Consider the following 144179-nt stretch of genomic DNA (forward strand, 5'->3'; position numbering starts at 1 on the left):
AAAAATGGCATTTCTTGACTGTTTTACTTCTTATCCGTATCGTTCCACCGATATGATATCAGTCAGATATCGATATCGATCTCCTACAAAACCGTGCAGTATCAATCGTATCGAGCAATCTGATACCGATACCTCAAACCACGCCTACAAGACATGGTCCAGCAAAATGTTTAATCCTTCTACCAAATGAAAAAAGCAAAAGGTTCATTTATTGGTTAAGAATCCATGGGAGATGGTGATATGCTTTATTTAATTAATTGGTTGACTGAACATTTCAAATCCACATCAAACTCATATGTTAATATCTTAAATTATGACCCACTAATGTATAAACTTTTCAGTATAATAAACTATAAAGCTGCCTCTTAAGACCTTTAAATCATTAATAAAGATAACTACAAAAAATTTCAATCCAACAAAGGCTTTTAAACCTTTAAATCATTAATCCAACAAAGGCTTTTAAATCTTTATTTATGAACTTGCTAATACAGGCAAAAGAATATTTGGCATCTACCCTTTTAAGCTAATTGGCTTTATAACCAGGATCACAAGGGGAAAATTATCACGCCAATTTGCCTGCCTGTCAATTTCCTCAAATCTTTCTAACAGAGGGAGGTAGACCCTATTCGGACAGTGTTTGGATAAGGGGTAGGGTGGTCATTTCCGCCCCTCTATTAAATGGAATTAAAGAAATTGAGGAACAGACAAATTGAGAGGATAAAGATCCATCACAAGGAATGGCAAGTTGTTAGCATTAGCATATCTGGACATTGATTTGAGGCCATTAACCCAAGGGACCACCTCTTCATTATGTCCAATGCTATTGGCATTATTTATTTATTTTTGGATAATTTACACATACGATCTCTGAAGTTTAACGAAAGTATAATTTTACTTCTCAGTTTTGGATAATTCTGCGGGGTTACAAATATTAACAAATACACCCATTCCGTCAATTCATTACTAACAGTGTTAAAATCAAGGGATAAAGTTACAAAATTGCCCCTTAAAAAAAAAAAAAAACAAAAAACCTGCAATTCATCTTCCATAAATCGTTTAGGGTTTGAAAAAGAGCAAGATCAGTTGCTGGTACGAGAGGTGGGGCTTGAAGCATGTTCAGTTGCTGCAACTCATCTTCTCCTTATGGCCCATACTGGAGCCGTTGCAAGCTGACAGCGAGATTAGAAACCAGAAGAGAAGAGTCTCTTTCCTAACTCTGAGACAGAGCGATTCAGGACCAGATCCCACCTGTGTGTTGTGTTGTGTACTCCTCTCGAGACGCCATCTCTCACACTACTACTACAATTACTTTACTTTCCTTAAATCTACCAATCATTCATTCATTTCAGCTTTTCAAGGAGAAAGACGAAACAGAGCGAAGAAAGGAAGGAGAACTCCCCAAGTACCAAAACAGAGAAAGAAGAAAAGAGCTTAGTCTGGATCTGAGACTCTAATTCTGTTGTTTGATCTTTGGATTTTTCTTTCTACAATGGCGAAAGAGAAAGAAAAGGAGAAGAGCATGTTTGTCGGTGTTGTATCGAACCGCGCCGCAGAGCTCAAACTCATGCTCACTGCTCTCCTCTTCCTATCTTCTCTAGCCGTTCTTCTTCAGTTTATCCCTGCTCGTTTCTCCTCCCTCTCTGCTTCTGATCTACGCTTCTGTCTCTCCAGACTTTCCACTCTCGCCCCTCCACCTTCTTCTTCTTCTTCTACTACTACTAACTCTGTGTCGGTTCCTCTTCTGCCGCCTCCTATTCCACTACCACCACCGCCCCCTTCAGTAAAGAACGATAAGTCATCGATGGAGGAATCATCAAGAGAGCTTTCAACCCATACGGAGCTGCTGCTTACTCCATCCAGATGGGTACTTAAAGGGGTGGCCTCAACACCTTTGCCGTCATTGGCCTCGCATCCAGGCCCCTCCATGTCTACGGTAAGCCTCAGTACGATTGCCGATGGGTACCTGAGGAATCCGATAACAAAACCATTTCAACAGTCGGCTACAAGATCCTCCCCGATTGGGGCTACGGTCGCCTATATACCGTCGTAGTCGTCAACTGTACCTTCTCTGAGCCTGTAGGCGCCGACGGCTCCGGCGGACGTTTGATTCTGCTTGCTTCCACCAACGGTGGCGGCGATAGAGACATCAATGCGACTGAAGAAAACGAAGCACTGAGAGAAACTCCTGGTAGTTTGAACACCTCCATCTTCACATCTCCACCTCCTTACGATTATCTCTATTGCGGATCGTCTTTGTAGGGTACTCTGAGTCCACAAAGGATGAGGGAGTGAACATGCTTCAAGCCCCACCTCTCATACCAGCAATTAATTATCCTTTTTATCGAACCCTAAATAATTTGAGAAAGATGAGTTGCAAGGTTTTTTTTATTTTTTTTTCTTAAAGAGGCCTTTTTGTATCTTTATCCCTTGATTTTAACACTGATAGTCATGAATTGATGGGATGGTGATGTATAAGTGTATTTGTTAACGTTTATAAACCTTAGGAGGGGGGGGTACGTAGAATTATCCAAAATTGGAGATAAAATTATACTCTCATTAAACCTCAGGGGTGATATATGTAAATTATCCTCTCTTTTTTTACATCTACTTGTTACAATCTAATTACTCTTTTCTTGACTTTTTCACCATTTGTTTAGGCTTTGTTTTGTCACACACCTGTTGTTGGAAAATGTGTCCATCAAATACATTTTATGTTAGGGACTGGACTACGGATCACATTCATATGATCGTCACACTGTGTATTTTTATAAATGAAGATTTCAGGAGACAAGTGCGAGTATACATACTATGTACACATTGAACCAAATCATACAAGAATTCCGCATTTGTTGTTGTTGGTCGAATATTTGGAATTCTTTTTAGTACTGTACGTTTAGTCCCTTGACCTAAGGGGTCCTTATTAGGATGATTATGCATTGTGGATTTGGAGAATAATAAGTAGATGTATTGTAATCAATTTGCAGTGTTTAACCGTAATAAAAAGATATGCCCAAAATGGAATCCATTGTCCTATGAGGAAATATCAAAGAGATAATATTTATAGTTGATTAGACACAAATCCGGATCCGATGGTATTTTCATAAATTATTTACAAATTATTTTAAAATTGTTGAGGTTATGAAAATAATTTTCATAATCTATGGCTATGAAAAGTGATAATTGATCAGATAATTGTAAAATTGAAATTGGGCTTGAATCCAGGATAAGTGAATGTTGGAATATTCTCAAGTAGTTGAGAAGTCCTAGTTTACTCATAGACTGATGAAGATGACAATAAATCCACATTAATTATTGTTGTTCATTTAAGGTGATGATGATAATGTTTGGAAACATTCAAAATAGAGAGTGATTTTTTATTCCCTCATATAAGTGGAACGTATGGCTACTAATAAGTAGTTGCATGAAATGTTTAGTTAGGAAATGTTCTTGATTAAACATGAAATAGTGTGTATGCTAGTATAACAAACCTATTATCTAATTATGTGATGATAAAGGAATTTTATACATACATAGAAATTATAATATTCATCTTTTTATATGATTGATCAAGTGAGTTGATAAGATCAACCCAAGGAATATTCACTCAGATCACTTGACAAAGAAATTTGTATTAGATAAAAACATGTTGAGAATATGTGGTATATTTTATAATGACTTTGATATTAAAGAGGGAGTTGTTGGAAATGTGTCCCTCAAATGCATTTTATGTGTATTAATTCATATGAATTTGCATGATATTATGGGTGTGTGGTTGTTATCTTTCGATTCAACCTAAAAAGCATTCACGGCTTGGCAACCTATTCATATGGTCACCACACTATGTATTCCTAGAAATGGAGATTCCATGGCATAAGTGCGAGTGTACATAATATGTGTACATTGAACCGGATCATACGAGAATTTTTTATGCGTTACTATCGGTCTTTGGGACGAAATTATTGTTGATAGTGTACGTTCAATCTTTGACATGGGAGGTCCTTATGATGTGGTCACACATTGTGAATTTTGACGCACCAACGATTGACGTCACCCTAACTACATATCGAAATATCTAATTGGATTCATAGTATTTGACCGTAGTTGAAAGAGATACCCAATGGAATCTACTGCCCTATGGGAGAATATCAAAAAAAGAGAATGTTTGTAAGTTGATTGGACACAAATTCAGATCTGGTGGAATTTTTTAAATTGTTTGTAAAATATTTTAAAATTAATATTTATTTTGTCAAGCATTTTTTGAAAATGTTTTATTGGGGCAATCATAATTACATAATCTATAGACAAGTAATTTTAATATTGAGGTCTAATTGTAACTAAATACATACCATGTAGTTTATTATGTGATATTGAAAAGTGGACTAGTTCGGGTATGATTTCAATGTGATTGAAAACACATCTAATAAAATAAAACCCGATTAGAGGTTTTTCAAAAACAAGGAGATCTCAAAATCGAAGAACAAGCTAGGGTGACAAAAAGATAGAAGCAATATGACTCGATGACTAAGTGTGATAATTAGAGACTCCATGGATTATAAAAAATTGTTGCCATACTTTTTAAGAATTAAAAAAAGGGTTGGGCTTGCACTTAGACAATGTGAACTCGGCCAAGAGCTGTTGAATACTGTATTATTCAATCATTTGAGAATAGAAAGTTCCATATCGCACCAATCACGATATGGAAAATGATTTCATCAATAGCAAGTACACATGTCAAAAAGTGTCAGTCCAAAGCCTACATGGTCAAGATATGAGAGGGGGTAATGGTATAACATCCCCACACTATGGGCTTGGGGATCTTTTTCCCTTATTAGTTTCTAGGGAGAATGTTATCTGTGCTGGGGGAGCAAGCTGCACCCAGACACATGGGAGTGGGCGCAATGACCACCCTACCCCCCTGAGTGACAGGCCATGTGTCTGGGCGCAGCCTATGCTGCGGCACAGAGAACATGAGCCCTAGTTTCTATTTAATTTTGGAGATAGGAACCCTGCTGTCATGCAAGAGGAAGAGCTACATGGGTGCAAATTAAGATAATTTTTTTTTGGTCTTTAAATTATGATAATTTAATCTCACATGACTTTCTTCCTAAACAACAAATAACTATAGGACATATGAACAATTCAAATATGTTTATAGTAAGGGGACAAAATTTTCCCAAAACCGCAGGCGTCGAAATGGAATCCTGCTCCGATTAAAAGGTTATTCTAAGAGATACTAAAATTTAAGGGGGTATTTGCAAATTCATTTTAAAAATGAGTTTGTTGGATCCATGTAGTCAACCCCATTAAATTGGGATAAGGCTGAGTTTATTGTTGTTGTTGTTGTTGCAAACTCATAGTAAAAACGAATTATTCCATTTCGACGCATGTGATTATAGACAGTAAAAAAAAATTCCATAGTAAGAAGGCCTATTTATTTGTTATTATTAATTTTTTTTTTTAAAAAGATCCTAAAATTGGCATATAACAATTAGAACTCTTAACCAATTGGCATGTAGGGCTTTTCATTCTTTTGCCTACTTCACCTAATCATCTCTGAGAATCTGGCCTTAAGTCAGAAGTTTTTTTCCTTACGGTGCGATGTACCGCGCTCTATTCTGGCCTTCTGAAGTGCCAGCCCCTCCATATGCCCTACCACGTGTTCGACCTTTTATTTGTGTGCAGTAACCCTCTCTTTTAACTATCTCACCACCTATTTTGCCCACTCCTCTCAACCTTTAACCTGCTTGTGCCTTGTCGGCCTTCTCAATCTAGAACCCCCCTCCCCACCACCTCCTCCTTTCTTCTCTCTCCTATACTCCCTTTATTATTATTTTTTCCCCCTTCTTCACCCTTTAGTGGCCATTCATATATGGCCTCTTCTCAGCCATGGTCAGAGGTCATGGAAGAAGACGCTCTGGGAGATCTAAACTCGGGAAATCCTGATGAACCAGTGGAGGTGGATGAAGATATCATAGCAAATCTTAAGGAAGAATGGAAACATACCCTTGTTGGAGTGGTGATAACTAGCAGGAAACCCCACCCTGATGCAGTCCAAGGTTCTCTTCTGCGAGCTTGGAACCCTATAGGTGGCATGGAGGTGGAGCCGCAAGCCCATGGAGTTTTTCTCATCAAATTGTTTCACCGTTTTGATGTGCAAAAAGCACTCAACAATGATCCATGGGTGGTGCAGGGGCACTGGCTTTCCATTAAATCATGGTCCCCAAATATAAACTGTCGGATTGACATATTCTCCTACATGAAGGTATGGATTCAAGTGCACGGATTACCACCAGCTTTCAGAATAGTTCAAATCACCACAAAGCTCGATGCAAAAGCTAGAAAACCAATTGAAGGAAATGTTTGCTCGGGTCCTTACCCTAACCAAAACTTTATTCGAATATTATTATGGATTGATTCGAGAAACCCTCTCTATCAAGGAGCAAAGCTTCAAAGATCTCGGGACCTTGTTATAAATGTGGATTTCAAGTATGAGAAATTGGAGATATTTTGCTATTTTTGCGGTCGTTTGGGTTACTCGGATTCCCACTGCTTGGAGTGTTTCAACTGGACTAAACGGCATAACCTCTCCCATGGTTGTGGTGCCCAGAGATCCTGTTTTGACCGAGAGTTTTGTCCTTTCTCTCCTTCTCTTCGAGCTTCCAAAGGTTGACAGCGCCAGCGCCAGCGACCTCAACCCTTCCCTGGTCGGTAGAATATGAATAAGAGTGAGCAGGGAAGGCACTCGCATTCCTTTCCTAGCACTTCAGATGAGCTGGTCAGTTTGGATGGCTCCGCAGTGTCTCCTTCGCGATTGGCATTTGAGACGGACTTCCAACCTCCGATGCTCCCTACGTCGCCGCCGTTTCTACTAGGGCTGCCTCCCCCCTGCTCGAGTGATGAAGATGATAAACTGACATAATTTCCCTTTGGTCCAATGAAGGGGTTGGTGAACGATCAGATTGACCCAAGTCCTTGGTCTTCCCTCCCGATTTGGGCCCTGTCAGATCTTTTAAGCTCCTACCTCTCCTCAAATGATGGGCCCACAAAAAATCAAGCCCAATCAAGGAAGATGGAATTCATTGACGCTTTGGGTCGACTAGCGCTAGACTTCTCCCTTGGGCCCTCTAGCCGTAGACCTATGCCTCCCCAAGGTGGGCCTCATATCTCCATTATCAAATCTGATCACAATCACCCCAAGCCCATTAAGTTAACACCTATTGAATCTCAACCCCCCTTAGTTGCTTGCTCTCTGGAAGTGAACCCTGTTATTAGTTTCACTTCCAGAGAGCAACATCTCTCCTCTCCTATTTCTACCCCTCCTATTTTAACTCCCTTCGTCGTCACCCCCACTTCCATCCCTCCTCTCTACCTGGACTTTTTGTCTGGCATGCTACCCGACCCTACCCCTCCCCTGGAACCCCCATCCCCATCCCCCACCATAACCACCACCCCTATATCTCACCTTTCCCATTTTACCACCATCCCTGCTGTGGGAGTGCTCAGTTCTGAGTCTATGCAAAAATCTTTACACCCCTGCAGTGATAAGGATCATAAGGACGATGCTAGTGCAACAGACATTCTCCCAGGGAATCAACCAATGGAGATATATTCTGGTGGCGGCCCATATGTCGGTAATTTCTCTGTTCCCATGGTTCCTTCTCTTACGGGAAATACAAATGATCCTATTGAGGAGTTGTTGCGTGTGAGCAGCGGCTCTTCTGGTGGCCCCTTGCTTCCCTCTTGGCGGTGGAAGCAATCAGCCCGCTTTACCCCTTATACCTCCCCCCATCCAAATGTTTCAAATGATGAATCCGCGGGACCCAAAAATATTCGGCCCCTTGTTGATAAATGAAGCTCTTAAGATGAAATTGTCAAGGGCTAGGGCGCCCCTTGACGATTCAGATCCTTAGGACACTTGTGTCAAAATATCGCCCCTCAGTTGTGTTTCTTATGGAAACAAAATGTAATCAAGAAAAACTAAAGATGTTATTTATTTCCCTTTCAATGCCTTATTTTTTTGTTGTTGACCCCACTGGGTACAGTGGTGGGTTATGTGTTATGTGGAATTCCAATGTATCTCTGTAGATTGTCTCCAGTTCAATTCGCATGATTGATTGTAATGTTTGTGTTAGTGGTGCTGTCGATAGTTGGAAATTGAGTTTGATATATGGTCCTCCAAAAACCTCAGATAAACCAGAATTTTGGCATCATCTTTGCTTGTTGGGGGCCTCGGTTTCTGTTCCATGGATGTTGTGTGGTGACTTTAATGAAGTTCTCAAAACAATTGAGAAGTAAGGGGGGAAGGTTAAATAATCTACTCAGCTTTCAAGGTTCCAGAATTTTGTCGACTCAAGTGCACTTATGGATATGTGTTCAAATGGCCCTTTCTTTACATGGTCAAACAGAAGATGGAAGAGTGGCCTTATTCGAGAAAATTTGGATAGAGCGTTTTGCTCCACCTCTTGGAGAAACAAATACCCTGATGCGGGTGTTCTCTTTGAGCCAGCCTGTGGCTCCGACCAGTCTCCCCTTATTGTGGATTTGCATCCTCCCCTTCCAGCTGGGAAGCGTCTGTTTAGATTTGAAGATAGATGGAGATCGCTGTCGGGTTGCGAAGACATTGTTATTAGAAGTTAGAAAAAGGATTGGCAAGGATCAACTATGTTTAAAGTTTAAAAAAAAAAAAAATAAGCATGTTAGATCTGGGTTAGCAAGATGGAAGAGGCTCAATGTGAAAAATGTTGATGAAGAGGTGGTCAAGAAAATGAAAGAGCTGAAAAATAATCAAAGCATGGCCTGGCAGAGGGATTTAGCTGAGATGGAAGCTGCTGGCCAAAAAGATTTAAAGTTTTTGCTTGATCAGCAAGAGTCCCTCTGGAGGCAGAAATCAAGAATTCTTTGGTTGAATCAAGGAGACAGAAATACAAAGTTCTTTCACTCTTCTACCTTACAGAGAAGAAGTAGGAACAAAATTGTGAGATTGAAATCCCTTAGAGGGGGGTGGCTTGAGAAAGAAGAGGATATTGATAGAGAAATATTTAATTTCTTTCATAACCTCTACACTTCTTATGAAGCTTCAAATCTGGACCTTGCCCTCCAATATATCTCTCCCAAGTTCACTGAGGACATGAATAAGGAGTTATGTTTGCCTATCTTAGATGATGAAGTTCGTAAGGCAGTCTTCAGTATGAAGCCCTATTGGACTATTGTTGGCCTTGAAATCTGTAGGGCCATGAAGTCATTCTTTGAATCAGATGTCAAGCTTGATATGAGGAAAGCCTACGACAGAATTGAGTGGAGTTTTCTTTCAGGTATCCTTGCAAAGATGGGGTTGTGTGAGAAGTGGGTTCACCTCCTCCACCAGTGTGTCAGCACAATGACGTACTCTTTCCTCTTAAATGGTGTACAGAAAGGGTCAGTTGCTCCATCTAGAGAGCTTCGCCAGGGAGATCCCTTATCTCTAAGTTTATTCATTTTGTGTACTGAGTGTCTCACCTCTCTAATTTTTTGGGCAGTTGCTTCTGGTAATATGCAAGGGATAAGGATTAAACACTCTAGTCCAATGATTACTCATTCTTTCTTTGCGGACGACTGCCTCATTTTCCTCCAAACCAACCATGGATCTCTCAGAAGCCTTAGAGATGCTTTATCTCTCTACTGTGGGGCCTCGGGTCAAACAGTAAATGGGCAAAAATCATCCGCATCTTTTAGCCCCAATACCCTTGTCAAGCTCTGCCGTATTTATGCAAAAATTGTTAAGGTGGATGGTCTCATGCATCCTGGAAAGTACTTGGGGTTGCCTACAGAGATTGGAAAGAGTAAGAAAGCCACCTTCCAGAATATAAAAGATAGAACCATCAGTAAGATTGCAGGGTGGAAAGAGAGTCTGTTATCTCCGACAAGGAGAGAGGCCCTTCTGAAATCAGTGGTTGCAAGTACCCCCTCCTACCATATGTCTCACTTCAAATTACCTCTTGGGCTTCCGGAGGATATAAACAAGGCTGGTTGCAACTTCTTTTGGGGGCAGAAAAAGCAAGAGAGGAAAATTCATTGGGTTAGTAAGGATTGTTTGTGCCTCCCCAAGCTTGAAGGATGCTTGGGTCTAAAAGACCTAACCATTCAAAACCAAGCCCTGCTCGCAAAGCTGGGATGGCATTTGATGATTAACAGTAACTCTTTGTGGGCACGTTTGATTGGAAGTATATACTTCCCAAATGGCTTTTTTTCCCAAGCTTAAGTTGGGAATAAGCCTTCATGGGCTTGGAGAAGTATTTTGCATGGAAGATCCCTTCTGCAAAGAGGGCTCTTGTGGATTGTAGGAGATGGTCGCTCTATTATGATTTGGGAGGAGCCATGGATTCCTATGCTAGAGGGGTATAGACTTCACCTTCCTAGGCCTCTAGATTGCTCCTTTCTTTGGGTCTCGGATTTGATTGATTCACATATGTAGTGGGACCTTCCGAAATTGAGAAAATACTTCTTATCTGTTGAGATTGAGAGCATCCTTAAAATCCTTATTAGTTCTAAGGGCTCTCCTGATCGTCTATGTTGGGGACCCCACTCTAAGGGGGTCTTCTCTGTTAGTTCTGCATACAGACTTGGTGCACAACTTTCTTCATGTTGCTCTAAATCTGCAAATAGAGCATTGTCTACTCCTAAGGTGGTGTGGAAAATTATTTGGAGCTCTAAGATCCCAGCAAAGGTGAAATCTTTTCTATGGAAGGCTTGCCTTGGGGCTATTGGGGTTTTGTCGAACTTGAAGCAGAAGCATATTGTTCGGTCTGATATCTGCCAGGGGTGTGGCCTAGAGTCTGAGTCAGTTGAGCATGCTCTCCTTTATTGTTCGTTGGCCCAACAAGCATGGTTTGCTTCCACTGCCTCTATAAGGTCTATTGTTGACCCATCGTTGCTTCTTCAGGATTGGATTATTAAGTGGGGGAGTCCACATGGCTCTTCAAAAAAGGAGCAACAGAGCTTCTTTCTTGCCCATGCTATCATAGTTTGGGAGATTTGGAAACTCAGGAACTCACGAATCTTCAAAGATTCCCTCCCCCCCTTCCGTACCTAGGTGGATTTGGTGAAACGAAATATTGACGAGGCTCTCTTGGTCATCCCAGGATCTTCATCTTGTTCACTGTCTTCACGTTCGGGGTTGTTTCTTCCTCCACCTCTGCCACCTCCGCTTGAGGGGTTTTCTATCTTCACGGATGCAGCGACAGCCTCTAGGCCTAGGGCTACAGGGGTATGTTGTATTATTCTTGACCACGGGAAGTAGATTAAACTGATTGCTTTAGATCACTTGGTGCTCATGCCGGCCGTGGTTGGTGAAGCCATTGCTATTCGACTGGCTCTATCATTGGCTCGTCAATTAGGCCTTTCGATGGTGTCAATCTACTCTGATTGCTTGGTCCTTGTCCAATGCCTATCAGACCTCCCTTCCCCCCCCCCCTCCCTCTAGTATCTCCTCCATTGTGTTGGATATCTTAGCTTTGAAATCAGCCTTTACTTTTTGCTATTTTACGCATATTGGTCGGGAGGAGAATGGGTTGGCTCACGTTATTGCTAAGTGGGCCCTATCCTTCCCTCGCCGTGGTTTTTGGGAGACCTCCTTTTTGGGAGACCTTTTGGATATTGTAAAGCCTCTTTTACCAGTTGAAATGGAATCTTCTTCCCCCTCTTGAGGGGTTTCTGCACCCCAAAAAAAAAAAAAAAAAAACCAATTGGCATGCAACCATATACCCACCTAAACTTCATTAGATCTGATAACTCTTATTCAGATCTAATCCGAAACTTCAAAATGGAATTCCCACTTACCAAACATAATTAAAGTAGGTAATGATCTGATTGTTCCATCTCCACCAACTTGAGAGGATAAAAAAATTTGAACTTTTTTTCTACTTTTGGAAGTGTGGTCAAAAATTCCAATCTCCAACATCGAATCTTTCAAAAAAAATCTCAAATCAAGCCCAAACGCTCCTTTTCCTTCCCTTTTGCCAACAATGGAGATAGTGGAAAAAGTAACAAAGCCATATTCTGTGGTTATCAAACTTCTTACCAACCAACCAAATATATAAACAAAGATTAAAAAATTGTCTTAAGACATAAGCTTTAATCCAATCCTAGACAAAATATCAAATCCAAATAGGCCTTTTATGATTATTCAAGAACACAATTCTTACTTATATTGACTTTTATAGAGTTTTTAAATGTAACCTCACTTTCAAGACAGAAAAAAGAAGCCATCGATCTTGTATGTGACTATCTAAAGGTATAACTTTACATGCTCTCACATACCAGTCCAGATTTTCTGCATAAGGGACTAGTGGGCAATGGAAAAAAGATACCCATATAAAGGTCGGTAAGGGTATCTTTAGGGGTAATTATTGGATACAATGCACCCATAAATCTCAATATTTTCAAAATGGGTAAATTACACATCACCCCCTGGTTTTCAAACGAAACTCAAATCACCTCCTGGTTTTTTAAAATACTCATCCGTCCCCTTTTATAGTAACGGTGTTAGTCTGCTAGCTGTTAGTTATTGGTGTGAAAAGATTACTTTACCCTCAACCAGAGGCATCCAAGATAAGATTCCTTGGTGCATGTTTTTTGTTACTGACATTGTTTTAGTGGATGAGACAAAAGATGGAATTAATGCCAAACTAGAATTATGAAGATCAACCTTGGAATCAAAATGTTTTAAGACAAGTAGAAAAAAGGCAGATTAGATGGTATATAACTTTCACAACTCTGGGACAAATAATGAGAGGTGAAAATTGACGAGATGGAGATTCCGCAAAGTAACCTTTTTAGGCATCTAGAATCAATCATCAGTAAGGAAGGTGATATAGAAGATGATGTCTCATTGAGAATTAAAGTAGGATGGCTGACGTGGAGAGGTACATCCAGAGTATTATGTGATCAACGATTCCTTTAAAGCTTAAAGGTAAACTTTACAGGATAGTCATAAGACCAACTATGATGTATAAAGCGGAGTGTGGGGAGGTTAAGAAGCGTCATATAGATAAGCTAAGTGTAGCGTGGATGAGAATGTTGAAATGGATGAGTGGCAAAATCAGGAAGGATAAGATAAGGAATGAGCATATTAGAACTGGTTTGGGAGTAGCCTCAATTCAAGATAAACTATGAGAAAGTTGCCTGAGGTAGTTCAACAGAGGCCGCCGGATGCTCCAGTTCGGAGGAGTAATTTGATTCGGATTAAAGGCTCTAAAAGTGCTAGGAGCAGACTTAAAATGACCCTAGGTGAAGTGGTGAGGAAAGACATTCATAGTTTGGGTCTTGTTCAAAGTATGACGTTAAATAGAGTTGATTGTAAAACAATGATCCATGTAGTTGATCCTATTTAATTTGTTTTAGACTGATTTGTAGTTGTGGTTGTTGAGTTCTTTTTCTTTTACTCTTATTATTAATCTTTGTTCTTGTAAAAATCCATGTAGCTGACCCCATTTAGTTAGGATAAGGCTAAGTTGTTGCTGTTGTAGTTGGAGACAGCCCATGAAGATGTTGACGTTTGAAAGTTAGAGAAGGAGACAAGTTCAGGGAGACGAGAGGCACTGGGGGCAAGGGCAAGGGCAAGGGCAAGGGCAAGGGTGACTTCAGAGAGATGAGAGGCAAAGAGACGGTGTTGGGATTAGTAGAGGCAAAGGGTGGGGTGCAGAGGGATGATGGCAGGGATGACATGGGCAAGGGATGGGTTGTAGACGAACAACGGTGGTGGGGGTCGCCTTGAACAATAGGGGCATGGGGAGTGGGGAGGGGTGTTATTGGTAAAGCCTCATTTCGGTTCAGAAAAGTGGTTTGGAGGATCTTTGGAGGGCCATTTCGGCCTTGAATCGATCTTGGATGGCCTAAAATAAAGCGACCTGACTGGTTGGTCATTTTTGGGCTCTAGGGGTAATTCTGTACTTTCTAGGTTAGGGCTTCTCTATATAATGTTCTTTTCTCTGGGAGGGCTGAAAGAGAGGATTTTGTAACATTTCAAAGATAGTGAAATATCTTCTGTTGCTCAGCCGTGGATGTAGCTTCCCATCTTGGGGGTGAACCAAGTAAATCCTTAGTGTTGTGCATTGTGTGCCTTCTCTATTTTTCGTTTTCTTCTATAAATCGCCACTTTTGGGCATTGTTTTCTTAACAAGAGAGGAGGGAGAGGAAGGAGAGAGATGTCGGGGCGAGGAGAGGAGAGGGAGAGAGAAGGATGGGAGCCGAAGACGGAAAGGAAAGGGAGAGATAGAGTTGAGGGGAGAGAGGAGGGGAGAGCTAGAGACGGAGAGGAAGGGAAGAGGGAGAGGAGAAATTACATTAATTCCCTTACAACATAAACTTTTAATTTCTATTCTACATCTAAGTGAAATGGCAATTTAATCCCCATCATAATAAGAACAATGATAATGTTACAACTAATGCTATAACCACCTTGGTTACAAACAGATTTTCCCCCATTTTAAATATTGTTATAAGTTTACCAAAAATATATATATATATATATTGTTATAAAATACTTTGTAACCAAATATCTCTGATTTAAAATATACATAAAAAGTACAATTATGAAATATGATAAGAATTTTAAGTAAAGTACATGATCATTTAGATAGAGAAAAAAAACCAATTTCACTTTTCTTTCTTTTCCTTAGTAAACTAGGCGAAACCATATTGTGCCTTTTCTTGCACCCACTAGACATAGTTGCAAGAAATCCTAAGTACCCTATGGCATATTCAAGAATATACTTTTGACCTTTGAGTTACTTTCTAATATCAAGGGTTACGATTTTCACATGTGATGTGTTAAGCTGACTTTGTGATGTATCTTCCTTGCCTAATTTTTTAATAAGATCAAACAAAGGTGAAATATCACATTCATGAATCATGATGCGTATGGCTCCAAACATGTTAACATCTCATACCATATAAACAAGAAACATGTTTACATCATAAAAGAATGAAACTACAAGTAAACCCATTTTATTATGTCATTTAAATTGTGTGACCTACCATCCATTGCGGCCGAGAAGGGATCAGGCTCTTCTCCTGCGAGCCCAACACCCATGGAGTGCCCAGTGAGGCATCCAACGATGTTGGGCTTTTGGGCATGTCGGGATTTGCGTTGGGCCCCACACAAACACACATCCCCACGTGCTGAGCAGCCCAATGCCATTGGATGCCTCACTGGACACTCCTTGGGCATTGGGCTCGTAGGAGAGGAGCCAAGCATGCCGAGAAGTCGATAAGTCATACTAGCTATATGACTAGCTGAGGAAATGTCTAAATGAAACTTCTATAGGTATATAGAGAACTTGACATCTTTACCAAAAAATATTAAATTTGCTATCGTCTCTTCTCTTATCATAAAAAATTCTTTAATTTAGAGGAATAAAAAGATATTCAAAAATAATTTAAAAATGTCATATCAATATGTCATTATCAAAATGTATCATTGTCATATGCATATTCATATTCGGAATACACATGTGAAATGAAGATATTTATTCTCATTAAAAGGGTAAAAAATTAAAATAAAAGAAAGGATCTTTAGTGTCAATAAGAAAAAACCCTATTCATTATGAGAAATGAAAATGAAAAAAAAAAAAAAAAAAAAAAAAACACTTTATGAGAAAGGGATATTACACACTAGCAGAGTTGAAATTTTGAGAGAGAGAAATGAATGTATTACGGTCCGCAACTCTTACTTTTTTGTAGTGCTAGCATTTCTTGTCAAGGGTGAATATCACTATCCTTTTAGAACATATTCTTCGGCACTGCATAAGAAAGATCACTAGTCGTAATAAGGGAAAGAAGATAAGGAGAATGTTTCAATAAAAATGCTTTCAGGCAAGTACATGTTCTGATCCATGTATCCCTCTCTTTTAGGGAATATGTTTCCAATGCATTTTTCTCACATGTGGTCTCTTTCTTAGATGAGAGTCACATAAATTATTATTTTTAAATTAACTTGTACAAATTATTGGACTAGTTTGTTAAGAAACAATTATTGGCTTGCATGTCAAAATCTACCACGTGACAGATTAGATGAGGTTAAAATTTTGTGAACAGATAGACCACTAAAATACTCTACTCATATACTCGACTCAAAAGATTTCATTGTAAAATCTTTTGATTATGTGACACATTTTATTTAGAAATTTACTTTAATACCTCTATTAAAATAATAATTGTCCGATCTCCCTAACCATGAACTCGAAGAGATGGAATGCAAAACAATCACCTAAATCTACAATTGTAGTTTTATCCTAAGAAAGTAGCATACAATCTCGGATACTAATGTATCTGCTTTGAATTCGCACCATTTAGATCTCTATCATCAATTTATTGATGAGACCTCATCATGCACGGTAGATCAAATTTGGGAATCCAATTCTTTTGAGATTAGAAATAAACTTCTTCCAATTCGTTCTGTAAACTCATATATAGGATTTAAAAAAAAACAAAGACATTTGGACAAATGTTTGGATTTCCCTCTTATTTCTCCCCCCTAGCCCGGTGTCTTGATGTATCATTATTTTATGATTATTTTTTCTTCCTGTTTTTGATATATCATCATATTATTGCTTGTTTTGATTTTTTTTTGTTAAGGATTACTTATTTTAATTTTTTTTTGTTAGGGTCCCCTTAGGCTTGTCCTTATTGGTTATGATATTGTTCTTTACTCTTTTGCATTAATATATTTTTCATTCATCTAGAAATAAATAAAAAAATTAATTAGAAACAATTCTCAAAACGAATTATGATACATCATCAGGTTTTCTCTACTCAAAAAAGTTTGTAATCTCGGATCCCCGATAACGATTCGATCTGATCCATGTGTACGTACGATGGTAAAAAGGTTAAAAATTAAATTAAAAAAATAAAAACAAGAGCACAAGTTTCATATTTGCCCAAGTTTGGGCAATCCCAATCCGATCCGATCCGATACCGAGATTACGAACCATGGTTCAAAGTACCCTCTATTCAAAAAATCAGAACAAAAATAGAATGGATCAATGCTGATGCATGTGTCGAGTGAGTTAGTGCTCAAATGACGCAAAATCACTTTCTCTGCTCAAAATCAACGGTTGAATACTTGTTTGGCATATTTGAAACTCCCCAGAACCGTTGGTTTAGATATGATGATGACGCTTGGTGGGTCCACTTGGTCTCTCTCCATAATTATATAATGTTGCTGCATAGCAGCATTCATATGGGTTGTATAGCTCAGAAGGTTCAACTCTTAACACTAAAGCGGGATCATATAGCTGTTGCCGCTTCGCTCTTGGGCTCTCGCAATCTGTCTCTGTTATAGTGCCACCACTCTGCTAATGGCGGTTTTTCTATAGAATTTGGAGGGAGAAGAGAGAGGAGAGAAAAGAGAGAGCGAGAATGGTGAATTTCAAGAAGTTGTTGACGAAGAAGACGCTGTTGGGTCTTGTATTGGGGCAGTTTCTATCGCTTTTGATCACTTCGACGGGTTTTTCGTCTTCAGAACTTGCCAGAAGAGGTCTGGGTTTGAATCCATTTGATTTCATTTCTAAAGTTTCCGATATACATCTCTGGTTGTGATTGTTATTGGAGGTCAATGAATTGTTGGGTAGTTCTTTAATCAGTGACTTTTTTTCTTTCTTCCAAATGTCAATCTTGTCTTTATTTTGCGTGTTACTACTCGTTTGTTCAGTTTTTTATTTTGGGTATTGAAGAAGTTGATTTTATTCGTTTTTTTCCCCGGTTCTTTTGCTGTTTGGGTTCTTCTTCTACAATTTCATGTGTTGATGTTTTGGTATTGAACTCTGAATTTCAATTCATTAGCTATGAAAATAGAGAGATATGTAATTCAGTTCTTCGTGTTCGTTTGGGTTTTGTATTTGTTTAGGAATCAACGCACCAACATCACAATCCTTTCTCAATTATGTGCTTTTGGCTATTATCTATGGAGCCATCGTAATCTACCGAAAGAAAGGACTCAAGGTTTTTACTCTCTCTCTCTCTCTCTCTCAAGATGCACACACACAAATACAACAGATTTTTTAATGATTGAATTTGATCGTAAAAGTTAATGTGTCTTCTATTTGAAGAATTGGAGTTGCTAAATGTTGTAGACTAAATGTTGGCACTCAAAGTTTGTATCTTTTCCTGAAAAAAATTTTCAATCTGTTATTTTCTGCAGTTCGGTATTGTTTACTGTGGAAAAAGAAGATTTTTTTCCACAATAGTACTCCAGCAATGACTGTAGTTAATCCTCAAGTTTCTTGAATCATCTTTTGCCTCATTATATATCTAAGTGTGTGTATGAACACGTTAACTTTTCTGCAGTGGAAAAAGGAAAAGGTAGAAATAAGACTCAGTTATTGTTGGCAAACCATGTATTTGGATAGAAGAATAAAAAGTGTTTATCAAAGGATTATCTGTTAAGTAAATATCAGGGTCTGTGAAACAGGAAGGCTGGAGAGTATGCTACTTTAATTTTTTGTGAGAAGGATGGGTTTCCTCCCTGAATCTTTCCCACGGTAATGTTTTTAATGATATTTGAGAGTGATGAGCCTCCTCTTTGTGAAAAACTTGAGTACTTCTGAAAAAGAGGGGGGGGGGGGGAGAAATTACAATGATCATGCTCATGTCAACCACTACATTTACTATTAGATGATGCCTTCAGTTGTTCGTTTCACTTTTCCTTTTTATTCTTTAATTCAGAAAGGTGTAATTAGATTGTGATAACTTTGCTTCAGAATGTATTATATAACCCCCTAAGGCTACAAGACTTTCTTCCTTCTTATTCTTTCCACTGAATTTCCTTTTTTTTTTTTTTTATTTATGCAGGCAAAATGGTATTATTATATACTCCTTGGTATAGTTGATGTGGAGGCCAACTTTCTAGGTTAGTCATCTTTCAAGTGATTGTTGTTATTGTTTATTGTTTATTAATGTTGTTGTTGTGTTTTTTCTTCACAAATTCGCAATTAGCATGTACAGTGGTATCATTTTAGGATAATTCATAGAGTCAGTTATTATTTAACTAAGGAGTGGATCCTATAAGTGATAAGTTGATGGGAAGTGCTTGAGGTGGCTTGCGCATGTTCAACATTGGCCAGTAAATGCACCTGTAAGGATAGGCAATATGGTACAGATAGAGGGCCTGAAGTACAAAGGCTAGACTGTTGATCACCTAGGGAGAAGTGCTGAAAAAAAGACATGGATGGTCTTGGTTTGACAATAAATATGACTTTAAATAGATTTGAATTTTGAAAATTGGATTCTTGTACTCAACCCCATTTAGTTGGGGATAAGGCTTGGTTGAATTGAATTTAGGTTTTTTCCCCCCATTGAAGCCCCAACTCTTTTATATGAGAGCCTCTTCCTGGCATTGAACCACTATCTTTGTAGTCTGATAATGCCCAAATTAATTGATGTTTCATTATAAGCATGAGAACTCATTGTATAAATTATTATGAAAAACTGGTTGGCATAACATAATGCTTTATTTTGTATGACTATGTGGAAAAGTCAGGAAATCAGGTTTTACGAAAAATTCTTTGAAATAGTTGATCTATTTCACTTTCTTCATGTGCATAACCATAAATATTTGAGCTATATTTTGGTTTCAGTTATGATCAAAATTTAAATTTAAATTCCTTGACTTTCTTATTGCATATTTATCTAGAAAATGCAATGTTGTGGCTGTATGCAATCACTTTGTGTTTTGATTCCAACACTATGCCTATTATATAGTAACATAAGTGCAATCTGGAGGAGCAGATTGTAATGATACTTCTAAGGGAAGATTCAGAATGGGAAATGAATGGTGGAACTTAAGAAATTATAATGAATTTCAATTTCCCCCCCCCCCACCCCAAAAAAAAAAAAACAACTTAATTTCACTGCCTTTTGGTATTTTCCTTTCCTGTAAATTTTTTTTACTGTAGACCTCTTCCTTTTTCAGTATTTAGATAGATTGTCTCTGAATTTTACCAAATCCATCATTCTGGAAACTGAACACACCTTCCTCTTACATGCAGTGGTGAAGGCCTATCAATATACGTCCCTGACTAGTGTGATGCTGCTCGATTGTTGGACAATCCCATGTGTCATATTCCTTACATGGTTTTTCTTGAAGACAAAATACAGGCTCAAAAAGTTTGTTGGTGTGGCAATATGTGTTACTGGTCTCGTTATGGTTATTTTTTCAGATGTCCATGCACAAGACAGAACTGGTAAACTACATTCTAATTTATTCATTGCAACTTCAAAAATCACATTAGTCCTTTACCTATCTTTGGTTTTGCTAATTTTATGCCTAGATGATCTATCTTGTTACTTTGTGATTAATAGTGCAAAGTTGTGATATTTCTCATTTGGATTTGATTGGACCTAAAGGACACTCTTAACACTTTTTTGTTACTATAAAGCTAATTGACAATCAAATAGTTTAATTATCTTTTGGGATATATTTAGGTGTTTCCTGTGGATGGGTGGATGTATAATTGTTATTGCAGTAGTATTTTTGTTACATTCTGAGCCTTGGATCTAAGTTAGAGTTTCTTGGTGGTATGTGAATTTTCTTTAGGCTCCATATGTTTCCAGGTAAAATCCATGTAAAATGAAATTTCAAGTAAAAACCCACTTTTTTGTACTAGTTTTACCTGAAGATTTTCCTTTTTATGTGGATTTTATCTAGAAGCAAATGGAGTTTAGAAGTAATACTAGGCTTCAACACAGGGTATGAGAGGCCTAAAAACGGTGATATGCTATTTTGTTTTAGCACTTGTATCTTTTTGGCTATTTAGGTCTGTTGCATTTGAATCTTCCCGCTTCTGATTCTTTATGAATAATTTTTTACTTACAATTGCACTTATAGATGTTAATCTTTCTAACATGAAGTAAAAGTAATCTCTATCTCACAATTCTGTACAGTTTTAGTTATTTAATGTTTCATTTGAAAATATATAACTTTATGTAATTGCTTGTAGCTGGAAGCAGCCCTGTCAAAGGAGATTTTCTTGTGATTGCTGGGTCCATTCTTTATGCAGTCAGTAATGTTAGTGAGGTAATCTACTTTATTTTCTCACCTACTGTTGGAAGTGTATGTGCTTTTTATGAAGTTTTTACATTGTTTATGGCTTCCTCCCCCCCCACCCAAAAAAAAAAGAGGTTAAAATTGATGCTTTCTACTAGGAAACTAGAAAAAGTTGTGTGCCATGTAGAAATTGAGAAGACATTACAGTATACATAAATAAAAAGGTCTTATGACCTTGTTAATGTCTATTTCTTGTTTAAGCATGTTGTTCGAAATAACCATGATTGAAACCCTTAAACTTTCAGTAGATTCAGGGGCACATTGGTTTTTGTGCTTGTCATAGCAAAGTTTGAACCTAACTTTTTCTGCTGGGAGATGATACTGTGGTTCTGAACTTCCAATATTCTAGTCCAGTAGTTTCTTCAAAAAACTTACCTTATCCATGTTTTTAAGTTACCTCATAATTTCTGAGGAGGTCAAATGAACATTTGTTCAGTGTCCCTACTGAGGAAAGAATCTATATCCAGCTGTTATGGTGCTAAGAGCCATTGACAACATAAATCACTCCTGAAGAATTTTTATTGTCAGGGAAACAGCAATACGACAGGAAATATCAATCAAATCCATGTTTTTGGTCTTACAATTTACTTCCTAACCTTCTCATGTCCTTGCTTGATTGGTGAAAGGTAGGGCAAAGATCAAAAGAGATTGTGATGCAGTTTAATCACCTAAATGGGCTTATTTTATTAGAAATAAGCTTTGGGTTGGGTTATGTATGTGTTGGGCCTTTGATCCCATGGGTTTTCATTGTAATGGGCCTATAATATGGGTATAGGCTAGGCATATGGGATTATTTAATTTAGTGTCTTATTTCTTTGTTATTTCAGTTTCCTTGTTAGTTTAGGTTACCTTATTAGTTAAGGATTGTGTTAGGCCTTTCCTTTTTAGTGAAGGAGTCTATTTTTGAGTCTTCTATATAAGTTTGTAAGGGAGGCCAGAATTGTACATGAATTTAGTAAAGAAGTTGCAGCTTTTGCTCCCCCCCTCTTCATGTTTGAAGGTCTCCTGTGTTTGATCGAAGAACCCCTTGTGTGTGATCAAGGTAGGTTGGTGTTTGATTCAATCGAACCACCTTGCAGTGTGAAGCCTGGGTGTTATTTTCTTGTTCTTATTATTTCATCAACTTCTTCATCCATTAACACGTAAGCCTATCTCTGAGAATTTTCTGCAACTAGAACTTTTTCTTCTAGAAGATCGTATGTGTTAAGTGGATCTGAATTAGAACTCTATGCTTGGATGATTAATCCATCTCAAGCACCTTCTTATTTATAAGAATAATTGAATAGTAAAATATGTACATGAGCAATGTGGGACTAAACCACATAATACAAAAACTAACAAAATAACAAAGAAAAGGTCCAGAATACCCCCACGGTATTCTGGCCATATATCTAACACTCCCCCTCAAGTTGGAGCATATATATCATGCATGCCCAACTTGACTAAGATAGGATGAAACAGCTTGCTACTCAGTCCCTTGGTGAACACATCAGCCAGTTGATCAGTAGACTTCACAAAAGGAACACAAATGAGGCCGGCCTCAAGCTTCTCCTTGATGAAATGTCGGTCAACCTCCACGTGTTTAGTACGATCATGCTGGACAGGGTTATGAGCAATGCTAATGGCTGCTTTATTGTCACAATAAAGCATCATGGGAAGATGAATAGCAACACCGATATCCTGTAATAATCCTCTAAGCCACAGAAGTTCACAAATTCCTTGGGCCATCGCACGAAACTCGGCTTCAGCACTGGACCTGGCCACAACATTCTGCTTCTTGCTACGCCATGTGACAAGGTTCCCACCAACAAAGGAACAGTAACCAGAGATAGATTTCCTGTCAGGAGAACCAGCCCAATTGGCATCAGTATAGGCTTCAATATTAAGGTGACCCGTGGGAGATAGAAGGATTCCCTTTCCTGGAGCAGACTTCAAATATCTCAAAATACGACGGACTGCATCCATATGAGAGGAATAGGGATCATGCATGAACTGGCTCACCAAACTCACAGCAACTGCAATGTCAGGTCGTGTGTGAGAAAGGTAGATTAACTTGCCCACTAACCGTGATAAATACCCTTGTCAACAGGCTCACCCTCTTTCTCCCTAAGTTTTGTAGTAGCTTCCATAGGAGTATCGAAGGATGATGACCTAGCAGCCGTGTCGTCGATAGATCAAGGACATATTTTCGTTGAGAAAGAAAGATGCCCTTTCAAGAGCGAGCAACTTCTATCCCTAGAAAATATTTCAGAGGACCAAGATCTTTGACCTCAAATTCACGGCCAAGGAGGAGCTTCAAATCCCTGATAGCATCACCATCATTACCAGTGACCACAATATCATCCACATAGACTATGAGAAGAGTTACCTTGTCACCAACTCGTCTGATAAACAAAGTGTGATCAGCATTACTCTGCCTATAACCTGCTGAAATCATAGTCTTGTGAAATCTGCCAAACCATGCCCTAGGTGACTGTTTCAGCCCATAAAGTGCACGCTTCAGTCTACAGACCTTGCCCTTGGTCCTGTCATCAGAGAAGCCTGGTGGAATGTCCATATATACCTCCTCCTCAAGCTCCCCATGGAGGAAGGCATTCTTGACATCTAACTGTTGAAGATCCCACCCAAGATTTATAGCACCGGACAGTGTTGAAGCCGCGCATCGTGCAAAGGTCTCCGATAGTCAACTCCATAAGTTTGAGTGAACCCCTTTGCAACCAGACGTGCCTTATATCGATCCACAGAACCATCAGCCTTCTGTTTGACCACGAAGACCCATCTACATCCAACTGGTTTCTTTCCCGGAGGAAGAGTCACAAGCTCCCATGTATTATTTTTATGTAGTGCTCTCATTTCTTCCAACATTGCTGCCTTCCACTTTCCATCTGTAGATGCTTCCTGCCAAGTTTTAGGAATCAAAACAGAAGAAAGAGAGGATACAAAAGCACGAAAAGATGGAGAAAGAGAGCTATAAGAAACAACACGAGATATGGGATGTAAAGTACAAGTCCTAGTACCTTTGCGGTGAGCAATAGGTAGGTCGGATGAAGAGGATTACCAGGAGATGGAGGATCGGATCCGGAGCCGCAATTGGATGGGTATTGGTGCTAAAGGGGATTGCAGTGCCCTCTGCTGGTTCTGCCCCTCGTGTAGGTGAGTATGTTGGAATTGTCAATTCTCTTCTGAAATGCACCAATAGTTCTCTGGACTGGAGTCAGCTCCCCCTGAAGAGGAACATTAACAACACTATTTTCTATGGTCTCCCCCTGTAAAGGATTCCCATTAGGTGAGGGAGGAACAGCCGGAGGAGTTTGGACATCATCCAAAGGAGGTTGGGCATCAGTCAAAGGAGGCTGGGCAGCAGCCAGAGGAACCTCTAGTGGAGGAATCTCAAAGGGCACATCTTCACTAGAACTCTCCCCTTGAAGAGGTGGTGAAGAATAATAAGAAAGGGTCTCATGGAAAACAACATCCATACTCACCAAGGTACGACGGGAAGGGGGATGGTAACACTTATAACCTTTCTGGGTTGGAGAATAACCCAAGAAAATACAACGGAGCCCACGAGGCTCAAGCTTGCCTGGAGATCCGGTATCCCTAGCATAACACACACACCCAAATACTTTGGGAGGGACAATAAAGGAGGAATGACCCAGTAAAATATCCGAGGGGGTACGGGAATTAAGAACCCGAGAAGGGAGCCTATTGATGAGATAGGCGGCAGTGAGAACCGCATCCCCCCAATATTGAGAAGGAACATTCCTCCCAAACATCAAAGCCCGGGCCATTTCCAACAAATGACGGTTTTTCCTTTCGCCACACCATTTCAGGCGGGGTATCAACACAACTAGTTTGGTGAATGATGCCATGATCAGCCAAATATTTTTGAAATTGTGATTCAAGAAACTCGGTTCCATTATCACTTCTCAATATTTGGAGAGTAGCACGGAACAGTTTGAATCAGCTTATGAAAATGCTGAAAACATGAGAAAACCTGATTTTTAGTGTGCAAAAGATATACCCAAGTGTTCCGAGAATGACAATCAATAAAAGAGACAAACCAGCGATGACCAGAAATAGAGGGCTTGCGACTAGGGCCCCAAACATCAGAATGTACCAAATTAAAGCAGAAGAACTCCTTTTATTTGAAATAGGATAATTTGAACGTGTCTGTTTGGCGAACACAAGCCTCACAAAAAAGTCATCCTTAGTATGTAGGGTGACCAAACGAGGAAATAAATGAGCTAAAATTCCTAAAGGGGGTGACCTAACCGAGAGTGCCACTGGTAAAGTTCGAAGAGACCAAGGAGTTCGATGCGCGAGAAGGCAAAGGTGGTGAGAGAAGCGACCGTCATCAAGCGGTACAAGCCACCATGCACTTTACCCAATCCAATCGTCTTCCCGAGGCGATCCTGAAACACACAATGAGAGGAAAAAAAGTGACTTTTCGATTAAGATCACGAGTAATACTACTAATGGAAAGAAGGTTAGTAGTAAAATTAGGAATATGTAAAACAGAAGACAAAGGAAGAGAGGAAGTGCAGTTGATGAGTCCTTTTCCAGATATTGAAGAAAGGGACCCATCAGCCACTTTGACCTTATCTTTCCCAGAAGTGGGAGAATATCTGTGAAACAGACTAGAGGAACCGGTCATATGATCTGTAGCTCCAGAATCTATGATCCAAGGATGGGAAGCCACAGAAGCACAATGACCTACAAATGGAATACCTGACCGGGCAAAGTGTGAACCTGAAGGAGCCGAGGAATTGGCGCGTGGCGATGTAGTAGAGGCAGCAGATGAAGTCTGAGCATACGAAGGAGGGCTGTAGATCATCCGGGATAGACCGGGTCGAGAGGAGTTGCGAATGATCTCGATCCGATGGGCCTTGGTCTTTGTCTTTATCTTTGTCTTGGCAGCCCTTTTAGCTTCAAAATCAGCGGGTTTCCCATGAAGTTTCCAACACTTCTCCTTGGTGTGGTAAGGTTTGTGACAAGACTCACAAACAATGCACTCGTAGTAGAATCACCAAGAGAAGCAATGCCACTAGGTGTAGGAGGGCAGGGGCAGCAGCCTGGAGAGCCGATCTCGTCAGAATAGGAGGGTGCAACATGGCAGCCCTACGGTTTTCTTCAGAGGAGACGAGGGCATAGGACTGTTCAAGTGTGGGAAAAGGCTTGTGACCCAACACTTGAACCCGAATCTGATCATACTCCACATTTAATCCTGCCAAGAAATCATAAACCCCGATCTTGTCCATGTGTTGCTTATAAGAAGTAATATCCACTGCATTTTGGGTGAAAATCAGAAAAATGGTCCAATTGTTGCCAAAGGCTGCGCAAGGTAGCATAGTATTTGGAGACTGTCAATTCTCCCTGAGTAGTGTGAAGGACCTTCTTCCTGATTTCATATACCTGGGCATCATTGCCAAGCTGTCCATAAGTCTCCTTGCAAGCAGCCCAAATTTCTGAGGGCTGTATCAAGGAGAAGAAAATTGTGTTGTAGATCTGTAACCATAGAACCAATCAAGTAGGACATAAGAACTCCATTGTTGGCAAGCCACTTGTCTTGAGCAGCCCCAACCTCAGTAGGCATAGGAGTGGATCCCCTAATATGACCAGTAAGGCCACGGCCAGCAATGGCAAAGGAGGCAGACCTAGACCAAAGTAGGTAATTGGTGCCATCCAACTTGATTGGATTTGGAGAGAAAGTATGATACTCTGGTTTGCTGTTTCCATCACCAACATAAGTAGCAGTCGAATCCATAGAGTCACCCATGGAGACAGTGAAGAATCCCAAATCGAAGAAGAGGGCTGTTGTGAAGAGAAAGCCAAGAATACCTCCAAGTTAAGGGCTGAAACAAGGATGAAAGCCCTCTAATAATAAAGGAATAAGTGTCTCCAAGAATCAGCAACAGCAGGCAGAGAAAACCTTGAGATCGATATTTTCAGGGTTTTGAAAAAAACCCTGAAATTGCTGAAATCGATAAGATGATATGAGGCCTGAAAAATGACTGTATGAGGCTGAAATTGCAGTCGAAGTACACTTGAACAGATGTGAAGCACTCCTCAAAAAATCAGAATTAACTGATAAGTGGAACCCCAAGATCGACAATTGTCAGGGTTTTGAAAAAACCCTGAAAGTGTGAAGAGATATCGATCTTGAGGGCTGGAACTTGATGTAGCTTGATGTAGGTGCTGGAATACTGATCTGCCGCAGGTCTGAAGCTCCAATATAGGGAACAAAATCCTTGTAATATAGTGTGAATCTGACCAATGAAGGCTGAAGTCTTCAATATTCGCAGCAAAGGAGTGCAGCACCTTATCGATCAATTCTTCATATCATGAAGTGAGGTAACAAGGGAGGGCAGCAGCTGGATCAATAGATCACCTCATCAGTGCTGCCCTATGGGACAAAGAAGAACAATGCAAAACAGAGGAAAGAAGAGGAGAGAAGAGAACAAGAGAGAGATCGAGAATTAGAGAAGGGGAGGGAATCGTGAATGGTTCTAATTCATAACCAGCTCTGATACCATGTTAAGTGGATCTGAATTAGAACTCTATGCTTGGATGATTAATCCATCCCAAGCACCTTCTTATTTATAAGAATAATTGAATAGTAAAATATGTACATTAGCAATGTGGGACTAAACCACATAATACAAAAACTAACAAAATAACAAAGAAAAGGTCCAGAATACCCCCACGGTATTCTGGCCATATATCTAACAGTATGCAAGTCCTTTTATGCACAAATTGTGCATAGGAAGATCCATGTAGCTTTGATTCTCCTGATTTCCTGGGCTATCCTCTTTCCTCTTACTTTCATGTTTCATCTTTCATTTTTCATTTTCCATTTCTCACTTTTCTTATCTCATTTCTTCATTTTTATTCGTCATTCCTTTAATTTTCCTTTCCCTTTGTGTGGATCTCTGTTTTCTTACTTTGTTCTGAATGGATCCATGTAGCCGACCCCATTTAGTTGGGATAAGGCTGAGTTTGTTGTTGTTGTTGTGCATAGGAAGATCCAACCATCAGAATATGTTCATCGTCTGATTGAGTTTCAAGATTCATGATTGAAGAACTCAATTCAAACTCGAGCTGATCTGACCAGTTGATGGTCAGATATTTGTGATTTCATATATTACCCTTTTCTCTACTAACTCACTGTTTTCTCACCTGAATCGATTCTGGTTTTTTGTGTTCTGTTTTGATCTTAAACATCAGAGATTTATTGCAGATTTGAATGGCTGGCTTTAACCTAATTACTGTGTAGTCAAATTACCTGTTTATTGACTATTTTACCCTATCGATTACTGTTTGTGTTATTCGTGAAATAACTGATTTCAACTCTGTTTTACTTCATTATTACACATCAGATTTTCATTGTGATTCGATTCCTCTAGTTTCCTGTTCTTGATTGTTGATTAATTATCTAAACACCCTTCTCCTAGATCTGCAAGGATTGCCCCTTTAATCCGAATTATTCTTTGATTAAAAGATCTTGTTTGGCTACTGTTTTGAGTCTCTTTCAAATTCAGTAGTACATTAGATTACTTTCAGAAAGGTAGAGCAAAGAAGATGGGAAACATTAGTTTCATGACTTCCCTTTTAAATTGGTGTAATGATTTGGCTGGTGGTCTGGAACTTTGTGGAGATACCACTTGATTATAGGTGTGAGGGTCTTCATTTTATAGTCTGTTATCACATATCTTAGCTAGAACAATATGTTGGTTAAGGATTCGTATGAGAGGTTCAGTGGAAAAGTGTCACTGTATCCAAACTATTTAGATTCTATGGAGAATCTCTAAGATGGGGAATAGCCTATAAGCCTATTTAGAAAGTTTTTCTAATCTTCCCATCAGTTCCATGTAAAACTTTATTGGAAGTAGAGTTGCAACCTAGCCGGGATGGGATATCTCAGTCAAGGCCTGGTCCTACCGGTCTTGGCCTTGTTTTTGTCATTTTCAGGTTAATTTTTACACAAAAAATAGATAAATACTTTTTATCCTAAATATGTATATATTTAAAATATTAAATCAGTGGTGTATATAAAATGTAAATTATGATATACTTATTCCATGACCCATATCTTGCATACATATAGCCATATGTAATACATAATTTTACATATTATATATTATATATATAAGGCAGTGCCAGGCAAGGGCTAAGCTCAACTTCAGACTGCAGCCCGGGCTTAACCATGGGCCTGGAAATCCCAAACCTAGCCCGGCCCAGACCCTCAAAATTTCAGGCAAGCTTATGGTGGGCTTGGGCTCGAAACTTGCACCCCTAATTGGAAGTCTATTTAAGGACACTGACATTTTAATAAATTGTCAGTGTCCTTTTCAGAGAATAGTTTCAGCATAGTTCTCAAGGTGCCCGCCTAGATGTCCAGGCTCTTTCTTGGGCCCAACACGACAACACTTCTTGTTACACTTCTCAAGTTTACATACTTATGTTTATTGTTTTGTTTTTTTGATAAGTTTGCTTATATTATATCCTATGTTTTTTTTTATTATATGTTGGTTTTCTCATATTAGGGCATTACTAGCATCATTATATCATATTGAATTGATATAGCTTTTATGTTGCATATAAGCATAATTATATAAAATTATTACTGCCATATAACTATTGAGGAGAGAACACAGTGCATGCTGTCTTTCCAGCGTATTTTTCTTTCAAATGATGAGTAATTATTCTTAGTTTTTACCACTGCACTCTGCACTTCTGTCTGATATAAGCTAATTCTTTATGGATATCAGAAACATTCCTTCATTTTCCTGTTTGAGTTTTTAACACTGCATATGGTTCTAGTTTGGAGTCGATCATGCCCTTCCATTCAATGATGCTCAAACTGAAGTTAACTTTTTTTTTTATGGGCGGAGGTTGGACACGCTGCTAGCTTTCCTGGAGCTAGCGGCTCAACCAATGGGGGGGCTGGGATGGGAGGGGCGGGGGGACTTTTCCAGGGGGGAGAAGAGAGGCAGACCCAGTTCTGGGCACAGTGCTAGCCTGCCCAGCCACCTTTTTTTTATTTTAAAAAAAACTAAATTTTACTTTCTTAAAACAACACCATATAACACTTACTCCTAACCTGATCTCTTTGTTTCATGCAGGAGTTTCTAGTGACAAATGCTGACAGAATTGAGCTGATGGCAATGTTGGGCTTATTTGGGGCTATTATTAGTGCTTGCCAAATGTATCCTGGACTTCATAGTTTATCTTTAAAACTGATTATGACTAGATTTCATGGCATATTAATTCTTTGGATTTTTTGGCTTTTTATGTCATGGCCCACAATAATATGCAATAGAAAGTATTTTCTTTTTGAATTTCCCTAATGAACTTTAACAGAAGCATACTTGAGCGTCAAGAGCTACACTCAATCCAGTGGTCTGCTGGGGCAGTAAGTCCTCTCTCTCTCTCTCTAATTTAAAAATGAAACTTTTCAGTAGATCCCATTTCTTTGAGTGACACAAGGAAGTCTAGTAGATATCTAATGCTTTTTTTTTGGAAGTCAATAGATCAGAAAATTTAAAAAAAATTATTTTAGTTTATTAACAAGAAAGGTGGAAATGAAATTAAAGGAGGAGGTTAAATATTCCATAGGGACAGTCTACGGCTTACAGGGTCCTTGGGATTCAGCAAGTGATTGTGAATTTGGACCTATGCTGAGAATGCTATGTTCCTTCTAAGATCAATGATAGGGATATAAAAGGATATAAAATTGAAAGGAAGTTTCCGTGATGTTTCTATCATGGTCACCCTTTCTTATGAGTAGAAAAAACAGGACTCAATTGGAATCTTGACAGAAACTTTTGAAACTTTCATGAACCATTAAAATTAGGGTTTTTTACAATTACCACCCCAAAAACTTTGATATCTACTATTACCCCCCTAAAAACTTTCAAACAACTATTACCCTCCCCTGTTGCATACTAATAACTAACTGGCCCCCACCGTTACATACCCGTAACGGAGAGGGTTAATCGTGAGAGTGTGCCGTTGTCACAAATTTTCTAGGACCAAAATGCCCTTTTGGGGTGGTAATTGTAAAAAAAGACCCCACCCCATCACCGTCCCTTCTCCTCCTCCTCCTCCTTCTCCTTCTTCTTCTCCTTCTTCTTCTTCCTCCCCTGCAACCCCAACCGCCCCGATCGATGACGCCATTAGATCAAACCCTACCGTCAAATGGCCTGTGTGTGTTCATTGATCAACAGCTAAAGCAGGGGCCCTGTTCCCCTGTTTCCTCTCTCTCTCTGTGAATCAGCCAGATTACAAATCAGAACTACCCATATGGTAACTTTGCTTCCAGTTTCGAAAAAAAAAGAAGAGCAGATCAAGCAGACATGATGGCTCATGCTACCTCCAAAATTATAGTTGCAGCTGTTCAATTCTTAGGATTAAAGAAGTTTGACCTACTGGTCAGAAGGGATTTCAGCCATGGCCTTTGTTTCAGAGATTTTTGTAAGTATTATCTCCATTTACTTTCTTTTTAATCTTTCACTAATTATTTATCCAACCTAAGCTTGCAACCTAGTCCTAATAGGATGTTGAAGCAGATGACCTGGACGAAGGAGTTAAGTTTGAGTTGGGGTTTGAATTTTAGGATTTCCCCCTTACAGAAATTGCTCATTAGACCTTGGGAATGGAGAGGATGGAGCTGCTATGTTGGTGGCTGTGGTTCACCTCACAGAACTAGGGTCTCAGTCGCTTGCGATAAGACTAGCTCCAACCACAAATGTATCTCCCCTTCTTCATTTGCATCTCCCAATCTGAAATATCATATCATTTCATCTTAGATCTGCAGGCTACAAGAGATGATCAGCAGAGCTCTCTCAGACAAAGACACTTTGAGATTTTTCTCATTTAGAATCTGCTCTCCCTCCAGAGGGAGGTTTTGCAAATGTGGAAGACACAGAGAAGAGAAACAAAAAGATGTGCATTTCCCTTGTTTTGACTGAAACATTAAGACAGGGTTCTCTCAACACAAAGAATCTCTTAATCCTTGAAACTTAACAATCTTCTTGCATAATACTCTTCACTTTGGTACAGCCACATACTAGTACATGGTTAGCATGCAGGCTATTACAGCCAAAACAAATGATCTCGACAGGAGAGAGGAAGGCATGCGGCCTTTGTCCTTGCGAAGAAGAGGCCTTGATAAAGTGGAAGATTAATGGCTACCACAAATGCAGAGGAGGAAGAAGAAGAAGAAGGAGAAGAAGAAGGAGAAGAAGAGGAGAAGGGACGGTGATGGGGTGGGGTTTTTTTTTACAATTACCACCCCAAAAGGGCATTTTGGTCCCAGAAAATTTGTGACAATGGCACACTCTCACGACTAACCCTCTTCGTTATGGGTATGCAATGGTGGGGGCCAATTAGTTATTAGTATGCAACAGGGGAGGGTAATAGTTGTTTGAAAGTTTTTAGGGGGATAATAGTAGATATCAAAGTTTTTGGGGTGGTAATTGTAAAAAACCCTTAAAATTATTCTTTTTGTGAATGCGCCGAGGATTTGTGCTTGTTGGCTGGGGTGAATATAGAAGACCAGCGTATCTGGTGGTCGACAATCGTTTGAACTTGGTAAAAGTTGCCGCAACACCTGTAGTAGGACAGAGGACTTGTCGCAATGCCTGTGGACCAATTAACTATGTCTCCATCACTGACGTTCCTTGAGAGTTGCACTTACGGTAACGAGGGGGGTTCGCGCCTGTATGTGTAGTGTGGTGGTTGGGCCTACCCACTTCGATCAATTAGCCAAGATTTTGACCAGATACGAAATCACCTGTGTTGGCGTGGCTATGTATGAGGCTCGTACTGTAGAGCAAGCGAAGAATCAAACAACTCTAGAGTGTGCTAGCTGATCGTAGACCACTCTTACCTAGTGGTCGAGCTAATCGTAGACCACCATTGTACGTTAGGATGCTTTGACGAGGGAGCATGCTTATAGGTTGCGTACACCTTACTCAAATAGGGGGACTTTCTTCTTGGTTTAGAGTTGAGCTAAGCGCCTTTACGTCTAAAGGTGCTTGTTTCCACTCATTGAAGATTCTTTCGTCCTGATGAAGATAGAGTGGTGGGTCATGGGGAAGTTTGGGTAGGGTGCATGTTTGGCCCTGTCGGCTCGAACCTACCCTGAGCCCAAACAAGGCCTGGGCTGAGATATTTGGCCTTGAGGGCGGGTCAGGGCTGGAAATTTCTGGCCCTGAGTCAGGGTCGGGTCAGGCTAGGGTTGAGGCCTCGGGCAAAGCCTGGCCCAGCCCGGCCCGACCCTGTTTTAAGTTATACTATAAAATATATATTGATATAATATATATATTATAAACTTTAAATGTCACCCACATTTTTTTATATAATATATTATGTATAAAGACAATAAGTGATATAATACATTTTATTACAGTGTTATTTTACATAAAATTGATAATTTTCTCTCCAGTCCATTCCAACCCATGCATTTTTTTCCCCTCCCCATGATCAGGGACAATCAAGGTCAGTCCGGCCCGACCTTGAGGGCGGGTCAGGGTTGGATTTTTCTAGCCCTAAGTCAGGGTCAGATCGGGCCTGGGCCCAGCTAAGGGGACTTAGGGTTGGGCTAGGGTTCTATAAAGCCCGGCCCAACCCAACCCTGTTGCAGCCCTAAGTTTGGGGGGAAAAAAAAGAAAATGGAAAAAGAACGCCACCTAGTTGCGTAGCGCATGCCGTCCTTGCGCCCAGGCACAGAGGCACACGAAATGACCGCCGCACCCCTGGTCATTTCTTTATTTCTAGGGGAGTGCGACGGTCATTTCGCGTGCCCTTGTGTCTGGGCACAGGGGCGGTGTGCGTTGCGAGACCAGGTGGCGTTCTTTATCCCAAAAGAAAATTTTAACAATTCCATAGCATGATAACCTCTAAGGCTAATCAAGCATAAAGCCAGATGGCTTGGTAAGAGGTACAAAGCGTTATTAGTAGCTAAACAAAAATGTTGAGTCGAAACTTCGGAAATTTTTGCCCCAGGTTGCTAGAATGAGGTGTGGGACTTTGTATCTAACATTCGTTAGGCTTCCCTCTTCAGGAGCCTACATCCAGCGTGATGATGGTGTAATCACGAAAAGAGGTCGATCCTCCCCAGATATCCAGCAGCTGGTATCGTACGCCATTGGAAGGGCGGTTGCGTTTGATATGGTCCAACCCAAGACTAGATGGCCTGCTCCTAGCTCTAATTAATCTCTTGACTTTGCTATCACTGGATTGCTTTCCCTACCACCCACTTCTATAATTGGCTATTTATTCCTTATCGCATCTCAATACAAACAAAATCTTTCATGATCCATCCCGGAATTGGAGAGAGAATAGTTGGGCTATTCAACTAGGAGGGAGAGGTAGGGGTGATATCAGAAGTAGGATTGTCAAACAGATAGAAGCATCGCATTGAGAATTGACTCGTCGGATTAACCAACTTCACGCACATAATGAAAGTCCCTTCCAAACGATGCGGCGCTTCCATTTACTTGCAATGAACTTCCTCGAGGGGGCATTCTCCATAACCTGAGTGTTTCCAGAGATTCATTTGTCCCCTATAACAGGAACCCAAGTGGTGATTGAATTAGATTCAATGTTTTCATCATTCCCATCCACCTGGTCAGGAAAGAAAGGTTTCTCCTATTTTCTGAGATTTTATATTCTCTTTCATTCTTCAAAAGGTTTTTCTCTACCATTACCATAAAGCGATTTCTGCCCACAAATTCAAAGATGTTAGAGTTCTTCATCATTGTTTAGCTCTGAGCATTCGGTTGACACTCCCACCGCGGCACCCGGTTGGCACATTGTGAGTGCCCATCTTTGTTAGTAATGCCCTTAATTGATTAAATGATTTATTGGATTGAATATCTAGTCCTATCTTTGTATGATGAAGGACAACAATACTTAGATAGCCGGGAGGAAAATAATTCGTGACTACAGTTCGTGATTACTACCTGCCCCTAAGACTGCCTTCTTTCTTTATAGGTTGCTTTGCCCGTCGAACCCTATTATAGATCTTTTAGCTGATCCAAGCAAGAAGCAACAAGTTCAGGTAGGAGAGAACGAAGTGAACAGAGTTTTCGGGTTACGAAGCAAGTTCAATGGCCAATTAGCTTTAGACAGAGGTCTATTCAAGCAAGGTCATAATGTGAGAATGAGACCTTCAAAGCAGGAGGCAGTGAAACTGCCGTTAAAACACTTTAATGACACCGTTCAGGCCATATTAAAAATTGGATAACGAGTAAGATAGATCAGGTTTTCTTACCAAGAAAGGAGCTATTAAAGCAACGTATTGCTAGATCGCAAGTGACCTCACCTGCTGTACAGCTAACGCTACCTCATTTGAAATAGCCAACTTAGCAGCCAGTTCAACTCCTATGGACATTCTTGGCTTGCTCGCGAACAACAACTGTGACTTCTAGCTTGGCCACTACAAGGGCGGGATGTAGATGTGGTGGACCCAATCTTGATTTCAAAAATAAGAGCGAAACGAAGTCATCAGCGCCTTCCCTTTGCTGGTTGAGGCTCGGCCTTTGGCTCTGCTTGCCTCTACTTGTCATGTCAAGCGTACATGCGTTGTTTAGTGGGATTGACTTCTGAAGACAGAAATTTATTTGAATCTCCTCGGAGTTATTTCACAAAGACTTGTCACCTTGGTCGTGATCTGTCCTCCTTAGTCTTCAACTGGAATACCCAATTATTCTTGAGTGTAGCTTCACCAAATCATAAGTGTGGTTCTTATGCAAGGTGCAGAAAGCGCCTCCTGCATAGATTTTAATCACTTGGCTAAATCTAAGCCTCGGCTTTGCTCATAACAACTGAAATGCATCAGATAAATAGAAAATCCTTAATTGTTGAGACTAAAGAGCCACATAAAGAAGGAAGAGAAGAAAATAACTTTACTGGTGTAGAGAGAACTTGCAATTGTATTACTGTTTAAGACATTCACATAAATTATGTACCAACCTACTCAAAACAATAATTAGAAAGAGGATTCATCCAGAAGGAAAGAATGAAAGGTGACCAACTAAACGAACTGGTTACAAAGTCAATATTAATCTAGTTTGAACATGTCAAGTTTGTGGAGCATCTCACAGTGTACCATGTGCAAATTCTTAGATTGAATGACGAAATGCTGATATTGTGCACATTCATTTCAGGCATTAAAATTCTCTGCATCTTCTTTTGTCCAATCAATGTCATCTGATTGATTTCTTCTGATGTCATTCAGTTTTGGAGTTCACTCTCTGATTTGAAGTTGTACTATGTTCTATTATGTCCATGCTTGTCCATGCCATGGACTTTGAAGATGCTTCCAAATAGAATTAGATTTGATGACTTTGTTCTTTCTTATTTGTTTACAGGTGCTTCCTTTTATTGGCTTTGCTTTGGCAATGTTTCTTTTTTACTCATTTGTGCCTATCTTGCTAAAGGTACGCACAGCTGCAACTTGTCCGATGTTTTATGCTGGGTGATTACTTAATCAACTGAATGCTTTCGAATATGACTTATCCCATGAGTAGCCATGTCAGTAGAAGAAAGAAAAGAAAACAGGCTAGAATGGCCTGCTGTTTGGTCTGGTTCACGTTTGAACCAGTTTTCTGGTCATTCTAGATCATGCGATTTGGAGTTCTGGTTCTCCTAAAAGACCAGAACCATGGGGCTTATTTGGAGTCTTTATTTTATTATTAAGTTATTAATTTCTGTTAGTAGTCAGGCTGGAATTGGTTACTATAATTCCAGTCCTGTTTTCAAGTTATTATCTTTGTTTCATTAAGTGTCCTAGTCAGTTAAGAATACCTCCATCCCAGGTTATCAACTGGAGGAGTTTCACAGTGTTAAAGTATTTGAGTCAGTCTAGAATTTCTGACACAGCCCATCGATTGGCTGAGTGTTTAGAGTCCTGTTTTGTTTCTGTTTCTTTGGTTTGTCAGTATTATAAACAGTTGTACAGTCCTTACAGCCTCTATCAATTGACATGAATGAAGAAAGCATTGCTGTTGTTTTGGGTCGGTGGATTTGGGCTTGCACCTGTGGTAGGTGTATTATAGCTGCTGTGGATTCAGTAGCAAACCCTGGTGGATTCCTGATCAATTTATCTTTCCCCTTATTTCTGTTATTGTCTTCCATCATATTCAGGTCAGTAAATTCAATTTTTAAACCCTGTGCATGCTAGTTTCTCCCTTCTCTTAGTTTCTGTTTGCTTTAATTAGATACTATGGTGCTGGTCTCGCTATGCGAGGTCCTGGGTGCGGTGAGTTTGGAGTCGTTCACTTGTTCCTAACCTTTGGCATTTTTGTTCTATTAATACCTAGTTCTTCTAGTCTGATTTCTGGATTTTATTCTAATCTCAGTCTTGCTTACAAAACCTTATTTTCTCTTTCATTTTAAGAATCTTAATTGCATTCAACTTTTTAAAATCTCAATTTCTGGAAAGATTTTCCTGGTTCTGATTTCTGCTACTGTAATGAATTATTAGTACTGAATTATTCATTGAATCAGATTGTTATTAGAATCAGTTCTGAACCATTGAAAACCATGCTATCGAATTCTGATTCTGTCTGAGTTTTCAGTTTCCTAATTCAAGAAGGAAACCTGCATTACTTGAAATCTTGCCATTGGATTTAAATCTTATTGCACAATTTTGTTTCCCATATTAAACCGGGGTACAACCTGAGGTTCTGCATGATCAGACCTGTTATGACAGTTATGTTTTCAAGTTATCCTAGATATGAAAATGAGGTAATTTTAATTTCAGAGTTGAGCAGGAGGAGAAACCTACTATGTAGTCCAAACAAATGGAATGATGTGGGGATATGCTATTTTGTTTGAAATCAGTTAAATTGACCTAATATCCACCCATTTCTTTTGTATAAATATTTTAGAGAAGTTCAATAGGGAGTGCATTATGATGAAATCTTTCTTTTGCCTTGGGTTGAATCATATTACCCCATGATACTTATTGCTAGTATAGTGCGGGGGTAGAGTTATATATAGATGCATACTATCTTAAGTTATGTACTAACTTTCCGACTACAGAACCAGTTTCTGATGCTCTCTTTTGCTCTGTGCAGCATAGTGGGTCCACCATGCTAAACCTTGCTCTGCTTACCTCAGACATGTGGGCTGTCTTGATTCGCATCTTTGCATATGGTCAAAAGGTTTGGCATCTGATCGTATCATTTTAGCACTTTATTGTATCTTTTTTAAAGGCTTTAAAAACCTGTTGAAGTAACTTATTTCTGAAATATTATTGGCTTCAGGTTGACTGGATGTACTTCATTGCTTTTGCTGCTGTTGTTGTTGGACTCATTATCTATTCATGGTATACTTCATTGAGAAAATCTTTGTCTTTTCTTTTCTTTTAATTATGAATCTCTGTATTCCTCCATGTGGCTGAGCTTGAGGTTACCCATCTTGTAAGCCAATTTTATGGTCTACCAGTGAGCATAGGGAAAATATGTCGTACATGTAAGGGTCTTTGGACCTAGTATCTCTGATACCAAAGTTGGCCAGATGAAGTATCTGTGACCTCTAATATTCATATATTTCTCTGGACCAATCACAATCTTTTCAGCTGTCCAGAAGAAAGTAATAGATCTGAAACAGTTAAAAATTGCCAGATGGTTATGATGCTATGATCCATCTTGTCAGGACATGCATGAGTATGTTTCTGGTGAATAATGATAATGGTTTAATTATTGATTTATCACAGATTTAATATGCAAGATCTGTATCAAGACTTTTCACTCGTGCACTTCCTGGTATGAAGGATCTTGTGGTCCTCTTCTGTCAGGATACACGAGTGCCATTAATACACTAAGGAAACGGTCTAATAGTTGAATTGTCATAGATTTGTTTCACATATATGTGTAGTGGATTGTTCACCTTGGGTTTTATCATATTCATAGGGGTTCAAAAGAAGACGACAAGGGCAAAGTTCGAGTTGCAGAGGACACTGCTGAACAAAGCAGTACTATGGATGAGGAGGCTGCTATAGGAAATACAGTTCAAGGATCTACAGTTGGGAGCTCTAAACCAGGTGATGGTAAACATGACTCTGCTCCCAGTGTTCTTCAAGGAATAGTTGTGCCAGATGGCAAAAAGAACATTATAGAAGATACACAAGGGAGTACATCTTGATAGAAAGAGAGGGAAATCTGTTCTTTGGCAATTTGAGAAGGTTCTACTGACATGCTTGCTACCATTGAGAAATGACAGAGAAGCAGTGCAAGCATGCTAGTAAAGGGTGCTGTGCTCCATACTGTAAATAATGGAGACCTGTCACGTAGCTTCGTTTTGAAAAGCAGATCTACGTAATCAGTTACCTTGATGGGAAATAACCATGTCAATTACATTGAGAGCTGTCTCTATTTACATCTTTTCCTTTCTTCTTTTTTTTTTGTTTATTTGGTTGTTTTTTCCTTCCCTGTGTTTGGTTGGTGGGGGGGGGGGGGGCAAAGTATGTTGGTACTTAGGTCTGTTATCATTATTTGGAAGTTTTTGGCATTTATCAATCATGCTGATTCTGTAAGGCTTTTAAGTTTTTTGTGATTTTGGGGAAAAGATGTAATGCAAAACAATCTGAAGACATGGAAAATGGAAATCATAAAGATTTGTGCTGCTTGAGAAAAGAGAAGGGGGGGGGGGGGATACTGTCTTATCATTGTAGATTTTGATATCATGTGCTCAGCGCCCAGGGTGCTGCCAGGGGGCATCCAGCGGTTGAGCTGTGCTGCACATATCTCGATGCATGCCTAAGGATGTGTGCAGCATAGCCCAACGGCTGGCAGCACCCTGGGCATGCTGGGCTCCCTGGAGACTAGCTAAATTGGTGCAAAGCTTGCAGACCACTGGCAGTTGAAAACCTATGAATTGCTTTGATGTCTGACATCTAGGTTTTGAAGGACTGGAAGCAGTGTACAAGATGGGGCCTGGCTTTGTGAATAACTCGCCCAGTCTCAATTGTTGAGTGAGTTATTAGTAAGGCACTGAGGCCAAAATGTGCTTCAGGTTGGTCTTGGTTCACTTAGTGAAAGCATGGTGGGTTAGGGTTTGCCAGAGCATGAATTTTACTAATGGGCACAGCATTGTATTATAATTTATGGGAGAGTGTTTCATAGGATGCCAGAGTTCAGTTTTGCACCAATGGGAGCAGAGGGTGACAAATCATCCAATAGGGATGGGCATTTAAAGAAAGAAGGTGTGGCACCCATGGGTGGGATTTGAGAAGTGAAGGTACATGTGACAGAAAATGTCACCACTTGCCAATTGGCAAATAGGGTGGGTCCATGTTATAGAGAACCGTATATCCACCACATCTACAGGGAAAGTGCCAAAATATGAGTTTGGAGTTTTAAGTACAGTACAACCCTACATGTTCCATCAAAAAAACAAAAACCCTACGTGAACTCGTCAAACAGTATACTAGCCAGCCAGTTAACATGCCATGCCACTTCTTAATGAGAAAAATAAAGGAGAAACGACAAAGTATATAAACGAGAGAAGAGAAAAAAGGGGTTTAGTACAAGTTATGACAAAGCGACAATGTTGGTCGGTGGTGGTGCATGGAAGAATTTTTATTCTCTCATGTTACAGTACGGTATCGTATTGCATTGTGCGGTGGATGTAAAGGTCATGTGCACCATATGGGACCTGTTGTGGCACATGGCCTCTGTAGCGTCGCACAATGCAGTACAGCACTGCGCTGTAACAGGAGAGGATAACGATTCGTGCATGGAAGAAAAATTTTGGAAAAAATAAAAAAAAAAAAAAAAAAAAGAAGGAGAACGTTGTAAAGGGGATGCAGACCATCTACGGTGCAGCTGCCCGTTCTGCTTGTGCTGTGCAGATATAGGGTTGCATGTAAAGACCGTCTTACCCCCATTCGGGCAAGGCGCTCGGGCAGGGATGAGGTGGTCTTTACACATGACCCTGTATATACACAGCACAAACAGGACAGGCAGCTGCGCGGTAGACGATCCAAATTATTGTATCTTGTAAAGGTGCGGTGGTAGTTCTGTGCAGATTTAGAAATGTGTGGTATGGTGGAATGAATTTTTATCTCCTACAATTCTGACACCCTCCAATTCCCCTACAATCCCTCACATGGGAGTGAAATGAGGGATTGTATGGGAATTGAAGGGTGTCAAAATTGTAGGTGATAATGATCCATGGTGGAATGTGTCACTCTCATGTTTTCGAGTAGCTAACGCCTAACATAACAAAAGAAATTTAAGATTGTATTAACAATGGTGCGATACTCTTTTTGGTGCTAAAGCAAATGTAATAGTCTGCTTTTTACTACGCCAAGAGATGAGGGAATTTGTAGCTTGGGTTTCCTCAGTTATAGAGATTAGAGGAAGTCGATGCGATGAAAATGGCCGATTGGGCACATTAACGGGCACATGATCAGCACAACTTCAACTACCATGTCGATATGGACAAGTGGACGACGATGCACAGGTGGATTGAGGCGGTTTCAGATTTGATGCTGGTTTAGGTAATGGTCATGGTGAGAGCGGTCGACGCGATGCGAAGGGCCGCGACGTGATGCGAAGTGCCGCAGTGCTTGGGGTCGATGCGATGCAAAGTGCTATGATGTTGTGTAGAATCGAGCACTGTAGATGCGGGGTGAGCGGTAGTGCTGGTGAGTAGCAACAAGAGTTTGAATTCTCTAGACTTAGAGATGCTTAATGCATAGCTAGAGAAAACGCAGTGACTTAATACCATGATTGAAGAATTAAGTAAGAAATGAATCTTTGTATTTTTTTGCGTATCTTTATACAAGAGATGATCCATATAGGTCAAGATGATGTACTAAACAATAGTTTTGTAATACATCCATTCTTACATCATCTCCACTACACTTTCAACAAAAAAACAAAAAAATTCTCTACTACACTTTGTTTATTCATTTGACGCTTTTTAATTAATTCCCCAACATTTCGTATCATACATTATAATCAATCAAATGACAGTTCGAAAAATTTTTCCTTCAAATAATAGATTATTATCCTCTCTAATTCCTAAGGCTCGACAGTGCAGCAGCGTTAGGTGGAGATGCCAACACATGGCAGCACTGTCGGCATCTCCACCTAGCACTGCCACACTGTCGAGCTTTAAGAAATTGGAGAGGATGATTACGTCGATCACACAACATTTCGGACACAACTCTCCATTTCATCCAAGATTGATCTATAGACCTTTAACTTCGTGTTAATCCCTGTTTTTGTCTCATCCACTCATGGTTCGTCATCTCGATATCGACTGGATCAGATCGACCGATACAGATTGGGATCGCCCAAACTCGAGCAAATATGACACTTTTGTTCCTGTTTTCTTATTAAAAAACTATTTTTTTTACATTTTTACCCTTGTTCATACAGTTGGATTGGATCGAGATCAGAATTGATCTTGACCGATATCGATCCGATCCAACCAAAATCGACCAATCGGATCCGATACCTGAAACCATGCATCCACCTCCTCAATATTATCAGCAAAAATCCAAACCAAATTTGTTTTCCAACTTTCAGGTCACCACCATACACCATAATAAAATCCTCAATAGTTATTCTATCTACCAATGTGTCAGCATTTAAGCCTTCTGGTCATATGCCACGTATGCTGCTGGAGATGTCTTTTTCAGCTTTTCCCATATGTCAGTCTTCAATGCTGCTCTTATCGCCTTCCCGTCTTCTGAAATCTGAATTACTCGTAGTCGTAGCAGAAGAAGAATCAAGAATGCCTGTGTATGCAAAAGTCTTGATTGCGCACTGCGCATACCTGTGCACCGTAGCGGATCCTTCCTTTATTCTTATTTTCTTCTTCTCTGTCCATTTAAATTTAAATCTTCTCTGCAACTCTTCAGAGCGAAAAACAAACGTGAATCCTACGTGACTGAAGCTCAGAACAGTTACTGTCGTAGCTGAAATGCTCAGTGATTGTTGCTTGTTTCCGTATCTCCGAGGACGGAAATCTGAACCAGATGACGAGGGAGTTGATCTTGATCCTGTGCTTCTCATCTCCGGTATCGGTGGTTCGATTCTACATTCGAAGAATAAGAAGTTCTCGTATGAAATTAGGGTTTGGGTTCGGATACTGTTAGCTGATTTGGAGTTCAAGAGGAAGATCTGGTCTATCTATAATCCCGATACAGGTGCTCTGGTTCGCTCAGCTACTTAGTGACTTATATTTAAGCTTTGTTTAGTTGTTAATTAAGTAATAAAGTAGTGCATTTTATTATTATATTATGTTACTACATGAGATCTAAGCTGTTGGATTGAGGTACAGTGCCGTCATTTAGCCTTTTTTTTTTTTCATGATATCATGTTTGTTCCAACTTTTTCGAAACCAATTGTTAGTCTGAATTTTCGTTTCTTGTTCTCCTTGTTTGGAGTTTAGTTTCTAAGGTTTTGATTATAGGGACTCTGGTGTTCCAGGTTATACAGAGGCATTGGATGACGGGACTGAAATTGTGGTACCTGATGATGACTATGGACTGTATGCGATTGATATCTTAGACCCCTCATGGGTAAAGTGTCTCTTGTCTCTTGTTTCTGATTGCAAGTTCGAGTACGGTTGCCATCAACATTCAATATTAAAAGCTGGGGCACAAAATTAAGCTAAAAATCAATGTTTGAAGGGAGTTGTAAAGAACAAGGTCTTGATTCAGGTCAGTCTGTGATATGCCATGTCAGTAAACTAAAACATTGGCAAACATGGGTGGATGTAGAGGATTCCACATCCATCTCCTTGGTGGAATTTCAGCTCAAAACGAATAGGGCAAACAGGTTAAAATTGAGTTCAAGTAGAATAAGATTATAAAAATGCCACTAGATTCCTTTCTATTGAAATGACATTTTTGTAATTTATGAAACATTTATCTCCTACCATAGTTCTTTGAGTTTTAGACTGTGTTTGGTTGGATAGAGATGGATAGAAAAGAAAAAGAAAGAAACACGGAATCTTAAATAGAAAAGAAAAGAATAGAGAAGATAAGAGAAAGAAAAAAAAAAAGAATAGAAAAATATATTATCTTGGGCTGTGTTTGGTTGTCACAACATCGATAGAAAAGAAAAGACAAAACCGCTTTTTCGGTACGGATTTCTATTCGTTGAATATTTCTGGCTGTTTGGAATGGCACTGGGGATGGAAGATTCATCTGACAAATTTTGAAGTTTGTCTTAGGAGTGATGAAATTGTCTTGCACTGCCCTTAAAACAAGTCTTGCCATTTTGGCAAGAAAACTCACTTTTGTTAAGAAATTTGCTTCGGGACGGGACTTGTGTGTAGAATGTATGTTGTCATGGGTCCCACACCTTTTTGTAAATCAAATATTAAAAAAACTTATTTTCTTTTCTTTTCCATTGACAACCAAACATCAAGATAATATATTTTTCTATTCAAGATTCTATTTTCTTATTTTCTTTTCTTTTCCATTGATGTTTGGTTGTCAATGGAAAAGAAAAGATAATAAGTTTTTTTAATATTTGATTTACAGAAAGGTATGAGACTCATGACCGCTTACACACTACACACAAGTCCCTAGACAAATTTCTCAACAAAAGTGAGTTTTCTTGCCAAAATGGCAAGACTTGTTTTGATGGCGGCACAAAATAGTTTCTTCACTTCTAAGACAAATTTCAAAATTTGTCAGATGAATCTTCCATCCCCAGGGCCATTCCAAACAGCCAAAAATATTCAACGAATAGAAATCCATATAAAAAAACCGGTTTTTTTCTTTTCTTTTCTATTGATGTCGTGACAACTAAACACAGCCTTAGACTGAAATTTGAGGGATGAGATAGCCATGGGTCATCTATCACATGAACCCACTTGCGCCCACTCAATTTCTGCAACATGGCAAGAAAATGTGACCTTTTTACATGAGGCATAATGCAATATTTTGTGATACTAAGATTCCCACTTCCCCAGGTGGAACCTAGTGTACATTGTATTTGGTTGAAAAATCACTGGAACATTTTCCTAATTCAAGTGGTCCTACTTACTATTGAGTGAACTGTCCAAAAAGCAATCAGTACAGATGAGTAACTCATGAGGCCAAGTGAGTAGACCTAGATTGAAATAGATATTATGCAGAATCAGAAATCTTCATACCTTAACTGTTTAAACATTGGGGATGCAACTTTCAACTCCTACTTTGCTTCCCCCTCCCCAACCCCCACCCAAAAAAAAATAAAAAAATCCACTCGTATTCTCTTACTTAGGCATTTTATCAACTTTCCACTCCTATCCTCTTAGGCATTTAATCAACCATTTACTGTGTAATGTCAGATAATAATGAGCACCATACCGTAAAGCAAGCAAAAATTGAGACTATAGGTTAATAAAAAAGAGCAACCCAGTGCAAAAGGCTCCCTCTACTGCAAGTTCTGGGAGGGGCAAATGTACGCCGCCTTACCCCCTGCTTCGCAGGATAGGCTGTTTCCAAGTTTCGAACCGGCAACCAACAGGTTGAAATAGTGCAACTTAGCCGTTGTTCCAAGGCTCGCAGTATGGGGGTTATCATACTAAAATAATTTTTTGTGCATTGCATTTATTGGTGGAGAATATATCTTAGATGGGATTCTTATGAGGAGTTATTTGACTTCTATTCGAGGTTGGATCTCATGGGATTGTGTATAACTGAAGGAAGACCTATGACCATGTCAAATGTGGCTTCTAGGAGGATTGATGTGCAGTTTAGCCAGCAAAGAATTTTGTAGTCATGAGGTTTACCTTTGGGTTCCTTTTACATGTCAAAAGACTCAACGTGGAAAGATTTCATGTATTTATATGTGGTTAATATTGTAATTTTGGTCTTATATTGTTAAATCTGGAACTTACTGTTTTATTAAATTTATATTTATTAGTCTTAGAATTATGATTTTTTACACTTTACAGTAAATCATGGATTACTTCTTTTATCAATCCTTTTTGGTGAAAACAAAAATTACTATATATAGTGATACTGATTTTACCACTTTACTATCCATAGTAAATAACTTTTGAAGTTAATAAGAATTACATGTATAAAGAATAATCATATGCCAAGTCAATTCTCATTGTTCTCTATTGCTGATAAAAAAAAAATTGTCCTGAAAAGTGTTCCTTCTTCCATTTCCTTCAAAATCCTAATTTCTGTCAATTTTTAACTAATGTTCCTGCTACCCTATTACCCAAAACCTTAATCCATGTATGCCTCCAATTTTCCACTGTTACAGATTCAGACTTCGGACCATTTATCTGTCCCCACAACGGAACCTAAAAGTCTAAAATGTTCTAGATTCTATTTCCTTCTCCAATAGTTTATCATTCTCCCTTGTAGTCTAGCCATAGAAGATTTAATTTCAAAGGCCTCACATCAGAGGTTGAACACTATCTCCATTTCACAATTGTGCATAGTCCTCTTATTCTTGTGACCCAAATTCTACTTTTATCAACCACCAGTTAGTAATCTTGTCTTGACTCTTATACGTAATTAACGGAAAATATGTTTAGTTATTTGATTTCAGTCATTTCAAAGCTGGCAACTATTCTCATGTATCAGGAATCTAATGCTGTTCTTTTGTTTTTAAATTTTTACTGCTTTAGTTTTGTTCTTTTTGTTTTTCTGATTTATTCTTTTCTTGATGTCCAGTGGGCCAAACTTTTTCAATTTACAGATGTATATCAGTTTCATGATTTGATTGATATGCTTATTGGATGTGGGTACAAGAAAGGGAGCACATTGTTTGGACATGGTTATGATTTCCGGCAAAGCAATAGGTAATCAATTGTTAAGTGGTTAACTTTAGTGGTAAAATGTTGATTATTTGATATTCAAGTGGTTTCATTCATCAACGAATGCTAAGTGTTGTGACTGATGCCTATTATGATTCTTCCAACTTTATTGTAATATAACTGCTCATACTTTCTTGTAATAAAATTTCTCAATAAACTCAGCTTGCTGGTCATCACGTTGGCAGAATTGACAAAGCAATGGATGGTCTAAAAGCAAAACTGGCCACTGTCTACAAGGCTTCGGGAGGGCGAAAAGTGAATATCATTTCACATTCAATGGGTGGATTGCTTGTGTCATGCTTCCTGTCGCTCCATAACGATGTGAGCATTTTCTTATCTCCCTCAACCCCCAACTCCCAAAGTTCTTTGTAACTAGTGGAGTCATATGCACCAGTTTTTTAGGATTTCTATGTAAAAAGAAAGTTTCTTATGTGCCATGAGAGGCTTGATGTGTAATTAAATTCTTGAATTTGCAGGTTTTTGAAAAGTATGTAACGAAGTGGATTTGCATTGCATGTCCATTTCAAGGTATTTCTTTTCATTCAGCTTTTTGAAAAACATTATCCCTTAACACGGTCCTGACATGCTTTTCTCAAAAATTTTGTTTGACCTGAAACCGTCTCCGAGAGAAAATCTGTTCTCTCTATTTGTAATAGAACTTCAAAGAACAGAGAGTTTCCACACATCTCTGTTTTTTTCTTGATCAATCAAAATTAAGCTTTGAGGTTGTATGGATGTGTGAGAAATAAAGTATTTCTTGTAATGAAAATTGAGTGATTAAGGTTTCGTATCCAATGAATATGCACAGAAACACCACAAGGAAAAAAATATAATATATATTGGTACATTTCTGCAATATATCAATGTACGAATAAAAGTTATGAGAAATTGTATGCTAGAATATTATTCTATAGTTATTCATGAGTTTGCAGCATCAGTATTGATTCAAGCTGTGTGGATACGGGTTTCATTTTTCCTTTTATTTTCCATCTTTCATTTGCCAATTTTCCTTTTGTCATTTCTCATCTCATTTCCCATCCATACTGTGTTTTGTTTGGATCCATGTAGCTGACCCCATTAAGTTGGGATAAGGCTGAGTTTTTTGTTGTTGTTGTTATTATTGTGTGGATACAGGTATTTTAGCTGTCTGGGTTCATAGGTTTTAGTACTCTGTAAATATGAGAAGGGTTTATAAGATGGTATTATTAGTACTCCAAAGAGAACAGTGCACATTATGCTGCATCCAAGCATGTCCTGAACCATCAAACTAAAGTAATTGAGGAATCGTAAGAGATTTTAAAATGGGGAAGGGATTCGTTCACGGGAGGGAAGGGCCCATTGATGATTCGTAAATAGGGGGTGGTTTTGGTATTTCGATGGGGACCATTGTCCCCATCCAATGGTTTTGTGTGCGACCGTGCACCATACACAGCCATGCACGAAACCTTTTGCCTTTTAAAATGGTTAACAATTATATGCATGAAAAGTAGTTATTGTAATAGTTTGTAATGTTTATGTTGGCTTATTATATGAGGTAAATACTTCTGTGGATGTGAAGTTATATACGTACATGTACGCTTTGGGGAACATGAGTTTAGGGATGAGATTGATTATTGACTCTACTATAATATGTATGTGTGACAGGTGCACCAGGATGCATCAATGATTCTCTATTGACAGGATTGCAGTTTGTTTATGGCTTTGCAAGCTACTTCTTTGTATCCCGATGGACAATGCATCAGCTGGTAACTCTTAATTTCAGACAACTTTTACTTTTTTGGGCTACTTCTTTGGATTGCAACTTTTAATTTCAAGAACAAAAATTGGATTTTTGGCGGAAGGTGAAATTTTCAAGTTTCAAATGCTGGAGTTTTTCTCAAATCTAAGAATTCTATAAATTTTCGACTTTCAATTTTCTAGCTTGGTTGGAATATTGAAGTTCTACTATTTAGTCTCAATCACATAACACTAATTTAAGTCTAGACATGTGTTTTTTATGTTTTTCTCTCTCAAGAGCCCAAAAAGTTGGTTTATGGCTTTGAAAGCTACTTCTTTTACAGTTTTACCTTGGTTGGAATATTGAAGTTCTACTATATAGAATTCTTAGATTTAAGAAAAACCCTAGCATTTGAAAGTTGAAAATTTCACCTTCCGCCAAAAATCCAATTTTTGTTCTTGAACTGGGGGGTTGACTTTTTATCCTTTTGGAATTTGATTTTTTATTGGATTCAAATAGGGGGCATTTGTTTATTTATGAATAATATCGTAAGTAAATGAAATTATAAATATAAAATATAAATAAGGGTCAATACAAGGTTTGATGCCACTAAAAACCAGTGTAAGGCGCCTTGCAATAAGACGATTGTCACCTAGGCCCCAACAAAACTGCCTGGAGGCCTAGGCAGTGCCTTGACAACTATGCGTAGGGATAATATATCAATGCATTAAAGGAGGTTATGAAATTGCTAATCGGGCGAAGGTTGTGAACAAAACATATACGGCTAAACACCTATGGGGGTAAACCAAACAAAGAAGCATTAGAAAAAACAACAGAAAAGGGAGATTGGTTGTGAAGAACAACAGATGGCATGCAACAATTTATTAAGTAGCAAGCCATAAGAACTGCATCATCCAAAAATGTTTGGAAACATGCATGTGAAACATTAAAGAACGAGCGACCTCTAGCAAGTACTGGTTTTTCCGTTCAACATCATTTTGTTGGGGAGTATAAGAGCAACTAGTTTGATGTATCATACCATGAGCAAAAAAAAAAGAAGATATTTCTTCTTGGATATATTTTTAAAGCATTATCTAAACGAAAAACTTTAATACACACCAAACAGAGTCTTAATTTCAAAATAAAACTGTTTAAAAGTAGATAAAATTTTAGAATTATCCTTTAACAGCTATAACCATGTCATCCGAGAATGTTCGTTAACAAAAGTGTCAAAATAAACAAAACCTAACTAACTCTTGACACAACATGGACCCCACACCTAAGAGTGAACTAAGGAAAACAAAGAAGAACTACTAGGAGCATCACGAGACAGGAATGAGGTATGGTAATGTTTTCCAAGCTCACATGCTTCATACTCGAGATAGGATATGTTCTTGCAACTAAGAACCATTTGTTAAAGCTTGGAAAGAGAAAGATGTCCCAACCGGTAACGCCACTGAAGAGGAGGTAGCAGAAGCAACTGTAGTAGTAGCACCATCAAAATAATAGAGACCATCCTTCTCACACTCTCCACCAATCGTCTTCTTTGTCTGGAGATCCTGAAAGACACAACAAGTGGGATAAAAGGTTACGGAGCAATTCAAAGATTTCGTCAGTTGACTGACAAACAAGAGATTTACAGGTAAGTTAGGAACATGAAGAACATAAGTTAACTTAGGAAAAGAAGGTAATAAAACACACCCAGAATCGGATACATGAGTAGAAATAAAACACTACCTAGCCTAATAAGTCAAATTACAATAGGAAAGAGAAACGGTTCAGTGGTCCATGGACATCCATGGATCACAACCCCAAACCAAGACACATTATAACAGTGAGCAAGACCTTCAAGCACCCCCACAAATGAAGGGGAAAGAAGAAGGAATGTAGCCACACACACACACCTCTACCCATGCACAGACGCACACGCCCACTCTTCCCATGCATGCGCACTCACGCACACACGCATGCATGCACGCATTGATTTTGGAAACATGAGCACTTCTCAGTGCTGCTCAGTGGTGTAGTGAATATATGTTGGAGTATGTATTAACTTAGTTTTGAAATGGATTTGGGCCAGCCAACTTATCCCAGTTTTGGAGTTAGGAAGGTTACATCATTTGAAAACTTATCCCTAGAGTTTATTTCCTTGTCATCTGGGTTACATACTGTGATCAAGAAATTTGGCTTTTGTTTGTAAATAGGTACTGGATTCTTAGTTTTAGCATTCTCTCTTTTGATTAAATTCCACATTGTATCTTGGAATTTTAGGTGCCTCTCATCTATTTTGCTTCCTGAGCAATCAAAAGATGGCATTTCATGTTGGGGTATTTTCTGAAGATTTGCATTGTGCACTAAAATACCATGAACTTTTCTGTTGTACAGCTGATTGAATGCCCCTCTATATATGAGATGTTGTCGAATCCAGGTTTCAAGTGGAAACAGGATCCTCTGATTCAAGTTTGGAGAAAGCAATCTGAAGGCAAGGCAGATGCTTCAGTCCAGCTGGAATCTTATGGCCCTAGTGAATGCATTTCTTTGTTTGAAGGAGCATTGAGACATAATGAGGTACATCCTTCAAGCTTCACTAGCAGGGACACCATTCTAAATTCTCCTTGCAAAGGTTTTGATTTCCCCCCTTAATATTTTTGAATTTGCTTCTTGTGTTTCTAGCCAGTGACTTCATATATGTTAGTTTGGGTTTTTTAGTTATCATTTCCATGCACTTAGTAGTGAAATCATTTTTTAAATTGAACTTTTCTTTTTATGTTTATGGTGTCAAAATGATTCTGGGTCATGTTACTAGAGGGCATGGGATTACTGAGGATTTCATTAGTATTCCCATTTTGAAAAGTACCTAACTATACTTCTATCACATTTGATGAGGGCACTTAGCACATTTAGAAGAGCTGCCACGTGTTTCATTTTTCTTCATTTTTTGTCCTACATCATGCCTTGTCCTCCTTTTCGATCTTAACAGCTAGAGCAAACAGTTCCGTCAGTATCTTGTTGAAAACTTGTCCAAGTGCACCTCAAACTTGGCTCCCTCTGACAACCAAAGGCCGTATTTGAATATTCAAAAATAGTCAATTTGTTAACAACCTGGAATTGTACCTACTATTTAGTTTTGCCAAGACTTCCTCTGGATCCGCTTACTCAATAACCTCATGAACAGTGTCATCCTCAAGGTACAACTAAATCGTGTTGCTAGATCCCTCAACCCTAGCCAGTCATCTTCTCTATATTTTTTGATTTCTTCCTATGAGCCTTGACCGTCCGTCCCGCATAAGAATATTCTTCATCTGTTGTTGCCACAAGGTAAAGTCATTATGGCCGTTGAAAGGTTCTATGGAGAAGTTTGAACCCTTCATCATTATCCAATTAAACACCAATCTTTGCCCTTCGTGCCCGCCAGATCTACACCAACAAAGCGAAATCTGTCCCTTCCACTGTGTACGGAATGCCGAAAAAACCTTAGGAACACCTAACTTCCGTACCACACCCTCTGTACGAAATCATATTTTCCATACAGAACTAAACCAGTACGGAATCGTCTCTAAAAACACTTTTTCCAATGTGTAGATCTCACTATACACCTTTCTCTAATCCGCATACTTCTTATGCCCTCTTTTTTTTATTCAATCTATGGGTTCAACCCACCCCTCTCTGTTTCGAAAAAAAAAAAACAGAAAACAATGGCAACTTTTGTCACTTTCTCCCACTGGAACTCCATGCACACTAACTTCTTCCCACTTCGTGGACATCTTTTTTTTCTTTTTTACTTCTCTTTTCAACCGTACAAATCAATCTCTTCATCCTTTTCCGAAGCATAGAAGAAGAACTCGTCTCGAGTACAAGTTTCGACCAGCCAAAATTCCGAGTTGGCTCGAGATCTCGATGAGCTAGGGTAATTTTTTTTTCCAACTCAATGGCTGGTTTCGATGGGTTTTAGACCTAGTTTGGTCATGAAAGTTGGTACACAGTCTATTTTGGGCCATTTAAACACAATGGCACTATTAGAGTTTGAACAATCAAAGCCTTAATAGGAGTTTCACTTAGTGGGAAACCAGGACAGACACTTACTCATGCCAAAAATCAGGACAGACACTTATTTATGCCTAATATCATTTAAGTAAATGTTTTTGTATTTGTTTTTGTATTTCATTTAAGTAAATGTTTTTGTATTTCATTTACTTAAGATATTATTCATAAATGAAAAAATACCCCCTATTTGAATCCAATAAAAATAGTTAAAAAATCAAATTCCAAAAGGACAAAAAGTCAACTCCCTAGCTCAAGAACAAAAATGGATTTTCGACGATAGGTGCAATTTTGAACTTTTTACTGCTTGGGTTTTTCTCAAATCTAAAAATTCCATAAAATCTTAATATGGTAAAACATTGTTAAAAACCAAAAGTGCGGTAAAATATTCACTTGTTTTGATGTCCAAAAAAATATTTTCATTCAGAGTGATTTTGACAGCATTTGTGCACACTAAATTAAGTTTGACTGGTGCATAACTCCTTCAATATAAATCAGATTTAAGCAATCTTGGACTTATTGGAAAGCTAAATAGGTGTCTGTATACCAAGGTTTGCATAAATAGGTTTCTGTATACCAAGGTTTGCATAAATAGGTGTCTGTATACCAAGATTTCCCATTGAGATGACCAAAACCACAAGATCTCGCCGAGATGGGGTAATAAATGGTATCGAGATTACCAAAACCATGAGATCTCGCCTGAGATGGGGTATTTTTTCGTGTCGCCTGACGTCTTGTCTCAAGGTCTTGAAAAATCGAGAAACTTGTCGAGATCTCGCAAGTTCATGTTCCGCAGTTGAAATCGTATAGTTCTCTTGTGCACCTCTTTTTTTCTCTCCTTCCTCCCTCACGTATGGAATTAGAATCAAGTTTCAAAATTCCTTCCCTCCTCTCCTTCCTCATGTACGAAATCAGAATCGTACAGTGCTTCCCATGCGCATCTCTTTCTTTCCCTATTTTCTGTCTTTCCTCCAATAATTCTGTTGATGTAGAGAAAAAAAAAAAAAACCAGATCCTCGCAATATAGTGGAAAAAATACCTTATTTGCTCTCCTTGTGCACCGTCCTTTCTTTAGATCTCTGTGCACACCCTGCAACGATCTATTCAACCCTACACTAATACCACTTGTTGAAGACGAATGCGTTACGACGAGGAAGAAATCAAGCAAACAATCACACAACATACGGAATTTAAAGTTTCTGTCCTCTCCTAGGCCGTCACATTGAGATACTGTGATTCGAATTCTGAGATACCTCAAGAAAGCTCCAGGTCATGGTCTACTCTACACTGATCATGGTCATAGATGTGTTGAGGGATTTTGTGATGCTGATTGGGCTGGTTCTCCTGTGGATAGAAGGTCTACTACTGGGTATTATGTCTTTGTGGGGGGAATTTGGTGTCCTAGAAGAGCAAGAAACAACCAGTAGTAGCAAGATCTAGTGCAGAGGCAGAGTATTGGACTATGGCACAGGTTACTTGCGAGCTGATGTGGAAGAAGCAGTTGTTGACTGAGTTGAAACTTACAAAGGAGTTACCTATACAGTTGTGGTGTGATAATCAGGCTGCTATCCATATAGCTTCCTATTCTGTGTTTCATGAGAGGAAGAAGCATATAGAGGTTGATTGTCATTTTGTTCGAGAGAAACTACAAGAAGGTTTTATTGTTCCACAACATGTTCGTACAAGAGAGCAACTTGCTGATGTTTTTACCAAGTCTTTGGAAAGTGTGAGAATTGGTTATATTTGTAACAAGCTGAGCATGATTAACATCTATGCTCCAGCTTTAGGGGGAGTGTTAGATATCAAGATTTGGCATTTCGGTATTAGCGCCTGGCGCTAATAGCGAGATGGGTTTAGTGGGGTTATTTTGGGGATTTTATCCCATCTTATCTCTTGTACCCTATTCTTATATTAATTAGTGAAAGGGGGAGTTCAATTTTGATCGGTTGTTCTCCCCATTGCAGCCTCTTTTCTTCTTCTTCCTCTTCATCATCTCCATTAAATCTGGTTTTATTTACCGTTTATATTGTGATAATAAGGGAGCACCATAGCAGAAGCCAAGGAACTCAGAACGCATTAGAGGAATAAACACATGGAGCGGAAATATCATCCCATTAGGGAGATTATATAATTTGGTGGTATTTGTATTGCCAAGGTTGACAGTACATAAAATCTATTAGATCCCTTGACTAAGGCACTGACACAAAATGTATTTGATAGATATATTGAGAACATGGGTATTAAATTGTTTAAGGATATTGGCTTTGATTTATAAGTGGGAGATTGTTGGATATATGTGTCCATCAAACCTAATTTAAAGTGTTTAAATTAATTAAATTTGCATTATCATTTTATGTGCGATTGATTATCCTAAGGTAAACTCTAAAAGTGCTTGCAACTAAGGACAAAATTGGGCACTTTGTTCATTTGTCGCATTGTATAATTTTTGGAATGTGATTCCAAAATATAAATGTGAGTATTCATATTATATGTGTATCGAGTTGAATCATCTTCAGAATCTTGAATGGATTTCTATCAATTGTTTAAACAACACGGCTCTTTTCGATATTTATTTTGGTCCCATACCTGAGAGGTCCTTACTGTTGCAAATGGACTTTGTGTGTTTTGGTGTACCAAAGGTTGATGCCTACATTAGCTATATATTGATGCGTTGGATTCACAATGTTCATTTTTGAATGGAAGAGATGTTCAATATGGAATCCATTTCCCAATTAGGGTGAACATCTTGAGAGGGTTATCCGACTGTGATTGAATGAAATTCTGAGGTTGGTGGTAGCTTTGTAACTTGTTTACAAATGCATTTTATTATTATTATTTTTAATTATTTTTAATTTTTTTTTTATTTGTTTTATGACCAATCTATGGTCGAGATTCTCTGAATAAGCTATTCCAACAGATTATAGTTTTTTATAGTAATACTATCCATGCCCTTTATTTTTATTAGTTTTATAACCAATCTATGGTCGAGATTCTCTGAATAAGCTATTCCAACAGATTATAGTTTTTTATAGTAATACTATCCATGCCCATAGATCCATTATGTGATATTGTTAAGTGGAGGGATTTAAATGTAATTATTTGTATCACTTGAAGGGGTTATAAGCTATATCCATCATAGGCTGAACTTGCGAGTAAATAGTTTCATTTACATGGATAGGGTTATACTCTTAAGTAAATAATGTTATTTACTCAAGTTGAGTTATGTTAACGTTAACACCAAGAAACTTGAAGAAACAAAACAGATTTAAGCAACGATGACATAGAGATTTAACGTGGTTCACAAACCAATTTGATGTGCTACATCCACGGGCGAAGCTAAAGATGATTCACTATGTGATGGAAGAAAAATACAATAGAGATCTCTCAAGAACACCAAAGGTCGCAGCAAGAACTCTTCCCAGAAAACCCTAACATGAAAATGCCCAAATCCCACTTTTCTCTCTTGCTTACACAACAAGACAATAAAACAAGGTAATACTCCTCCACTATCATTACAGACCTCACAAAAGTTTCCACTCCAGTTGCCACCAAAAAAAATGCCGGAGCGAGGCATACTTTGAAATGTGTACAAGAATTCAAGACACACATAACTAGTTAGACTCGTATAAGGCAACCAAGGTAAGATCACCCAATAAGATCCCACCACTTGGCTTGTAGTGTGCAACGAGGATACTTGGTTTTACATAATTATAAATTAGCAGCTAAGGGGAGAGGGAGAGGATGCCCACGTTTTTTACTCTCTCTCTTCTCTTATTATCTTCTATCTTCTCTTCCTCCATTGAGTGTGAGTTGGGCTTTTTGAACCCTAGAAGAGTGTAGAGGAATCGGGTTGCTGCTGTTCTTCTCGTACAATCATTGCTAGAGGAGTACCCGTGTCTTCTCTGTGTGCATCTCAAATTTAAGTGTTGTATTCCTTTGGAGGTACTGTGATTGTGGTTCAAAGAGGTAATACTGAAATCCTAGTTTTGTGATTTGTTCAGAGATACCCTAATGCCTGTGAGGAATGGTTCAAGGTTGGAAATTTTTATTTGGTATTGCTGTCTCCAATGGTAAGGTTGCTCCATTGTGACCAAGTGGTCACGGGTTCGAGTCGGGAAACAGCCTCTCTGTGAAAGTAGGGGTAAGGCTGCATACATTATGACCCTCCCCAGACCCCACAGTGGCGGGAGCCTTGTGCACTGGGTATGCCTTCTTATTGTTGCCTTCAACAGAAGAGCCCAATACATGGTGGGTATATACCGAGTTGGGCCACCAGATTTGACTTTCTGCCAGACCTGAGGATCTCTGTACTATCTTAAGGTTGGATTGGCTACAACAGCCCTCCATGCCGCTCCAAATAGCTGACCTGTACAATGAAGCTCTCTAATACTTGCGATAATGATAAGGATACTTCATAAACATATTGTTTTATGTAATGATATGTTAAAACATAAACCTTTAAGCATTTACATGGAAACTTCTCCTAAGATAGGAAATACTTTTGAGGGTTTTACACAGGTTTGAGGCCTTAAGTGTCCGTTCTGATTTGTTTCTTCTAACCAAATCCAGCCACAACATTACCGGGACCATCCCATACATACTTTTAGAGATTAGTGCTGGAGATTGCTGGACATCTAGATAGATGTGCCAGTTACTTATGTGAGACATCTATTGGTGTACTACCCCCCCCCCCCCCCAATAAAATTAGACTTTTATTGGTACATACATTGGCGCATAATATAGCATATTCACTTCCTGTACTGAATCTTATGTTACATATTCAAATTTCACCCTCCACCAGTGATATTTGTACTGCTGGTCCCATTCCCAGATTAAAGATGGTTAGTGCTTGAGTGCTTCCGGTAAGCAGTTGGCACCATAGAAAATAAGTGGCCGAACCTTAAAACAAATAGGGCTTTAAGAAGAGTTGAATGGCGAAATAGGATATATGTAGCCGGTCCTATTTATCTTGGGAAAGGGCGTAGTTGAGTTGAGTTAGTAAAACAACTTTTTCTTCTCAAGGACAGTACTATTAGTTATGTTGGCAATACCTCTGCATTTGCTTAGATGCTACATTTAATACTTCTCTGTATTTGTCCATGGTCTAACCATTCTTTTGACATTTCTCCACTTGCAGTTGCATTATGGTGGAAAGTCAGTAGCTCTACCATTCAATTTCAATATACTTAAATGGGCTTCAGGGACACATGAAGTTCTCAACAGAACTCGACTTCCAAATGGTGTCAGCTTCTATAACATCTATGGAACATCATTTGGCACACCTTTTGATGTTTGGTACGTAGCTAACCCACTGTGTGAGGGGTAAAAGTGTCAGAGTAGGACAGGCTTTTGTGTGCAACAGGATTGGAACCTAACATTTGATTGATATAACATATGAGAAAATCCTTGCCTGGAAAGTGACCTGATTGGATATGATTGGACCCATTAGGACTAATTCCTTTGTCTGAATGGCTGTAGATAATGTGGTGAGGATCTAAAAGAAAATAACTCGTAGATCAGATGTTTACGACAAGCTGTGTGGTCAATTTTTCGGCCCCATTGAGTGGAAGGCATAATTCTTGGATGCATGCCATGTAAGCCAGCCCTGAATTGATTCTTACCTGATCTTCCAAACTGTAGGGATATAAAAATGTGGTGAGAATGCCATGTGGTGAAAGTACAAAACTGGGGTTGGTAGAGAAATCCCAGTAGAGAAAACAAGGGAACCTATATTCAAAAGATCATTGCTGCGGCTGCTGCCTCATTACATTGTAATTTATGGGAAAGATGAATAAAAAATACCCAAATCATTGCCATCAAATCCCCAACTCAATATTATCATCTAAACCATCCACATATGAGTAGAATTTAATGACCTAATTACTCTTATAGCTTAAGTGCAACTAGTAACTCGTAAAAATAAAATTTAAAGAAAAGATAAGTTGTGAACTTGTTAATGTAGGGATGCAGACCTTTTTAAAAACATAAGTAAAAGATGAATATATGGTAGTGACACTGACCTTCAGGCTTCAGCTGCTGTCAGATCTAGGGATGCATCACCATCTCTATGATATATGGAGGTAGGATGCCCTTCAAACCTTCCATAGTGAAAACAATTCGTTTCACATGACAGCATATTGCAATGCTGATGTCTCCGTCAATTTTCTGACAATGAAAAATGCATCCCTCTCAGATTCTTTGGATTTTCAATTTATTCAAAAAAAAAAAAATTCAACTAACTTCCTAAGTATAATCTGCTCCTTTCATCCAATTTTTAGATTAGTAACTTCAAATACACTGGCTGCCCTTCCCATTGATGTCTCCTTTAATACTTTATAGTAGATTTTTAGGACATAATACTATGTATATTTGTGGTTAACTTTTATTATTAAAGGTCCTCAACTTTCTGAGTTTCTGACAACAACCTTGTCACTGAAATTATTGTGATGCAAATACTATGATTAGAAGAAAGATAGATGTACACGCATGTCCTTAGCAAATTATGTGCATTCAGTGATTTATAGCTTGACTAAGTGCTCCGTCCAGCTTTCTTATCTGGGTTTTCAGAATCAAGCCCATGACTGAGGACTAAATTTGTTCTTGTTACTATTTATAAGTCATTATCAAATAGAAACATTATCAAAATAATTGGCATATATATATTACTCAAAACAAAGAGTAGGTAATTGGTACCAATATTGTTAAGAATAACAATTATGTTCCTGCGAGTAATCTGACTATACCTTACCCTTGTACAGAGATTATCTTGATCATTTTCAGAAAAGAATGGTAACAATTACTTTTTTTTCCCCAATCAGTAATTGTGACACTTTTTCTTTGCGCTGCAGCTATGGTTCAGAAACATCTCCCATTGAGGACTTGTCTAAAATATGTCACTCATTGGTGAGTAGACTAAATTTGGTTAAGGCTGCAATAACTAAATGATGTAGGCATTCCTGTGCATGCACATACGCACCAAAAAAAAAGAGCAGAGGACAGAACTTTTTTCTCCCTATGATACTTAAGTGATCGAATTATATTAATGTAATCGCCTCATAAGACTGGTTTAGTTCTTATCATTATTTTCTCTCTTGTCAGCCCAAGTATTCTTATGTGGATGGAGATGGGACTGTGCCTACTGAATCAGCTAAGGTGATATATGTACCTTTCTCTTATCCATTATCTATTTCATTGAATTTTATTGATGTTATCGAAGAGAAGTCTAGGGGATGATCTTTTAGGTCCATTGGATTATACTCTGTACAACAGCCTTTATGATAGCATGTGTAGCCCAGCTCAATGCATAGAAGGAACACAATACGAGCTTTTATTGGTGGGGAAGGGTGTGTGCAAACTTTTCTTTTAATGGTTTCAATATTTGTAAAATTGTGTATTATTGTACGGAACTGATTCCAATTGAATCATGTGCTTTCTGAATTGAAAGTATTCTTTGGTTTTGGTTTAGAAGATTAGTTCTTCACAGACATTGAAGAGTACGAGGTTTACTTTACATGGTTATAGTGGGAGTCTTTGTTGATGATTGGAATATGGGAAAATTCCAGACTTTTCTCTTTGAGTTGAATATCGGTGAGTTATTCTTGTGCAGTTCTTCCTGGAGAGGAAATTGGTTTTGCTCTCTTAGAATGTGGTCGTCAGTTTAGCTAATAGAAGTGGAATCTATCTTTGCACATAAAATGGTAGTAGGGTTTTATTTTTTGGGCACTGATGTATTAAGGACTGGCAGGTGCTATACACCATTACATTCGACCGATTAGGATCACAGTGGCATTTTTGTCAAAATACATGGGGTGAAGGGGAGGAATTGAGTTTTGTTTAAATCTGACTGTTCAGACTTCAATGGCACTGTGCAAATGATTCCATTAAGAGCCTTAATTTTTTAATTTTTTTAAAGTGGGATGGGGGAAGGACTAGAACCTGATGGTTTGGTATGGTGAGCAGTATGATGGTTATACCAACATTTGATGGTGGCCTCTGAGGTGCCAACTCAATTGAGTCATCTCTTTTAGGTGATGATTTTGAGCACAAGTGACTTGTATTTGTGGGTCATGACATGATACCTTTAAGCATAATTGAACAGTGAAAAGCTTCTCTACCTGGCAGGACATCAGTATACTTTTATCCCAAAGAAGAAATGTATCATAGCAGGTCGGGTTCTATTATAATCATGATATTGGATTTTTATCAAGCCCTGACAGTATGGTTAACTGATCTTACCTTCCACTTCATGGTAATCAAATATTTGTTGTAATCTTAGTTTTTAGGACTCAGTCATAGTCGAAGTTTACTGTATTATCTTTTATTCCCTTACCTAGAGACCTTAACTTATTTGAGAATATGATTGTTGTTTACATTCAATATATTATCATGATTATGTAATGTTTTATTCTTTATCACAGGCTGATAGTTTTGCAGCAGTAGAAAGGGTAGGATTTGCTGCTGATCATCGAGGACTGTTACGTGATAAAGAAGTATTTCGGCAAATTCAGAAGTGGTTGGATGTAACCGAAAAATTGGTCAATAGTGCAAAGACTTCCAGGGTAATGGATGAATTTTCAAACGTAGGTGCTTGTTTACAGAGACAGTGATATACATCACCTCATTCAAAAAAGGTTGGGAGTCGACAAGATTTCACACCGAAGACTTCCATATTTTGAGTTTTCAAATGAAACAGTAGTTTCAGTTGATACAGTAAATGTTACCATCGTCCAAAGGCTTCCAGAGTAAGGCTGAATAGCCAAAGTGCCACCCATACTTTGGAGGTCATTGGGTCTAGTTAGATTAGTCAGGGTCATTATCTGATTCATATAATGTATACACGTTAAAAGCTCCAATCAAATCCACTCTTTACCCAGAGAATTAGTTACTTCATGCTGTATATTCTCTCTGCTTCTAAGTTTTGGTGGAAGTTCATCATCAATTACTTCAAGAGGTTGCAGTATTAGCAGACACGGTTCACATAAATAAGGGGCCTGAATGTAAGTAATACCTCCTCTACTTGAATGGAATGGGATTCAGCATGTCGATGTGGTTTTTCATGCTCATTACAGAAGAGTGTTATATCTATATGGGCTGGTTAGGCTCAAAGGGTCACTCTGATGAAAACACTGAACTTTCAACGGGCGTGGTTGACTAATTTAGGTCCATTCTGGTGAAAATAAATGGGAGCCTTAAAACCTTTGAGGCTGTTAGGCCTTGTTTTTGTGTTTAAACACCTCTGGTGTTTGTTAGGTTTCTACTTGGCTAACCATCAATGCTTATTATAAATTGTGCAGGTCACATGAAGATGCAATGACCATTTGCGGGTAGACTTGGTGATGCAATAATAAAATTTTCAACAATTGTTTGGAGTCATTTTTCAGGAACAAGGTCGAAGGAAAATATTCTGCTTAAGGTTTCCCAGTTTCAGATGCTTTACCAAATTCCCTCTAAGCTTATGAGGTAATCAGGTTCAGTCCAAGTCGATCAACCGGTTGACTAAGTCGGTATCAAATCTTTAACCAGAACATTAATTCAAGTAGGCTCAATTATTATAATTAAATGGAGTTAGCTTTTTTTTGTTTTTGAGGGTGAGGGTGAGGGTGAGGGTGGGGGTGGGGGTGGGGGGGGAGGAGGAGGAGGAGGGAGTTGCTAGCTATCTAGTTTCATTCCTTTTTATTTAAGTTCCATAAGTTCTCTATTTAAAGCAATATAAAGAATGGAGGCTTTAGCGTCTGGAACTTTCCTTTCCACTTTTCGCTGGTTTTCTATTTTCTCTTTGGTGATTGCCAGCTCTATCATGATGGCTTTCTTCTTCTTCGCTTGTTAATATGGGATTTCTTAGCTTTGCTTCTTCTTTATTACTAATCTACTATCTTTATTTTTGTCATTTTTCTGGGAAAGGTTTGGAGGTAGTGCGTGGGTTTCTTTTTTCATTGGGTAGTGGTGATTTGCTATGTCGTCTGAGAGTTTGGCTGGTGGATTTCTTTTTTGGTTTGGTGGTTGGGTTTGTGAACCGTCTCGCTAAAACCCGGTACCGAGCCGTAGCATTAATAAATGGGATGGTATTGGGATCTGATTTTGGTATTAGATAATAAATGGAACGTGATGGTTAGAAGTAGGTACATTGTTATCCTTATGCCACTTGATTACAAATGAAAGAAGAACTGTTTCTCGCTCGGCGCTTGAGGCACACTATGCTCCGTTTCAACAAATGAGAGTTTTCGGTGGAAATGGTGAACCACGTGAGCTGGTTAGATGCGTGGGTCAGAGAGTTCGTAGACAAACCCCCTTCTTTCTTTTTAGGGTTATATTACTTATTTTAATGTAGACAAACCGAGATCGATGACGACAATCTCAAGCATCATATAACGCGTCATAAGCTTGAAAAACATGAAGGAAATAAAAGAAATGGTGGGGTAGAGTGACAAAAGTCACCCTCCTTAAGACTGTAAACGCCTTTTATGGTGGTTGGGTCTTTGCGAATCAGCCTCCAACATAAAACAGCGTTCCAGTTAAAGCTATCTAGTAATGATGCACTTCAAATACTAGGCTATTAAGGGCACGAAGATTTGCATTCAATTGGATATGAACAACAGGGAAACAAAGCCGAGAGAAAAAACAAAAGAAATTTTCTCAAAAATTATTAAAGAAATGAACAAGCCTCTTCTCTTTATATAGGAGAACAAAAGGCACCCCCAAGGGGTGTCTCCAAAGGATATGCCCATAAAATATGCCTTCCACCATAAGACTTGTTTGTTGACCATTCAAACAGGTCTTCCAATAGGCACATTCATTGGTCATTTAGGTGTCTATTAGGAAGTGTCAAAACCCTCTAATAAATCTTTTATAAAAAAATAAAAAAATATTTTGAATCAAATATTTTAAAATTCTGACATAGTGAAATACGACTTTCAAAAAATAGTCAGTAAACCAGAGAAAAAAAAGGTGTGTTCTTTGGCTATAATACACACACAAGAGGAGAGAGTGAGACCGATACCGATTCCGTATTAGTGGATTGGTACCAAGGGTAAAAAATATAAAAAAAAATCAAATTTTTTGAAGAAAACATGACCGATTGAAACCGATACAGCCCGATCCAAATCAATATCGACAGAGACCAATACCAATTACTGAAACCCTAAGTTAAAGACAGAATAAAAATTTAGAATACTCATTTAAAGTGCCAAGGTACCCCCTTGGACACTCCAAAGTCCTAAAAGTCGGTTAACCTTTTGGGATTGGTGTATGGTTTGTGTGATTACACTTTCATCAAAAAAAGAAAAAAAAAGATACCCCCTTGGAAACGGATCAGGATCGTCTCCAAGGAGCAGCGAACGCCCAAAGTGTTGTCAGCCGTTGGACTGTATCGCACACTTTCCTAAGCATGCGCCGAAATGTGTACGGCACAACTCAACCGTTGGATGCCCCCAGGCAGCACACCCTAAATATCTTGGAAACACCTGTCCAAGAGTAGCCAAAAGAAATATCTCATGAGAGAAGACAAAGAAACTAGCCGTTACCAATGTCTAAAGCATTCTAGATGGCATGCAATGAAAGATCATCGACGCCAACGATGTGTCAAACAATGCTCATCCAATGTCAACAAGACCTAGTTCAACATTAGACAGAATAATATATGTCACGCCAACGATGTGTCAAACAATGCTCATCCAATGTCAACAAGACCTAGTTCAACATTAGACAGAATAATATATGTCAAAGGTCCTCAGGAAGCGAGGTCTCGTGATCAAACCTTCGCTGCTGCATAATTTCTTGGGACCACCCGCCTGAGGCTCACTAGGGCCCAGAAGCTCCCGATTCGTGCGTAGCGCAGGGGTCATGTACGAGCCCAGGGGGGATTTAATCGACCTAAAGTCGGATACCCCTCTTGTCTCCAAAAAATATATATATGTCAAAGGTAGTTGATAAACCCCGAGTCAGAATGCATTTTGTCTAGCATCTTCCGATCAAAAGGAAATCCGAAAACAGGTTCAGGTCCAAAGCACCAAAAAAACAAAACTAAATATTAAGGCTTCACCTCGCCTCGACCTGACACGGATGGCGCCGCCCCCCCCAAAAAAAACAAGAGAACATAATGAACCTTCCTTTCAAGGAACCCTACCCTACCCTTGTAATTCTCATTTCAATATATAAACCTCACTTCATTCTTCTCCATTTCCATTGTGGAACTAACTAAATCCCCCCCCCACACGCACACACAAAAATGCTTTGCTTAAAAGCAATTTCAAAGAGGCCATGGGTTCAAACATTGTGGGAGACCAACAACCAAAACCTTTTTCAGAAAAGTAAAAATTTTGAATCTGAGATAACAGGAGCCATAATTCCAATTCAGCTTAGAAAGAGAGTGTATAAAAACTTCGATTAACTACAAAAAAAAAAATGAATAAACAGATTATTATTATTCAGCAAGTGTATCAATGCTACAAACTTTGCTCGAGTCTACGGAAGAGGAGAAAAAATTGGGCATCATACACAACACAAACAGCATTCAAAATTACATCTTGAAAGGAAGGACCTAAAATACTCAGACCCACAAAAAAAAAAAGAAAAATAAAAAAGAAGACCTTTTGAGATGAATGTAACATAACAGTACATACTATCTTCCAATTACTACTACAAATAGCTTTTAAAAGTTACATGTTGAAAGTGCTGAGATGTAGGAACCAGAACAGACTCATTAGTGGCTATATTGCAACAGGGTGCACAACGTTGAGCCCTACCGCAACCAAAAACTCAATATACTTGTCATGCCCCCTTTGATTGTGCTCAATCTCATCGGTAGCCGCCATATGATTGCTGAGGAGCATGACCACCCATGCCCATCATAGGATTGTAACCAGCTGGCATTGTCGAACCAGGAGGCAATCCAGTAGGAGGACGCATTTGAGTTCCCTGTCCCATCCCCATGTTCATCCCCATCCCCATCCCCATGCCCATGTTCATCCCCATCCCCATCCCCATGCCCATGGGCTGATTCATTACACCCCCACCATAGCCTCCTCCCATGCCCATGCCTGCACCTGGAGCATTCATGCCCATGCCTCCACCTGGAGCATTCATGCCCATCCCCATCCCCCCACCACCACCACCACCCCCCATGCCCATCCCCATGCCCATGCCCATGCCAGAACCCATCATGGGGTTCGGAGGAGCCGCTAGGGCACTCGCTCCAGCACGGCCAATCCCAGAACCAGAACCCATAGCTTTACCCATGGTGATGGTAGATGTTACCGTATTTGCAGCCGGTTTCTCCATTCTCTTCTCCTTGCGGTTGATGGCATCAAAATCGATTCCAATGTCCGCCAGAGGATTGATTTTGGCTGCATGGGAAGATATTGATAGATTAAAGCTCTAGATTTGGTAGATATTAATAAATGTATTAGTAAAACTTTAGCTCAATAATATTTCTTTTAAAAACTAAGTGAAAAGAACTTAAATGCTTCATAATGGAATAGGGATTGCTGGCACTTACATCCAGATATATTCAAATTGACCAACCCTCGGCTCAATGTATCCGCCCAAACTGTAGACTTGGGTTCAAATTTGTTCATAGTTGTCTGCGCTTTAGGAGTTGGTGCTGGAAGAGCTGCTGCCTGTGAAGCAACTTGGACTGTAGGCCCCGCCTGTGGGAGCAAGTTCCCCAGAAAATCACCACTTGGATGAGCAGATGGTCCAAGAGCTGGCTGTGAGGCCACTGGGGCTGTTGATCCGAACTGTGCATAGAAGTTTCCGTTGTTTGGTTGGGTAGGTGGTCCAGTTGGAGCTTGAAAAGCTGGCTGTGAGGTCACTTGGGGAGTTGATCCAGACTGTGCAAAGAAGTTTCCACTGCTTGGTTGGGTAGGTGGTCCAGTTGGAGCTTGAAAAGTTGCTTGTGAGGCCACTGGAGCTGTTGATCCTGACTGTGGGAGGAAATTCCCATAGACATTGCTTCCTGGCTGTGCATGTTGTACAGAAGGTGACCCTGTAGGAGCTTGAAAAGCTGCGTGTGAGGTTACAGGGACAATAGACCCTGATTGGGGGAAGAAATTCCCATGGACATCACTGCTTGGCAGTGCAGGTGTTCCAGTTGATCCTGGGAAAGCTGACTGTGAAGCTACAGGGGCAGTCATTCCAGAAGGTGGGAGGATATTCGCTAGAATATCGGTGTCTTGGTTTGCACTAGACAACTCCGTGGGCAAGAATTGTTGACTAGTTGAAGAATCCTGAACATTAGATCCACTGGGAGTATATGTAATGCCTGGAAATGTGTCTCCAAAGTCGAATCCTGAGACTGTTTCTGTCTTTGGACCCAATGGTTGGATAGCTTCAGAACTTTGAGTCATGGTAGACTGGAAGGAAGCAATTGGAGCGTAAGTCTGCTGCTGGGCTGGTATACTGTTAGGAGTAGGGATAGCCTTGAAAGGAGAATCACCAAAGGGATCTTCAATTGGCTGCATCAGATATTGCACTTTTAGCCGCACAAAATTAAGCATATCAGGAAACGTCAATAAAAGGAAAAGACAATGAACTAAACTTAGGCCTAGAGACACAATTAAACTTAGGCCTGAAAAGTAAAAAATTACATGCTCAGAAATGGAATCCAACCCCACCCCCCCAAACCAAAAAAAAAAAAACTGTGCACGACTGCAATTCATCCTAAATCTAGGTAAAAGAAACAATCCTAAAATCAGACGTATGTTTGTTCACTGCAGAAATATCTCATTACAATGTGAGTGACAGCCACCTCCTTTTATTACTTAAACCTTTTAAAGATTAGCAAATCTGGGGCAGCACACAGGAGGGGTACAACTTGAAGGGGGAAATGGAAGAGAGAGAATTCCCCCAACTTAAAATCATCAATACTACCTGGGTCAATGCAGTTGATGCTTGTGACAATGCTTCGAATGTGGCTTCAGAACCAGAATTTATGTGTGAACCAGCTCCAAAGTCCGTGGTTGAAGAGGAAGCAGGTACGATAGCCAATTGATTTGAGGTAAATGACTCAGTGAGACTACCCAGTAAGTCCATTTCTGCATTACTAGCATTAGGCGGTGCTGCACTAGATGGAGCTGCAGCTTATCACAGAGAAGGCACAACAAATCAGTTCCCAACAGCTTGAAAGGAATTTTCAAGTGCGATCTAGGACAATACATGTTTTCTTGCATAAAGGAAACAAATCACCCAAATGCTGAAAATCATATCCATTGAAGTGTGTTTTGGATTCATTCACTCCAATTATGGTTCATTTTTTTCGTTTCTTGCCAAACGTATACCATGAAACTGTCAATGTCAAGTGGGTCCCACTCAAGATTTTTCTTCTCCCAAGGTTTCTCTCCAAATTAAACAGCCTGGAGGAGCAACCATATAACAACGCAGTGTAAGGTTCTTCACTAATCAATGAAGAAAGGGACAAGTGAACTCAACCTCAAAAGAGTCTCCTTTTAACAGTTCAAGCAACGCAAGCCCACAGCCATGCATTGAACCCTAAGACATCAGCATACATGTAATGAAAGAGTGAGATAGCGCTTAGAGCAGGACACTATTTTTCAGGCAGCAAACTTACTCTCTCTTTCTAACACAGGAGAGCTTAGGGACTCAAGGGCTGTACTTAATCTTCGGGCTAACATAGTAAAGAGAAGGAGAATGGGCAAAATTGTGCCTCAAATGTAAACAGTAAACACTAACAAAGCCTTTTTTTACCCTCCCCTTGCCAAAGGCAGACTGCAAAGATACAGACAGTTGCTGATATCAATGTATGTAATGCAAGGCATACAAAAGACAAGGTATTACAACAAAATTATATTGCTCACACCAAATTTTAAGAGATTTTCCGTTTTCCATTCAGATGAAATAATGTAGGGGGCGGAAATGTTATATAGAGTATAAATTAATGAAATAAATATGCAAAAGCAAACTTAGACTTTATAACCGACTCAAAAAGTGGGGTATGAAGTAAAAAAATGTAGATTTAACCTTAGCTAGGTCATTTAGTGGCCCTAAATAGTCATCATGTAAAACAGCAAAATCAAACTAAAGAGACACCAAATAGTTTGATTGACCAAGAGGATTTGGACAAAGATTCTAACCTTATATTAATGGTCAATATGGTCTCATTACTGTGTCATTCACAATGTTCTTGGTCCTAATGTCATTTTTAAAAAAATATTTAAATAAATTATGTCATCCACTAATGGACAATTATGATCAAATGAATGCACTGAAAGGGAAATGAAGTTCCTAACAGAAGATTCATAGCTAAGCTAAGGAACCCAACAGCCTGCTTATAAAATAGACCACTCAAAGAAATATATATATATATATAACCTTGCTCCTTGGGGATATCAATGATACATTAATCTAGATGGAAATTGCAAGAAATAATACACATGCCCACCCATGGTTTTATGTATCGGCCGATACGTATCGGTATCGGTGGTTACCGATATGATACAGGCTGATATGTATCTATTTTTTTTTAAAAATATTATGTATCGATTGGTATCGCATGGTATCAGCCATATGGCCCGATACGACACAATACCATCGATACATACAGATACATGTCGATATGTCTATTAAAGCCTTCAGTGAGAGTATCAGTATGTATTGAGCTGTATCGGCAGATACGGCTCAATACGATAAGATACATCTCGATACAGCCATTAAAAGGCCCAAGTTGGTTTCAGTCTCGGTACAGAACCCAGGAAAATCGGGAAAAAAAGGCCAAGAACTCCCAACCGAGAGTCCTAAAAAGGCCCTTTAACTAAGTTTTTTGCATAAATTTGAGTTGGGGTTTTTAATCCACAGTCAAAATTGATTCAAGGGGTGTTAAAACACATAAGTTTGGATCATTGAACAAGCTGAAATTAGAGATTGAAGGAGATTTCACAGAAAAAGGTAGGTTTCACCAAAAATTAAAAAAAAAAACTCAATTTTTATAACAATTTCAACTTAATGCACTAGTCTCGTTAAACGTTGTTCTCCATTTTAGTGTTTACACATGATACATATTATATATTGCTTATTGATATTGTTTTTTGCTCCAAGACTGTAGTTCCATGTGTGTCTTGACCATTTTCATGTGTATCTTTAGCATATCTTGCGTATATCCAATACTATACGTCTCTTAAAATCACCCTTCAGATACGAAACCTGATACCGATACTTAAAACCTTGTGCCCACCACCACCTCTTCTACCATGTCATGTCACGCACTCACACTACACTACAAGTCTACAGAACTAGCATAATAAAGTGTCATTATATTAAAACATGGCACAGTCTAGCATCCTAATTATAGAGCTCATCATACCGGAAACGGAACTGGAAACTGAACCACGCGGGTCAAATTCATCAAAACCATCAACCACCTGGTTTGCAGATGGTGCTGTAGTGTCAGGCACAGCAGTCACTTGAGTTTGTACTGCACTTTGAGGAGGAGATGATGCTTTAGGAACAGGTGCTGCTTCAGTTTCTCCATCCCTTTCATTGTGGAAAATGTCAAAAAAAACCAAAAGGTGATAGCATGCTAAACCTAATGCATATCAATGAACAAAAATCCTTACCTTTCATCATGAACAGGAACCCGAGCATCACTCACTACCTCCTCGTAGCTAGGAGGAGCACCAATGTTTTGTTCTGAATACTTTCGCTCAAGTTGCCTATAAAGGGAAGAAAAAAATCCAATTTCTGATAAGCAGGAAGGACTAACTGTTGATTCACCTAGAAATACTGACAAGATAAAAGCTTGCAACAATTGTAACACAGTTTAAAGGAAAACAAGGCTACTCAATGTTCACCTTCCACCCTGAGAATAGTCATCAGCCCTTGCACCACTGCTTCTGCAAAAGGGGGAGGGGGAACTATAGATAAATATTTCTTCAAGGTTGACAAACTAGTAATATTGAAAGAACAGAGTGTTGCTTCCCAAATATAACTAATAACAGCATTTGGGGAGGTAACATAAAGAAAAACGGAACACTGTATTCTGGAAAGTAATGATACAATGCTAATTGAAAGCAAAAGCATACCGAGATGAATAGCGACCATCATCCTCATAGGCACGGTCTCTATCTCCATCAGAGCTCCTACTTCTTGAGCCATACTGGTAGTCATCATTGCTTCGACTTCTTCCTCGGTAATCATCATCCCTATAACCATCTTTGCTATGGCGGTCATCAGAATCCCTACCGTAACGGTCTTCATCACGGCTGTATGAGTCACCACCTCTACTGTATCTGTCGTCATCCTTGTATCCCCACTCCCTCTCTCTTTCTTTCCCATAGCCATTACGTTCTTCATCTCTACTTCCATAACGATCGTCATCATATCGATCACCATAGCCTCCTGTACTTGAATATGAACCGGGCTTATACATTCCACCCGCTGAGGATGTCCCACGAAACCTATACAGTTACATAAACAAAGTCACAAATTTCAATTCCAACAAGGGAAATTCCAGGAAAAGTTTAGCCCTTCTTTTCTAATTGGAACCTGGATAACCTAAAAGGCCTGTGCATAGAAAGTTCTTTGTCCCTTTCTTTATGGGGCTTAAGAGCATAAGCAAGAAAAACCCGAAAGTGTTTCTTACATTACCAGAAATCCTTGGATATTCTGCTGATATGACATCAGAAGCATTAAAAAACTAAGGTGTCAAGTATCGGTATCGGGCAGCATATCAAAAAACTGATTTAAAAGTTATGTATTGTAGAGATATCAGAGAGACGCTTAAGATATACATTGATAGCATGGATATGATTATGATGCCTGCAAAACAAGTGTTTTAAGCATTGTGCACCATAAATAAGCAAAAAAATAATGACATCCAGCCAATGTCAGGTTATCTCTGTCTTCACGGCATTTAATGGTAAGTGCAATATCAAACCTAATAATAAATAATAAAAAGCAATAAGAAGATTTGAAAAAGAAAAAACTATTTGTGTATTACCCACTAGCTTAAAGTAACCCTTTAAGGTCCAAACCAAGCAAGCAATATGTAAGTATAAACATACTATTTGGTATTAAGTAACATAATTATGTATATACACATTAACCATACTACACTCTACGAGTAACATATTAAACAAATCTGAAGTAGTAAATAACTATTACTAATAAATACTTTACAACAAATATAATTATATTACTAATAAATACTTTACAACAAATATAATTATATGTTATAGATCACAGAACATTCAAGATGATCCAAATCTATGTCAGTTTTTCAGTTTACATGTGATACTTGAAAAAACAAGCAAGAAAAACTAAGACTCAAGCAAAAAAAAAAAAATCAATTTTTTAACATATTTCAATCAGCAGCTTTGATGTTTGATCTCAACTTTAATGAGCTTTACTTTAAAAAAAATTGTTTGTTTAATTAGTCCTGCTATGTTGTTTTTTGAATGTAGATGGGATCCAATTAGGTTTTGACCAAAAAATCAGAGTAGGAAGAAGTTTTCTTTCAAAAACTGGGATTTTTGGGTTTTAGAAGCCTGTGTATCGAGTGTATCAATGATCAATCCGTATCGCCCTGTAATGGTCTGTATTAGTACCATAATCATATAAGCCCATATTGATACCGTATCGGTTCTATACATAAATTTTTTACGTATCGGTTCTCTGTTGTATCAACATAGCAATATCTCAATATGTATCGGCCGTATTGTATAGATATTTGATACCATGAATATAACTCTCACAAGATTCAATGTGTAAGCCATAGAAGCAAATAAACTTCTTTACAATATATTTTCTCCTAAATATCCTTATTGTGTCATCGGTTAACAATATTAAGCTACACGTGAAAAAATGCAGCAACTGATTTAGAAAGCATACTCACTTATCCCTATTAGCAGCAGCTTTCTGTCTAGCTTCCTCAATCCTTTCCTTATCATTCACTAGTGTGACGAGACTTTGAGATTTCTTTCTGACATTGTTTCCCTGATCCCTCCCACTAGAATCAATATATTGAAAATCGGCCAGAGTCTGCATGAGAATAACTTGTTATCAGTATTCCAGAAACCTATGTAACAAGAACACCCAGCAACACATCACAAACGCCGACAGTTATAAGAAGTAAAAGTTGTCAAATGGCATTAAGGAATTCGAAATTACCGATATTTGGTATGCATGCTCCCTGATCTCATCTATGACACGCTCCGACCCATGAGCCACCAAGTATTCTAGAATGATCAATGACTGAAGATCAAAGCAATAAGTAGTTAGAAGTTCATGTCTTAGAAAATTGGGTAGAGGAAAATAAGGGCAAAGAACATTGTAGATAGTGACCCCTATACAAATTTCTCTTTGCACCTGTATATGTCATATCCAGGAAAGAATGCAATGATTACAAATAATACCAGAGAAGGCCTTGCATGAATAAATGGAGGACTAAAAAATATGTTGGCACAACAACAAATAGCTCAAAAATTGCAGACCTTGTACACATGCCGCCAATTTTTGCCAGTATCATTTATTCTCTTCCATATTACCGCCATGATCATCTGGTATTCATGACTGCAGAGATACTATGTAGATTAGCACTTATGGAATGACAGAAGACAGGCAATGCATAACAAGGACTGTCAATACAAACTCACTAGTTCCTAGTAGCCTGTGCAATGTCTGCTAGATGTGAACCATGCGGACCCCATGGTTCATTGCTAGTAGCATCAAGTACCTGCAAAATAACAGGAAATAGGGCTTGTAAGTTTCAAAGAACAGAAACTAACAGACAAACCAATTGAGTTAAGCAAAGCTAAAGATTGAAAGTCAATAATGCTGGCTTCCAAGACTCTAGTGTTTGAGAGCTTGAACCATAGGGACCATGTATGGAAAATGGGTGTAAATCCCGTAAGAGCAGAAATCTCCAGCTCCTCTTGAGGATCTTAGATTTTCTCATTCTCTTTGATTTGAGTCCCTACTTTTGGAAACCAATCAACTGATCATTATTGGTTGGTATAGCAGGCATTGCACTGTCCCATGGAGATTCTCACACCATCTGAGAGGGTTCCTTCATTTTGCATCGAGATTGAACATTTTGTTCCACTGGATAGTCGATACTTTGTCAGGTGAAAACTAAAAAGCAAAGGTGCATCCAGGGCCTCCTTGTGTTGTGGAACCTCCATACTTCAGGGCTGACTTGAGCCCCATTGTTTTCAGTTCTCCATTGCAATGATTTTAGGTGATCTGCTAGCCTTCGAAATTAGTCTGTAGCGTTTGTACTTCAATCCTTACACTAATATCTTTAATAAAGGAAATGAATCGAGCAATGTCCTGTGAGGGTTTATCCTAACATGTGTTTTGAAGCGCTGAAATCAAGTACATACAAATTAGATTGAAAAGACATAAGCTTACCTTCTGTTCTATCCCAGGAATTTTGAGTACTTTCTTGTTTACCTCTCTCTTACTGCAAACACGGAGAACAATATCACTTAATGTTGTGGATTCTAGAATATTTGCATGCATTAGAATTAATTTCTAATGAAAATTTGAGAAACTCCAATAGTGGATGGAATCAACACCGAAATGAAGGTCATAATATAAGACCTTTTGAAATTTTATATTTCTCCAAGGTTTCTTTCAAGAAACTACCTTTCTTCTTTTCTTTTCTCTCTTTTGCATGTCTCAGTGTTGTTTTCTCGGTAAAGTTTCTTTCTGTGTCTTTTTTTTTTTTTTTTTTTTTTGGGGGGGGTTGGGGTGAGGGGAAAGGATCCTCTATGATAAGGTTAAAGCCTTAAATTTAAACACAAAACAGGGTTAACCAATTATAAATTATGAAGAGCATTTCTTACAGGTCTCTGACAGTTTGACCTAAAGCCTTCTTCATTGTCGCTACAATCCAAGTGCACAGTTAAATGCAATCAAAACCTTATCACGAACTGCGGCAAGTCTCACAGAACATCACCTGTGTAGAAAAAATTACAACTAAGAAACAATAAACAAGTAATAAACAGAGCTACCAACCAAGTAATGCTATCAGACAAGTCATACCAAGCATCATAGGAAAATAATCCAGACACAGTAGCATTAGAAAACATATATCAGAAATCACCAAGATGTAATAATAACTCATGCAGCTTTTTTAATAAATGGAACTCTTGGTAAAACCTAAAGCAGATATAATCAGAAGAAAATATCCAGAGAAGATGATAAACATGACTAGCAAATCAGATAAAAGCAAACATGTGGAAGCCACATAAAAAGTACAAAAATTAAAGGAGAAAGTAACCACACTACCGCGGTTCGATGGTTTCTGCATTAAATAAAGCAAACTAAACCAAGAAAGAAACCACATCATTACCAACACAAATCAGATACCATCCTCAATTACAACTTGACCAAAAAACCGCACATGGTCACATAAAACATAGCTTCAGAACCATGTAGAGCTCAATAAAAGAAAGGAATCAAATAGGTATATCTTTTCAGATAACAACAATGTCAATATAATCTTAAAAGTGGTGTATAACCTCTGAAGAATTTTCCTATCATGACTAAATTCACCATTTCTCCTAGATAAACAACTCATCTAGATCAACACAATAAGTAAAATAATTGAGAACTGAAACCTTTAAAAAGAAAACCCTAAATATCGAAATCAGATCCAAAAAAGTAAATTTTAGAACACATTCCCCTAATATGCAACCTACATTAGATACAAAACTCCCAACAGATGAAACTTTTAAAGATAGCAAACAACGTATAACAATCAAAGGCACCTGAAACCAGCTACCAAGAGTAAAATCTACAGCAAACTAAAGAAAAAACAACAAAGACTAATATCCTTTTCGATCTAGATTGCAAACACGTGGCAAGCAAAATTCCAATAAAGAAACTCAATATCATTGAATCAACAAGAAACAATATATAAGCGGAAGAAAAAAAGAATAATTCTGTCTTAAAAATTGAAAATTGAAACCATATTCAATAATCAAATCGTAAATCACGAAAATCTCAGCTTCATAACCAACAAAACCTCAACGAAATCAACAAAATTCAGAGGCCTATAAGCCTAAATCGGTCAAAAAAACCCTGAAAATCCTCATTAGATCAACAAAACAAATGCAATCACAAAGAGAGATCGGAAGAATGATTACCAGCAAATATGCGTCAGCAAAAATGGAAGATCGAAGACCAGATCTGTTGGTGATAGATAGACAGTGAAGACAGAATCAATGAAGAGCATAAATCACAAAATGCCTTTTTCGAATTCTTCTTTTTTACTCAGGAAAGAATGACCCAAGGACGGGCTCTTCCTCTCTCTCTCTCTAAGAATACGGAGAAGAGAGAACAAAAGGAGACGAAGACAGCACACCTTGAACGCGGAATATTAAGACATTTTTTTTTAGTTTTTTTTATTTTTTTATTTTAAAAGCTTTCTGTTTATAGCTCCCTGTAATTGAAACAAGTGTAAAAGAACGCTACCCGGTCGTAGAAAAAAAGCTGGAATGCACTAAGGGCGAGCTCGAATTACAGAATTGCCCTCGTAGTTGTTAAAGAGTGTCTGATATACAAAGAAAATAATAAATTTAAGGTAGTTCACGGTTCACCTAGGTATCTCTGATGAGTGCCACGTGGAATGATGATGGTGGTCACTGAACAATCATTAGATAAGGGGTTATGTCAAATTAATGGGTGGCCATGGGAGGCTCGGTAATAGGTTAGGTTCATTACAGGTTTTGGTTAATCCAATTCGGATTTAGAAACTATGATCACGGCTCAAATCAAGCACTCCGAATCCTAACTCCTAACAATTTACCAAAAAAAAAATCCTAACTCCTAACACACGCTAACTGATCGAACAAATGAGGAAAAAAATCCTCTCCAATGCCCTAAAAGTGCAATGCGGTATAGGTCGGGGTTGAGAGCTCGACACCTGACAGACGCAACATCCAATGATGTCAAGCTTGTGAAGAAAAAAAAACTGACTCAATCAATCTCAGACCGTTGAATGTCGCGTCTACCAGGTGTCGAGTTTTCAACCCCAAACTGCACTACACTCTACGATCAAGGAATTAAAGAGGATTTTAATCCAACCGATGGAGGTAGGTCTTGGAGGTAAGACCGTAAGATCGTAGTGGCTTCAACCAATATAGGTTTAAGCCGCCCTTCCCTCACCCCTTCAATTGAGATACCAAGTATAGGAGAAGATATTCGATGAGAAACACAATACCATCACCATTAGTGGCCCCTTCTGCTGCCCCAAGAAGCTTGCTAAAAAGCTATGTTACAAAGCCGAAAATGCCATTAACTGCTTCAAGATCGTCGAGAAAAAGCCTCATGAGCCATCCAAACCCGCCGATCCCGATCCCAATCCACCACCACCTCATCCCGTTGATCCTCCCAATGTGGTTGTTGTTGTTGTTGTTGAGGTTCCTCTGCCTGCACCCGATCCTATGCCTAAACCATCCATCTCTGCTTTCTTCTCATCCACCCCCTTTGTTGTTTTGATTTTCTGTTATGATCGATCTTCACCAGAAATCCAACACCTCTGAGAGACCGAACTCCGGTCATCTCCTTAGGTAACAATGACCTTCAAGAGTAGAAATCAGGGGAATAATGGAAGAAGAGGTTTATTTTAACAAGAAGGGTAATTTGGTCAATATATGATATATTCTAATGTTTTAGTCTCAAGCTAAGAGAGTGGTTTATTTATTAATTATTTTGGAAAACAGGGGAGGTAATTATCCGAAACTCGCAAATGGATTTGTAATTTTGCCACCTTAGGGGAGGTATGCATAAATTACCTTCTTCTTTTTTTTTTAAAGAAAAGAGAGGTTAAAGTATGGATTCAGCACTCAAAATAGGGTTCGGCCCAAGGTGATTGGTCAAACCATAAAACAAGTACGTATCATGGTATGATTCGAGGAAGGTGTTAGGCACCCCGATCTGGCTAGCTTAAAAGTTGACCTTCTTGGATAATCTGCTTTTCAATATCAATAGATACTATAGACATTTTAGATTGTTTTTAACCATAAACAAGAGAACAAAGAAGGTTGAGAATACTACTGTATATACTGGATTTTGTCACCCCTTCTTGCCGTTGGAGCTTAGAACAATCTCCAAGGTTTTGCACCGTGGAAAATGATCATTTTACCTCTAGAGTAATTTTAATGCCCAAATATTATCAAAATGGGCTGAGAGTTTCTAGATAAAATATTTTATGATATTAAAATATGTCTTAAAATTTGGTGCAATACAAAGACCGTTTTGACCATCATTTCATCAAATCCTAATTTTACTGGCCCTGTCTGCTTTGGAAAACAAATCTAACTGTGCCTTAGCCAAATTTATGGTGTATCTTTGCATCACTGATTAAAGTATTTAAAATTATTTTCGATGATATATGGATCGTCAAAATCTGAAGTCGGATCTCCCGGAATCACTTACAGAAGTTTGAAGAAAAGGTGATCGCATTGCGGACCCTTATGCTTCAGACCAAGGTTCTAAAACTCGGGTTTCGACCAGCCAGAAAACGAGTTCGTCTTGGTTTCAACCATATCTTAGTCGAAACTTAAGACTTTCTCCAAACTAACTCGAACCTTGGTTTCGAGGCCCAAAAGTTGGTTTTTTACCCTGATTCTTGTTGTGCTGCCCATTTTTTACATTTTAAACTCAATCCATGCATTAGTTTCACATAGAGAACACTAAAAATATTACTTGTGGTTTTGATCCAAGTTTGATACTGTATATTGTTCTTGGACATGGTATCAAATAAGGTTTGATCGGAACATAACTCCTTCAATATAAATGAGATTTAAGCAATCTTGGATTTGTTAGAAAGTTTTGTTTTGATAGCTTTCCAATAAGTCCAAGATTGTTTAAATCTGATTTATATTGAAGGAATTATGTGCCGGTCAAACTTAATTTGGTGTGCGCGAATGCTGTCAAAATCACTCTAAATGAAAATATTTTTTTGGACATCAAAACAAATGAATATTTTACTGCACTTTTGGTTTTTAGCAATGTTTTGCCATATTGACATTTATGAAATTTTTAGATTTGAGAAAAACCCCAGCATTAGAATGTTGAAAATTGCACTTACCGTCGAAAATCCAGTTTTTGTTCTTGAACTGGGAGGTTGATTTTTTTTCCTTTATGAAATTTTATTTTTTATCTATTTTTATTGGATTCAAATAGGGGGTATTTGCTTATTTATGAATAATATCTTAAGTAAATGAAACTTAAATGATATTAGACATAACTAAGTGTCTATCCTGATTTCTGGTAGTTTCTAGCATAAATACATGTCTGTCCAAGTTTCATGCCAAGTTTCCCCTAGTTTCGATGGGCATGTGTCGAAACCACCGAAATATGGTTGAAACTGACCGAAACCATCGAAACCTGGTCGAATCCAGGGATTTTATAAAATCCCCCTTCAACTCATCTCGAAAACCTGGGAAACCGAATTAACTCGATGGTTTCGACAGGTTTCGATCGAGTTTTTGTTCCATGCTCTCATCTCTCCTCTCTCATGAGTTAGTCCCTCTCATGACTTAGTCCCTCAATAGTCCCTCGGAAAGCTAGGAACCCCTGGAGAAAGTCTGAATCTAGGGAAGTCCCGCAAAAATTCAATGAGAGTATAGTTTCTCCCAAAATCCCATAATTTCTCAAAGTATCCCAGAAGTATTGAATTACCCCCAAATCGCAGCAGAAGTACCAGAGAGCTCCAGAAATCCTCGCCTGAGATCCAAAAAGTCAAATTTCTCTCTCTAACCAAATTTCACTAGGAAGCTCTAATGTAAGTAGCCCCCAAATTGCTACAAAGTATCGAAAATCTCTGAAAATTCCCAAATAAGACAATTTTAGGCCCTAAAGTGATTTTTCTCTATGCTCATCTATTAGCCCGAGAAGTGTTGAATTGATCCCGGATTGCTACAAAAGTGCTAGAAGTCCTTTGAATTCCCCGACAAGCCCCTTTTGGGCCCCAAAATAGTATTTTTCTCTCTTATTATTTACGTACATTTACTCAATTTCCTGTATTCATTAAGAATATGTAATTGCCTTTTCTTAATTGTGAACCCGGGTTAGGATTTTTCAGCCCTAACCTAGGCTTTTACCAGCATTTCGAGATATATTGTTTTAATTACCATACATGCCATTGTCATGCTATATTAGTACTACATAATTGCATGTCTTCCCAAACCCCCAACACACTATTTTGATGTTGATCTTTTTTCCAAAATACACATACAATACATCGTTAGACTGCCAAACTTCTAGGAAGGATCTGATAGACATTTGAACAATGTTATCATCCCAATCCTTTCAAAATCAGTGGCCAGACCCTTGTGGTGGTCAAAACCCTAAGAATTTTCACAGTCATGTACTGAAAATACAGGTGACCTAATCCCTATTAAGGCTACATAAGCAACCTGACCTGTAAGTCATAATCATTAATTCATATAGATAATCATGCATTCATATGGATAATCATTTATACATCATTCATATACACATATAGCCGCACACATACATACACATGCATTCACCACGATCCCTATCCTCGCATGTAATCTCACTCATGCATACCAAACTACGTTTGATTTGATTTCCTAACCATTTGGGATACGAAAGCAACCGGGCAAACTTATGCCTTGGTTTGGTCACTCTTCTATAGGTGTATTTAGAATTTGACACCTCTCTTTCTCTCTCTCTTAGCTCAACACAGGCTTATTCGCAAGCCTAGCCCCAGCCTGAACTTGGGCCTAGAATTCCTAACCATAGCCCAGGCCCGTATTATTTTTTTTAATCTTCTTTATCATAAGTTCATCAATCAACTCTAACAACATCAAATAAAAATCTAAAACATATTGCTTGATTTTTGAATCACTTCATTCTTGTTTTGCTAATGAAAAAAGTCCTTTCCAATTTGAAAAGAAATTCTACCAAAATAAAAAAAATATAAAAAGAATTGGGGTTTTTTGAATGTATTTATCGAATTACCCAATCCTTTTTTGGTAGGACCTGTGTACTTTTATATGCATATGCAATGTAGGCAATCCCTTTCTGTAGGATATACTAACATTCTTCAAATCCCTTTTTTGGGGGCTTTTTCCTTAATCTTTTAATCTTTTTTATTTTTTGTAGTCTTTTTTTGCTCTAAAATGTCTCTCAAGGATTAAGAGAAAGGCATAGCCACTCTGGGGCAAGGTTCTAAAACTCAAGTTTCGACTAGCCAAAAATCGAGTTGAACTCAGTTTCGACCATATCTCGGTCGAAACCTGGAACTTTCTCCAAGGTAACTCGAATATTGATTTCGAGGCCCAAAAGTTATTTTTTTTGTCATGATTCATGTTGTGCTACCTATTTTTTACATTTTAAATCCAGTCAATGCATTAGTTTCACATAGAGAACACTAAAATAATACTTGTGATTTTGATCCAAGTTTGATACTGTATAATGTTCTTGGACTTGGTATCGAATAAGGTTTGACTGGAATATAACACCTTCAATATAAATCAGATTTAAGCAATCTTGGATTTGTTAGAAAATTTTGTTTTGACAGCTTTCCAACAGGTCCAAGATTGCTTAAATCTGGTTTATATTAAAAGAGGTTTGTACCGGTCAAACTTACTTTGGTGTGCGCAAATGCTGTCAAAATCGCTCTGATTGAAAATATTTTTTTGGACAGTAGAATAAATGAATATTTACCGCACTTTTGGATTTTAGCAAATGTTTTACCATATTAAGATTTATGGAATTTTTAGATTTGAGAAGACCCTAGCATTAGAAAGTTGAAATTTACACCTACCGTCGAAAATCCAGTTCTTGTTCTTGAATTGGGGGATTAATTTTTTTTCCTTTTGGAATTTGATTTTTTAACTATTTTTATTTGATTCAAATAGTGGGGTATTTGCTTATTTATGAATAATATCTTAAGTAATTGAAATACAAATACAAAAACATTTACTTAAGCATATATAAGTGTCTGTCATGGTTTCTGACCTGGTTATTGGCATACTTAAGTGTCTATACTGGTTTCGAGCTAGGTTTCCCCAAGTTTTGATGGGCATAATTGTTGAAACTTACGAAATTATCAACATCTTGGTCGAAACCATCGAATTTTGATCGAAGCCCTGAATTTTTTAAAATCACCCTTCAACTCGTTTCGAAAACCTGAGAAACCGAGTTAACTCGGTGGTTTCGACAGGTTTCGATCGAGTTCTTCTTCCATGTTCTTACCATAAGGTTTTGGTAATCGATATCGGTATCGATCTCTATTGATACTGATCTGGATTGGTCCCTGCCAATATCAATCAGGGTCGGTCATGGTTTCTTAAAAAACCTTGATTTTTTTTTACATTTTTACTCTTTTCTGTATCGATTCCTCAAACCATGCTTATCACCAAGGTTCGTAATCTCGATCTCGAATTGGGAAAATCGCCCAGATCAAATCGATATTGGCATCTCGGCCAATACCAATCCGATACACTTGTATGGACGAGGGTAAAATGGTAATAAAATTAGTTTTTTTGAAAGAAAAAAAAAAACACGGGTAAATGTGTCTTATTTGGCCAATCCAATTCGATCCACAGATCCAATCCGATATGCCGATCCGATCCTGATTTCGAGTTTACGAACCTTACTTACCACACGCACATAGTGGACGAAGAAACAACATCAGGTTTCCCCCTATGACTTGCACATAATGACTAACGAGATTGCAATGTTTTTGGTCTGGAAGGAAGACAATAGTAGGAGACAAGGAATAAATTAAACAAGGTCAGTGGAGGAGGGACAGCAAAAACACAGTTCTTTGTCTGGTTTGGTAAAAGTTTTAATAAAAAAAGTATGATTTGATGAAAGCAACCTTTTGAACCGGTTAATTTTAAATACAGGTAATCGATTAACATGTACGAAGAAAGGGTGATTCAGGCATTTTAAAACATCAAGAGAGAAGGGAGGGTAGAAGTTCACTTTATTGGGGGAATCAGAAATAAAGTCAAAGGTAAGGGAGTTTTAATAAATATAAGGTAAATGTAGGGGAGTGATAGAAATTACCCCTTAAACTAATAAGGTTAGACGTAAAGAAGTACTTGACCCTAAGAACTTTCCCCCAAAGAGATCTTTGTCAGTAAATAACCTCGAATCAAGTATAATGAGAAGGGAATTATTATGAATAGAAGTATAGAACTCAATCTAAAACCTAATCTACCATTGTGCTTAAGTTTGCACATTTGAGACCAAGAAATCAAGGAAATCTTCCTGCAATATTTACTTCTATACATGTTTTTATGCATTTTTTCTATATATTATCAAGGGGAAAGAGAACTATGTAGGGGAGCATGCGCGTTTTGTCCAAAACTCCAAACACAGAGAGGGCAAAATGATCACCCCACCCCCATGAAAGGCGCAAATGTCAACTGTATTGATGCTTTCGTGCACTTCTATTGGCCCCCACATATGCAGGGACCACGCTCTCCCACAGGAAATACTCCCCCTATTATCAAATGTAGCAGTAGCTGAAAATTTTCGAGCGGTTTTGGGTAGGGTCAGCCGCTCAGGTTATCGGTCCAAAGTTGAACCCTTACGCCACATGCTGCCAAACTAATGACTCTCGTTGTACAGTCACGATTCACGACTCAGAAGACAATCGATGCTCCTCCAGCATGATATGAGGACTGAAATGTAATTTCAGTGCCATGGAAAGAGAAAGAAAACAGATTCAAGCTCAGAGGAGGGGTCACCTTCCAACTTTCTGTTGGTAGCGTAAGATTCCCACCTGGGGTGTACGGACTCATGGGGATCTCTCTACCGTAGGATTTTTCAAGAAGACCATTCAACGGTTTCGATATAATTGTCTTATCTGCTATAACCGTCTGGCTTAGGCGCATGTGCAACAGGATCAAGCCTTCCGTGCCTGTTGAACCAAAAGACGAAAGAGAGAGAGACAGAGAAGTAATCGAATCTCCCGCTCAGGTGGACAGAGTCACACAGTCACAGACGTAGAGCAGAACCCCAGCGAGCGAGCGAGAGAGAGCTTTCATGGCGAAAACGTACGGACGCCTCTGAAGTCTGAATTATCATCTTTATTCTTTGTAAGATGCTCTTATTTCTCTCATTTTTCTTCTTGTTCTTGCTATCCTTCTTCTATGTAAACGCTCTTGCTTTTTCTCAACTCGTCTGCTTCGTTACGGCGGTTTTGATTTGATGAATGATTGATTGGATGTTCTCTTCTTTACCGAAGTTCATCGTGATTCACAGACGTTGTGTAGTAGTCCTTTTTCACGAACTCTGTAAAAGCTCTTGGTTTTCACAATTTGTCTCTGCTAGAACAAGCTTGTTTATGATTCTGAACAAAGAGAACGAGGAGCTGGCTGGTGCGTGAATTCGTGATCGGTACTCAAATTTTAAGAAATGTTCATCCGCGCTCTTTTGTTTGTTGTGTTTTTCAGTGTTGAGCATTGATTCTTCTTTGATCCTGCATTTTTTTCACTTTAGTCTGTTATCGAGCTTCCGAACTTTCTTTGTTTATATATCTTGTGATTTCTAGGTTTGTCAACAATTTCGAGCGCTCCGAGTATAATATTTGTAGAGAGATAAATAGAGAGGTTTGATCTGCTTGGGAGTCTTCGCGAACTCTGTTTCTAGCATATAGGTTAACTTTTGTTCTTCTGGTCTCGGTCTCCTTCTCTTTTAATGGTCGAGCAAGCTTGTTTTCCAATGAGAGAGAACGAGAAACAAATGCAGCTTGACTGTTACTCAGCTTTTAGGAGATGATCGTCTATGCTTGATTATTTATTCAAAATATTTTTTTCAGCATCGAGTTTTTATGCTTCGTCCCTGCATTTACATCTCTTTAAGCTCTTCAGTTCTGGAGATTTAAAAAGAAAACAATGGCTTACGACCTCTAAAGAAGCAAAATTTACTCATTTGCCCGCCTTTGACCTGCTCTGTTCTGTTTATGTTTATTGTATTGTTATTATTATTCTAAGATTTTGTTTTTTTTTTGGTAGTGTTCTAAGATTTTGTTTGGTTTCTAAAATTTCTGAATCTCTGTCTCAAATCATTTTTGCTTTGGTTTTATTTTAATGGCGGGAATGGAGGGATTCTTGGAGCATTTGCCCGTATTTTTCTATACTATACCCCGTTCGGCCTGCGCCGTTGCTAGGCACTCAACATGTTCATCCTGTTAAAATCTTTTCTTTTCTTCATCTTTCTCATGTCCTTACAAGTCACAAATCCCTGGCTTGCTTTGCTTCGTGCACGAACCAATCTTTTTCGAGCCCAGTGCCTCTTTAGGACCACCTTTTTTTCCGGGCTTCTTGTCTCCACCCCTTGAAGTTGAAGAGTTTCCATGTTTTCTCTTATAAAAAAGAAAGAAGTTTCCATGTTTTCATCCACGTTTTGTTTACTGAAAGTATGCGTTCTACCTCTCGCTCAAGATCTGGGTTTTTCTTCTCCTCCTCCCCTCGCCGGATTTTGAGCTCGGTGTTGCGTACGGTCTCTCTCTCTCTCTCTCTCTCCTCATTTAAAGTTCCACAGCTGTTGCGTAGCTGAAGTGGTAGATAGAAGTCGTATGCGTGTCTTAGTTCTCTGTTAAAGTTCAGTTTGGACTTCTGCGTGGTTTTAATGCTTTTCTCTTAACTATTTTTAAACCTGTGCTCTTTGCTTTTTATTGGCCATTTTCATGATGCGTTTGACTTAAATCAGGTTATGGAGAATAACTAGTTAATGATGGTTCTGTTGGGCTAATAATAAGACGAGAAGAGTTGGCTCTATTTCGTGTTCCAGTAGTTGCGTCCCTTCTGCTACTTGAGAATGACAAGGTACGTTAGTTTATGGTAACTTAATACCTCGCTCCATTGATTTTAGTTTTTGTTTTCCTCTAATTACTATTGTTGATTGTATCCTCTAGTCTTTGGTTCTTCTTACTTCCTATTTATGAGAACTTCAGAAGTTGTACATGTTAGAGCTCCTTTTCTGCGCCCCCCCCCCTGCGGTTTATTAAACGTTTTCTTTTGGAGAATCCCTTTTATTTTCATGATAATTGTCTGGGATTTGTATAGTTTTAAAGAGTATAATAGGTTTATTAGTTTCCTTTACACTCATTGATTCCAATATATATTTTCTTTTTTGTTCTTAAATTTTCATTTTTGTCATTCTCCATTTTCATCAACATCAGATATCGGCTGCTGTTGCTGTTATATTTTTGTGAGTTTGTTTCCCACAGAATCATATTTGTGCTGGTAAAAATTTCTCTTAGAATTCACTAAGGTATTGTCAATGAGTAATGGATCTGAATCCTCTCCAATGAGGACTGTGCATGTTCGAGAGTGCACCGGTATGTGTGCCAACCAGTCCAGCCGTTGGATGCCTCATTGGGTGATATCCTCATTAGAGAGGATTCCGATCCGAGAATTGTAGGCTTTTCATCAGGTTAAGCTATGTAAAAGTTTTGGATTCATAATTTAGTTTGCCATTTTCTTATTGAAGTTCACTTGTAACTTAATTTGTTTTATTGGATAATTGTATTCTGCTCGTTGATTACTTAAAGAGACGGCAGAATCCCTGCGCTAATTAAGTACATATTGAAGCATAACCTATTGAAACACGCATTTGACATAATTCCCTTGTTTCTTTACTAATTTACAGAGAAGTTGGTGCGAGATGGTGTCAAACAGCAACTGCTATTGAATCTCTGTCTCTAGGGAAACTGGAGTGGTTCCTTCCCAGTTGAAGGTAAGTTTTTTTTTTTTCTAATGTATTTCTAATAAAGTAGGCTACTCTGAATTTGAAAGTATAGTCTAGTCCATGCACTTCATCTTGTATTCTTTGCCCAGGAGTAACTAAGAAAATGCATGCTACTTGAAGTATTCCTGATTTCTATCTTTAATAGCAGGCACTAAACATGTTTAGGATATTTTTTAATCTGATGCCTTATTGGTTGTAATGGAAGGTTATGTACGATCTTGAACATTATGACCCTTTTACTGTTTTCAAATTAGTATCTAGAAAATTTTCCTATTACTATCTTTCCTATGCTAGAAATTCTTTTGCACTTTGTCTTCTGATTTGCATTCATTTGGAAATATATGAATCATTGATTCTGGATTATTTTGAAAATCTTAACATTGTTCTAGTCAAACATTTGTCTTTCATTATTCATGTAGTGTGAAAATCTCATGGAGTTCTATTTCTTCTCTTGCATGTCTAGTGGGTAAAGTATAATGGGGTGGGGGTTGAAGCAGATAAATCACAAAAGTGGACTTATTTTAGTGGAAATAAGCCTTGGGTTGGGTTATATACTTGTTGGGCCTTTGGTTCAATGGGTCTTTGTTGTATTAGGCCAGCTTAATGGGCCTAGAATAATGGCAGGAATTAGGAATTATGTGATTGACTTAATTATTTGATTTAAGTTGGATTCTTAGTTACAATAGGAGTTATTTTGTCTTCTATTGATCAATTAAGTAGCTAGTTGATTTAGTCTATTTCTAGTCATGTTAGGAGTCATATTTTGAAAATCTTTATATATCTATGTGGCCACTGGCCAATCATTCAGGCACACAAATTAATGAAGTATAGTTTTTGTTCTCTATGCCACGGCATATCTGCTTTTGTTCATGGTCCAATTCTGCTCTGTTGCAAATAGCATACAAGTAACTGTTATGTTTTGGCTCTAAACTGAAGTTTTAGATTCTGTTATACTGTTTTTTGAAGTTCTGTTATCAACTCTAAGATTTCTAGTCGATTGGTACTGGTTCTGGTTATGCTCATTTCTCTCCTAGTGGCACTAGGATTCTTTTAGATTTCTCTTTTCTGTTATCCGACTTGGCCCAAATTCTTCAGGCTGATTCTGTTAGTAGAATAGACTATTTGACTGAAGTTTTTGTATGTTCTGAGATTCTTGAGTTCTGTTATTGAAGTTCACCAAATTCTGGTTTTGTTTCTCTTTTTGTGATCTTGTAGTGAGCTTGTCTTTTGGTCTGGAAACTGGTTTGCATTAGAGGGTCTTTTTATACCATGGTTATGGTTGGCTACATGAATAACCTTGATTACTGATTCCACATATTGTTAATGGAGAATTAGATTATAGGAAGGCATCTCTCACCAACCTAGGTACCCGGAAAGCTCTGTTTCATGGATTTATGTGATCTCTCCCTCATTTCCCTATGTGACAAAGAATGCATTCTCTATGTCCTCGTCTTTTTGTCCAGAATTCTGTGTAGTTCTGCAGTCAAACATAGTTTAGGAGTAATTCAAGTTTTTCTTTTAAAATTCTTGTTCATTTAATTACCAATCACATTTGAAATAAATCAGCATGATTTGGATCTGAATGGGATAAATGCTATTAGAGTGAATTAAGAAAAATTATTGATGACCGACTCTTTGTTATTACCCTGCAACAGATACTCTCCCTTCAGTCCAAAAGGTGGGATTATTGGAACTCTTCAAGTTTTCACTGCCTGCTACAACCTCTCTTTATCAACATAAACTGGAGCAGAATGTTGGCCGCACCATTCAGATGGCCAGCTTTTAGTATTTTCACTCTCATCATACTCTGGGTTCTCCATATATCCTTCTGTGAGGGATATCACTCTGGTGACCGTGGGTTATTATTTGATCTCAGAAAATCTCTTGTCCAAAAACAGGAACTACTCAATAGCTGGTTGATCTCAGAAGAGCCATGCAACTGGCCTGGCATAAGATGTGTGGGTCCCAAAGTACACCAAATAGACTTGTCACGGTGGCATTTTATGCTTCCATTTCCGATCGGCATTGGAGAATTCGAAGATCTGAAGCTTCTGAACCTTAGCCATTGTGCCTTCACTGGTTGTATCCCTGATAATTTGTGGAACTTGAGGAATTTAGAGCTTCTGGATTTGAGTGGTAACAGATTGGTTGGGTCTTTGCCACCAGTTCTCTCGAACTTGAAAGTTCTCAAACAATTTGTGTTAGATGATAATAGCTTATCTGGCAGTTTTCCTTCCACCATTGGGCTGCTTGGAAACCTCATTGAACTGTCTATTCATGGAAATTCATTTTCTGGATCTCTTCCATCAGAACTTGGGAATCTAAGTAACTTGGAATCGCTGGACCTTAGCATGAATAATTTCTCTGGAAGTTTACCTTCCAGCTTGGGAAATCTTGCAAGACTTCTGTACTTGGATGCCAGTAACAACAGATTCACAGGACTGATTTTTTCAGAGATTGGAAATTTGGGGGAACTTTTAACATTTGATCTCTCTTCAAATATGCTGAGTGGACCTCTACCATCAGAAATTGGCAGAATGACTAGACTAGAGTATATGAATTTGGGAAACAACAACATCAATGGGGAAATTCCTGTAACCATTGAAAATATGAGGACTCTCAAGTACCTTGATATTCGAAGTTGCAGATTCACAGGGAGGTTTCCTGATGAAATATCCAAATTAAAAAGCTTAACGTACTTAAATATAGGGCGGAACAATTTTCAGGGTGAACTTCCTGTGGGCCTTGGTGAGCTCACAGAGCTGGTTATTCTTGAGGCAGATTATGCAGGGTTAAGTGGAATGATTCCAGGGCAATTGGGCTACTGCAAGAAGCTTTTCAACCTAGATCTGTCCTTCAACTCTCTTTCTGGTCCATTGCCAGAGGGTCTATCGGGAATGGAATCAATTGGCTCTTTTTCTGTTACTTCAAACCATTTATCAGGTCCAGTCCCTGGTTGGATTTCGAACTGGAGAAGTGTTAATTCAATTGCATTAGAAAAAAATGCTTTTACTGGATCTCTACCACTATTGAAGATGCCATACTTGACGTCTTTTAAGGTTGCTTCAAACAAGCTTTCTGGTGAAATCCCACCAAAAATATGTGATGGCAATTCTCTGACAACCTTCTGGCTTTCTGAGAATGCATTCACCGGAAATATTGATGACTCTTTCAGGGGATGTCTAAACCTTAATGATTTGTCTCTGTATGGGAACAACCTCTTCGGTGAGATACCAGGCTATTTAATGGAGCTACCATTGGTGATACTGCAGTTGTCAAACAATAAGTTTTCTGGTGAACTTCCTGAGAAATTCTGGGACTCACAGACCATTATGGAGATAGCATTGGACAACAATTTGCTTGGGGGTCAGATTCCGGAAGCCATTGGTAGGATCTCCACTCTAGAGGTTCTGCTACTGGATAATAATCTTTTTGAAGGTGTCATACCAAGCTCAATTGGTAAACTAAAGAACCTGACTAATCTGTCACTTCATGGAAACCAGTTGACTGGGGGGATCCCACCAGAGCTCTTCGACTGCACAAAGTTGATATCTTTGGATCTGGGTTCAAACATATTGACAGGTCCAATTTCTAAAGCCATATCCCGGCTGAAACTGCTTGACAATCTGGTACTGTCTCATAACCAACTCTCTGGTCCTATTCCTGATGAGATATGCTCTGGGTTTCAAGATATACCATTACCAGATTCAGAGTTCATACAGCATTATGGTATGCTGGATCTGTCCTATAACAATCTTCTGGGCCCCATTCCAGCAGCAATTAAGTGGTGCACTGTTGCAAGTGAAATACTGTTACAAGGAAACAGGCTTAACGGAAGCATCCCTTATGGCATATCTACTCTTGCAAACTTAACTAAACTTGATATGTCTTTCAATTATTTGACAGGTCCTGCCCTTCCTCCGTTCCTTGAGCTTAGCAACCTCCAGGGTCTTCTACTTTCACATAATCAGTTAACTGGCTCAATCCCTGACAACCTTGGGTCAATGATGCCAAGCTTGACTAAACTTGAGTTGTCGAACAACTTGCTCCATGGTCCATTGCCATCATCCATTTTTGCTATGAGTCTGACCTACATTGATGTCAGCCTAAATTCCCTCTCAGGAGCCATCTCATTCACCGGAGGTGATGTTAGCCTGAGCTCCCTTCTGCTTCTAAATGCCAGCAACAACCTTTTCTCCGGCATGCTATCCGATGCAATCTCCAATTTGACAACCCTTTCTTCCTTGGATCTTCATAACAACAGTTTCACTGGAAGCTTGCCTTGGTCACTCTCAAACCTTGCTTCATTAACTTATCTTGATGTCTCATTGAACAATTTTCAGGGGTGGTTTCCATGTGATCTCTGTGGCATAGCAGGCCTTGAATTTGTTAATTTTTCTGGCAATAAATTCGAAGGATACATCCCAGAAAATTGTGTCATCACCAAATCATGTATGCCTGATGGTCCCATTTTCCCTTCTTTGAGACACTACCCACGTGCACCAGCTCTTACAGGAGCCTCGATGTGGGGCATTGTGCTTGGTGCTATGTTCAGCTTTCTTGTCTTGCTCTGTTGTCTGCTCAGGTGGAGGATTCTGCAACAAGAAACTATTGCACTTTCTCTGGGCAAAATCATGTCTGTGAAGGCTGTTGAGCCAGCCTCCACCTCCAGTGACGAGCTTCTGGGTATGAAACCAAAGGAGCCATTGAGCATCAACATTGCAACTTTTGAGCATTCTTTGCAACGACTGAACCCTGCAGATATCTTATCATCAACAGAGAATTTCAGCAAGACTCATATAATTGGTGATGGTGGGTTTGGCACAGTTTACAAGGCATTACTACCTGAGGGTCGAATTATTGCTGTCAAACGTTTGAATGGTGGCCACTTCCAAGGTGACCGTGAGTTCTTGGCTGAGATGGAGACAATTGGAAAGGTCAATCATGAGAACTTGGTTCCACTGCTGGGTTACTGCGTATATGGGGATGAGAGGTTCTTGATATATGAATATATGGAGAATGGTAGCCTCGATGTTTGGTTGAGGAACCAGGCAGATGCAGTGGAGGCCCTTGACTGGCCAACCCGGTTGAAAATTTGTCTAGGCTCAGCTAGGGGCCTAGCTTTTCTGCATCATGGCTTTGTACCCCACATCATTCACAGGGACATCAAGTCAAGCAACATACTGTTGGACAGCCGATTTGAGCCACGGGTGTCCGACTTTGGCCTTGCCCGCATTATTAGTGCATGTGAGAGCCATGTCAGCACTGTACTTGCAGGCACATTTGGGTATATACCCCCTGAGTATGGTCAGACCATGGTAGCTACAACGAGGGGAGATGTTTATAGCTTTGGGGTGGTGATGCTGGAGTTGCTAACTGGTAGAGCCCCAACAGGGCAGGCAGATGTTGAGGGTGGTAATCTGGTGGGATGGGTAAGATGGATGGTGGCAATGGGAAGGGAGGATGAAGTGCTGGATCCTTTCATGTCATGTTTGGACCCATGGAAGGATCAGATGGGACATGTGCTTGCCATTGCCAGGGCATGCACAGCTGATGAACCATGGAAGAGACCAACAATGTTTGAAGTGGTGAAGTTGTTAAAGGAGATCAAGACAATGGACAAGGGTTGTTGAGATGTAACCAATACCCTTCTGTGAAGCTGTGCATTTGGGAGTTAAGAGTAGAATGGTGTAGGAAACAGTTGACTTCAAAGGTCTGTAAGCTTTATATGTTTTACAGCAAGAAAGGTTAGATTGAAAGAATTATATGTAAGTGTTTAAAAGGGAAGATACACAAAATTAGACCAGAATCTAACACTTGTGAGAAATCGCTAATGCCATAGGGAAGGTGCATGTCTGACTCTTAGTTATCTGTAAATGGTGAATTAATATATCTTTCATTGATCTCTTCTTCTTTTCCTACATAAAACTACAGTCTACAGGTAATAGACATTTCTATATTTCTTAAGTGTGAGTGGATTGGGTTGAAGTCTGTCCCAAGACCAGTTTTATGCTTTCAAGATTAACTCAAAGCCAACTAAACCTGATCTTCCACTTTTTCCCATCTAATTCAATAATCCTTGGAAGGAAGAGAGGATTGGGAATTTTTTTTTTGATTTTGGATTTTGCCCTAGGTTCAGTCTTAGCTTGGCTCAGCTTGATTGGCCAGGCATAAGTGTTCACATAATCCATTGTTTATACACACAAGCTGTGTTCCTTGAAAAAAAATAAGGAAAACAAACTGACATTATATCTGGTTTAATCTGTATGGTTTTGGTAAGCTTCATTATCTCGTTTAGGTGATCTACTCTACCACACCCAGAGCAATCCATGACCCAAGTGCATATTTGGGAGCTATCCCAATATACCCAGTTCTGGTACTTGGTTGGCCTGCACCTCTCATGGTGTAGGCAGCTGTAATTTTCATCCCAATATTCTTCAGGTAATGTTGGAGAAACAACTCTATAAAGGCTCTCTACTTTCCTACATTTATCAAACACACATGAATTAAAAATTTCAAATAGCCTAATCTAGAATTCCAGAGCAAGCCAAAGAACCTTTGAACACTGTACAACACTTGTAGTCTACCATTGTATATGGGGATTAGAGGTAAAGAACTGTGCATCCATCCTCCTCCAGAAAGTAGAATCAAACTGAAAATTATTCACCCTATCCCCACATCGCTGCTTCTTATGGTTACTATCCAACACAGTGGTCCAGGATGTAAATCACTCATGCTTCCAGAGAGCAACCCTTTGAATTGAATGAGCCTAAATCTGTTTCTAGATATTGTGTACAATTCTTTGAAATGTTCTGTAGGAATCCATCCAAATTCATTCCATCTTGAATTACTACAATCACCCTCCAGATGAACTCAGGTCCCATTTGCATACCCTTGTCTGTGTAAAGTGTAAACAACTCTGAATTAAGCAAACGAAAAGACACAAAGGAGGCTAGAAGCATCCATCAATCAGACAGGGTGTTTGGGGAGCTATTTCGGGATTTTCTCTCTCTCAAAACCTTCCTACCCCACCTTCTCCCCTACAAACCTGCCCCGTCCCAATCCCCCTCCCTACCCTGCCCTCTCCCCCGCCCCCACCCCTCTCATAAGCCACACCTCCACGGCTCCACCCATGTCCCAAATCCCCACCCCACCACTGTCGCAAACCCCTCTCGCCCAGCCCTCTTCCCCTCCCATACTCCCCTCCCTGTTGCAATCCCTGCCTCCACCCATGTTGCAAGCAATCCCCCTCTTGTCCAGCTCTCTCCCCCGCCCCACCCCACCCCCCGTCGCAATCCCTGCGTGGGCTAGAATCGTGCAGAAGTAGTAGGCCAACAAGATGGGTTATTGCTCCACGTCGCGCTAACTTTCTTCTTGCACCTTCTACCACGTTTCATCATCTCTGTCTTCTCCACTGTCGATAGAGACGTAGGAGATACAGGTGTTTTTTCTCTTGGTGAGTGAAGGGAGCACAAGTGACGATATCAGTGAGTGGAACACAAGTGAACAAAACGGAGTATGAGAGAGATGAGAAGAGCCTCACCCAGCGTTATTGGGAGTTTGCTTTCCCAAAACTTCATTCCTTTCATTGTTATCTATCAAACAATTTCAGTTTCTTCATCAAAACCCATTCATTGACTAATTTTAAAAATTCAACTTGAATGCAGAATTGAAATAGATTCAAAAAACGCCCCTAATCTACCAAGTTTTACTGAAATTTGACTCTTCTAAGTTTCACAATAAAGCAAAATGGTTCAACAATTCTAGATCTTCTTTATCAGACATTAGTTGGTTTCTTACGCTACCACATAAGGAGGTTTCCTCCATTCCATTTTGAGGTGGGCATACATTCATCTACTCATATATCATGTTTGAGTCTCAATTAAAATTGGGGAAAGTGGTGAAATAAGGCTAAAAAATACAAACATTTTTAACAAAGATAAGAAATAATAGATAAATTTTATCGAATGTCTCTGAAGAGACACAACTAATAGATAAAGGAAAATACTAGTATACGTGAAGATTTATGTTTTTTTTTTTGTCAACAAATTCTAAAATTTATTAAATGAAATCCGAGGACAAAATTCCTCCTAGAAGTAGCAAAACTTACAAGAAAAGGGGTGACTGTAACCACCAAACATGAAAAGCCCAAGTTTTACAACATCTTCAACTAAGGAATAATAATTTGTGATTGTATAGATGATCTTAGGATGTAAACGTAAAACCTAACACGATGCAGAGAAGAATGGAAAAACGTAAACACAATCACACAATGCGTATAAGGATTTACGTGGTTCGATAAGGTTGCCTACGTCCACGGTGAGATGAGATCTGTTTCACTATCAATGGAGAATAGGGTCATAGTTGCTCGTTCCTCAGGCCTCTCTCAGATTTGCATTACAAAGAAAGAACTCTTGCTACAGGTTTATAGCGAAACCCTATACAGGAAATTTTTTGAAATACCCATATAGTCCTTAAAAAATTTGGCCCACGAAGGCTCCACACAGCAGTCCATCATCAAAAGTCAAGACATCAAAACCTCAACAGTAAAGATCTCAAATGCTCAAAGCTTATCTAATCACCTGAAGACTTAAAATGGAATACTTAAAATAGGTGGTAATTAGTATAGACCATAGTTAGTTAAAACAGGAGCAACAAAAAAACTTTGTTCGGAATGACGCATTTAAAATGGTTTAAAAACTATACGGGATGGTAAAAAAAAATTCAAACATTTTAAAACAGCAAAAAAATGAAAACGGATGGTACGCATTTTTAAACGTTTAGTATATTCAAATAGGAGACCAAAAAAAAAATGACAATATACACTTTTTCAATGATTACTAATTCTATTATCAAAATAAGAAATAGAAAAGATTCAACCAAATGACATACCATATCAGTGACCTCAAGGTAGAATAAGTTCGATGACCCTGTTGCGTCAGAAAATCGTTCAAGGGTCCTTTCGAGTGCCGTAACATGTAAAAGAACCAGGGGATGACAAAGGAGAACCTGTGTGGTTCCGGCCTAGGACTCTCCGATGCCAAAGTCAGATCTCCTGAGCAAACAGATGAATCATAGTATTCAAGATGGGTTGATGGGGTAGAGTACCTTCCCTTTTTATAGAAGAGTGTAGGTGTGGAGAGTCCCGGTTGATGTAGAGTGGCCTTTGTAGTCGATAGAGTCCCTGAGTAGCAGGGCTTATCCTTGACTGGTTGTCTTCCCGTGAAATGTGGTATCACGATAGCCCTGGTAGTCGTCTTCCTGAGAGACGTAGTGTCATGATAGACTTGGTAACCTTGATGGATAGACCTATCTACATGGTAGATGAGGTTCCCGGAGTATGAGTCTGTTTAGACTACGTGACTGACAGGCGATGACCTAGAGTCCTTCGTGATGTGATCTGTTTTGCTGATGGTGGTGGTCGTCGCCGTGTTCAATGGAGATCGCGCCCAAAGGGGTTCGTCCCTAGGGTAGACTGCTCCCAGGATGACCGCGCCCGGGGTCTTCAGTCTGCGCCCAAGCAATCCACGCCTGGGGTTCACTCAGCGTCCGAGGTAGTCAGAGCCCGGGGTCTTCGGTCCTCGCCCAGGCAGTCTGCGCCCAGGGTTCGGTCCGCGCCCGGGGTTCAGTCCGCGCCCAAGGCAGTCTGATGTGGGTCGAATCTCTCCTTGGTTCGCCTGTTTGGTTCTGGTCTTGAGCTAGTCCCCCTTCCTGGGCTAGGACACGTGGCAATCCCTGAGTGGTCAGGGGTGATTTTGGGTTTATCATTTGCCCCCACTCTCTTGGAACGGAGTGCTCAAGAGAGTAGACTTTGCATTTTTGCTTTGAGCCTTGGTGGTTGTCGAACCTTGGTGGCTTCGAACCTTGGTGGTCTATGTACCTTGGTGGCAGTGCGCTTGATGTTCTACGGACCTTGGTGGCATTGTGCCTTGGTGGTCTACGAACCTTGGTGGCATTATGCCTTGGTAGTCTACGGACCTTGGTGGCCAACGGACCTTGGTGGTCTACGGACCTTGGTGGTCAATGGACCTGGGTGGCCAACGGGCCTTGGTGGCATTGCGCCTTGGTGGCCAACGGGCCTTGGTGGCATTACGCCTTGGTGGTCAACGAACCTTGATAGCCAATGGGCCTTAGTGGCATTGCGCCTTGATGGCCAACGGGCCTTGGTGGCATTACACCTTGGTGGTCAACGGGCCTTGGTGGCATTGCTCCTTGGTGGTCAAAGGACCTTGATGGCCAACAGGCCTTGGTGGCATTGCGCCTTAGTGGTCAACGGACCTTGGTGGCCAACGGGCCTTGGGGGCATTATGCCTTGGTGGTCAACAGACTTTGGTGGCCAATGGGCCTTGGTATTCGAACCATCTCGAACTCCTTGAACTTCTCTTCTCGAACCTCAACCTCGAACCTTCGCGAGCTCTGATCTCGGACCTCGAACCTCAAACCTCGAACATTCGCTAACTCTAATCTCGGACCTCGAACCCCAATCCTCGAACCTCGAACATTCGTGAACTCTGATCTCGGACCTCGAACCTCGAACATTCGCAAACTCTGATCTTAGACCTCGAACCTCAAACATTCGTGAACTCTGATCTTAGACCTCGAACCTCGAACCTCAAACATTCGCTAACTTTGATCTCGGACCTCGGACCACGGACCTCGATCCTCAAACCTGGAACATTCGTGAACTTTGATCTTGGACCTCGAACCACGGACCTTGATCCTCGAACCTCAAATTTTGAACCTCGAACTTGCCCAGCTTGCGGGTCTGTTGGCCTCAAACCTTTTTAAACTTGGTCTTTGCTTTTTGGTGCCCCAAGTGTTTGCTTTTGGGGAGGCAATGAATCGTGGTGCCTTCTGCATGCTTGCTTGATCTCTCTTGGCCATTAGCCTTGCTTTGATGGCTTGACCAGCCTTGTGCCTACCTCCGCACTTGGCTCCTGTCTTGTCCCCGCTCTTGTGAGGTCAGCGCCCTAAGTTCGACCGTGCCTGTGCTTTCAATCCACGCCCGAGCTTCGATCCGCACCCAAGCTTCGATCGGTGCCCAAGCTTGCTATTTCGATCCGCGCCTGAGCTTTCGATCCACGCTCGAGCTTTGATCCGCGCCCAAGCTTCGATCGGCCCTCAAGCTTACTCTTTCGATCCGCGCCCGAACTTTCGATCCACGCCCAGTGCTTCGATCCACGCCTGAGCTTTGATCCACGCCCAAGCTTCGATCGGCGCCTGTGCCTGCTCTTTCAATCCTCGCCTGAGCTTTCGATCCGTGCCCTGTGCTTCGATCCACGCCCGAGCTTCGATCCGTGCCCAAGCTTTGATCGGTGCCCCGGCATCGGTCCGCGTCCAAGCTTCGATCCGTGCCCGAGGCTTCGATCCGCTCCCGGTCTGTTCTTTGGACCATGCCTAGTATGCGTTGTCTTCATTTTTCTTCTCTTCTCTTTTTTTCTTCTTCTTCTTCTCTCTCTTAATAGGTGATGCCCATTGATGATGACCATGGCTCTTTGGCCGTGGTCTCTTGTCCGTGGCCATTGGCAGTCGTCCTCGGGCCTCGACCTCTTGCTCTCTTTACAGTCGTCCGACGCTGGTCTCTTGTTATCCTGTGGCTTGGCATCGATCACCTTCTTCCGAGCCCGTAGTGCCTCGACCATGTTGTCGAACTTGTTACACCGCTCCAGAAGCTCCTTCATGGTCTTGGTCTCATGTCGTGCCAAGTCCTTGATCAAGTCCAGGTCTCTGATGCCCCCAGCCAAGGCTGCATGCTGGGTCTGGTCGTCTAAGTCTCTGGCCTCCAAGGACTCTTTAGTGAACCTGGTGACGCACTCCATGAGGGACTCCCCGGGGTTCTGTACCACGTTCAGTAGATTGACTGTGGTCTTCTTCTGCTTGATGCTGCTCTGGAAGCGGGTAACGAACTGTCCACATAACTCTGCGAATGAGCTTATCGACCTCTGTCGTAGCCTGGAAAACCATGATGTAGATGCACCCTTAAGGGATGCAGGGAACGCTCGACAGGAGACCATGTCTGATCCCCCATATAAGGTCATCATCCCATTGAAGTAGTTGATGTGGTCATTGGGGTCCGTGGTACCACTGTAGAGTTTGAAGGTGGGTAACCTGAACCTGGAGGGGAGTGTGGCTGCCATGATCTCTGTCGAGAACGGATGTTGCCCGGGTGTCGAGTGTGTCTCACTGTTGTTCTGCTTCTTCAATCCTTCCAGCTTCTCATCTAATTCTCCGAGTCTCTTGTCTAGCTCCTCTTCTCATGACTGTCCCTCACGTCTGGCTGGATGTTCACTGCGACCTCGCTCTTGACCTCTCCTTGAAGTTCCCTCCCGTCTTGAGTGCTAGCGGGATGGCGAAAGGTCATGTTGTGATGACCCCTGGTTTGAATGTGAGGGGCTTTCTTCTCGATAGGTCTGGCTCCGCCCTGGTGTGTGACTTTCTCCTAGTCGACCTTGGAACACCGACCCCCTAATTGAGCCTTCTGGACTGGGTACCACGGATCGGTGCGATGGTGCTCTCCCACAGTCTGACCGTACTGGGAGGTCTGCTGTTCTCCTAAGATGCTGGGAGGGATCTCCCCGCTGTCTAGTGTGCCTCTCTGACCTATCACCCTTGGGAGGTGTCCTCCTAGGGCTCTGTTCCCATCGAGGATCCATCCTACGATGGTGGGGTGTTGTACACTGCCTCAGGTAATCGCAGAAGAGTTGTTGGTCATGAAGGATCTAGCGCTGCAAGTCGTTGATCTGACCTACAGTCGCCGGTGCATTGGGATCAAGTAATGGCTCCACGGTGGCTTCGATGGCTACTTCGGGGTTGAGGTTAACTACCTCAGTCTGGTGGTTCTCTGGGATCTCTTCCTCATGAGATATGTGGCCATTGACCCTGTGACGTGAGCTCTTTGGAGGAGGTGATCCATTCCCCTCCCTCGGGGCATTGTTGGTGGAGGGAGCGGTCTTCTTGCCTCGTGGTGCCATTACTGAATAGGTATGAAAACAAGCTAGTAGATATGATGGCTAGCGTCGTTCCCACAGACGGCGCCAATCTATTGCGTTAGAAAATCGTTCAAGGGTCCTTTCGAGTGCCGTAACCTGCAAAAGAACCAGGGGTTGACAAAGGAGAACAGGTGTGGTTCCGGCCTAGGACTCTCCGATGCCAAAGTCAGATCTCCTGAGCAAACAGATGAATCATAGTATTCAAGATGGGTTGATGGGGTAGAGTACCTTCCCTTTTATAGTAGACTGTGGCGGTGTGGAGAGTCCCAGTTGATGTAGAGTGGCCTTTGTAGTCGATAGAGTCCCTGAGTAGCAGGGCTCATCCTTGACTGGTTGTCTTTCCTTTAAACGTGGTGTCACGATAGCCCTGGTAGTCGTCTTCCTGAGAGACGTAGTGTCATGACAGACTTGGTATCCTTGATGGATAGACCTATCTACGTGGTACATGAGGTTCCAGGAGTATGTTTAGACTACGTGACTGATAGGCGGTGGCCTAGAGTCCTTCGTGATGTGATTTGTTTTGCTGATGGTGGTGGTCGTCGCTGTGTTCGATGGAGACCGCGCCCAAAGGGGTTTGTCCCTAGGGTAGACTGCGCCCGGGGTCTTCAGTCAGCGCCCAGGCAATCTGCACCCTGGGTTCACTCCCCGCCCGGGGTAGTCGACTCCCGGGGTCTTCGGTCCGCGCCCAGGCAATTCGCTCCCAGGGTTCGGTCCGCACCCAAGGCAGTCCGGTGTGGGTCGAATCTCTCCTTGGTTCGCCTGTTTGGTTCTGATCTTGAGCTGGTCCCCCTTCCTGGGCTAGGACACGTGGCAATCCCTGAGTGGTCAGGGGTGATTTTGGGTTTATCAGACCCAAACAAGGGTTCCATCTGCCTTAAAACTAATGATCGTGCGGTTGAAAATGACTCTTAACTACAAATTCCAAACAGGAGAAAAAAGATATCGCTTCCTTCCACTTGATTAATGGAGGTTGGGTCTGATTTTACATCTTTCAAACTCTCACTTTGACATGTTTATATCAGGTCTAAAATCCAGATCTGATGTAGTGATTAATAGTACATAGTTCAGTAAATTGTGAGGTCCCATAGTCTCATGGTGAAGTTGGAGTTGGAGTTGGAGTTGGTGTTTTGTGTGAAAATAAACCCACATCGAAGAGGTGGAGAGAGTGAAAGTAGAGGCTGGCTTTAAAATGATGTGACTACGTGAGTTATGATTTTTTTTTGGTGAGTTATGACTTTAGAGGTGAGGGATGGCTATGTACGTTGCTGTTGCTTTCCTAAAAGTGGTGCATTAATACATTTGTTACTTTTTAAAATTTAAAACATTCTTCAAGGGTGGGGTGTATTGGAATTTTCTTTTAAGAAGCAGAAATGCATTTAAATTGGGAAAATTATCAATGCCACCCCAAGCATGGAAATATCAACTGTTACCCCGGATTTTAAAGTGTTTAACCTATGAAATGCAATTTATTAAATTATCTTCTACACTAAAACTTAAAAAACCCAGCCTCTTTCTAGACCATCACCCTCACCGTCGAAAGGGTGAAGGGTGATGAAGCCCCTTTTCCAAAAGACTACAAGTTTTGGCGACGAAAGAGAGATCTACTCTTCTCTTTGCCATTTTAAGCAAAGACGGTGGTGACAAGGACATCGAAAGGGGTTCGTCAGGTGCGAATCTGGAGATGAAGGTAGGTGGGCTTGTGGTGCTGGTGATGGTTGGGGCAGTGATGGCAGTGGCGATGGCGGCAACGGATGCAGTGGAGATGGCCGGAGGTGATGTTGGTGGTTGTGGTGGGGCGTTTATGGTTGGGGTTTCAGAGGGAAGTTGGTGATGTCAAGAGGGCAATAGGGAGAAGTTGGGGTAGTTGGTGAAGATGGGAGATGGATTGGTGGCTAGCCGAGTGGTTTCAGAGAGGAGAGGAGAGGAGTTGGGGTAGTTGGTGAAGGGTGTTGGAGATCCGACGATCTCCAGATATCACTCTTGGAAGTTTATAGGAAAAAAAGGCGCATGATGCTAACATACGATTGGCAAATCCAGAGAAAAAACTCCAAAAAAAAGTGGTAAAAAGATAAATGTACCCTCAGACTTAGAAGTTCTGCAGAAAATCAAAGGAAGCGCCAGAATTCTGTAGAATTGAGTCTAGGAGTCCTCTTTGGCCAAAAGAGGTAATTTTCTCTCCCGTCCCTCATTTCATTTATTTAATTAATTAAATATTTGTTTTTACATTGTTATAATGCCAATATTATTATAAATATTATATAATATTTCATTTTATATCATTCTAATGCTGAAATTTTCTAAAAATATCCTAGAACTTCGCATTTTATGCCATTATGATGGCAAAAAAATTTTGCAAAATCATTTTCCAAAATCCTCCATTTTAGGTAGTCATAAATCATGATGCCAAATTTAGGGTTTTCAAAATAAGCCAATTTCCATATTTGTTGTCATTATAATACCCGCATTTCCATAAATAAATGAATTTCTTTGTTTTAAGTCATTGTGCTACCAAATAATTGCTATGTGTATCTGGAATGCATTAGTATAAATTTATGTTGCTATTTACATACCTTGTGCATGTTATCTAGAAAGGGTCTAAATAAAAAGAGATCGGTTTTTGGCCAGTCAAGGTTGGATGCATAAAACATTCCTAATAGGTAACTTTGATTCAAACCTAATCTCTGGATGAGAACAAAAGCATTGTCCATTAGAGTCATTTTTTCCTTTTGAGATCGGGAGACCTACAGGTCCTATACCCTTATCTAGGTGGCGACTCTCAAAATAAAAAAAAAACAATCATCTCCAAAAATGCAAAATCCTTCATTTACACTTACACTGAATGATTCACATTGAAGGGTTGTTAATCTCATCATGCTTGTCACATTGGAAATCGAGTTCTTAAGCTCCAACGGTCTCTTCCGGTAATGAGATGATATGTATCGATATGCAAGCACCAAGCGAACTTTGTTTGATTTTAGCATTTTGGAATTATGGTGATTAATGAAACTTTCCACTTTATTATGTTCTCACTCCTCATCAAGGACAGTCATATGGGCTCCACACTTGCACCGACATGAATTTGTGATCTTCTCAGGTCCATTAATCTCAACATTTGCTTAGAGCCCATTTTTCTGTACAAAATTTTGAAGCACATGTACCATATATAAATAATTTTCCACCATTCCAAATTAAACAACTATGCATAGCTAGTGATGTAACATTCTAGATATAGAATTAAAGTTTGGGAAATATTTGAATAGGAGATTATAAGTCCAGAGATTGCTGTCTGATCGTGTAGTTCTTGCACTAACGCTTGTAATGAAAGCATCAACATAAGTGAGATCTTTTTTTATTGGGAGAATTACTATCACTATCCTACCCTTAGCCTATATTTATTAAAACTACCCTACCTTAAATTTCTTTTCTGAAACTATCTTGTTTTTAAACTTTTACATCTCCTTCTACCCTCATGTTTTTAAAGATTGCCTTTTCATTTCACCTAGTAACCTGCTAATCTATTTAACCGACCATTCTTCTTCTATTTGTTACTATTCTTGTCATTAAAATAGTAAAAATGAAACCACCCACCCGCTTCTTCTCTCTCCCGTTTTTTACTCCATTCATTTTTTTGTTTTTTGTTTTTTTTTTCTTCAATCTTTCTATTCAATTAATTTTTTATTCAATATTTCATCATCATCGTTCTTCTTCGAAGAGATCATGGTTCTAAGTATCAGTATCGTATTGACGATATGTACCGGTTTTGCTAGTCACTGATACCATGCCGATACCGTATCGATAGTATGGTACAGACAAGGGCTAAAATGGTTAGAAAACTCATTTTTTAAAGAGATTCAAGGGTAATTTTGTTCGATACAGTCGATCCAAGCCGATACCGTATCAATAACGTATCGATTTTGTAGGCTATCGATACTTGTTCTGATACCGTGCACTAAAACCAAATAACAGATCGACTATCTTCAAAGCACCCCCCGTCTTCTCTCTCTTCCTCTTTTTATTCAATTTACTTTTCCGTGTTTTTTATTTTTTATTAACTTACAATGCGATTCTTGAGTCGTCACTCTTCTTCTCCCTCTTCATATTCGTAGAAGCATAAGACAAGCCTCCCTCTCCATTACAATTGATCTCTACATGACCATCTTCATCTCTCCTCAACCTCGCAACCTTGGGAATATGGGATAGAACGACACAAGATCAATCATCGGACTGTCTCTGCCTTCTTAGCGATTTTAGTTGAGAATCCATGAAAGATGGATCGGTTTCAGAGAAGAGAACGCATATAACGAAGACGAAGGAGAACAACTGGATCACAGTGAGGATCAGGTCGATCTGTTCGAAGAAGAACAATGATAATGGAATATTGAACAAAAAATTAATTAACTAGAAAAATTGAAGAAAAAAAAATCGAATGGAGTAAAAAATGGGAGAAAGAAGAGGCGGGTGGGTGCTTTCATTTTTTACTATTTTAATGGCAAAAATAGTAAAAAATTAGAAGAAGAATGGTAGATTAAATAGATGGGTTTTTTACAATTACCACCACACTATTACCCCCCCCAAAAAAAAAACCTTTGAAACAACTGTTACCCTCCCCTGTTGCATACTAATAACTAACTGACCCCCACCGTTACAGACCTGTAACGGAGGGAATTAATCGTGACAGTGTGCCGTTGTCACGAATTTTTTAAGACCAAAATGCCCTTTTGGGGTGGTAATTGTAAAAAACTCCCACCCCATCACCGTCCTTTCTCCTCCTCCTCCTCCTCCTCCTCCTTCTTTCTGCTCACATTAACCGTACCAAATCCCAACGTACCTGTAACTAGAATTTCAAGGGCTGAAGAAACCCAAAGCAAAATTGTTTCTAGTGGAGACAACGATTTGGCCAGCATCATCGATGATTGATTTAGTTGGATTTGGGGTGTTGGTAGGAGAAGGGTTGGGGACAGCGGCGGAGGCGTTGAAATGGAAGAGTAGGAAGCATAACCATAACCATGTTGGAGAGAACATGAGATCTGATCGTTGTTTTCTTCTTATTCACAATCATTGAATCACACCAACAGTTTATTAATGAAAGCCAAAAAAAAAGCTTTTAACAAACCCCGATCAATTTCTTCAACCTAAAATTTCTTCCTCTTTGAATGTCGCCCCGATCAATTTTTTTTTTGGGGAATCATATACCTACAAGGTTCTATCTTATCGATTATCAAATCGCGAGATGAGAATTGAGAAGCTCTAAGTAGGTAGGACCCATTCTAAAACAATCATTAGTCCCAAAACTAAAGCTGAAATTTTTAATGGAGAAAGTATTTTATACAGAAAGAATTAAGTAAAAACAATCCGAAAACCGCTCATATTAAAACCATCACGGAAGAAAACATCCCGCATCTCCCTCTTTCTGTATCTCATATTTCTGTCCTTTTTTTATATATTTCTTCTTATTTTCCTGTTAAAAACAGTTTCAAAATTACAAAACTCTTCTTCTGTTACTCATAACTACTTTCATGTTTGCAGTTCTCACTCAACTTTCATTGTTTCCCAATCTGGTTTCTATATTTTTCCTCATTTTCTTCTCTCCTCTGTATGATTTCTTTTTAGTAAGTTGCTGCTAAAACTGATTTTGAACTTAATTGGTTTCGCACAAGTCACACAGCAGCAAAACTCTGCAAGAGCATAAAAAAAAAAGAGCAAAAAACATTGTTCATGAGCCTGTTTCCACCTTGATAGAGTTCTAAGTAGGAAGAAGAAGAAGAAGAAGAAGGGACGGTGATGGGGTGGGAGTTTTTTACAATTACCACCTCTAAAGGGCATTTTGGTCCTAAAAAATCCGAGACAACAGCACATTCTCACGACTAACTCCCCCCGTTACAGTTTTGTAATGGTGGGGGCCAGTTAATTATTAAGTATGCAACAGAGGAGGGTAACAGTTGTTTCAAAGTTTTTGGGGGAATAATAATAAATATGAAAGATTTTGGGGTGGTAATTGTAAAAAACCCTAAATAGATTAGCAGGTTACTAGGTGAAAAGAAAGGGTAATCTGGGTATTTAAAAATATGAGGGTAGAAGGAGATGTAAAAGTTTAAAAGCAGGGTAGTTTCAGAAAAGAAGTTTGACACAGGGCAGTTTAAGTAAATATAGGCTAAGTGTAGGATAGTGATAGTAATTTCCATTTTTTATTTCATGGCGGCAAGGTGGTACTTTCGCGCTCCTATGTCTGGGCGCGCAGGAACCACGCGACTAGCGTTGTTTTTCCCTAAAAATCTCTTTTCCTCTCAACTATTATCTGCCTGTGCCTATTCTTCATTTTCGCGTTCTCCTCTTCTTCTTCTGCTGACTATCAAGCTGTCTGCCTGTGCTTATTCTGCATTTCTGCGATTTCTTCTTCTCTGGTAGGATCATGAAGCTCTCAGTACTCAACCATGACTGTACATTCCCTTCTTCTATGCTTCCATCTTCCACCCCTTACCCAGCCCACCAATCATCACCTGCGGCTTTAGTTTCAACTTTCAGAAGTGGGTTATCCCTTCAACGGTTAGTTTCTTTCCCAAACCCTTCATTGGATATACCCAAGAGGAGTTCCGATAGATGGGCTATGAAAACCTTCGTAGCTTGCTCTGGAAAAAGGATGGCTGATGGAGATTCTCCTGCCAAGGCGCTTCGCCGGATTCTGGAGTCGCCTGGGGTCTACCAGGGCCCTGCATGTTTTGATGCTCTCAGTGCGAAGCTTGTGGAGAAGGCCGGATTCGAGTTCTGCTTCACTAGTGGTATATGCTTGATCAAAGAATAAAACAATTACTTCTACTTTGATCGTTTAACACTTTAATCTCTTTGTTTTGGTGTCTGTTTGCTTTCAGCTCTCTACGACATGCCCAGGAATACCATTGATCTCTTTTTTGTTTCTTGCTTTCTGTTTTCCTTTTGATTGTTTCTTCCTTCCAATAGTTTGGGTTTTACTTCCTAAGACTGCAATTGAGAAGATACATAGAATGGAATCATTTTATTATCATTTGGATATCTTTTGAAGCTCACCTACTGAAGTGGAATAATCAGTTATATGGAATCCATCCTAAAAACCACCGCTGTGAATTCACACATGTAAAAAGAAATCTGAATTTTTATTTCATCCAAAACATATGCCTCAGCAGCTTATATATGCTCCTTTAGGGTTCCAACTTTAGAAACTTCAACGCATTAACTTGTATATTCAGGAAAATAGAAACTAACTGAAAACAAAAAATAGTAACTATATAGAGACTTCTTGGAGCTTAGCTGCCAATAGAGAATTAGAAACTAGTCTTGGCTAAAGCTATACTCCTAAAACAGATCTTGATTTTCTCTTACTACCCAAATTACATGCCCATTAAAGGAGTATAAACCAATATGTTTATAGCATGTACCAACTCTTATTTTCACTGAAATAAGCCATTTTCTTTGATTTTCCTGTATCATTCCTTCTTTACACATTTTCAAATATAAAGGTGAACTGATGGTAGTTATAATTTTCTCAGGTTTCTCAGTTTCAGCTGCTAGATTGGGATTACCGGATGCGGGTTTAATTTCTTATGGAGAAATGGTGGATCAAGGGTATCAAATTACTCAAGCTGTGTCTATCCCTGTCATAGGAGATGGGGATAATGGATATGGGAATGCAATGAATGTTAAGAGAACTGTGAAAGGATTCATAAATGCTGGTTTTGCAGGGATAATTCTTGAGGATCAGGTTCATATTATGTTTCTCTTTCTTTATTAGCAAACAATCACTAGTGAGTGCATTAGCATTTGGAAACAGTTTTCAACAAGTTTATGGTATCAACCTAGTTCTGCCAGATTCCCTCTAGTCCATTTGTCTTTGAATCACTCTGTTGTATATCCATTTACCATTGTGGAGAATTCTTTTTAAGAGGTGTAAACGGAGTCAGTTGTATTCAATGAAAGAAGTCTGGTCCAGAGTTTTTTTAGAGCTTAAACCTATTAAAACTGTAATATCTTAATTTATTCAAGTATTCAACAGCTAATGGTTGTCCACACATAAAATTGAAAAAAATAAAATAAAAAGAAAATTGCAAGAGACAGACAGTTTACATGATCTCTTGTATCTCATGCACAGATGACTCATTCTTGGCTTGACACTTTAAGAGTTCGTGTTTGGTTGGGATTGTTGAATTACCTCCCTGAGCTTGTTCTTGTTTTCCGGCAAACTGCCTCTTTCATTTTCCCTGGAAATTATTTTGTGGGCCTTGATTTCTGATGTTTGAATAAAAAATTTATGTCATAGTTCTGTGTTCTTCCTTAGAAATTATCACTCAAGTTCCTTATCTTGCTGCTTTCCTCAAAGGTTTCCCCAAAAGCTTGTGGCCACACTCGTGGAAGGAAAGTGGTATCTAGGGAGGAAGCATTGATGCGGATAAGAGCAGCTATTGATGCTCGGAAAGAGAGTGGTTCTGACATTGTTATTGTGGCGCGAACTGATTCTCGCCAAGCGATATCCTTCGATGAATCACTTTGGAGATCACGTGCTTTTGCTGAGGCTGGAGCAGATGTTCTTTTCATTGATGCACTTGCTTCAAGGGAAGAGATGAGGTCTTTTTGTGAGATTTCTCCCCTAGTCCCAAAGATGGTACTTTTTTCTAAATGCATTCTCAAAATGGCAATTAATGGATATCAACTTATTAACTATGAATTAAAACAGTAAAACTTTAACAGCCAAAAGAAAAATCACTAGATGATACCTTAATTAGGTTTAGATGTAATACCCTATTAGGTCTCTCATAAAATCTAATATCATGCTCTTAAGCAATTGTTGGTCATTCTTGTTGTCTTGTTGGATCATTTTGACACTGCATCAAGTATAACCTCTGTATTCTCTAAGAATATTATCTGTTTTTTTTTGGATGAATTAATATCATTATTGCTTTGACAAATTCATTTTGCCTATTTATGTTTATATTGCCTGCAATCTATAAATTACACTGAAACAATTCAATGAAGGCTTTCAATTTTTTCCTTTTGGAACTGCAATTTACTTAAGTGAACTCAGGTAACCTTATCCAAATTATTTTGATTCTTTTTGTTTTTTTCATTATAGAATCCAAATTTCAAATCTTTCTCCTCTACTTCACTCTTTGGGGCCACGTGTTCTCTTAAATCAAAATTATCAATACTTCTACCAGCAAGGTTTAAAGTATCTATATTTGACATCGCGCTGGAAGGGTGATTTAAGAGACGTATCATATCATATTGGAGAGATGCAAGATATACTAAAGATACTCCTAGAAATGGTCAAGAAATGTATGGAAATATTTAGGATACATGCCAAATACAGATTTGAAGCATAAAACACTATAAATAAGTAGGTCAGAGGTTGGGCACGCTGCCCGCTCAGGAATGCAGGCGGTCTTGACCAATGGGCAGGGTGGCCCTTTCCATGGAGTGTGGGAGAGAGGTGCCCTGGCGGCATGCTCACCCTTTTCCCAAATAAGTAACATAACAATATGTAAATATATCATGCGTAACATGAGAACGATGAGATGGGTGCATTCCATTGATTATGCATAAAGGATGGAGTTTCTTACATGTACTAATACCAAAAAAAGATGTCATTTTCAGTTTGGGAAAAATTTAAGGTTTAGATGTACACATCATTGCAAAAAAAAATAAAATAAAATAGTTTGATGCAGAAGCCAAGCTGTTTGGCAAGACATATACTAAGGGAACTCATGGGAGAAGGTCTGGTTCACTTCACCAATTGGTGGACCAACTCAATGGGCCGTAGAGCCAACAAACTTTATGTTGGGCCAGTCCAATAGGGCTGGGAGTTGCTGGGTCTCTCAAACCCAGATCGTGGGGGCATTTTTGTCAATTTTGTTGACATGTTTTTGGACTTCAAGGGCTGGCCGATATTTACTCTTGATGGGGACCACATGAAGACTTTGGCTATCACCTTGAAGGAGTGAAGAATTGAAGATCTTATTATGTTACTATTTTTATTTCAGTCCTAGCTAATTAGATTAGTTTCTATTTTATGTTGCAACTTATCAAGTCAAGTTTCTATTTTCTTCGTACTTGAGGTGCAAGTTCTGCTCTCTTTATATTGTAAGGCTGTTTATGCCTTCCCCCCCCAAACACACGATTTCTATAGTTGAATGAAGATTGCTTTTAGCAAATATGATTCCTTTCTCAAGTTTTGTTTGCCACTTGAAGGGCTGAAGGAGCCTGGTTGTGAGAGCCTAATCCACCTATCCGGCTATCCCCCACTTTCTATTTTCTTCTCTGTCATTCCATTGATTTCCTTGTGGGCTGTGATTTCTGAATCTGCTGCTGACACCGAAGGCTGCTGTGATCCCCTTTCACCTCAGAGTATTGTTGCTGTTGCTGATTTGACAAGACAGAGGCTGCACAACCCCTGCGGATTCAAGTTCTGCCTGGGTTTCTGTTGTTAACTTCAAGACTGCTTAACTCCTTGTCCCTCCATCAGAAGTTGCTGAGTTTTGAAGCACAACTCCACCCCATCATCCACTCCACTCGACCCCACTTCCATTCCATTCCATTGTCTGGATTAGCATGCACCACAAACCTTCTATTTTCATTCTCCCTCTTCCATCTCCACTTTTACCCATCAAGATTGACCCAAACTTGCAGGACAAGCTTCAATCATCAAGACCAACACTCGGTTACTGTTGGAGTCCTAGAACAACACTATTTTGAGGGTTTTCTCTTGACCTTCTAATTTAGTGTCTCACTGATATCTCCACATCAAGCCATCAGAACTGACTCAAATTTGGAGTCTACCATCCTTTTACCATCCTCTGCTCTCGATCCAAATTTGAACACCATCACAAGGCTGGTTTGGCTTGAAACCCTAAGTTTCTATTTCTGAGTTTATTCCAAATTTTGAATTTTGTGGGTTTTTTGGGACTAGTAACCTAGTCTTACATTACATTCAGGTTATTTTTCATTAATTTAGTGATCCATTACAAGAAACAATACTAAAAATCAGATTTTAGCAAAAAATCTTGAGTTTTGATAGAAAACTATTCTTGTGCAAATCAGATTTTGATCCTTGATTGCAAGCTGTTTAACCCCCAAATGATGATGAAATCAAATCAAGTTGATTTTGCCAAAAAAAGAAAAGATTTATATATTCGAATGCGTTACAGAAGCTCTTGGTATGTGTTTCGCAGTCACGGATCGTGTTTTGTAGTTTATAAGAGATGTGTTGAGCATATCAATAGGTATCAACCATGTATTGACCATATCGGTCACGTATCAACCCGATACAATTGATACAAGTTTTTTAAATATCGTATAGTATCGTATCGGCACCTTAAAGATACGATACGTATAGGTTAGCATCGGTGGATATGGTAGAATACTTAAAACCTTCTACCGTAACCTTAATCTACACTCCTCTACTTCAATCTTTGGCGCCATGTTTTCTCTCAAATCAAAATTGTCAATACTTCTACTCAACCTTAATCTACATCTGTTTTGGCCTTTCCCTGCTCCATTTAGAGTTTCATCTTGGGTCTCAGTCAGTCCTGTTCTGATGTAATTCCTTAAGTATTAAAATAATTTCAATTCGATGGCTATCCATGTCTCGCCATTCATTCAGCTCATCATCTTTATTTGGCTCGCCTTGTAAAAGTGGGAGGCATCACATGAAATCTATACCACAAGCAGGTGAAGTGTCAATATCAGAAAAACCAGAGGTTCTCTTTCCTTTTTACTGAACTGGTAACAAACAACACAAGTGGGTTCATCCTGCCAGCATTACATTTAGGCAGAGGATGTCTCATGTTCCTCATGAATGTGAGTGTAATGTTTGGAAATCAAGTTTCAAGTTTCTAGATCTTCTAGTATTTTAGATTAGATGTAGGTTACACATTTCCTGGACAGGATAAAAGATTAAGCAGAGGTTGTCAAACTTTGTACATGAGTGGACCCAAATTTGGTGGGATTGGCTAAAGTTGCATCAATCTGATTCCAACCACTTGGGTTCAGCCATATGAGTCCTGTTATTGCATTTGCTCTATTTTAGGCTATATTATCTGTCAACTCATAAGCTTCACATCTTTTCTCAGCAATCCAACCTATGCCCTTTCCATTTTCGGTCCCAACCTGAGTGAAGAAAGATGGACTTGTTACATTGGCCACAAAGGATTTACAAAAAGTGTAGTCAAACCTTTTAGCATGTTGTGGAACCTATGAAAACAGTATGGAAATAACATAAAATGTTTGGAAACTAGTGAACCTTTATATCTTCTGCAATCTCTGACACTAAGGCCCAATCTGGTTGGAAGTGAAGGGAAATGAAATTAAAACAAAAATAAATTGAAACATTTCTGTCATTACCAACAGTGATTGTGTCACTAATTCAAATAACTCTCTAAATCTAGTAGTTTAATTTACTTAACTTTTCAATATGATTCCTTGGATTTGAATGGAAAAATAAAGAATCCACTTGAAGTTTAACAATCATATTTGGTAAGATTTAAAGAGAGTTTCTATGGACTGCACGGACAGTCAAGAGAGTCTCCTGACTGCACACCTAGTTTTGCCACATGGAAGGGTGATGTGGAAAATCCGACCGTTGGATATCTAGGAAATGCTATGGATTGGCCATGTGTGAAATTTCATATTCAAATTGAATCATATACCGTCCTGTGTATTGGCATATTCCCCTTGTATTTGAATCTTTCAATTATTTGAAATTTTCCATTGGATTTTCAATGCTTTATTTTGCAACATGTCCGACTTTGTAAGGGCTAAAACTTGAAATGTGGGGAGGGAATGTTGGGGGTGTACCTATCCATAAAATTTCAGTTCTATTGGACATGCCATTTGGCAGAACGAGGCACTCCATCAAGGGAGTCCCTCTTGACATGCTGTCCAGAAAAACCACTCCCTTTTAGTACACACTCATGATTATAAAAATGTCCATTTTCTTTCTTGAAATTTTATTTTCCTTTACTTGCAACCAGACAGAGACTAAGCATAACGTTCCTTATTTCTCAACCTTGAGCCCTATTAGATATGGTTCATTGGAGGAGACTTAAGCTGGTACTGTCATTCTCTTGCCAATTACTTAGGAGTGCTATGATTAGAATTAGTAGTTTGGCTGAGAAAGAGAAATGGATCTTGATGGTTCAACATGATAATACAAAATGACGCAGTAGGAAGTCTGGGGGCTAGATCTCGTTCTAGAGGTCACGACCCTCGAATTCTTAAGGCAAAGAAAACCCTAATTCCAACGGGGAAGAAGAGCAAACAAAGCAATTTTTGTTCATAAATGTCAAGATACTTTATTTCGTCCAAAACGACCCTTACATAAGGAGGTTGGATTACAAAGGAAAAGAAAACCTAAATAAAACAGGAAACGAACTAATATAGTAAAAATAAAACAGGAAACTAAGATTTCTAAATCACGCACAAAACTTCAGAGGCCCAGTAGACCCCTTAAACGGTGGAATTTGTCCAAGAAACTTTTCATCCAAAGAAGAAATTAGTTGGACGGCCTGTAGGGCACTGGCTGATGTTTCCGAAAAGGTATTATGCCTCCCGTAACTCCTCCGGAGTCAAAAGTTACGGCCCTCAGAAGTTGCGCTGGCAAATTAGTACTTCCGACCTGATTGGGTGGACTTCTGCCGGTCCAACCGATCCAGAAATTCTTCAGAGATCTTCTCTGTATTAGTCCCTCCCACTTGTGAAGAACTCGTCCTCGAGTTATCGTCTGAGTAAAGTGGTGCCCCAAGACAGAAGTACTAGTGCAGATCTGCAACATTAAAGGTCTTCGAGATGCCCATGTCTGGAGGGAGGTCCACGACATAAGCATTGTCATTAATTTTCCGCAGAATCTTATGAGGTCTATACTTCTTCGATTTCGGCTTATTGTACGACCCATCCGGAAACAGCTCCTTTCGGAAGAAAACCATGACCATGTCACCTTCTTCGAAAACCTTAGACCAGCAGCGGTGATCAGTGGCTGCTTTGTACTTGGCATTAGTTGCTTCCAACCTCTCCCGAACTTCCTCTTGGACAGAACGAACCTGCTCAGCCATCTGCTCTGCTGCTATACTCGAACCAGGAAGTCTTGGTAACTGAGCCAGATCTAGAGCGTGACGTGGGACCTTCCAGTACACAATTGTGAAAGGGAACATCACAATGGAGCTGTGGACGATGCTATTGTAGGCTAATTCTGCTTGAGCAAGAGCACTGTCCCACTGCTTTGGTTTGTGTCCACAAATGCTGCGAATCAAATTCCCCAAGGTTCTTACTACTTCTGTTTGTCCATCAATTTGGGGATGAGCAGTACTGTTATGCTTCAGGCTGGCCCCAAATCTCCTCCATAAAGTCATCCAAAAGACAGCAAGGAATTTAGGATCACAAACAGAAACAGTAGAAGTGGGGATGCCATGCAACCATACAATCTCCTGGAAGAATAACTTAGCCACGTGCACTGCATCTGAAGTCTTTCGACAAGAGATGAAATGCACTGTCTTTGAAAATCTATCGACCACCACAAACACATCATCAGCACCACGTTGAGTCCTTGGTAGGCCTAGTACGAAATCCATACTAAGGTCCTCCCAAATATCCTTCGGCGTCGGCAGCGGCATGTACAACCCTGTGTCTGGCTGTGTCATTTTGCCACCTGACAAACGGGATAGCTTCTGACGAGGGTTGCAACATCTTTCTTCAGTTGGGGCCAGTAGTACCTCTCCTTAATGCTTGCCATTGTTTTATCGCGTTCCAGGTGTCCACTTAGTCCACCACCATGTAGGTCTTGGATCACCTTTTCCCGTAAGGACATCTGTGGGATGCACAACCGCACAACCGGTTGCCTTTAAACAGATAACCATACACCATGTGAAAGTCTCCTGTAGGCTGTTTCTGTCACGCCCCTATTCCAGACAAGGAATATAATATCATATAAAGGGTGACTAGGACGACGCGTGTCATCCTACTAAACCGCCCGGATCACAGACACAGTGTCCCAACGCACAGTCATAACCAATATTAACACAATATAATATTAGAATGCGGAAAAAGAGAGGGAATATTACATTCCAAGGATCAGTAGTATTGCGGAAGCGTATAATCGAATAGTTACAAGATGTTCAAAGGCTAGATGATAAATACAGTAATTAGTTACATTTCCAATGACCATCTAATAACTATCAAAATGGTATAACAGTAAATGTTTCAATATAGGCCTTAGCCTCAAAAGTAAATCAAAAGGGATCAAGTCCCGAATATCCTCACTGCCCGTAGGCACAATCATCGCAAGGACACCCGTCGCCATGTTCCTCAAACACGGCCTCCGGTTCCTCCTCACCAATCTCATTGTATCCCGAGGGTGAACTCCAAGTCCCGCGAGATATCCGTCACCGCATCATAATCTAAAAAGTGGCAAGACGAGGGGGTTAGCTCCACGAGCCAATGAGGGGATGGGGATGCACAAACACGTAATTCACATAGTCCAATGATGCATGCACATGTTAAGTCCATTTTTCCACCTAACAAACAACTAAGTCAATGGCATATGCCATCGTGACAACTCGGAGACACTGTGGGTCACTTAACTTATCGCCACAATGAAACCTCAATTGTCACGTGGGACCTACGCCGATCGAAGCCTCCAAGACCACTCGTGCACCCCGATAACCAATACTACCACGATGGCCTCTCCCACCTCCACGAGAATCCGGTGATCGATTACCCAACACCTAAACCCCTGTTGGTAAGGGTCGTAGCATAAGGGTGTGAAATCCTAGCCACAAATATACTACATGCAAGTCCTATTGTCCCGAGAGGTAATCCGGGCGCATCAACTTTTCATCCGGTTTAGTGCCGTTACAAGACGACACGCGCATCAGCTATTCAACATGACATTCAACATAATTTCTTCATAAATGTATATAGTGTTGGGTTCGGACCTGGTACCCACCGCACCGAGACCCATCAAGGTACAACATTACCAATCAACATTATAACAAATAGATATAAAATTATGCAATATGCCAAACATGCTTATTAATTATAATGAGTACATAATATATAATGCAATAATAATAACAAGCCCAAACAACCAAACCCACTCACTGCGTATACGCCAAGCACCAAGATTATCGTTGTCGCCTCGATCAAGCAATAAGCCACAAAATGAATATATTAACCTAAACAAAGAGTGAAATAAGGTTAAACGAGCGAAGGGAAAGGATCCCCAAAAGGTCTCCCATAATCACTTAAGTATAAGGTTTGTAAACAAAGTGGTTGCAGGAGTGGTTTCATGCCCAAATTCTCGCAACCACATGTAAATCCTAGGAAACCAGGGGTTCGGACGTTTTAGTCAAGGTCGGATGCGGATGTGGTTTCGTAAAACCGAAAGTGAGTAAACCGAAGCTTCACAGGGGCCTTCTCAGGAAGGTAATTTCAGGGTGGTTTCTTGCAGGTCTGAAACCACTTGTAAATCCTCACACCTTCAGGTCCAAAATCCGAAGGATCCCCCTCCAAGGACTTCATTTTCAAGTGGTTTTAAAGCACAAGAACCTCTAGGAAACTCCATCCTAAGCTCATTAGGGTCCAACCTTAAATCTCTCAAATGACAATGAGAACCCTTACATTAGAGCTCATAATGGAGTGAAATAACTCCACCATAGCTTAGGCCTTAAGGCTCCATCGACTTCCTAGGTTCCAAGAGAGATCTAGGTCAATCTCTCCCATTACCCAACCCCTTTTAAAATCCAAAATAGAAGAAGGAAGAAGCTTCAATAGCTTACCTACCCCCAAGATGAGAGAGCTCCACGCTTTATGGCCCAAGAGATGGGGTCTCCACCTTCCACCAAGCCTCTCCACCTTCCTCCTCTTTCTCTCCTCCACGATTTAGGGTAGATGAGAATGATGAAGGAGAAGTAATGTTCTCTCTCTCCCTCTAGGAATCATTTATAATAAATGGGTATTTGGGTACCTCTAGTCAAATGGGTCATGAGGCTTAATGGGTCAACCCATTAGTCCTATGTGGGTAAGTGGATGGAATAACCCATCATTGGGTCAATAGGTTAAATGGGCCTGCCCACAACCTTAATTAGGGAAAAGCCCATTCTTAGATGGGTTCATATGAGATGGGTATAAGTCCTCAATGTACTTCCCAAGGTAAGTGGGACCCGAACTTAAAACATTCCCTTCTCTCATGAATTAGCTCGAGCGGTTCAGGCCTGGACCCGCACTTCGAGGTCACCAAGGGAAGAATAAATAATAAGACTTGAGGGCTAGAACTTACTTTTCCCCTGTCATGGTTTATCACCCATGACCCCGAATAGCTTCGCCACGGCAATGCCAAGGTCATCGCTGAACGAATTATCCAACTGAGGTGACGGTCCAGGATGCTCTCTCCTAAACTCCTCGCTTCCCGGGCTGGTACTTGGAGGATAGTCAACGAAGTCGCCGTCAACGAACTTTCCCCACTGGCGGTTGAGGAATCTTTCCTCCACAGGCAAACCCGTACTGTGGTCAACGATTTTGTAGCTAGGTTTGACCATCATGGAGAACAGGTCACCAGCATACATGGCAGCGGTATCTACACGTCACGAGAAGAAATAATATTTAATTATATCCCGGGGTACGGGTATAACAGTTTCAGTACACGCTTCTCCCAGGTTGTAGTGAAGTCCTCATCTGACTCATACAACTCCTTTATGCATTCAAACCCGACAACTTCGGTGCCCAATGTGACCAAAAGTGTAGCTCGTCTACTCAGGCATCAACAACCCGTTAGTGGCGCCCGATTTATGCTTGATCACGTATGCAAGCTGCTCAAGGAAGGATGCCCACTTGGCGTGCATTTTATTGATGTGCTTCTAACTTCTGAAATACTTGAGAGATTGATGGTCAGAATATATCACAAATTCTTTGGGAATCAAATAATTCTCCCAAGTCTTCAAGGCATGAAACACTGCATACAACTCCTGTTTGTAGGTCGACCACTTGTGAAACGCTATTGGGCGACCTTTTTGGGACAAAACATCACCGATGCCCACTCCACAAGCATCGCACTCAAGCTCAAACACCTTCTCAAAGTCAGGTAGGATAAGTACTGAGGCATTGGTCGGCTTTTCCTTAATCAAGGCAAAGCTTTGGGCAGCTTCATCACTCTACTGAAACTTTCCCTTCATGCAATCAGTAATTGGAATCACAAAGCTACTAAAATTCCGAATAAATCAGCGATAGAACGTCACCAACCCGTGATAACTGCGAACTTCAGTAACCATAGTAGGGATAGGCCCTTCTGTGATGGCGTGCACCTTCTCCTAATCAACATGTATTCCCTTGGCACTGATCACGAAACCCAAGAATATCAAACGGTTCATCATAAAACTGCATTTCTTCATATTGATGTACAGTTTATTGTCTCGCAGCACCATTAATATCTGTTGCAAATGATCCAGATGCTCTGCCTCTCTGCAGCTATAGATTAAGATGTCATCAAAATAAACCATAACGAACTTCCCAATAAAAGGTTCGAGTACCTGGTTCATCAACCTCATAAAGGTATTAGGGGCATTAGATAACCCAAATGGTATCACCAACCACTCGTACATGCCTTCCTTGGTTTTAAAAGCAGTCTTCCACTCGTCACCAAGTTTGATACGAATCTGGTGATACCCACTTCACAGGTCTATTTTTTAGAACACCTTGGATTCTCCCAATCTGTCTTGCATGTCGTCCAGTTGAGGAATCAGAAATCTACATCTGACTGTTTTTTTTATGGATGGCTCAGCTATCCGCGCACATTCGCCAGGTATCCTCCTTTGGTGGCAACAGGGTAGGAACGACACATGGACTCATGCGCTCTCGAATGTGTCCCTTCTGCAGCAACTCTTCAATTTTTTCTTTCATGATTTCACTCTCTTTCGGGTTCATTCTGTAATGCGGCTGGTTGGGTAGTTTGGCACCAGGAATCAGGTCGATGTGATGCTGGATGTCCCTCATGGGAGCTATCTCATTGGGTATTTCCTCTGGAGTGATCTCTTTGAACTCCTCCAATAAGGATTGCGCCTCTGCTGGAACCTCCACCGGTTGGCTGGGCTGTCTCTCCTTCACCACTAGTACATAGTCATGTCGGCCTTCTTCATATTTGCAATAAACTCATCATGAAAAACAGAGATAGAAAGGAACAACTTTCCCTCTACTGTAATAGTGTTGGGTCGGCCATCCTTGCTCTCTCTTGGTAAGATAGCAATTTTCTTCTTATTCCACCAGAAAGTATAAATGGTCTGTCTACCCCGATGAGTAGCATCAACATCATGCTGCCAAGGTCTACTGAGTAATAAATGGCATGCATCCATATCCACCACATCACAGACAACATCATCATGATATGACTTGCCAATAGAAACAGAAACTCAGCAGATTTCAGTTACCTCAATCGACGGTCCTTGCTTGATCCAACCAATCCAGTAAGGGGAAGGATGTGGATCCATGGGTAGTCGCAAATGCTTGACAAGGGTTCTCGAAACAATGTTCTCACAACTTCCATTATCATTGATTAGGTTGCACACCTTCTGTTTGACTGAGCATTCAGAATGAAATATCTGATGGCGCTAGGACGGTTCAACTTGTTTTGGAGTGTATAATAATTTCTGGATGACACATGAGACATGCTCACCCTCTTCTTTAGCGAACTCAGCGTTCTCCAGGTTGTCATCGTCTCTACCTTGGTCGTCCATACCCTCGTTATGGTTTGCTAGTCTAACTGGTTGTTGCTTAGGGCATACATTGGATTTATGGCCTGGTTCGCCACATCTGTAATACTTCTCAACATTAGGCCTGGTGTAAGGATTCTGTTTGGTTCCTCTACCGCCTGTGTTTCCTCCAGTTGGTGGTACGTTGCTACTACTACTGTTACTACCAGAACTTCGGGCTAGGAGCCTGGGACAGTAGACGTTTGCTTCTCAGTACTCGATGATGGCCAAGGGGACTCTGTAGGGAAACGACGCCCTGGTTGCCGTGTTGACAGTCACTCGGCCTTTAAAGCCATATTATGTGCTTCGTTCACTAAGAACACGTTCTGCAGTCCCATACGATCTTGGATCGAGTACTTCAACCCATTAATAAACCTGCCGCTTGCTGCTCCTCTGTTTCTAACGGTCTGCAACGAGAGCACACCGTAGAAACTCCTCCGTGTAAGCTGCCACAGTTCGATTGCCTTGGATGCAGTTCTGATATTGTTGGAATAGGTATTGAACTCTGGCGGCAAAAACCTACTCCGTAATAGTTGTTTCATCCGACACCATGTGCGGACAGGCGCCTTTCCTTGGCGTTGACGAGTCTCCTGGAGTTGATCCCACTAGGCATCATCACCCCCTCACAACTTGTTGGTCTCAATTTTAATTTGTTTCTCCTCGGGAACCTCCATCATCTCGAAGAGCTTCTCAACTTCATAGATCCAGTCAAGAAAAGCTTCAATGTCCAAATTTTTGGAGAAATTAGAAAGATCAACTTTGAGGCGGTACTTATTGACATCCCAGTTCTGCCTTTGGTTACCTCTATACACTGCAAATCCTCCATCCTCGTCTCCAGATTCTTCATCATCGTCATAGGCAGGTTGTCTACGAGGATTAACAGGACCTTGACGAGTAGCAGGTTGGCTTAGGTTAAGACCTTCAACACGATTATTACCACCGTCATCTTATTTCCGTTGAGTCTTAGATCAACAATAGCATCACAGATATGTCAGAATCCACGCTCCATCGCTTGCTACAGACAACGCTGCACAGAGAGCCTCTATTCCACACTCGGCTCCTGCTGGGCGAGTTCCTTCTTTGTCGTTAGACGTACCAGTTTGTTGAAAAGCTCTGATACCACTTGACGCAGTAGGAAGTATGGGGGCTAGATCTTGTTCTAGCGCTCATGACCCTCGAATCCTCAAGGTAAAGAAAACCCTAATTCCAACAGGGAAGAAGAGCAAACAAAGCAATTTTTGTTCTTAAACTTTTTTTTTTAATAAAACCTCGTTCTTTTATTGTACTTTTTTGAAAAAAGGGGAACTCAGTCCTAAAACATATTGGCGAGGGCAACAAGCCACTCGCTCACCCAAGAGAAAAAATAAAAAGATTACGGGGGATCTGTGAGGCGCACCGAGGGGGTCCTTATCCTATTCGATCGTCGGGGGATCTCAGCATATAAACCAGGCCGATCAAGCGCCACACGGGCCAAAAGAGCCTCCTCCTCTGGTGAAAAGCGAGATGGAAGTTTTTGCAGCCCCACTTCTAACTCCTTTTCAATCTGATGATTTTCTAACGCCGTGTCCACCGCCATAACACCAAGATTTGCATTCCTATGACCTCGAGTTCTACTAATAACTGGAGTTGCCATATGGAAGCCCACACGACCACCTCGAAGAGCCTTTCTACGTCCAACACGATTTTTCCGACCCAACACCTGAGTCCACCCGCCTTGCACATCCTCTTGGTCAGATTGGTCATAACCCGACCCACGAGAATCCGATCTTTGAGCTGATTCCACCTCATTAGGCATATTTAAACCAGAAGATTCCTCTCTAGCGTTCAAATTTGAAAACAAAGGAGCATTAGCGTGAGGGTTAATAGAAGTAGTAACCACCACGCCTTCCTCCACTAAATCAGCGCCCAAACCGACATTCACGTTATCACCTTCCAAAAAACCACTATCCAATTGGATTTGATTAACTAAATCCCCTTCACCGGGGTTCCTTCCCAAACTAGGCTCCCCAACCCCAACGTCTCTCCTCTCAAGACTTTTGCTAGCAAACTGGTCCACTCCAGCCGAGTTAACTCTCGAGTTTAGCCTGAGTGAGCGACAACCAGGTGGGTTAACTCCATCTTCTTCAATGTAAGTAGCCCCTGGAACTTCCACCGCCTTATCCTTCTCAAGCTCCAAACCACAATCCACTAATACAGCAATCCTATTATCACTTGCGGCAACCTCTTTTGGACCTCCAGAATCGCCAACGTTAAGATCCTCCTCCCTTGTGTTAGCAACACCAAACTCTACCAGATCTGATCTTGACTTCGCTGCCTAAAGGGTGCTAGCATCGCCTCTACGAGAAACTTTCCTGCAGTTGTCAACTACATTGCCGAGCTTATAGCAACCATTACAATATGCTGGTATCTTCTCATAAACTACCTTCTGGAAGAATCCTGAAGAGCCGCAACCTATCCAAATACAACTCGGACGCGATTTGCGAAGATCTAGTTCAAAGCACGCCCTCGCAGCCACCGTTCTAGTACATCCAGAGGTTGCACCATCAACTTTTATCACCCTCTCCACGGCTCCTGCAACTGAGACAAAGAAGTTGCCTTGATATAGATTAATTGGGAGGTTGGGGAAGGAGATCCAGATTGGGACAACCGGGGATTCTTCTCCAGACCGAAAGAAATGTGTCCACTTGAAAAATCTAAAAGGGAAACCCTGAATGAAAACGATTTCTTTAAGCCAGACTCTAATAAAATCAGATTTGTTAATGAATCTCAAAAGGAGATGTCGTGGATCCAATGTAGAAATCTGAACATCTGCCAAAAGATGGAATAAGGTTTGGAGTGATTTTCTAACTTCGAAAATTGGTGGTCTGCCATATGCGCACTTTGTGACCAAGGCTAGTTGAAAGGGCTCCTCTGAACGAGCGACCTCTTCTGAAAAAAAATATTGCAGGTGATCCCAAGTGAGACGTCGGACGTTTAAACCTTATTTTGTCCAAAACAACCCTTACTTAAGGAGGTTGGATTATAAAGGAAAAGGAAACCTAAATAAAACAGGAAACTGACTAATATAGTAAAAATAAAACAGGAAACAAAGATTCCTAAATCGCGCACAAAACTTTAGAGGCTCTGTAGGCCCCTTAAACCATGGAATTTGATCCCGAAACTTTTGTCCAATGAATAAATTAGTTGGACAGCTTGTAGAGCATTGGCTGACGTTTCCGAAAAGGTATTGCCTCCGTAACTCCTCCCGAGTCAAAAGTTATGGCTCTTAGAAGTTACGCTGGCAAATTAGTACTTCCGACCTAATCGGGTGGACTTCTACTGGTCCAACCGATCTAGAAATTCTTCAGAGATCTTCTCTACATCACAAAACCAGGTAAGAATTCTTGGTTAAAGTGCCCTCAAAGATGTAGGGGCTAGTGCTGGATTATAAATGAAAATCGTGTTAGTTTTAAATACTAGGAAAGAACTTTGGTGAAAATGTATCAATCAGGATATTTTTTTGGTGAAAATGGACTTTTGGAGGCCTAGGGAAAATGAATATCCTAACTAACATTAGTAGTATCACTAAGTGAACTACAATCATCAGTTATTGGTAAACATACTGATGATCGGTACCTACTCTGTAGAAGAAGGGGGTGGGGTGGGGAAGGTGACAGCCACGAGGCTTGAACTCGAGACCTCCTGGTGAGCATGGGCTTGCCGCGTACCACACCACATCTTCACTAACTGTCCTAGGCAGTTGTTCTCTTAAATATACTGATTGATAAGGTCAAGTATTTATAGCTGGTATCTGTACTGTTTGAATTTCCTTAGGTCCATCCTGCATGCATTAATTACTTCATTGGAATCAAGACTAAAATAGTATAGGACCTCACTGGTGATCAAATGGTTCACTGGCACAATGAATGAAAGTCAGGAGAGTTTTGATGTTTCTAATTGATTATTGATATGACTTGTGGCCTGCTGGCATGCTTTGAGATAGCTATCCCTCTGTTGTTCAATGTTACAGATTGAATATATATTTTCACTAATTATTCACTATGACTGGATTTATACCATGCAAGAAAATTATACCCTAACACATGCATAATATGTCAACTGCTGATATCTGCACTGTCATATTACGCTTATATTGGGATGCCATTCCCCATTCGGCAATTGTCTTTGAACAAATGGATGTGGTCATTTTTCCCGAAGGAAACACCAAAAAACTCTTTAGTTGCAAGAGTGATGCAATCTGAAAATCCAGATTAAGGATCTCAGTTGCAAGTAGGCCCAATAATCAAATCTGTAAGCAAATCTGAGATAAAGGAAGCAACTGCGTTGTCAAGGGAAGAAATAAGATTGATGGAAGGGGAGGGAAGAGAGGTGAGATCGATCTTCTTGGGAGAAAGAAGAAGAGAACAGAGGAGAAGAAAAGAAATCAGATTTGGGACACCAATCCCATATAGACTGCTCAACAGAATCAAAACTCTTTAAAAAAACTCATATTCTTTACTCAAATCATCTCTAATTGATGGGGGATGTATTACATATATATATAGACCTTCTAAAATTCCTAATTTGACTCATAAAAGGACTCCTAATCACTCTAATACACACAACAAAGTAAATAAACTCAAAACAGAATTTTATCTAGCTATTAAGTATCCTAATCAAACTCAAAACACTCAATTTAATTACTAATCCCGTGTACTGACATTATCCCCACTTTATAGGCTTATAAATTAGGCCCATTACATCAATAAACCAAAAAATAAGAAGCTTAAGGTCTATAGAACCCAACCATGGACCAAAATAAAGTTTTATGAGGCCCAATTGACCCAATTGGACAATCTTAACTACATCAATCTTAAGAAGCCTAAGGTTTATAGAACCCAACCATGGGCCAAAATAAAGTTTTATGAGGCCCAATTTACCCAATTAGATAATCTTAACTGCATCAAAGAGCCTAAGCAAAATGGTAACAGTAGCCAGTATCAGCAAAAATCTGGGCATAGATCTTGAGTAGTCTTCAAAAGTCTTCTGTCCTTTCCATAAATCCTACATAATGGCATATGGACACAAAGTCCATTGAACCAACCCTTTCTTCCCTTAAGCTCCTCGGCCAATGCGAAATCTGTCTTCACATCCCTTACACATACCCAAATAGGACTGACTTCATTCCAGCAACAATAAAATTCAAGAACATGCGCATCACTGTTTCCTCCATTTTACCACAAATTTCACCTATTCGCCAAATGCCAGCCTTTTGACTGTAAGTCGTCCAAATAATGCACATTATCCAAAGCCATCACCTGAGCAAAACTAGCTACTCTCAGGGGTGCTTTTGTTTTCCAGATACTTTAACTTACAAGTAAGCAAGTTGCCACCCAAGCAAAAACTACTTTCGGGGGTGCTTTAGTAAAGGTGAAAGGAAAGGTAAGATGGATTAAGGCTGGAAGAATAGAAGGGAATAGAGAAAGAATGTGAAATGGCACTGTCATGATGTTGTGAATAGTAACTGAAATAGTAAACTAAAAAAAAGAGGATAAAAATTGTGAGAGAGGAAGAAACTGTCAGGGAGATAGAGAAAAGAGATAATAGAATTAGATCTGACCTGAAGTTCGATGAAGATATTTTTCCTATCCTGAACAGAGGTTAAGAAAGAAGAAGAATTATAGAAGAAAAGAGAGAATCAAAGGGAGAGAATAGAGAGTATAGTTTTTCTTTTGGATGGGAGAGGACACACACACACACACACAATCACTTCACTAACTTGAAATTATTTTTTCATTCACTCAATCAATTAGGTGGTTTACAGCTGATTGAATGGATTCAAACCAATAGAAAAGAAAAGGTTATTTAAACTAGTTCTCTTAGGAAAACTATTACTAATCTAAATAGAAACAAGACAAATTTAGAACTGACATATGACTCTTGCTTGGCCTACAAGACATTACTTGGGGAGGGCCTCCCAACAACTAGACTAGTTTATTAAGACATAAAACCTTGGATACCCTTCTCTACCAAAGATTTGGGTTCTAAAGTTGTGTCCATTACAAGTAAACCTGGTAACATTAGAAGTCTATAACCAGATAAAGAGGGTCTATTTTCGAGTAATGCTGCTGCAGTACTAGGCCTGAAATTCTGTTAACTCTCTGTGACACTAGATGGGCTGAGGAGATCTGAACCTTCTCATCAATGGGCACTATAAGTCCAGAGGTCATTCTGATCAGATGATTTTAATTACATTGTTAGATTCTTGTAAACCATCTGGAAGGCAATGGCTAGCTGGTTTTTTTAAGTCCTGGCCAGAAGCAATGTTATCTGGGTATAACTTTGTTAGGGCCCTCACTTTTAAGATGAAGTACAAGCTCACTTTTAAGATGAAGTACAAGATACAGGCTAAGCTTCTTTCTTTTGCTTTTCTGTGCGTGTGTGCGTGTGCGTATGTTTTGGAGGTGGGGGTTGGAGATGGGGGTGCTGGACTGCTATTGTACAAAAGAAAATGTAGCTCAAGTAATAAAGTTTTTGTTCAAATTTGCAGGCTAATATGCTTGAAGGAGGGGGTAAAACACCAATACTAAATCCTATTGAATTAGAGGAGATTGGATTTAAGATAGTAGCGTATCCACTGTCCTTGATTGGGGTCTCAATTCAGGCGATGCAGGTCAAAATCTCTCTCTCTCTCTCTCTCTCTGTGTGTGTGTGTGGTGGTTCCTGTGAGAGAGGGCCCTTTACCCATTTTCATGATCAAATTTTAGCCTGATTTCAGTGTGGTGAGCATGTCATGTAGGTCAAAACTCAAAAGCATGGCGAAAGTTGTAAAAACCTTAAATAAGTTCCACTATCCTTTTTGACCCAATGTAGCAACATAACATCGTATGATTTTGAACCCAATTTTGACCCACATGCATGATTTGGGCTGAAACTTGACCATTGAGATCTTGTGTCTCCTCTATCACATATACCTACCCACCCATACCTGCAGTAGCCTGCCTTGTGGAAACTTGTGTTTGTTTCCATATCTTCAAGTGGACCGTCAAATGGAATGAATGAATGATGATTTTTAGAGGTCTTCTTTCTGGAACGTATGACGAATGGACTTTCTTCAATATTTACAGGATGCACTTAGAGCCATTAAAGGTGGTCGAATCCCTCCTCCTGGAAGCTTGCCGTCTTTTGAAGAAATCAAGGAAACCTTAGGGTTTAATGCCTACTATGAAGAAGAGAAGCAGTATGCTACCAGCACTGATAGGCTTTCTTTGCAGAGGGGTAGGTATACCAATTATTTTTGGCCCATTACCTAAGTCAATAATGGAAAACCTGTTGACCAAATTGGAATTGAGCTGGGAGAATTTAGATTAGGGTGCTTAAAATATTGTTTCCAATCTCCAATGATTTGGATGTTGTTTATCTTGGTGTCTATTTAAATTGATTTTGAGTTTCTTATAAGAGGGTTATCAAGTTTCGTTTACTCAACCAAGTCAAAATCACACAAGTTCTGTTCTGGAGTGATATTTGGTATTGTGGCCGAAGTGTATCTGCTAATTCTTCCAAATATAGCTTATTCTCCAGGAAGCAGCAGTAGGTACAATATGCAACGGAGTACTCAGGATGATTCTGAGAAAAGTGTTCAAAGTCTGCAGGATCCTGTTGTAGAAGTGATAACACCTGATGTGTACAGTCCCTATGGTGCAGATGGTTCGAGGGGACCTTTTTCTGGGATCTGGTCCCGCACATTGAGAATCAAAATCATCGGAAGAGACGGATTTGAGAAACTTGATGTCAGGATTCCTGTAAGTTATTCTAAACTTTAATGAGGCATGTGGTTTTGTTTAGCTTATATGAATGTTTGAAAGCATTAGGACATTGCCAAGATTTTGCTTTATATATTTTCTGTATTTAAAAATACTGGTTATGATAACCAATACTATCGATTATATGGAACCCCTTACATCTTTGAACCAAATCAACCTCTGATGAGGTTATTCAAACCATCCAATAGTGGGCCTCCCCTTCCTTCCTTCTGCTACCTGATTTTGTGACAGTCCCAAATAATGCAATTGATCAGATTGTTTTGACCATTTGACTGGGCTGATTAATTTAGCTGGAAAATCTCCTTGATGGGACCCAAAATCATACCAGTTGATTGAAAACTTGGATTGTTCTCCATGGCTTCAGTTTTGCATCCGTCATTTTCTAATTCTTCTAACCACACATCCATGTCTTAAATGTGGCTTTTGACAATCATATGATAGAATGCTGCACAACATTCATTTTAGTCATGAATGCTTAGTGCATTAAGTAAATGCCTATTTGCATGGCCACGTCATGCACGGTTGCCACCTACACTTCCATCATCACATTCTTATCATAATGCATCCTTGCCTGCAGATCTCAATATGGATGTCTGTTTAGACATGACATTGTTGCTAGCTTTTGTCCCTTCTTGGATACCATGTATAAATGAGTTGTTCACTTAACATATCCCCTAACTGTTAGTGCTTTCATTCTTTCTCACTCCTCTCCTAGTGTCCCAAGCTTTATGCCCCAGTTTCCTTCTCACCCCACCAACCCCCAGTTGAAAAAAAAAAGGGTATAATTCTAATTTATTTTGTTCATGATGCATCCACAAGTAGCACAAGAAGACATATATTTGTGCATATGCATGCTTACATATGCTAAGGTAATCTCGAAAGCAGTAGCCTGATGCATATACCTGTGGATATAGAAAATACAGAAATACCTATATTCATCTAGTAGTCATCCATTCCAGATGCATCTATTGGGTAGCTCGTAGTTTTGGCAACCTCCTCTTACATGGCATTATTTGTGCTTTTTTCAGGCTGGATTCTTGGAAGGAATCACAAACATAGTTCCAGGTACTCTTTAACTATATATGATAAATGCATGTGGAAGATTCTTATCCCGTTGGTAACCTTAAAACGGTCCTTTTTTTTTTAATCTACAGCTTTAGGAGGGGTAAACATAAAAGCATTGTTAGATGATGCAGCTGAGGAAACAGGAGGTAAGATATTGTTAGATTTTAATGACACCATGGGTGACAGAATTCAGGTATTTTTGGAGTGAATTCACTACAAACATCCGCTTTGAGCTATTGTGGCCCAAGAAACAGGTTTGCTCCATACTTCAACTTAACATGTAAAAACTGCAATTATTCTTGCAACTCAAAGTGGCTGTATAAGGAACTGATCTCCATTCTACCTCTCACCTCTGATTCAAGTTATCCAGTTAATACAAATTTTTTTCTTTTCAATAAAAATTGCTGTTAGTAATTTACTTCCAGGAGAGCTGACATTAACAGATAAAAACTAACAAAACATGTTCATAAGAGTGCCTTCACGTTCTCTTGCTCCGTTATTCAAACATCAATGAATGGCTTCGTTTTGTGTAGAAGCGAAAGATACTGGCAGATCTTTGAAAAAAATTCCACCATTTTCATAAGTAAATGCTAAGGAGACCATGCCTAACCGGCTGTACTCAAGAGTCTTGATTTGTATTACATAGTAATTTAATCACCACAATGTGATAAAATTGAGTTTGTAGCAGAATTACTGTGTTCAGTCTGAGTCTTGATTTGTATTACATCAGTAATATCTCTATGACCGTCGGTACAGACTTAACTGCAATTTCCAGTGCCCTGAATCAGTCTCAGCTTGAGTTCTGCAATTGAGGAGTCTGAGGCACAGGCAATATGGGATGTAATCCATGCGGGGACAACAGTCGAAAACTCGAAATAGACATAGACAATGTGGAAATATGTAAGACCTGCAAAAGAGTGGTTGGTCTTCTGACTATGAGACACTTGAAGAATGGCCATGGAACTTGTTTCCATTATTGCTAAGGTTTTTTGAGTTTATGTTTCAGGATTGGTCTGTCATCTATTTCTCAAGACAGCTCAGATGGGAAGCTCATTCCTTGTGAGATACATGCCTTGGATTAATCATATGTCAAATTTTGGATTCTTATTCAATCAAATATCGTCTCATGTATCAGCATGCATCCCCATGTATGTCCATGGGTGCTTATGGTACTCGGAACAGTACTGTAATTCTCTCATATTTCTGATTTTCAGATATCTATTTTGCCACTTGGTAAACTCTATTTAGGCTGAAATTTTACTTGGAGCCTCTCTATCCCCTGGATTTCAATTGCATCAACAAAATCATGAAATAATTGGATTAAGATGAGCTATGGATGCTCAGTACGAGATTTGCTACCCAAACATGGTTACTAAAATTACAAGATAGTAAAACATGCCAATCCGATTCAGTCTCATTTTTATAAAAACAACAAAACTTGTTTATAATCATAAATTTTGAGAGATGTCTTTTAGTGCATAAACCTTTACTAAGAACTTTTCACAAAAATAATTTAAACTCTGGATGAATAGACGAAGCGTATACCATTTTCCATAACTTAGAATAACAAATAGAGACACTATTCTCTATTCGGCAGCGCATTGGAGCACAGGCTGTGCCTAGACACATGGGGCGGGACGTGGCAGTCATTCCAGTCATTAGGGGGTGGGGTGATTTTGTTATTGAGAGAGAGAGAGAGAGAGAGAGAGAGAGAGGCTTCAAGAAACAATGATTCATAATTAAAACCAAATCACATCAATAACATATTGTATACACCAAAAAATTAAGATCAGACAAAAACCTTAACTAAGAATACCCAATTTAAACAATTACTTTCCCTTCCTATATCTCTGTGCACCCTTATTGTAGAAGAGGTGACTTGACCAAGCACAAGCTTGCAGCTACTTCCACCCAAATATGCTAATAGAAAAATGTGTAAGATGACCATCAAAGAAGTAGAAGATAAAACACTTTGGTCTGAATTGTAGAAGTTATAACTCTCTCTTTTGCTCTTCAGACATTTATTCAATCCAGTTCCAACCCAAGCTTGAGACATGAGCCTCTTAATTGTGGAGCTTTCCGTTATTTTGGTGATCAAACTAAGACCTGAAAAATAAACAATTTCACCATGAGAGTGTTAATAAAATGAACCTACAAAATTCATTAAAAAACAAAAAGGAACCTAAAAATGTCCAATTTAGAATGTCAAAATAGATTAGAAATACTTACATTGTTGAGATGATGAATGAGCTTGCCTTTTTATCCTTAAGAGTGTACTGGAGGTGGTGGGGAAGTGTAGAGGTATGAGGGAGGTGGTGGAGGTGACTTGTAGTAGTAAGGTGGGGGAGGGGATGGTGAAGGAGGAGGTGGGGACTTGTAGAAGTAGGGAGGAGGGGGTGAGGGTGATGGAGGAGGGGGTGATGTGTAGTGGTATGGGGGAGGAGGTGATGGTGATGGCGGTGGTGGAGACTTGTAGTAGTAGGGAGGAGGTGGAGAAGGTGATGGTGGGGGTGGGGATTTGTAGTAGTAGGGTGGTGGAGGAGAAGGCGAAGGTGGGGGTGGGGACTCGTAGAAATAGGGAGGTGGTGGTGAGGGTGATGGTGGGGGAGGAGACTTGTAGTAGTATGGGGGTGGGGGAGATGGTGAGGGTGGTGGTGGAGACTTGTAATAGTAAGGAGGAGGAGGAGATGGTGAGGGTGGTGGAGGGGACTTGTAGTAGTATGGGGGTGGGGGAGATGGTGAGGGTGGTGGGGGAGACTTGTAGTAGTATGGAGGTGGGGGAGATGGTGATGGTGGAGGTGGGGATTTGTAGTAGTAGGGTGGAGGAGGGGTTGGAGATGGCGGTGGTGGAGATTTGTAATAGTATGGTGGGGGAGGAGACGGGGATGGTGGTGGTGGTGACTTGTAGTAGTATGGTGGTGGGGACTTGTAATAATATGGTGGGGGAGAAGGGGATGGTGGTGGCGGTGACTTGTAGTAGTATGGTGGTGGAGGAGATGGTGATGGTGGTGGTGGGGATTTGTAATAGTATGGTGAAGGAGGAGACGGGGATGGTGGTGGTGGTGACTTATAGTAGTATGGTGGTGGGGGAGATGGTGATGGTGGCGGTGGGGATTTGTAGTAGTAGGGTGGAGGAGGGGTTGGAGATGGCGGTGGTGGTGATTTGTAATAGTAAGGTGGTGGTGGAGATGGTGATGGTGGCGGTGGGGATTTGTAATAGTATGGTGGGGGAGGAGATGGGGATGGTGGTGGTGGTGACTTGTAATAGTATGGAGGTGGGGGAGATGGTGAGGGTGGAGGTGGGGATTTGTAGTAGTAGGGCGGAGGAGGGGTTGGAGATGGGGGTGGTGGAGATTTGTAGTAGTAAGGTGGTGGTGGAGACTTCAACGGTGGTGGTGGGGACTTGTAGTAGTATGGTGGTGGGGGAGATGGTGATGGTGGTGGTGGGGATTTGTAATAATATGGTGGAGGAGGAGACGGTGATGGTGGAGGCGGTGACTTGTAGTAGTATGGTGGTGGTGGAGATGGTGAGGGTGGGGGAGGGGATTTGTAGTAGTATGGGGGTGGAGGAGATGGGGAAGGTGGTGGGGGTGACTTATAGTAGTATGGAGGTGGTGGTGATTTTGAAGGTGGGGGTGGGGATTTGTAATAGTATGGTGGGGGAGGAGATGGGGATGGTGGTGGCGGTGACTTGTAGTAGTATGGTGGTGGTGGAGATGGTGAGGGTGGGGGAGGGGATTTGTAGTAGTATGGGGGTGGAGGAGATGGGGAAGGTGGTGGGGGTGACTTATAGTAGTAGGGAGGTGGTGGTGATTTTGAAGGTGGGGGTGGGGATTTGTAATAATATGGTGGGGGAGGAGACGGGGATGGTGGTGGAGGTGACTTGTAGTAGTAAGTAGGTGGTGGAGATTTAGAAGGTGGTGGTGGAGATTTGTAGTAGTATGGGGATGGAGGAGATGGGGAAGGTGGTGGGGGTGACTTATAGTAGTATGGAGGTGGTGGTGATTTTGAAGGTGGGGGTGGTGATTTGTAATAGTAAGGTGGGGGAGGATATGCTGATGGTGGTGGAGGTGACTTGTAGTAGTAAGTAGGTGGTGGAGATTTAGAGGGTGGTGGTGGAGATTTGTACAAGTATGGAGGTGGAGGAGAGGGTGATGGTGGTGGGGGAGACTTGTAATAGTATGAAGATGGAGGGGATTTCACTGGTGGTGGTGGAGACTTGTAGTAGTATGGATGTGGTGGAGAAGGTGATGGTGGTGGTGGAGACTTGTAATAGTAAGGAGAAGGCTTGTAGCATTCCTTGTAGGGAGTCTTGGGAGCATAAGCAAAGGGCTTAGCCTCGAGCACAACCTCATGGTGAGTTTTGGACTTCACCTTCAGTTTAGCCCCTGTGGTCCCACCATTCAATTTAGTGGGAACTTTGCAAGAAGAGTTCTTTGGGCCCTTGTACAGCCTAGCCATGCATGCTTTGACTCCATACTTCTCATAATCAAAACCAGCTGGGATTGTGATGCTGTATTTGCCGTTGATCTTAGTCTTCCCATATGCTGTGATGCTCTTCTCACCATCTTTGCATGTCACCTTCACCAGTGCACCTGCTCCATCACCACACATTATCATCAGATATTTTAAAAAATTAAAAATTAAAAAAAAAAAGTTGAAACATGTCAGAAATCCATGTTCTCCCAAGTCAAAATGTTTCACAACTAACCCTGTCTTATTAGTATTATTAAAAAACAGTACTTAATTTATTAATAGTGGTAATATAATATCGAAAAGTAAAAGAAAATTATAATTTCACACGTGATTATATCGGTAAGGAATCTTACCCATGAGATGTTTCTTTTCGTGAGACTTTGATGGGTGCTCCCAGTTGTAACATCTGTAGCAGTACACTTTTCCGACTACTTTAACAACCGGAGCCATAGCTGGGGGCGGCGGAGAAGTGTAATAATACGGCGGGGGAGGGGACTTAGTGGGTGGTGGTGGGGATTTGTAGTAGTAAGGTGGTGGTGGTGACTTAGAAGGAGGTGGGGGGGACTTGTAGTAATATGGTGGAGGTGGAGATGGTGAAGGTGGGGGTGGTGATTTATAGTAGTATGGTGGTGGTGGTGATGGAGAAGGTGGTGGAGGAGACTTGTAGTAGTATGGAGGTGGTGGGGATGGGGATGGTGGAGGTGGTGACTTATAGACATAGGGTGGTGGAGGTGATGGGGAAGGTGGTGGTGGTGACTTGTAAATGTAGGGTGGTGGGGGTGACTTGTAAACATATGGTGGTGGAGGAGAGGGAGAAGGTGGTGGGGGTGACTTGTATACATAGGGTGGCGGTGGTGAAGGTGATGGTGGTGGGGGTGACTTGTACTCATAGGGTGGTGGTGGTGAATGTGAAGGAGGTGGTGGGGACTTGTACACATATGGTGGTGGTGGAGATGGAGAAGGTGGTGGGGGTGACTTGTATTCATAGGGTGGTGGTGGTGAAGGTGATGGTGGTGGGGGTGACTTGTACTCATAGGGTGGTGGTGGTGAATGTGAAGGAGGTGGTGGGGACTTGTACACATATGGTGGTGGTGGAGATGGAGAAGGTGGTGGGGGTGACTTGTATTCATAGGGTGGTGGTGGTGAAGGTGATGGTGGTGGGGGTGACTTGTACTCATAGGGTGGTGGTGGTGAATGTGAAGGAGGTGGGGGTGACTTGTACTCATAGGGTGGTGGTGGTGAAGGTGATGGTGGTGGGGGTGACTTGTACTCATAGGGTGGTGGTGGTGAATGTGAAGGAGGTGGGGGTGACTTGTACTCATAGGGTGGTGGTGGCGAATGTGAAGGAGGTGGTGGTGACTTGTACACATATGGAGGTGGTGGAGATGGAGAAGGTGGTGGGGGTGACTTGTACACATAAGGTGGCGGCGGTGAAGGTGACGGTGGTGGTGGTGACTTGTACTCATAGGGTGGTGGTGGAGATGGAGAAGGTGGCGGGGGTGACTTGTACACGTAAGGTGGCGGTGGTGAAGGTGAAGGTGGTGGTGGTGACTTGTACTCATAAGGTGGTGGTGGTGAAGGTGAAGGAGGTGGTGGTGATTTGTACAGATATGGAGGTGGTGGAGATGGAGAAGGTGGTGGAGGTGACTTATAGACATATGGTGGTGGAGGAGATGGAGAAGGTGGTGGTGGTGATTTGTATTCATATGGTGGTGGAGGTGACTTGTACTCATAAGGGGGTGGTGGAGAACTGTATACGTATGGATCACCAGAAACTGAGCCTGCATTATTAGATACAAGTATAACAGTCAAGACCACAAGAAAATGTGGCCAATGACGACCCCTTCCGGGGTCGCCGCCGAGAATTCTCATCAGTAGCCGGACAATTTCTCCTTTTTCCCTCCAATGTATCAGAATTTCTGGCTCCCAAAACAAACTTTGGCTTCAGGTAGAAGGAAGGAAAGAAAGAAGCAGAGAAAGGTTTCTGTTTGTAACTGTGGCTCTTAAGGACTAAGTATTTATAAAGGTTAGAATGATTTAAGACAAAACAAGTATTGAAATTGGAATAGCTGTATTATTCCTCTTTTAATTAATTTTGATGGACTAATTAATTGAGACTTCTACAGAAGAAGACCAAAATAATAGGTGGGACCCTTTTGGATTCCCTACCCGTTGGGGTGAGTAGTCCCCCTTCACCTACTACATTATATATATTACAATACAAACTGCTAGTGTTTTAGCCTACTTTCTCTGCTGTCACTCACCATGTTACATTGGGGTTGGTACCTAGCAACTTCTTATTTTGGATTGAATATAGACCTATTGATCACATACATATTTAAGGCAATATCGAGATTTCTACTTGGTTGCATGGTCTTTACACAAGCGTCTGGGTCAATGAGCGAGTACGTATGGGTATCTACCCAAGGGGTAGAGGTGTCATCTCACGATGCCTGTGAGAGGGTGTAGAAAACACCATCAATTAGAGATCTTTTTCCCATATATTTATGTTTCAAGCTTTTTAGGGTTTTTTTTTTTTTTTTTTGATAAAATTTTGCTGGTGAAGGGTTCACCCATTCTTATTAAAGGGGAAAAAAAAAGTTCATCTACGAATCTAAAGTTATTATTACTCCCGTTAATTGCATTGCTTAGTAAAATTGGGTTTAATTGAGAGACTCAACTTCAAATAACTTAGTTGGAAATAGTTTTTTCATTGCATTGGGATTCGTGTTGCCAGTAATCACATATATCGAAATGAAATAATCCACTTTTCCAATGGATTCATAAATACCTCCTTAAGTTTTAGGTTATATTTAAAAAAAAAAAATTTTAAAATATTGATGGGTTTCTAGTAACGGTCGAAAAGGATTACCTTCATGGGAGGGAATGCCGCTGACAATCACATATTATAGACAAAAATCACTTCCCTAAATCTATAAGACCAGAATATTAATATTTACATTAAAAAATGTTTTGGGGTATTCAAAAAAGGATCTAAATAGCTAGAGAGTAGGTTTCAGTCAAGGAGGGTTACATCCAAACAGAAGACAATAAAAAGAATAGAAACATTTTAAGCATTCATAACTTTATGCTTTTGGACCACTTTATTTAACCTCATGTCCATGGTTTTCACTTATCTAGTTTTGATTTGCTTCCAAAAAGGATGGCAATGAATGTTCAATATCATGTTCTAATATTTTTGTATCTCTATTTAGGTCCAAGCATAGTTTTTGAATGGCTGATCAGTTGATGAACCATCTCTCGTGTACAATTGTTTATGCATTAGTAGTAGTTAGGGTAAGCTCCTAACCCAACTCGATCAAACCTTTTGGTTGGCAAGCATTTTCCATTGGCTTAGTGAATGGATTAGGTTTTAGTTTTTCATGGAATGACAGAAATCCCTGAGGGCACAACAGTCATTTTACATGGCTTTGTGTCTGGACGCAAGGACGTCGTTGCGTTGTATGCGAACAGGTAGCGTTCTCTTTTCCTAGTAACAATTATTTTTGCATATATCATATTTTACGAAAAACATTTACTGAATCATGTATTTGTCAAGAATATAGAGTAATAATGTGTATTATACATTGACAACAATAATGGGAGGTTTTGTACTTTATTCTTATTTTATTCTTTATTTTGTAATTTTTTAGTATTTATATTTAAAATTATAAACTATAGAAAGAATTTCTCATCTTATTTTTTAATTAACATATATTTTTTTCTCTTACAATTAACATACTGAATTATAGAGCAATGTCTCACAGTGTATTTTCCTCCATCCTGGATTTAATAACTATGGTTCTGAGAGAGTTTAAAAATAGAACATCCTCAATATGAAGTTGATAGTGTTTCTCCTTCAGAATCTTAAGACGGAACTGAGATGAATCCAATTTTATCCGATATGAACTTTCATTCGAATGTCTTAGAGAAGGTTTTCAAAATAAATAAGAAACACTTAATGAGAGAAGTTTTCTTCCACACTAATAAAGAGCATCGTGAATGGTATTTTACAAATACCACAGAATGAGTAAGTAGATTCATAAGCATGAATGATATTTTACCATTACCACAGAACAAGTAAGTTGATTCATAAATTATGATGTGACTTTATGTTACAACATCAAGTCAATAATGATTTTCTTATTGACATCCTTCAAGGTGTCAATAAATAACTTGTAACATTTTTTATTCTCTTAGTATAGGGAAGAGCTTGTATACACGGTCGTACTTTCAACCATTGGATAAGCATGATTGTGTACAGTACACAGCTTCTCATCCCCATCCAACGGTTATGCACAAAACCTTTTGCCTTTAGTGTAGCACATTTTTTTTCTCCCAATTAGGGTAAATCCTATCGTTTCACATATGTATCCTAAAAATTTTCATAGACAATGAAAGCTTTTTACAATGATATTGATAAGTCACTTTCGAATTATTTTGAAAATCTCTGTTTGCCAATAGCTTTAAAGGTTGCTTGGTATATAACGAGTATTCCCAAGGGGTGGAGATCGTCTAGAAATCTTTTCCTTATCAAGAAATGAGACATTCACCCTTTATGGATTACCCGATGATGGGTTTGTGTGGTGGATCCTAGTCGATGTTCTCATTTCCTATTGTGTGTTTGAATTGATCTTGTTTTGTTGTCTTGGTTGTTGATATAGTCTCCTTGCTAGCTGTCCTGGTGGGTTTAGGGAATCTCTCCTTTTTCTATCATATGGAGTGTCCATTCCTAGTTGTTTGCCTTCTTTTGTTGTACATAGCTCTTTTTCTTCTTTCACAATAATGATATATTGTTATGGGAGAATGTTCTCTGGGCCACAGCATGCCCAGGCACATGGGCCTGCCTCTCAGGGGGGTAGGGTGGTTATTGTGCCCACCTCCATGTGTCTGGGCGCAGCTTGCGCTGTGGCACAGAGAGTAGCGCCCCATTTATCCAAAAAAAAAAATTCTAAATACATTTATAGATATGCCATTTAGACAATTCATATGTATATGGCGAGAGAACACTGTCTAAGCTTCTAAAGCCTGAACGTGCATTAGCGAATGGAAGTGTACGTGCAAGCATCGACCTAGGTGGGATTTTCGCCTTTCCGTGGGTCAGGACGATACTTTCCATGGGAGCAGGGTCGTTCTGTGTCTAAGCGTAGGAGCCACGCTACCAAATGGTGAATTTTTTTCAAAAAAACCTTATATATTTGTTTTGAACAAGTGGCAATATCACTTGCATTTTTGTATTGCAGCGTTGACTTGCACTGACGTTCTCAAAGGCAACACATCACATGATGCCACGTGTCATCATATGTATGGCATAAATCGTACCATGTGAACCATTGGTTGATGCTTATATTATTACTCCAACGGTCCAACTTGCTCATATTATCTTCTATTTTTTTTTACATAAAATTCCAAAAAACTTGTCAAAGCACCAACCGGCAGCCCCCCCCCCCCCCCCAACAAACGGATCCAGCAAATTTTGAAAATAATGGAATATTTATCAGCCTGTCTAAATTACCCTTGTCAGTCATCTCAACAAAATCCGAGGGCACTTAGCTCCTCTCTCTCTTTCTCTCAATTGGGGTAGAAAAGTCATTTCATAAGAAGAAGGAGAGAGATAGACACAAGGAGCGCTTGGTAGTGTTCTTTCCCTTATAAATTTAAAGGTATCTCATGATGAGTATATTTATAAAAATAACTAGTGGACGGGTACACACCAAAGTGTGTCAAATGGAAGAGTGATTCACGGTTTTTTTGATTGTATTAGAATGATTTGGATTGACCACATTTAAAATTCGAGCCTCAAATTCTATCATTTACCCTCGAGTGTATGTCTATGCAATTCTTGTTTGTGTTAGCTAGAGGTTTAATTAATACGTGAGTTTAATTATTAATTATTTTGGAAAGTAGGAGTGACATGCGTAAATATCCAAAGCTCACTGGTAGATCTGTAATTACATGATATCTCAGGGGAGGTACATATAAATTACCCTAAAAATTTCTATTTTGCAATAAGGAGAGTGTTTTCTAGACCATTAGGTCTGTAGAGTTTCAGTAGATTAACATAAATGGATCCGAAGGCCCCTTGCTCACACGTTTTATTTTCAGTCAAAACAGAGTTGACCAAGTGGAAAAATAAGATTTAAAAAATCCAATGAAATAAAATGAAACTTTTCAAACAAAAAATATACTATTGAAATAAGAGAATATGTCAATACATGGGAGGTATGTGGTTGAATCTAAGTATAAAATTTGACACATGGCCAATCTAGACCATTTTCTAGATATTCATAAAGTTAAAATTTCCATATCGCTCTTCCTTGGGGAAAAATATGGTATTAATCTCAAGATACTCTCTAGTGTTGTTGGTTTAGAAAAAGTTTTGCCTTTCAACTATCATACTATTCTTGGAAATTATTGACATTTCGTAGACACCCCGTTGTCACCCTGGGGATGTTCAGGGAAACGTTGAGATAAATATTCTGAGACAAGGGTAAAAGCTCACCTTCTATATTTTAAAATTATCAAAATACTCCTAAGAGAGGTTAATTGGAAGAAAAAAAATTAATAAAACTGCCTTGGAATCCATGAATTTGGTGTATTTTATTATAAAATATCTATTATTTAAGACAATGTGAAAACGGTTTGATTTTGTCATTATTTTACATTTTTAAGTATTTTTGGTCATGTAGGATCCATAATTTTCCAAAATTTTAGTCAAATTAGTGCCTAAATTTCATACCATTGGATAGTACTCAGAATAAGCTTTGCAGGCTAGGAATGCTTGATTCACGAAAATCGGGCTTACAAATTGAAAGATATGAGTTTTCAAAGTTTTAAAGAAAAATAAATAAATAGTCAAAAATAAAAAAAATAAAAAAAATAAAAAAAGTTAATTCGATCGATGGCCACATCGATATCGAAATGACATCGCCACCGATGTCACTGAGTCAACCCATCGCTTGATCTCATCAGTCAGATGGGTGAATCGATCGACTTATATTAGCATCTTACAAGTCAAACCAAGAGTACGGTAACGAAACAATACATATAATGAGGAGATAAAAGGAACCCCCATCTTTATTCTTTAACGAGGAGAGAGATTGTGAATGACCTTCAAAATCAAATACAACACGATATTAAAATGTCTTTCTCAAAGTAAATACAATGAACAAAGAAAGTGTCACATGACAAAATCTAAAAACGCAGGATAAGATTGATTAAAGTAGCTTGACTGCTTTAATCCATTAAAAGTACTTACTCTCTCCACATGGGTGTAAAAATCAGTGTAACTATCGCTCTCATTCTATCACGTGAATGGATCATATGGTAAATCAGACTCTTGCATATTTAGGAAATGATCTAGATTAATTTCTCTTTTCATCTAATTAATAGTTTACCTTTTCATATACGTCCACACATCTCGTTATAATTTTATAATCCATGAACTATATATATAATCTCAAATATTTACTGATTTATTCTATAATGTGGACAACTTTAATTGTGCTGAAACTTAACTTATGAATAAGAAATCATTGCCAATCCAGGGCTTGCCCTGGTGGTTTGCTACTCCCTTGGGAGAACTGCATCAAACTCTTGATCGGTGATTTAAGTCTCCTTAACGACACCTAGTCCATATTTAATTGTTTTTCAAGAAGTGGAGCTTTTGGGTACCATATTTGACCCCTTATGGATCCCCTCATTGCCTCCTTGTGGGGTCCTGTTGAGGTTGATGGCTAGTGAACCCTTGAATTGCATGCCAAAAAAAAAAAAAAAACCCATATGGAATCTTCTGGTTCACAAAATTTTATTCCCATCCAATTGTCACATGAAAAAAATAAGAAATATGATTGAAGGTGATAATTATTCGGGTACGGTAGGGAAGGGAAAGCAAGCCAGGAAGGGGGTGTCTAACACTTTATTCAAACCTGGGAGCGTGAACTCTGAGAAAATATCTGCCCCACCCGGTTGAAAACAAAGTCACAAACTAACTTTATTTTAAAAAATCTACATTTGACAATCAATCCTCTCTGTCTCTCTCTCTCTCTGATTTGGCCCTTTAGTGATTGGCCAGTCCAAAAGAAAACTAACCCGACCCATTTAAATGGCTCACTCAACTCAACAAGGGTTAATGGAACCATTTCAGAAAAGGGTGACTTGATTGAGCTGTGGGACTTATAACACTCATGGTTCTAAGTATCGGTATCGTATTGCTTGTATTGGTTTTGCTAGTTGTCGATATCGATATCGTGTCGATATTATATTGATAATACCAGACAAAGGGTAAAATGGTCAGAAAACTCATTTTTTTAAGAATTTCAAGAATACTTTTATCTGATACAATCAATCCAAACCGATACCGTATCAATATCATATTGATTTTGTATGTTGCCAATACCTGTTTTGATATCGTGTATTCCATGATAACACTGGTGTTTCATGGAATAGTTTTTGTTGTTATTATCAAAGGAAAAAAAAAAATAAAAGAATAGATTTTGTTAATTTTAATTCAATGGAAAAGATACGGTAACCAATCAAGAATGATGATGTGAGATACAGTCTTTGTTTTTGTTTTTTTCAGTTATTTTTTGCTAGTGAAGATGTGAGATATAGTTGTTATTTGAAATGTAAAGTTTGTAAGTTAGAAAATTAAAACAGTACATAGGTAGTGGGCAAAAGGGCTTGAAATTCTCAAAATCTACAAAATTTAGAGGTCCCCACCATTCTTAAATTTAAAAAAAAAAAAAAAAACTGGGCACGGGTATCCAACATGTCTCTTCTCCCTTTGAAAAAAATTCCTCTTTTTCTTTTCTATCAACTCTGTGATTAATATATGTCGTTAACTAGCTTATCAAAAGCTGGCAGCATACCCAACCCTCTCCCATTAAAATCTTACTCTTTAAAGCTTTATCCAAACTGGCCCAATTCAACTAACACAAACCACTACCACTTTGCATTACAGCTTCAGCTTGTATTTATTTGGTATCACTTTTAGAATATTCTTTGCAAACCGACCACTTTCATGAATGGCAGCAATTGATACAGATCTCATCAAGTAATCGTGCGTGAAGCATACACATACGGGTAGGTGATCGAGTTTAATACTTTAATGTGTACGTAACTGCCCTCCTTGACTATTTTGATATAATTCACCCAGCGGAAAAGATAAAAAGAATTTGAAAAAGATAAAGAAGAAGAAGAGGGAGAATCCTATGTAGTTTGATAATCTTTCATTATTGAGTACCTTTATTCACGTTTATGAACTATAAATTGACCTTTGGGTAGGCGGCTTCAACTTTTTTATTATGAATGGATCAGGGGTAGGGGGCTTCTCGACCTAGTGGTCCTTTAGCTAATACCAGATCTTTGTTATAAGGGTATTTTGATGTGGGTGAAGATGGTGGCCAATGCATGGGTGGACCTGCAACCAAGAAAGTAAACACAAGAGGGGGGGGACCGGAGATGGCTCTCCTCCAGCCGTAACGGGAGTTGCAGGATCCAGCCCAACCAAAAGAGGGGTGTTTGGGTCATTTCATAGGAGGGGCCTATACGTGTGTCCTACCCTCAAATTTTAAACTCTTTTTAATAAGTATCTAATAAAACTAAATTAAAACATATATAGACAGTCACAAGTGTCATTAGGGTCATAATTATCTCAAGACAATCATTTGTAATCTTTCCAATTACTCTTATATATTATTGTTTAGTGATGATAACCTTTAGATTTGAATTTAATTGGTTGATTTATTTTTGCACACTCAATACTTATAATGATAGAAAATTTAGTTGATTCATTTAAGAGAAGGTTTCCTACTTCCTTAAGAAGATCAATGAAAGTATTTATTGAGAAAGTGATGGTCATATTAGTGCCTTGTGACATAGTTTGTTAAAAAAGGTAAGATCAAAGATACAATTCTTGTTTTAATCCTAGGTAGGTGCCCTTTCCCTTTGTCTTCATAATTGTGTATTACTTTCTTAATTTATTCCTTGGATGCTTTTATGATTACCATTATCTTTGTAGACTAAAGTTCAATGATGTCATCCTCATTATTTGGGGAGCCATTGAAAAATTTCATATTAATCATGAAATTAAGTTAATTAATTAAATAGGTGGTTTTAAGGGTTTCTTGGAAACATTAATTAAACACCTCCACATAAAGCCTTAAAAAGAAGAGTAGTTATGTCTATCTATTTTGTCTCTTCATTTGATTTCTTTTTGCTCCCATCAATTTGTGTAGTTGGGGAGTTTGGGTCCTTATTTTATTATCTCTCTTGGGTGAACAAATGGCTTGTTGTTCTCGCCATTATGTTTTAGGACAGAATCCCCCTGTTTAAGCTTTAGCTTTCTTTACCTTTAAAAAAAATTAAAAATAAAAAACAAAAAATTTGTGTAGTTGGGGAGTTTGGGTCTTTTGGGACTCTTATGGAGGTGGCCCAACACAAAAGCTGGGCAGCCCCAGAAGGATTTGGGCCCAATGAGTCACCAGCTAAGATCATGTAGTGGGCTTAGCTAGGTTTATTTCTTATAAATTTGTCAAACTGATTCCATAGGAAAATGCTTTTTCTTTTAAGTCACACCAAAGAAAGACTAATAAGAAAGTCATTTTGTCATATAATGGAACATGTACAGTTGTGTATGCAAAAGGGTCAAAGGAAAATGATCGACAACTACAATAATTTTTCCCTTATCTATATCTTACTATCTAGGTGTCTCTCACTCTCTCTTTCAAAAGATGAGGTCTGTTTGGAAGTTAAAATATTTTTTATAAATTTTATACCTAGTTAGTTAGGTTTGACTCTCTCTCTTTTCGCCAGAGGAGGAGGCTCTTTTGGCCTGTGTTACTCTTGATCAGCCTGATTTTTATGCTAAGATTCTTCGATAATCGAATAAGATAAGGACTCCCTCGGTGTGCCTCACAGATCTCCCATAGCCTTATTTTATTATTTTGCTTAGGTAAGCAAGTGGTTTGTTGCCCTCGCCACTATATTTTAGGACCAAGTCTCTTTTTTTCAGCTTTAGTTTTCTTTGTCTTTAGACTTGTTTGTCTCCTTTTTAATTTTCAATAAATTTTTTAAAAAAAAAACTAAATTTGAGTCTTAAACTAGACCAATATACTAATTAAAAGGCTACTTAATATAGTAGCTAATAACACAATACACCTTTTCCTTTTATCAAATTAATATATGAGAGTTTGAAGCCCAATGAAATTGGGTCCATGCATGTGCATGTCCATGTGTGTGTGTGTGGATCTATATTAGGAATATTCTTAATTATTGTATTATTTGATTTGACATTTTCTTATATTGCCATTTTGATGCCCAAATAATCCCACCTTTTTCTTTGTTTGTGGTTTTTATTTGATCGTGCCAGATTAAGCTTATGTAGTGGCCTTTTGTATTTAATCTTTTCATTTTCCATTTTTTAACAAATAAGGGGATCATTGGTCAAGGCATGGTTCTGTGAACTGATGGCAACTACAGTGATCTGTAAAGTATAATAAGGTAGTGTAGAAGGTTCCAATGTTGGATTTGTAGCTAGTGAAGCTCACTGCCAGAGAGAGAGAGAGAGAGATAGAGAGATTTAACTATTGGAGCATCAGATCGAGATACACATTGGCACTCCAAGAAAGACTATCAAATTATATATATATATATTTTTATTTATTTTTTTTTGGGGGGAGGGGGGAGATGGCAAAGATTAACTAATAATGTAAGAGAGGAGGATAGGAAGCCATGTGAAGACAATCAAGCATGTTATAC

General features: G+C 39.6%; 6 protein-coding genes, 3 long non-coding RNA genes and 1 pseudogene across 18 annotated transcripts; 6 read left to right on the top strand and 4 right to left on the bottom strand.

Annotated features, from left to right (window-relative positions):
• Positions 1 to 1459: 1459 nt before the first annotated feature.
• Positions 1460 to 2292, top strand: LOC122672541 (annotated as a pseudogene).
• A 14800-nt stretch (positions 2293 to 17092) lies between these two features.
• On the top strand, positions 17093 to 39476 carry LOC122671956 (solute carrier family 35 member F2-like). The gene is made up of 12 exons (XM_043869449.1): positions 17093 to 17236; positions 17386 to 17512; positions 17882 to 17976; positions 18826 to 18883; positions 20022 to 20216; positions 20973 to 21049; positions 30202 to 30284; positions 30440 to 30491; positions 36457 to 36525; positions 38167 to 38253; positions 38356 to 38417; positions 39004 to 39476. The coding sequence occupies exons 1-12, from the start codon at positions 17192 to 17194 to the stop codon at positions 39233 to 39235; spliced, it is 1182 nt and encodes a 393-aa protein (XP_043725384.1). The 5' UTR covers positions 17093 to 17191; the 3' UTR covers positions 39236 to 39476.
• LOC122671957 lies at positions 21749 to 41971 on the bottom strand. Its single transcript, XR_006334420.1, has 3 exons — positions 41960 to 41971; positions 38836 to 38841; positions 21749 to 22205 (listed from the first exon to the last, which is right to left on the bottom strand). It is a non-coding gene; the product is annotated as an uncharacterized LOC122671957 (long non-coding RNA).
• Positions 41972 to 42958: 987 nt separating this feature from the next.
• LOC122671955 (phospholipase A(1) LCAT3-like) lies at positions 42959 to 61324 on the top strand. The gene is made up of 11 exons (XM_043869448.1): positions 42959 to 43253; positions 43537 to 43628; positions 46737 to 46864; positions 47065 to 47200; positions 47356 to 47407; positions 48524 to 48624; positions 50982 to 51164; positions 57775 to 57932; positions 59486 to 59540; positions 59736 to 59789; positions 61055 to 61324. The coding sequence occupies exons 1-11, from the start codon at positions 43028 to 43030 to the stop codon at positions 61241 to 61243; spliced, it is 1374 nt and encodes a 457-aa protein (XP_043725383.1). The 5' UTR covers positions 42959 to 43027; the 3' UTR covers positions 61244 to 61324.
• A 3713-nt stretch (positions 61325 to 65037) lies between these two features.
• Positions 65038 to 75968, bottom strand: LOC122670912 (clathrin interactor EPSIN 2). Of its 6 annotated transcripts, XM_043867951.1 has the most exons (16): positions 75737 to 75967; positions 74432 to 74544; positions 73995 to 74046; positions 73238 to 73317; positions 73076 to 73154; positions 72753 to 72836; positions 72478 to 72623; positions 70667 to 71041; positions 70436 to 70477; positions 70202 to 70297; positions 69949 to 70118; positions 67503 to 67711; positions 66130 to 67087; positions 65759 to 65977; positions 65619 to 65698; positions 65038 to 65564 (listed from the first exon to the last, which is right to left on the bottom strand). In XM_043867951.1, the coding sequence occupies exons 2-16, from the start codon at positions 74464 to 74466 to the stop codon at positions 65430 to 65432; spliced, it is 2760 nt and encodes a 919-aa protein (XP_043723886.1). In that variant the 5' UTR covers positions 74467 to 74544; positions 75737 to 75967; the 3' UTR covers positions 65038 to 65429. The 6 variants fall into 6 exon arrangements, with proteins under 6 accessions (XP_043723886.1, XP_043723884.1, XP_043723885.1 ...); XM_043867949.1 differs by having other exon boundaries at positions 65038 to 65977; positions 66130 to 66237; positions 66271 to 67087; positions 75737 to 75968; XM_043867950.1 differs by having other exon boundaries at positions 65038 to 65698.
• On the top strand, positions 68169 to 68499 carry LOC122670913. The gene is made up of 2 exons (XR_006334284.1): positions 68169 to 68264; positions 68372 to 68499. It is a non-coding gene; the product is annotated as an uncharacterized LOC122670913 (long non-coding RNA).
• A 7748-nt stretch (positions 75969 to 83716) lies between the features above and the next one.
• On the top strand, positions 83717 to 92160 carry LOC122638351 (leucine-rich repeat receptor protein kinase MSP1-like). 2 transcript variants are annotated; one of them, XM_043831271.1, is made up of 3 exons: positions 83717 to 83981; positions 85296 to 85411; positions 87992 to 92160. In XM_043831271.1, exon 3 carries the CDS (start codon positions 88088 to 88090, stop codon positions 91967 to 91969), a length of 3882 nt encoding a protein of 1293 aa, XP_043687206.1. In that variant the 5' UTR covers positions 83717 to 83981; positions 85296 to 85411; positions 87992 to 88087; the 3' UTR covers positions 91970 to 92160. The 2 variants fall into 2 exon arrangements, with proteins under 2 accessions (XP_043687206.1, XP_043687205.1); XM_043831270.1 differs by lacking the exon at positions 83717 to 83981 and adding an exon at positions 84171 to 84240.
• Positions 92161 to 105676: 13516 nt separating this feature from the next.
• On the top strand, positions 105677 to 128289 carry LOC122670958 (2,3-dimethylmalate lyase). Of its 4 annotated transcripts, none has more exons than XM_043868012.1 (8): positions 105677 to 106101; positions 106846 to 107057; positions 107673 to 107954; positions 125606 to 125728; positions 126183 to 126333; positions 126625 to 126857; positions 127907 to 127943; positions 128033 to 128289. In XM_043868012.1, the coding sequence occupies exons 1-8, from the start codon at positions 105735 to 105737 to the stop codon at positions 128149 to 128151; spliced, it is 1524 nt and encodes a 507-aa protein (XP_043723947.1). In that variant the 5' UTR covers positions 105677 to 105734; the 3' UTR covers positions 128152 to 128289. The 4 variants fall into 4 exon arrangements, with proteins under 4 accessions (XP_043723947.1, XP_043723948.1, XP_043723949.1 ...); XM_043868013.1 differs by having other exon boundaries at positions 126637 to 126857; XM_043868014.1 differs by lacking the exon at positions 125606 to 125728.
• Positions 128290 to 129937: 1648 nt separating this feature from the next.
• On the bottom strand, positions 129938 to 130861 carry LOC122670960. The gene is made up of 2 exons (XR_006334294.1): positions 130173 to 130861; positions 129938 to 130049 (listed from the first exon to the last, which is right to left on the bottom strand). It is a non-coding gene; the product is annotated as an uncharacterized LOC122670960 (long non-coding RNA).
• A 28-nt stretch (positions 130862 to 130889) lies between these two features.
• Positions 130890 to 134428, bottom strand: LOC122672542 (extensin-2-like; the record flags this gene model as incomplete). Its single annotated transcript, XM_043870004.1, has 5 exons — positions 134334 to 134428; positions 133694 to 134294; positions 132773 to 133144; positions 131940 to 132538; positions 130890 to 131672 (listed from the first exon to the last, which is right to left on the bottom strand). Coding segments are annotated over exons 2-5 (2352 nt in total), but the record flags the coding sequence as incomplete, so codon positions are not given.
• Positions 134429 to 144179: the final 9751 nt, after the last annotated feature.

Source organism: Telopea speciosissima, chromosome 8, assembly GCF_018873765.1.
Source record: "Telopea speciosissima isolate NSW1024214 ecotype Mountain lineage chromosome 8, Tspe_v1, whole genome shotgun sequence".
In the NCBI taxonomy this organism is placed as follows: Eukaryota; Viridiplantae; Streptophyta; class Magnoliopsida; order Proteales; family Proteaceae; genus Telopea; species Telopea speciosissima.

Coding starts and splice junctions, on each gene's coding strand:
- LOC122671956 (XM_043869449.1), top strand. CDS start 17,192: ATGTTGCTGCATAGCAGCATTCATATGGGTTGTATAGCTCAGAAG. Junction 17,513..17,881: donor TTCAGAACTTGCCAGAAGAG/GTCTGGGTTTGA, acceptor GTATTTGTTTAG/GAATCAACGCACCAACATCA. Junction 38,418..39,003: donor GGACTCATTATCTATTCATG/GTATACTTCATT, acceptor TCATATTCATAG/GGGTTCAAAAGAAGACGACA.
- LOC122671955 (XM_043869448.1), top strand. CDS start 43,028: ATGCTCAGTGATTGTTGCTTGTTTCCGTATCTCCGAGGACGGAAATCT. Junction 43,629..46,736: donor ATATCTTAGACCCCTCATGG/GTAAAGTGTCTC, acceptor CTTGATGTCCAG/TGGGCCAAACTTTTTCAATT. Junction 59,541..59,735: donor CTAAAATATGTCACTCATTG/GTGAGTAGACTA, acceptor CTCTCTTGTCAG/CCCAAGTATTCTTATGTGGA.
- LOC122670912 (XM_043867946.1), bottom strand. CDS start 74,466: ATGAAGAAGGCTTTAGGTCAAACTGTCAGAGACCT. Junction 71,042..72,477: donor GCTGCTGCTAATAGGGATAA/GTGAGTATGCTT, acceptor GTAACTGTATAG/GTTTCGTGGGACATCCTCAG. Junction 67,712..69,948: donor AGTTTCCAGTTCCGTTTCCG/GTATGATGAGCT, acceptor CTCTGTGATAAG/CTGCAGCTCCATCTAGTGCA.
- LOC122638351 (XM_043831271.1), top strand. CDS start 88,088: ATGTTGGCCGCACCATTCAGATGGCCAGCTTTTAGTATTTTCACTCTC.
- LOC122670958 (XM_043868012.1), top strand. CDS start 105,735: ATGAAGCTCTCAGTACTCAACCATGACTGTACATTCCCTTCTTCTATG. Junction 107,058..107,672: donor GGATAATTCTTGAGGATCAG/GTTCATATTATG, acceptor CTTTCCTCAAAG/GTTTCCCCAAAAGCTTGTGG. Junction 125,729..126,182: donor TCTCAATTCAGGCGATGCAG/GTCAAAATCTCT, acceptor CAATATTTACAG/GATGCACTTAGAGCCATTAA.